A 144,179-nucleotide genomic window follows, 5' to 3' on the forward strand; every position below is an offset into this window, starting at 1 on the left:
GAGGGGGCGGGATGAGGGTCGGGGCTATCAGAACTGTTTGTAACAGTGTTAATTGATCCCACACGAAGCGTCTCTGTTCACGCCAAGATGGTGGAAAAGTATGTACCTACCAGTGAGCCACCCATAAAGATGGGCACCAGTTATTCAACGTTGGATGAAGAAACATCCTCATCGTCCCTGCTATATAATGACTAATTTCTAAGCTTTAAAAATGATCCTTATTTCCAGTGCATAATGTTCGCATACTACACCATTAAATTGTTTCGTGAGACGGAATTCGAAGGGGACTTCAGCGATGTGAGTTTCGGAAAGAAAAGGAGACGACCTGCTGCAAATAACTTGTCGGTCCAAAGTCGACGTAGTCTCCCCATCTGATATAACGCATAGAACATTCATAATCGTAAAGTTATGTGAAATGAACTTCGGGATGTTGTTAAACTCGTCCCTCACATTGTCTGCAATGTTGTCAAAGCACTGGCCCATATGAATTTCTGCACTTTCATTTTGTGATATACTTCTATTGGCGACAGTTTAGTCTTTTTTTTCCGCTAAGACACGTAGACATCTTTCATTTCAAGCAAACCGCTGCATAGCCAAGCGCCGTTTTTGTTTGGGAGTCAAGGTATGCACACAGTTTTCTTCAAAACATTCTGGAGAATGTCTTGTGCAACTGATTCAGATACGTTGCCTGATTGTGATTAGATACAACGTTGCACACTGCAGTAGTAAGCCCACAACTTGAGATGGCCTGGTCAGAACTGACAAGTCGAAGGCGCATAAGTTGTTAGCTTTCAAGCTGCCACTGTAGTTTCTGCACTGACATGCCTTACACATCACAAATAAAACGTCCCTGGACTGTTTGAAAGGACAGTGTGTGTTCAAAGGCGTACCGAAAATCTGTTAGCAGGAGCAAAATCTTAAGAATATGCTCATGTCAGAAACAAATGATTGTGGGAATATGATCAGTATTACTGCAGTTCGATGATGAAATTGTGATGCACTGCCTGTTACAGATTAGAAAACTCTGAAGCAGATTTTCTGTGAATTTTAGTAATCTTTCGTCTCAAATTTTCCTTTATTGATTCAAATCAATAAGAATGTAATAGGCACCTGATACCTGACTTACTTTGCACTAAAACAGTGTGCTGCTATGCGAAAATTCAGTAGGCCTTGGTAATTTCAGGACGAATGTGCAATAACTCCCCCCTCCTACATTCTCCTACCCCAAGAGAAGTAAGGTAAAATCATGATTCACGTTTGTGATTGTGGTAAAATACACGAAGCTCGATTCCTTAAATAACAAGCTTATTTGGACGTTTGTGACATACAGGAGTCTCTCAAACCTAGTGTGACGCACACAGCGTTCTGGCATAAATGAGACGTTTTGTACTTCTGTAATCGTAGTTTACGTCCTGCGGGAAGGAAAAGCCACTGACTCGGCAAATGCTGAGGAATACATAATGCAATAACTTAATAATAAAATTGAGTCATGAAACGTGTACTGTCGAGCTGCCGTGGAAAGCCAAAGTTCAGGATTCTGTTCAAAAACTGATTGCTATTTTTACCATTGGAACAATCTCTCCATTACGAAAATTAGTCTACTTCGACAATTTTCATTCGCTTAAGACGTACGGCATTGTATTCTGGGGTACTTCCGGATCAAATGGGCGGAGCGAGTAGTGTGAAGAAGATTAACAAAACTCCCGTGTATCTATGTTCCAGTCTAGGAAGTCTGAGATGGGCCTCTAGACATACATTGATACTCGTGTCGCCCGTTGCCAACAAGGGCTTACTCTTAAGAACTAGAAGCTTCCAGTGGGTTAATGCTAGGCAGGAATTTGCTTTTCGATAGTATGTCCTTGACCTTTCTACAGAAAGTCGTACGGTTCTGCGTCAATTTTAAATAAGCTAACACAAGAATTAAAAAGAAATCTTGCCCGTAGTATTTACTTCAGTCTAAATTTCGTTACTGGTCGCTACTTCTGTTGTCAAAGGTCCTTGAAGAAATTTAAGCAAATTCGTTAGTGTTGATTATGCTAATATACTCAGCATACTGCCTGTATAGGATTCGTGTCACTTTAGCCTCCTGGTGTAGTTACATGTACTGTTTCGTTTCATGCCCAGTCAAGTTGGCTGTGCTCCTACAGGACTAGATGAGCAAATAATACATACAGGCAGTTTCAGTATTTTCCATAGTGACATCCGTTGCAGTTGTAATTTCAAAGTTTCTGGTTTCATAACATCAATCCTAACTTCAGGTGCTAGCGTAACAAGACTACAAAGGACACTAAACAAAATAAACGGAGAAAGGCCGTTATGGCTGTAAAACACGATATCTTTAATTGCGTACTACAAAAAGAAAGCCGCATATAAACAATTAAAAACGTATCCAGTAAGAGCCAATCTATGCGAGTGAGACAATGTGGGGCAAACCGGTGAAACTAAACTGGGCCACACAGAAAACACAGTATTAGATTCATACATATGCGCTTACAGACGAAATTATTAACTGACGAGACAGTACGAAAGGCCAGAGATGTCACGAAATCAAAGCTGATTGCCAATAGCCGATCTGCAAAAAGGAACTCTTAACATAAGCTCTGTTGCAGCCGCTTGTTGAATATACCAGCATACACTGGGGTGGTTCTGTGGCTGCATGCAGGAATTTTTAAGACTGTTCTCATGGCACATACGGGTTCTGCCTTGTTCGAAACCATTATTCAGGAAAACGGCGTGCCTCAGTGTTCCGTCCTGAGTGTCGTCTCTATCGCTATTAACCCTATAATGGCCTGTCTCCTGCCAGGCATATCGTGTTCACTTTTTATTGACAGATTTTGCGATCTGTTGTAATTCAGGGACTTGCCTCCTTGAGCGGCGTCTTCAGCGATGTCTCTATCGTCTTTAGTCATGAAACATCGACAATGGATTTAGTTCTTCCAATGTCAATACTTTGTATGAATTTCTGGCGGAGAAATTGATGTCTTCCACCGTCTTTACATCTTCGGCCTGTTGCTCCTCCATTCGTTCAAACTATGAAATTCTTGGGCTCATGCTCGATAAGAAACTTTCTTGATCCTCACGTGTTCTCTGGCAGCCTGCTGTACGCAGTCCCTCAATGTCCCAGACCTCAGTGGTACTTCCTGGAGAGCAGATCGAACCACCCTCCTCCGTTTGCTCCGGTCCCTTGTTCGTTCGAAACTAGGCTATGGGTGTTTAGTTTATGCAGCTGCACATTCATCCCTCTTATGCCATCTCAATACTATCGATCATCGTGGCACCTGTTTGTCCACTGGAGCCTTTCGCACTAGCCCAGTTGTCTGTATGCAAGAGTTACCGAACTACTGCTGTCAACCAGTGACTTTATCATCAGCAGACACGCATGCCGTTTGTCTGCCATGGCTGACCACCATACAAAGACGCCTCCTTCGATTCCTTTACTCGCCAGTATGGGACACGTCCTTGAATTGCCTCCTGGAGCTCGCTTTCGAACCTTCCTCCGTACACTTCAGGCTGTCACTTTCCTGACTGGTGTGAACCCGTCACCACCTTGGTTTCGGGCGGCCGCCGCTTTTACCTTGGCCTCAATCGCTTCCTAAGGAAACTACTCCTGCCTTGCTCTATCGCCGTAACTTTTACAACCTTCGTACGGAAATTCGCGATAGTACCTTTGTATACACTGATGGCTCTCGGACTGTCAGATGTACCTTCATTGGCACCGACGATTTTGGGTACCGACTTCCGGAACACTGCTTAGTATTTACAGCAGAGCTCTTCACCCTGTATCAGACCACGCAGTGCATCTGGAGGCAAAGGCTTTTCAGTTACGTCATCTGCTCTGACTCCGTGCCCTTCAGAGCCTCAATGTGCAGTACAATGTCCATCCTTCAGTGCAACAGGTCCAGGAAAGCTGTCACTTGCTCACTCTTGGAGTCCCTGTGATGTTTGTGGGTTTCTGGTCACGTCGATGTGACAGGAAACGAAGCTGCTGACTCGACTGCCAATTCTGGAGTCCTCGTACCTCGGCCAGCTAGTACTTAGATTCCCTCTGATCTGTTGCCATCTGTGAGGTGGTGTCACTTCGGCATCACCATTGTTCCTCCCTTCAAAGGAACAAGCTCTGGGGAGTTAAGCCTCTACCAGCGGCTTGGTCGATCTGCTATCGGCCCCCTCACAGTGAGATAATTTTACTTAGATTGCGTATTCTACATCTACGTGATATCTGCAATTGACAATAAAGTGCCCGGCAGAGGGTTCCATGAACAATCTTAAAGATCTCAACCGTTCTATCCTCGAACGGCGCGTAGGAAAAAGACATAAATTTTTCTGTGCTCCCTATGTAGGTGGGTGTCAACAGAATGTTTTAGCAATCGGAGAAAACTGTCGATGGAAATTTCATGAGTAGATTCCGTCGCAACGAAAAAGCCTTTGATTCAATGATTGCCATTCAAATTTACGTATCATGTCTGTGGCACTGCCTTTTTAGTCATCACCATTTAAGTGGACCACCCACCATACTTTGTGCTCATTGTCCTTAACCTCTGATGGTCGTCCATTCCTGACGGAATACCTTTAACTGCTTACGTTCGCAATGGTGTTTGCCGTGTGAGTTGTCAGCCGTTTCAGCGAACGACGTGCGTGCTGTCGACGGCGTTCTACTTTTTTCGTAGCAATACGGCGAAGGACATTTAATCTTTCGGTCAGGACCTTCGTTTCTCTATGGCTTATTGTAGAGAATTTTTTCCACGGCCCTGTTTTTAGCTGTCTTTCCTTCCGTCGATTGGGCTTAACCTGTAGTGATTTGACTCCTCTCTCTCCGCCTTCTATGGTTCTGACATGGGCGCGTATGATCCTAGTTGTTCTTGCGACCTAAAACAAAACAAAATAGTGCACCAGTTCAGTTTCATAAGCATTTTTCACTCCTCTGTGTCAAACAAATCTGCTACCATACATGGTGCCTTTCTCTTTTGTATGCTGTACTTTGTCCTCGGAGACCTGTATGGCAAGAATCCCACACATTACAGCAATATTCTGGGATGGGTTGCATGAGCGATTCGTAAGGGATGTCCTTAAACAGGTTGATTTCACCAGCATTCAGCCGGTAAAATTGTCTACCGTCTGCTTTGCCCACAACTGATCCTGCGTCATTCCTTCCCTATTTCTATGAAGTGCTACACGTGGATATTTTATAAGTCAACAGATTCCAACTGTAACCGAATATTATAGGATACTAAGTTCATTAGTTTTGTAAAGTGCAGTTTTACATTCCTGAACATGTAAAGCATACTGTAATTTTTTTATTTCAAACTCTTACCAAGATTTATTTAAGCAGATGCTTTGATAATACTTGTAGATAACTGAATCCTCTGCATAAGGTCTGAGGTACTATTAAAAATGTTCGCAACGTTATTCGTCTAGAGTATGAACAGTCTCAACACACCTATCTGGGACGAAGGTGCAGTTCATCTCTTAATGACTCCATCCATATTAACTACCTCCTGTGGGTCCGGGTGTTGGAATAGGCCCAAGGTATCACTGCCTGTCGTAAGAGGCGACTAAAAAGAGTCTCACTTTTCGACCCTGTAAGTTCAGGTCCCGTTATATGGTTTGACCTGCCACTTCCCACGTTATACAGAAGTGAGGGCCGTATGGGGAAGGACGCCTTACCTAGTGCATGAGCTATCCATAGTGCCCTTAGATTCGATCTCCTGAACCTCTTGTCATGGCTTTGCATCTCCACCTGCAATTAAACTATTTGGATGAGGACACTTCCGTTGTCTCCTCTCCTCTTTCGCCAATGCGAATAATTATAGGCCTATTTCGCTTACGTCAATCTGTTGTAGAATAATGGAACATGTTTTGTGTTCTCGTATTATGACGTTCTTAGATAATACAAATCTCCTTCATCATAACCAACATGGATTCCGCAAACAGAGATCATGTGAAACTCAGCTCGCCCTATTTGCCCAAGAAATTCACAGTGCCGTAGACACTGGCGAGCAGATTGATGCCGTATTCCTGGACTTCAGGAAGGCATTTGATACGGTTCCGCACTTACGTTTAGTGAAAAAAAATACGAGCTTACGGAATATCGGACCAGGTTTGTGATTGGATTCAGGATTTCCTAGAAGAAAGAACACAACATGTCATTCTTAACGGTTCAAAATCTGCAGATGTAGAGGTAATTTCGGGAGTACCGCAAGGAAGCGTGATAGGACCTTTATTGTTTACAATATACATAAATGACTTAGTTGACAACATCGGTAGCTCCGTGAGGCTATTTGCAGATGACACGGTTGTCTACAAGAAAGTAGCAACATCAGAAGACTCGTACGTACTCCAGGAAGACCTGCAGAGGATTAATGCATGGTGCGACAGCTGGCAGCTTTCCCTAAACGTAGATAAATGTAATATAATGCGCATACATAGGGGCAGAAATCCATTCCAGTACGATTATGCCATAGGTGGTAAATCATTGGAAGCGGTAACGACCGTAAAATACTTAGGAGTTACTATCCGGAGCGATCTGAAGTGGAATGATCACATAAAACAAATAGTGGGAAAAGCAGGCGCCAGGTTGAGATTCATAGGAAGAATTCTAAGAAAATGTGACTCATCGACGAAAGAAGTAGCTTACAAAACGCTTGTTCGTCCGATTCTTGAGTATTGCTCATCAGTATGGGACCCTTACCAGGTTGGATTAATAGAAGAGATAGACATGATCCAGCGAAAAGCAGCGCGATTCGTCATGGGGACATTTAGTCAGCGCGAGAGCGTTACGGAGATGCTGAACAAGCTCCAGTGGCGGACACTTCAAGAAAGGCGTTACGCAATACGGAGAGATTTATTATCGAAATTACGAGAGAGCACATTCCGGGAAGAGATGGGCAACATATTACTACCGCCCACATATATCTCGCGTAATGATCACAACGAAAAGATCCGAGAAATTAGAGCAAATACAGAGACTTACAAGCAGTCGTTCTTCCCACGCACAATTCGTGAATGGAACAGGGAAGGGGGGGATCAGATAGTGGTACAATAAGTACCCTCCGCCACACACCGTAAGGTGGCTCGCGGAGTATAGATGTAGATGTAGAATGTGACAATCTGATTTCTCTGCGCCCAACATCCAGCATGATAGCAAGTCAGTTATGGAGGGGCTGTCATGTACACATTTGGTGGTAACCCCCTGACAACACAGGGATCACACTACTGATGTCGGAGCTGTAAACTCCCCACATATACCAAGGAGTAGATGCCCGATATTAATGTAGTAGATGCCTGTCTTCCTGGGCATCAGGACTGCCGGCAACGGCCATCACGCCAGGTTACCTTTACTGTGACTGGGTGGCGCCCTTGGAGGAGCCCCTGATCGGAGTGGGTGGCATCATGGTGGATGACCCACAATGAAGCGGACTGTCGTCTCTTGCTGGTGACCATACGGCGCCAGCACTCTCTAATAAGGGCAAAATAAAGTAGAATGCTGACAGATGTAACCCTAAATCATTACCCTCCCTCGATACACCATGGGAGGAACATAGGGCTACAGAAAGAACAGAGCCATATTCGCCTCAGTATTTAGTCTGTAGCAGAATGGATGGGGACTTCTTTCTACTTATGAAGCCTCAATTTTTTGTTGAACATCTTGAGAATAAGTTTGGGAAAGTGATGTCACTGTCAAAGATGAGAAGCAGTGCAGTCTTGATTCAGACAGCATCCCCAGCCCAATCCAGGACGTTACTCACTTGTGACAGACAGGGTGTTATTTGTTTGTCACTCCCCACAAAAGCCTCAACATAGTCCAGGGGATTATTTTCCATTGCAGCCTCCTCTTGCAGTCTGAGCTCCGCGCCAATCTAGAACGGTGGGGTGTTCATTTCATCTGTTGCGTTTACAGGGGATCTAAGGACAACAGGGTTGCTACTGGTGTCTTCATCTTGGCCTTTAAGGGCGATTAATTGCCTGAAAAGGTAAAGACAACGGTTTATCGTTGTGACGTTAAACACTGCATAGGCGGATGGACATACAGTTTAAGTGCTGGAAATTCGGGCACACGTCTCCCCACTGCACTTCCAGCGCCACATGCCGGGACTGCAGACGTCCACTGGGTCCAGCTACTCCGTGTGCCTCCTCCCACTTGTCAAGTGTGCAGAGCAGCACCCCCCTGCTTGCCAGACTACACAGTACTCCAAAAGGAGAGGAAAATCATTGAGTAATTACCCTGGACCAGTTGACTTAACAAGAGGCTAAATGTAAATTTGAAAGATTGCACCCAGTTTCGTTGAAGTTCATACGCTGCAGCTATGTTACCATAACAAGTACCAGTTGTACCACACTGTGCCACGAACAGTGGGCCATCCAGGCCTCAAGAGTACATCTGCCCCCTTGGTGGTAGGGGGAAAATGTCCTTTCATTGCTCCCAAAGTACCTACTTTGGGAGCAAGGCCCCCAAATATAGGGGACACCGGTCTCCCCCTGCAGTCAGAGAAGCAACAGCCTCTTCCAGCTCCTCTCGTGTGGAAGGGGTCCCTCGCTCCCAAGGTGTCCACAAATGCCACAGCAGACACTCGCCAGTGGCTAAACGAACCAAAAGCTGCTGGACGAATAGCTTCAGTCTTCCTGTGTGCCTGAAGCTACATCAGAGAAACCTTCCCAGCAAGCTGCTAAAGAGAAGTGAGAGGACAAGAAAACAAGTCTAAGAAAAAGGACCCTCCAGTGGCCCCAACACTACCACTCCTTATCAGTTCTGCGCCTGCAGATGTGGAGATCTCAGCGTCCCCTGAGAACCTGGATCTCACTGATGCCTCATCCACAATAGAAATGGATACAAATACTCAATCGATGGCAGCAGGTGACTCTGAGGCGTAACCTGCCTCCTTGCATGCTTCATGCCTTCCCAGCCTCATGTTGTCATCCTCCAGTGGAATTGCTGCGGTTTTCTCCACCACCTGGCTGAGCTATGGCAACTGTTAAGCTTTACACCTGCTTTCTACTTTGCCCTCCAGGAAACCTGGTTCCTGGCGATGTGGACCCCTGCCCTCTGCCTCTGCAGCGGATATTAAAAGAACTGTAACTACTAAAATAGTGTCAGGGGAGTTCATGTATATCCTGAACTCAAAAGGCAGTGAACCTGTGCCCTTCAAACCCCTCTTGAAGCTGTGACTGTCAGTATTTGGACGCCACAGGAAATAACTTTCTGAAACATATTTTCCTCCAGATGGTGCAGTACTCTTGAATGCATTGGCTGCACTTAGAGATCAACTCCCTAACTAAACCTTTCCTACTTTTGGCAGATTTCAGTGATCATAAGCCCTTGTGGGACATCACTGTGCTTACTGGCCAAGGTGGATCTGTCGAAACTTCCCTGTCTAAACTTGACCTCTGCCTCTTAAACATTCGTGCCACATTTGTGTGACTCATGGCACTTACTTGGCCATTGATTTATCCCTCTGCCACCCAGGACTTACCCCATTTGTCCAATGGAGGGCCCACGATGACTTCTGCGGTAGTGAAGACTTTCCTATCTTTGTCACTCCCCCTGGGCTTGCCCCCAGACGTCTACCAAGATGGGCTTTAAACAAGGCAGGCTGGGAAGCTTTGACCTCTGCTGTCTCCCCTCAAGATACGAGCAGGTCACTAGAACGATCGTTTCTGTGGCGGAAAACACGATCCGTTGTTCTTTAGGGTGCCCTTGGTGGTTGCCGGAAATCGCTGAAGCCATATGTGTCATCGAGCTCTACAGCGACATAAGCTGCATCCTTCCCTATAACATCTAACAGCTTTTAAACGGCTCTGTGCCCGCGTTTGCCAGCTTGTAAAAAGACGGAAACAGAAGTGTTGAGAGGTACGTGCCATACGTCACCTTCCCAAGCTGGATGAAGATCAGACGTGTTCATGGGTACCAGACCCCGGCAGGTGTTACTGACATTAACGTCAATGGGGTGTCATCTGCTGATGCAAAGGCAATGGCCAAGCACTTTGCCGAACATTACTCTCGAGCCTCCATGTCATAATTACTTCCCAGCATTTCACACCCTCTAACAGCGGATGGAAAGGAAAGCTCTCTAGTTAACTGAACGTCGCAGTGAGCCATATAATGCTCGATTTACAGAGTTTGAGCTCCTCAGCGTCCTTGCACGTTACCCTGACACAGCTCTTGGGCCAGATCGGATCCACAGTGACATGATTAAACACCTCTCATCTGATTACAAGCGACATCTCGAAATCAACAAAATCCGGGGCGATGGCGTGTTCCCATCGCAATGGCGGGAGAGCACCATCGTTCCAGTGCTCAAACCCGGTAAAAACCCACTTGATGTGGATAGCTATCGTCCCAACAGCCTCACCAACGCTCTTTGAAAACTGTTAGAACCCATGGTGTGTCGGGAGTTGAGTTGGGTCCTGGAGTCACGTGGCCTACTGGCTCCATGCCAAGGTGCTCTACCATTGATAATCTAGTTTCCTTCCAGTATGCCATCCGAACAACGTTTTCAACACGCCAACATCTGCCTGCCATATTTTTTGATTCACGAAAAGCTTTCGACACGACCTGGCGACATATCCTTGCCACATTGAGTGGGGTCTCCAGTATCTGCTCCCGATAGTTACCCAAAATTTCCTATCGCTCCGTACTTGCCGTATCAAAGTTCGTGCCTCCCATAGTCGTCGCCCCCTCCCCCCCCCCCCCCCCCAAATCCAGAATGGGGTACCGCAAGGTCTCTACTTTTAATGGCCTAATGGCCATTATCGGTCTAGCAGCAGCTGTCGGGCTCTCCATATCGCCTTCCCTGTATGCAGACGCCTTCTGCATTTCGTACTGCTCCTCCAGTACTGCTGTTGCTGAGCGGTGAGTACAGGGTGGGCTCTAGACCACGGTTTCCAGTTTTCGGCCGCAAAGTCGTGTTGCACACTTCTGTCGCAGTCATACCGTTCATCCGAACCAGAACTTTATTTTAATGACGATCCACTCACTGTAGTGGAGACAACGGTTGTTAGGACTGGTTTTCGACGCCAGATTGACTTCGCTACGTCGCCTTCCTCAGCTTAAGCGGAAGTGCTGGCAGCACTCAATGCTCTCTGCTGCCTGAGCAACACCAACTGGGGTGCAGATAGCTCTACGCTGCTGCAGCTCCACATAGCCCTAGTTCAATCCCTCCTTGATTATGGGAGTCTGGTTTATGGTTCGGCGGCACCCTCAGAGTTGCATTTACTCGACCCAGTGCACCACTTTGGCGTTAAACTGGGAACAAGAGCCTTTGGGACGAATCCAGTGAAAAGCGTCCTGAGGAGGCTGGAGTCCCTCCATTGAAGGTTAGGCTTGCACAACTGCCGGCCAGTTACGTTGCACACATTCGTAGTTCTCCTGAGCATCCAAATTAGTCTCCTCTTCCCATCTACGGCAGTTCATCTCCTATAACGGAGGCCCAGGTAAGGGCTTAAGATTGCGGTTCACGTCCGAGCTCTTCTGTATGGAGCGGAGTCCTTGCCTTTATCACCTATACCTGAAGTCCATTTACGTACACATCCATCATGTACACCTAGGCTGAAGCTTCTCTGGGACCTTTCACATGGTCCTAAGGACTTGGTTAACCCTGCAGCTCTCAAGTGTCACTTCCTCTCTATTCTTGACATGCACTGTGACCATTAAGCGGTTTACACTGATAGCTCGATGGCCGATGACCACGTTGGCTTCGCATATGTTCATGGACGTACTGAACACCACCCCTTGCCACCTGGCTACAGTGTTTTCAGTGCAGAGCAAGTGGCCAGTTCTCGTGCTCTTGAGTGCATACGCTCATGTCCTAGCGAGTTGCGTATTCTGTTTACCGAATCCTTGAGCAGCCTACAAGCTGTCGACCAGTGCTACACCTGCTATCCTTTGGTTGCGACCATCCAGGAGTCCATCTGTGCCCTGGAACGGTCCAGTCGTTCCGTGGTGTTTGTGTGGACCCCAGGCCACGTCGAAATCTCAGGAAATGAAATTGGACAGGCTGGCCAAACAGGCTACACGGAAACCGCTTCTGGAGATCGGCATCCCTGTAAATGACCTGCGATCCTTATTACACCGCAAGGTTTTTCGGCTTTGGGAGACCGAATGGCATATCAGTATGCACAATAAACTGTGTGTCATTAAGGAGACTATGAATGGGTGGAAGACCTCCATTGGGGCCTCTCGCAGGGAGTCTGTGGTTATCTGCCGGCTCTGCATTGGCCATACATGGCTAACACTTGGCTACCCCCTCTGTCGTGAGGACCAACCTCATTGTCACTGTGGCTCACATGACTGTTGTCCACATCTTGTAGTTCTGCCCATTTATAACCTTCCCAGCACCTTACATTCGATGTTGGGTGACAATGCCTCAACAGCACATCTTCTTTCGTTCTATTCGTAAGGTTTTTTTTATTGTAACATCTAAAATTGGTCGTTTAGCCTTCTGAGGCCGCCACCCTCCCTCCACTTTAACTTTCTCACTCTGCAAAGCATTTGTATTTGTGGTCGTCTTTCCCCTACTTGTTTCAGAGTAGCTGACTCATCCTCTTTTATTATGATCAGCCAGCCCAGACCAACTGATCTGTGGTTTTAGTACCTACTACTTTCCCTTGTGGTGTATGGTTTTTTGTTCATTCCAATCGTTTTCTTTTTAGGTTTGGTATTGGCTGGTTGTGTGCCTTGATCCTTGCTTGCCTCAGGAAAAAGGGACTGATGAGCCTGTAGTTTGGTCCCTTTATACCTCAACCAACCAAACCACATTAACTTACTGCATCCTCAACAAAGACACAAATTTAGTTCGTTATGTCATAAGAACCTACTTCAGAAAATCGTAAATTTCATGCTGAATTAGGCTTCATTAGAAACAAAGTATAGCGTCTGACTTCCTTGATCCAGTGGCATCAGAAAATTGGGAGTTGGGTTTTACATGATTCTTGTTCTTGGAATAGATGCTGGTTGCCATGGTCATTCTGTTTGACACTAGATGGTTTGCACTCGAAATATTAAGATTCTAAAACCTGTATGTCACGGGTACTGGATGGTAATTATGTGGATCATTTCTACCCTTCTTGTAAACATGTGTGACTTGCGCTTTCTTCCAACGACTGGGCAGGATTTTTCGTTGTAGGGGTCTGCGATGAGTTACTAAAGTGCGTGTCATATATCTTGGCGGCCGAGTTTAGGTTCGTTCTGCGCATCTGACGTCACAAGTCAGCCAATGAACAGAGAACGATGTTGCCAGATCTTGACAGCAGTGCAGAGCACGGACGTGTGTCTTCAGTTTTAGAAACGCTCAGTCATAAAGTAATAGAACAAAAGCAATGTCTTGATAGCAGACTTTCTTTTACAGAAAGTTTGGAAAAAGCATTCTTTATACCAATTGCTTCATATTCTATTAATTAATTAAACCAAACAAGCAATAAGACTCCTAATTCAGGCGATAGCAAGGAAAGGTGTTGGTTTCGATGTCACGAACTGCTTTTTCGCAATAAAGAACAGCGGTAATTGTTTATTTCCTATTGTACTTCGACGAAGCGTGAGTAATTCATAATCACACCAACAGTGTTTATAAGTAGTTGCATCAGTTGTTATAGTCCTTACGGAGTCACATTGTCTGATGAGCCGAGGTAGCGGAACAGTTAAGGTGTTGGACTGCCAAGTGAAAGGTTATGAGTTCAAACCTTGTGTGGTGCTTAATATTTTCTTTATTTACAAACAATATTGGAGTGCCTTACTTCACGAATTTTAGTCGTTCGAATGAAATTTCTAGTGCTTTGCCTCTTCATTAACTTTTTCGCTGCTGCAGACACGTGCTCCCCGCATTCCGCGCTGTGCGCGATTTTGTCATCACTGCACTTCTCGCCTGTGCAGACACATGGTGTTCCCACTGCTTTGACACACTTATCATTCGATTTCACAAAAACTATTTGGCCAAAAAATTTGATTTTTACACGTCTTCTTGCCTGATACCTTCCCCCCATAAATGACTTAATTTTGTTTTGATGTGCAGCATTAAATGTAGTAAACCATTGCACGAAATTTTGAAGAGTTTGCAGAGGTAAAAGTCCATAGCCTATACTTTCCGTATGGTCGATTTTAGTTGCCACAATGTTGAGAATGAAATGTGGACAAGATACCTAAATTTCATATAATATTTACTGTATAACAATATCTCATTTAATTTAAGTACCACATAGATGTCGTATGTAATATTGAGAAATTCCGTCTTTCGCGACTGTAATAAGTTTTATATACACACGGTGCGCTTGGCTTTATTTTAAAGCACTTCCATCGGTGAAAGGTATGGCACATACACAATGGTATTCATGTTCTATTTCTTGTTTTTGTTCCACAGTCGCAGTTTTACCAATGGTATTGAAATATATCCCTCTTCTGCAACTGTAATAAGTGACTTATTTACACCAGACACGTTTCTCTCTTTTGAAGCATCATAAGAGGACTGTATTTTGTCCTCCATTGCCAAGTCACGTTTCGTAGTTTCGTGCTGCGGTAGCACAATATTCAACGTTTGTGTTGACTCATCAGTGTTTTAGCAAATAAATGCTGTTCGTGTGTGCCACACACAAAATTATATTTGACATAGCTCTGAGCACTTCACTGACAGACGGTATATTCAAGTCATAATGTTTTTGTAAGTCCACAGTTTTGTTTAATGTATTTTGTCTACTTCCTTTTGATTGATTGAAGTGCTTTAAAATAAAGCCAAACGTGCCCAGTGTAAGAAACTTTTGTTATAGTCGCGAAAGGTGGAAATTTCTCAATATTACATACGACACTTATGTGGTACTTAAATTAAATTAAATATATAGGTATCTTGTCCACATTTCATTCTCAACATTGTGGCAACTAAAATCGACCATACAGAAAGTATACTCTATGGACTTTTACCTCTGCAAACTCTTCAAAATTTCGTGCAAAGGTTTACTATATTTAATGCTGCAAAATAACTGCGTTGAACATCGAAACAAAATTAAGTCATTTACGGGGGGAAGGTATCAGTCAAGAAGATAGGTAAAAATCTAATTTTTGAGCCAAATAGTTTGTGGAATCGAATGATAGTGTCAAAGCAGTCGGAACACAATGCGTCTGCACAGGCGAGCAGTGCAGTGACAAAATCGCCCACAGCGCGGAATGCAGGGAGCACGTCTTTGTAGCAGCGAAAGGGTTAATGCGCCCGTGGTGGGTTTCCTTCATGAACTGCGCGCTCCCCCCTACACGTAAGCTTGCGAACTATGCTATACTATGGCGCTGCTTCTATTGGCGCGTGCGTCGTGTGCAACTGGCAACGCAGCAATCTCCAGCGTCTGGGCGGGCATGCGCGAGCCGCCAAGATAAAAGAATTGAACTATAGAGGCGATAGCTTGGCTGAAAATCCACTATAGCATCTGATAAGTGTTTCGCTGGGCATTTGACCTTCGTTCAATTTTAATATTAGGCGTTTCTCAATGCCACTGACACACGCAAACACCTATTTAACTTGCCTGTTCAGTGGTATGACGATTAGATTGGGTCAATTCTCTTGGGTTTTCCTTCGTAAAGGAGTTTTTGAAACCATAGTTCAGCATTTCTGCTTTAGCTTTGCTACGTTCAATTTGTTCCCATTTCTTTCCCAATGCATGGCCACCTCGGTGCCGCTTTTCATATAAGAATAACTTGCATGCGGAAATAACTAAATGTAAAAACTTACCTCATATTCTATACAGTATAAGTATGTGCTTGTGAGGCTATGCCGTCTGTGTGTTCGCAGCTGCTTGGCGCGACACCGTCTTCAGCCCGGCGCTGGGGCGCGCATGCGCGGGGGTGGTGGGGGTGCTGTCCGTCGTGTGGGGGTGGCTGGGCATGGAGCGCTACTTCCTCCACGAGGACGTGCTGCCGCCGTCGGCGTTCCTCCTCAGCTTCGGCCTCTTCGTCGCCGGCTGCATGGTGCTCCTAGTGCTGGCTGCCATGGCTGTCGTAACGGTGATTCAGTCACTGTGGATGAATGCCTGAGGGAGCCGTCAGTAGACTGCCTTTATACTCAGACTCGCTGCACTCTCGCCAGCTCAATTAATCTTAATTTAAGGCATCATGTAGAAGATAACTTTTAACTTACGCATTTTAAAACTTGGTACATGACATTTGCTTGCTTCTGGAAATTTTAAGCGAGAGGTATTAAGGCTAGAAACAGGAAGACATGATACAGTATAAAAGCCGAAGGGCAATAGTTCGAAAACTTTCAAGTAAACAGATAAGTGGGAAAGGTTGTTAAAATTGAGAATGACTTAACAGAAGCTAAAGTTTCCATTCAAGGCACTGGGAAACTCATGTATGGAAATGACGTTGTATAATACCAAGAAAGGAATATGTTAATTATTACAAGCAGCTGCTAGTCAGTGTAAGTCGTACTGTACAAATACTGTGTATGTTGAAGAGAACAATGCATTGAGAAGTACAAATAGAACAAATCTGGAACTTTTGCGTATACCAGTATTAAATGTAAAAAGACTGCAGCTCCTGGATAATTGATGCTTGGGGAAAAATCCCAGAGAAAAGCTAAGTAGCAAGAATAGCAGGTACGAACAAGAAAGGTTATGTATTAGAATGCTCATATTATAATGGTCAATCCATTTTAAGTGCTGCTTAGAAAATTTATTCGTCGATCATTAAATGGATACTCCTGTAACAGCAGAAACATATTTGAGCAGCAATGTGGCTTTGGTAACAGCAGGACTTACTGACATTTGCTCCAAAACAGAGTTCAACAAACCATCATTACTGCTCTTACTATACTAGGCCTCTGAGATATGGATGACGAAATTGAGAAATTCTGACTACAATGTACCTGTTAAGTGAATACTCTTAAATTACTGTATAATTCATCAGCGTATATCAAGGGTTTACTGTTAACCAAGTACGAAAACAACAATGTCGGTCCCACCATTTTGATAAACACAAATCAACCAAGTTTCATAATAATGGAATTCTGAAAATCGAAAGTGTTGACCTGGGAGGAACCAATATATTAACACTTCGGTTCATGGACAATCAGGTTCTCCTAGAAAGCCGTGACAATGATACAAGAAAATGAGGTTAAACAGAGTAAGTACAGACTTATCAAATGACAATATTGGTACACATAACAATGTAGTACCCATAGAAAAACTACGAACAGTGTCAAACAATAAAATAGAATGGATAAATTTGTCTAAAGATGCTGAGACAAATTTATCAATACTGCACACACAATTCAGGTGCAGCTCAAAATAGACAAACATAACACTATAAATTTTAAGAGATGCTGTGGTAAAAATAAGAGAAAGCGTTAAAGGCTGCAGGATGTGGTGGCAAAGCGTGATGTATGGTACTGAAAGCTCGATTCAAAGGAAGAGGAAACAAGAACGGAAGCAGCCGAGATGAAGTTCCTGAGGTCACCTCTTAAACTGACATTGAGACAAAGTGAAGACACCAGACAGCAACTTGACATGAGAAAGATCATAGAAATGAGGCACTGCCAACAAAACGGTGCGACCACATCAAAAGGCAAGATCTAGAAAAGATAGTTTCTGATGGCAGCCATTTTAGCTCTTTAATGCGACTGAAGCAACTCTGTTCGTAGGCAGTTTTCGTCGACAGAAAGTAAGTCTGTTTAGAAAATTTCGAAATGGGATTCTGTGTTGCACCGAACTGTAGCAGAAATATTTATCTCTGTAAACAAGACTCAACAAAGAGCGGAAAATTGTTTAAACTGCGGAAAATTTGATATACACAGTGAAACTACGTTAAGTGCTATATTATTTCAAAAAATGACTGCAGTTAAGATAGTCGGTTAACAACGTTAATGATTTCCTGTGTTGGAAGCACTTCAAAGTATTAATACGAACGTGTGCAAGAAAAATCTCAGAATTTTGCTGCCATAAAGATTAGGTAAAGGAATAATGTTCTTTAAATGCAAGTTTACGTATCACTATAGCTTTGGAGTGCTGATTCAAAACAAGAACTAACAGGGTAAGCCTATTATCCGCAATCAAGTTGTATTTTTCTTTTGGTGGTAGTGTCATTTTATGTTAATGACGTTTGCTTTCTTTGCAGTTTTCAAGCTGCTAGGTTAGTATCGTTATCGCTGCCGTGCTGTTAATCGTGGTTGCTCCGCTGTCTATTTGCACCATAGTGCAGCGATCCGTATTTTGTGGTCGGAAGGCGTATCAGGGGCCGAAAGTCACCTAAGACTTTCGGTATAGTACGGGAGCAGTGTTCTGCTACAACGGAGTGTCTACGAACGGATTGAAAAAATTCCGAAATAGTCGTACAAGAGTTAAGCACGATGGAGCCGGACGACAGTTTACCGCCATAAATGAAGAAACCACTGAGCGTTCACGTGAAATGATCTATCGACGAAGTGGCACATTGTCTGCAAATTAGTCACGGTTCTGCCTAAGAAACCATCCACAACAGACTTGGGTTTCATGCAGTTTGTGCAAGATGGGTCCCAGAACAACTTAGTCGCATAAACAAACGCGCTTGGACATCTGCAACAAACATTTGGATCGCTATGGTAACGAAGGGGACACCTTCTTAGACACGATCATTACTGGTGACGAAACATGGATCCATCATTACGAGCCGGAGAGCAAAAGGCAGAGTATGGAATGGAAACGCACGAATTCACCGTGCAAGAAAGTTAGATCCAACCGTCCGCAGGAAAACTGATGCTTACGGTTTTTTTGGGACGCACAAGGTGCAGTACTGGAACATCATGGGGAAATGGGCACAACAATAGTCTACGTTACAGTAAGATGCTTACTACCAGGCTAAAGCATACAATTCGAAGCAAACTCAGAGGATTGCTGCCAAAGGTGGTGTGTTGTTGCACGACAATGCCCGTCCGCATGCTGCTGCCCAGTGTTGAAACGCTCCAGAAACTCAAATTTGAAGTACCTGATCATCCTCCTATAGACTCTATCTTGCCCTCTCTTCTATCACTTGTTTGGTCCACTCAAACAGGCATTAAGGGGCCGTCGATTTGCCTCGGACGAAGCAATTAAAGAAGTGGTGCATTCCTGGCTCACACCTCAACTGAGAACCACCTTTTATGAGGGCATCAGGAAGCTTTTACAACGATGGACCAAGTGCGTTGAAACGGAAGGAGACGATATCGAAAATGTTCTTGCAAGTTTCCTATTTGATTAGAATAAAATTTTAAATAATTGACTTACCCTCGTAGTTTTGCTCGAAATGCGAGGACACGAAATTAGCCACCACTGTGAATGGAAAAAGAACCACGGGAGCAGTTCCGTTTAAATAGCAGAGATATCACTGTCAAAACAACTTACTACGGCATGAAGTGAGTCAATTAAGTGTACTGGTGAAACTGAGGCCCAAGAATATAGACGTGAACACTGTTGCTCACGAAAGTGAACGTGTGAAGTAATGTAAAAGAGCTTCAAAACAGCAAAAACTGGTATACGTATTGTGCAACCAAACAGTTAACTATCGGTGCGGTAGGTTGACCCTTCAGTCAGAAGTAATTTCGACTACTTTCGCCAGTGGAAGTGTCATGAAGACATTCAGATTCTCGTCGAACTGAAGAACAAAGCTCCGACAAAGAAGTGGTCAGATACTACTGAGACAGTTTTGATGTCCTTAGTGATACAGGAAGTGAAGTTTATCAAACTGCCTTCAGAAAAACACAGTCACAGTGAATAGTAATGAAGATACAAAAATCAACATGCCTTTAGAGTCCTAAAAGGGAACGATACGCGTTTTCGATACCTGAAATTCAACCAAAGCAAAAACTTAGTTCTTGGAGATAGCCAAGGACCTGGCCTGTCTTCTCATATGAATGAAGAAACTACTATGAATGCAGTGGGATTCATCAAGTGAGGTGCGTAGACATAAAGTTATCAGAATCAGTAGGCTAATTTCCACGGATTTTGATGTCTTGTCCAGTGGTTCGAATGACTACTACAAAAGTGATATGAATCTTGCCTGTCGAGAACTGGAAAAGCATTTGCTAACACACACAAATGTACTATTTAACATGCCACATAGTTAAGAATCACCACAGTTGTCCTGCATAAACCAGGAAATCAGTGAATCAATCAAACATCATAAAATATACAAATACTTCAAAAATTCCAATTGTAGGCGTAAGTAGGGTAGGCCATAGATTCCATAAAACACATGGACAACCTCGAAACGGGCTAGGGATAAAACGGAAAGCTAACTTCATACTCAATGAACTAGCAACATTTCTCTATCAATTGTACGCTAGGAACTGACGAAAAAACCATAAATAAAAATGTTTCAGAATACATAAATCACGAAGTAGTCTTAGCGGGTGACATTAATATAGACATAAAGGGAAAAAGAAGGTAACTCACATGATTAACTCGATAGTCACTTAATCTCTACTGCATCAATGAACAACCTACAGGTCCAGAAGCATTCTTAGACAACATAATGACCAATAACCAATGAACATAGATTACATAGAATGTAGTGCGGTGAAATTTGGACTATTTGGCATGGTCTACGTCTAAAAAATGTCACTTCTAGAACGTACCAAAAATTTTGTAATGTACAAAATAGTAAACCTTAAAAATGTAAGGGAGCTAAAATCAGTAGACTGTTCCACTAAAGTGACCACTCAGATAACTATTGGTGAATGCAGTATTGTTCTTAGACATCGTTCAAAGTATACCAAAAGTGCCCAACCATTAATAAGAATATTGACACTAAACAAAGACAAGAAACTAAAATATACTGTACTGGGAAACTGAATAAAACAGGTTTCTTATAGCTAAAGATCTATTAAGTGTTCAAGGTAAGAAAATATATGCAAAACTCTAACAAGTCTACGAAACTGAAATTGAAATAGCAGAGTTTGAAGCAAAAGATACAGTTCGAAAGCAAAAATAGTAAAGCAGCATGGAATGTCATCAGAAGTAAATAAATCAGCACAGAGAGAATACAATTCTCACACATTCTAATGTAGTAAATGAATACTTAGTGAACTTTTGAGAATGTAATAACTTAAGTTGCAGCAACAGCACCAGCACCACCACCACAGATGCCGAGACACTTCTACCAAAAGAAAAATATAACTACCTTCCCATGGTCTAAAATTGCACTACATAATATTACCAATAAGATTAAAAAACTCGGAATTTCTAAAAGCGAACTTATGGAATGAGTTTTGTCATAGAGGGTATATCAAACGAAATTAAAATGCAATTAGTTCATCCAGCAAACAGAATTAGGGCAGATGTTTTCCATGAAGCTCTTAAAATCACTATTATCCTTGGAGTGTTAAATAATGGCAACTCCCTAGTGGTCATAGACTAATTACAATTATTTCAGTTGTATTTAATAATATAGAAAGCTGTAAACATGAGCAAAGGACTATTTTCAAAAAATGCATATCGTTTTGGCTTTAGATGAAACGTCAGCAGTAGGAAATTTGCTAGATACTTTGAGGATGTTGGAGAGAGATAAGCTACGTGTGCTATGCTTAATGAGCGGAGCAAAGCTTTGACTGCGTCCAACAAGACTATATTTATAAAACTAGCTCACTGTGGAATGAGATATAAATCATTAAGTATATTTAGAATATGACAGGCTGCGTGAGAGGCTAGTTAGTATATGCAAATAATCATGCGTCACAGGTACGCCAAAGACAGGTTCTTGGGCCTTTCCTCTTCATTGGATGTATAAATATTAGTTACATACCTTGTGAGAATGCTATCTATGCTCACATCACACTGATAACAGGTGAAAAACTTAAAGTATTCAAACTTACAGTACAGAAACTCAGAACTAATCACTGGACCCAGTAACCAACTGTCCATTACAAAAACAGAACTGTTTCAATCTCAGATCAATGAAATCTGAGAATAAGGATGTGGAATTACTTGGAATTCTAATTGATAAGGCTATTGTGGGACGGACACACAAATTACTCGAGCAGCTCGCTTTCCGCCCCCCCCCCCCCTTCCCCTTCACAGCCCACTCGTTCGCTCTGCCCCCTTCCCCAACCCCGCTGCATGCGCATTGAAGCCAACGAAATGCCACAAACAGCTTGCTGGACTCTCACACAGTTTACAGATTTTGCTAAAAGAGTGAGAATTTTACATAATAATAATAATAATAATATATAACACATACCGTACAGTTAAAAGGAAGTGACGCTTGATCAAGGTCCGCGTCACTCCATTTTTAACCGGACTTAACGTCTGAGAAAGTGAGCTGTAAGTAATCAAACTGCAAATGTAATTAATCTCGTGTGTGTGTGTGTGTGTGTGTGTGTGTGTGTGTGTGTGTGTGTGTGTGTGTGTGTGTGTGTGTGTGTGTGTAAGTGCTCCAGTAACGACATTTTGGTAACATGCATATAAGCAGCTGGAATTGTACTCGTACTGGAGTGTTTGTTTATTCATAAATCTGATGGACTAAATATATTAACTATAATTTGCACACTGACAAAGCCAATTGTATGAAAATATACTGAACAGCTGATGAACAGTCTATGAATTCTACTCCAATTTCCTACGAAAATTGGAGATCAGAATGTTCGTAGAACTGTAAAAAACACCAGTGGAAAACAACTTCACACTACCAGCTTTAAGTACGTAAATTCACTACGTGAAGTAATCACATCTAAAATATAATGTATTATAAAAAGATTGTTTCCTGTAAGCTTCGCTTTCAGTATTCACAGTAACAGAAGAGTTGATAGAAGACCTGATAAAAACCAGTGCAATTCCTATGATATTTGACATCTCAAATTCACCGAAAGCAGTATCTTCTGAACGAAAAATTCCAAAAACAAGGTCAGTAAACAAAACTGATTATAATGGTGGGTTACTCATTAGTTTCCATCTTTTAGACAGAATGTATCTGTAAATTTTGTTAGGTTGTAGAATGTAAGCCACTAATGTAAGGGCCTGTTCCAATCACTTGCACAGCCTGAAATGGTACTTTGAAGGCAACAACTTAGCGGCGAGCAAATTGTCCTGAACTAAACTGGAAGCTCATAAATTTATATAAAGTATTTCTGTTTAAAACTCTACAGTACTGAAATTCGTCCGTTGATGATGCTATCTGCTGGCATGAACTGTCGAATACGAACTTGTGCAGTCTGTTTCTTTACAAAGTAGTCAGTGATATGTTTCATTTGAAGAAACTTCAATATAGCAGTTTTCAGCCCTGACACTGCTATTCAAGCAGACCAAGGTAGCTGCAAGTGCAGTTTCGTGATTGGGAGTGCTGTCAAACGTTTCATGGGTCAGTACATGTCATTGGTTAAATTAGCATTGATAATTGCAACTGTGACGTAGAATCAGTCGACGTGCTGGTGAATTCCTACTTAAGCTTCATTTTTTAGATGAACAGTCTTAGTGAAATAACGATGTTTCGTAACTTTATTTCAGCCACCGAAGTATCTGTGAAGAAATTTGTGAATTGCAACTGATCTGTAGTAAAACTGAACTACTGTTAATTTGCAGTTGCTGAAAAGACTGAAAACAGGGGTAAGAGTGTAAATCATTAATCAAATACAACAGTGAGAAATGCTTTCTAGTATTTCCCATTTACATACCATTCTCTCTTCACAGACTGAGATGAGGCGATAGCTGCAATACAGATAACGAACAACCACCTTCAACATCCGGACCAGATGCAGTTTCTGCATCAAACCCTTGCTAATGGTCAAATAAGGCTGTGAGATCTACTGTAAAAGTGAAGTTGGTGCAAAGGGTGATGAATTTCAGGAGACTCCAAATTGCTATTGCCATTAGCATGAATACTCTCTTCCCAGGAATTTAAATAAGTGTGGTGCTTCGGGAATAAACCTTCTGTGCAAAACCTTATAAAGAAACTTTAACTAAAGTTTCAAGAAATATATTATACTCACTTACACCTACCTCTATCAAAAACGTTTAACTCTGTAATGTTGCGTCCAATGTACGTGTACTGAAGGACTGAAAGATTTCAGCTTTCAGTACTAAGTCACCATTGCTACATAACAAACTGTAGTTTCATTGCCTCTCCTTAAGTAGAAGCAACAACCACTGTAACTTCCTGTTTTGGTAAAATAACGTACAGTTTTTCACTTAAGTGTTGTGAAATAAAAATTTGTACTACTATGAATTCCTTGTGAACCTCTGCATAGTCCTCATGTCAGATACTGATTTGGTTCGAAGCTGTGAAAGCAAAATTGCAGTAGAGCATGCTTCTGATAAAGAACTGCGTCCATGTTCTCATTGCAGCGTAGGTGATTTTTGGATTAAGGTACAACCTTCCTCAAGTGTATCTGGGAAACAGATAAATGTTACGCTAGGCAATCCTTCCTGAACTCCTTGCATATTCAAGCCGAATATTAAGTATTTAGTGACAATAATATGGCTAGTGAACTTGTGACCAGATTTTCCCCTGCCAGCATTGTGTGTAGGCATATAAAGTTTCGCGGGTAATGAGTTACTATTGGTTTTCATGATACATTCCATACTTCCTCATGATGTATTTATTGATCAAAACACACACACACACACACACACACACACACACACACACACACACACACACACACACACACACACAGTAAAGATTAAAATGCCATAAACAAGTTAGTAGTTAGGTTTAGGGAATATGAAGGAAGCTGACTGAAAATAGTATTTTCGTATTCGTATACCTCACGTAGACAAATTTATCTAAATAAAGATGGCGCCAGTAACATGCACAATATACGTAACTGTTCGTCTGGTTGCTGCAGTGGCAGACGTAACAGCCGTGGATTGTTGCGGTAGTGCTGTATCACAATTCTGAAATATTTCCATTAGCAGGTACCATAATGTTCATGAAAGCATGTTTTATTCAAAGCAGCTGGAAAAATCTACCTCGCACATGATCAATATTTTCACTTACAATGACAATTTCCGACCGAAACGGTACACTCTCTCCAGAATGATAATTTCCAAAAGCGTATGCTTATTTTCCTAATGACCTTAAAGTGCATCGTCTGCTTTAGTCCCAATAGGGCGGCTCCGCAAGGAACGCTAGTGCCCAGAGCTCCTGTACATAGGCCTTGTCTGAAAGGGTGACATCTGAACTCTCGCCACAAGAAGCATGACATTTTAAGCAAACTGGAAGACGGGATACATATACAGCTCAAAGGTTAGCACCACCTACCTATATCTCAACATCGGTTTCGAGTAAAGAGGAGCAGGAATGAATAAGCCTTGTGAACCTGAGTTACGTAAAATTTTTGTCTATTCGAAGTGCCAATCTGAAACTAAATGTCTTAACCACACAGCGGATTTAAGACTTCAGACGACACGGCAATTAATATACCAAACCACACAGTATGAGATATATCAAGTTAATATTGGAGAATTCAATATCTTTTATAAAGGACAAAGATGTAAATTTTTATATTTACAGAACACACTAACGCCAATGATTGCAGATTTTCGTTTGGAAACAATCTTTGGACGAAGAAAAAAAGTTCGACGAAATGGAAAGCTTCTGTGAAATTATTCATTGATTTAAAAGGGAATACAGCTTTATTATTTAAAAGAAAGTCTAGAATATATCTTAAGACTGACAGATTCCCCCCACACCATCTCAGGATAGTGATGAGATACGCAGGTGGAATCCTCCGTGCTTCATGGTCTTGCTCATGCTAAACAGTACTAGGTAAGCTAAAATTAGCATTTTACTTCAGCCCAAAACAGAACAAGAAGTTTGTCAGGCAACTGTCAGTATGATTCTCCAATACGTGGCAGCAAGGTCTTCGGTATGGATAAATATTGGTTTATATAGTGGCCACCAGAACATCTATTCTGGCTCGTATGTCAGTGAAAAATTCTTCGGCCACTCCGAAACTTTTGTCTATTACACACATCAAAGGGTACCGACAGTACATTTTTCAAATTTAATACCAAGTAGATGTTTCCTGTGAATGGGTAGTTGTTCAAAATGGGTCCCCGTCATGTAATTGAATAATTTATTACATTAAACATTTATTCCATTAAATTTCCGTACAGACACCTGCGTAATGCAAATATCGTGCTGCACTTTGCATGTCATGAAGTAAATGTATGTAACCAATTGTGTAAGTCTAGCTTATCGGTAATATCGCATTAAACCTGTAAAATAACAGGATTGAGTCGATTTTGCAACATCATTGTCCTTGCAAAAGACTTCAACGGACGTAAAGGGAACTTCTATATCAGAATAGGATGATCCAGGAATTGTAATAAGCAAGCAAATAAAGAACATACTTTGGAATTAGTCCTCCAGTCATCCATAATTTCAGAACTATACAGCCTCCACTGTAATTTTTCTGCTCACTTGCCTCTGTCAACATGTCTATATCTCTTACCACAATCTCCATAAAATATTTTTTTTACAATCGTATATTTATCGAGTTCTGTAGAATGTCCAACAGCAATTTCTTCCATTGATCATGCATTTTTTAATCATTCAAGAGTCTACTGACGCAATCGACTGGTTGACAGCTTCAAAACACAATTTTCTGAAAATTCAGTTGAGTTTGCTGTGTTCTTTTTACTTTGATCGAAACGTTTTGGTGGATTGCGCTGACACAGTTTAGGTTCGTCAGTATCAAGATTAGCAGCAGCTTGATTACTTTTTTTGCCTAACTTCATTTAAAACCTCTAGTCATTGGAAACATCAGTAACTGTTTGTTCATACGATTCGGTAGATTACTTAAGTAATTCTGTTTAAAATTTCCACTTCGTAACATGGGTATAGCTAAATTAAAATAGCACTCGAACCGTCGCAAACAGTAGTCTTGATGCTTTAGGAAACACGAGTATCTCAGTTCCTTTTAAAACACGAATCACACTTCAATAACCATTATTATCGTAATAACATATGTTGTTGGACAAGAGGTAAGTTTGAAGAGTCCTCAACTTCAATCCGCAGCTCCTCGAACAGAGCAGTGTAATGCAGCACACAATAAATATGTGAAATGACACTATTAAAAAGACGAGTACTTCTGAAGTGTGAACTGTAAAAATTTAAAGTTAAAAAAGGTATATTATCACTTCCTTTCTGTGGTTAATTATTATTAAATGAAACACAAGAAAGGGAATATATATGTATATATAAATAAAGCGAAATGTAATGCAGGCTAAGTTAACTGACCTAGAATAAATCGTATCTTTGAAAGTATGCATTCTTTAACGAAATAAAATTAGTGAAGCTTTGCACTTAAGTTAATTGAATAATTTGAAATAATTCTTTCTGCTCCGGCTGCGGTGATATGTTACACAAAATAAATTTAAATACGCCGAGTAATGGCGGCCAATTGTTGCCAGTCAAAGATCACCGCTGCTCGCTTCGCAAGCTGAAAAAGAAATGCTAATTAACTTCTTGCAATTAATAATTCAGGAAGAATTGTTTGCATGGGTTCTTTAAGTAACAATGCTCTCACTTTTTGTAAATATATTTCCACTAAGCACAGAATACACACTTGAATTATTCGCTACGAACGAAAACAGAACAAAAGCTATCGGTTTACAAGAGCAAGCGTACCTTACATACAGCAGAAGAAATGATCTGACGAAGTGATTTGAAATACCTTTATTCATGATGTCAATTTCGAGAACGTTATGCACTACGATCTCGTCTAAATTAGATGAGTCAGGCGTTCTGTCGTAACCAACAAAATGAAAAACTTACGGGAAATCAGCTTTTAAGTTTTGAGGAAAATATCAACAAAACTCGCATAATTATGCTGCGCAGATATTCTATGTGTACTGAAAAGTAAAATTCGTCTTAGCTGCTGCTCATAACATTTTGTTTGCGAATATAAGAACTAAAATCAGAGGAAAGATGCCCGTAGATACCATATTTTTCATTCACGCATGAGAAATTGCTACCTTGTTATCTGCCAGATACCATGTTTCACAACTGACGTTAGTTAGCGCCTGCGTCCGGAGACGGACGGTTCCACGACCTATAATAGTGGTCTTTTTGGTTTTTCACTTCTCATTTCTTCCTTCCTTTCGTTGGTTCCTTTCCTTGCTCTTCTCCACCTCACTGTCTTCTTTACTCTTTCCCTTGACTTCTCCTTGCCTTCTCATTGCCTTTTTCTCCTTGCCTTCTTCTCCTTGCCTTCTTCTCCTTGCCTTCTTCTCCTTGCCTTCTTCTCCTTGCCTTCTTCTCCTTGCCTTCTTCTCCTTGCCTTCTTCTCCTTGCCTTCTTCTCCTTGCCTTCTTCTCCTTGCCTTCTTCTCCTTGCCTTCTTCTCCTTGCCTTCTTCTCCTTGCCTTCTTCTCCTTGCCTTCTTCTCCTTGCCTTCTTCTCCTTGCCTTCTTCTCCTTGCCTTCTTCTCCTTGCCTTCTTCTCCTTGCCTTCTTCTCCTTGCCTTCTTCTCCTTGCCTTCTTCTCCTTGCCTTCTTCTCCTTGCCTTCTTCTCCTTGCCTTCTTCTCCTTGCCTTCTTCTCCTTGCCTTCTTCTCCTTGCCTTCTTCTCCTTGCCTTCTTCTCCTTGCCTTCTTCTCCTTGCCTTCTTCTCCTTGCCTTCTTCTCCTTGCCTTCTTCTCCTTGCCTTCTTCTCCTTGCCTTCTTCTCCTTGCCTTCTTCTCCTTGCCTTCTTCTCCTTGCCTTCTTCTCCTTGCCTTCTTCTCCTTGCCTTCTTCTCCTTGCCTTCTTCTCCTTGCCTTCTTCTCCTTGCCTTCTTCTCCTTGCCTTCTTCTCCTTGCCTTCTTCTCCTTGCCTTCTTCTCCTTGCCTTCTTCTCCTTGCCTTCTTCTCCTTGCCTTCTTCTCCTTGCCTTCTTCTCCTTGCCTTCTTCTCCTTGCCTTCTTCTCCTTGCCTTCTTCTCCTTGCCTTCTTCTCCTTGCCTTCTTCTCCTTGCCTTCTTCTCCTTGCCTTCTTCTCCTTGCCTTCTTCTCCTTGCCTTCTTCTCCTTGCCTTCTTCTCCTTGCCTTCTTCTCCTTGCCTTCTTCTCCTTGCCTTCTTCTCCTTGCCTTCTTCTCCTTGCCTTCTTCTCCTTGCCTTCTTCTCCTTGCCTTCTTCTCCTTGCCTTCTTCTCCTTGCCTTCTTCTCCTTGCCTTCTTCTCCTTGCCTTCTTCTCCTTGCCTTCTTCTCCTTGCCTTCTTCTCCTTGCCTTCTTCTCCTTGCCTTCTTCTCCTTGCCTTCTTCTCCTTGCCTTCTCTGGTCTCCGCCTCGGCGTTTGAGACAGTCTGTCCTCTTTCTCCCTCTCTCTCTTCTTTTTCCTTCCTCCCTGTGCGTGCCTGAAGGCCGACCCACGCGTTCGCACGCGTAGCCGGTGACGGGGTAACGCGTAAGTCCCCGCCCTGGGTAGACATGTAAGGCACGCGCGTACCCCCTGGTAAAGGCCAGGCCCGGGGAGGGGTGATTGCCTGAGCTGATACCTTCTGACCATGCCGATTGGTCCCTCCGTCTGTTTCTCGGGAGGTGTGACCTGAGGTGTAAACATTCACCTAAGGCGGGAGTGCCCTCTGAGAGGGTCCCCACAAGGAAGGAGCGCGCCATCGAAGACGCTGGCAATCATGGGGGATTCCTCCGCAATGGATTCTAATCCATCTCTTTCGACTTCGACCCAAAAACGGAAACGTGACCAGCCAACAGTGACCAAAGTACTACCGCCTGCCCCACAGTTCCTCGTAGTTTCTCGATCTGAGGACGGAAAGGATTTTTCCTCTGTCAACCCTTTCGTTATTCAGAAGGGCGTAGATGCCATAGCCGGATCTGTCAAATCTTGTACCAGGTTGCGTAACGGCACCTTATTACTAGAAACTGAGAGTGCCTTTCAGGCACAAAAACTGCTTCGGGCCACCCTCCTGTACACGTTCCCTGTCCGGGTGGAAGCCCACCGAACTTTGAATTCGTCTCGTGGTGTAGTCTATACTAGCTCCCTGGACGGATTGACTGACGAGGAGCTTCAATCATTCCTCGCTGAGCAGGGCGTGACGGCTGTCCATAGGGTCATGAAAAAGGTCAACAATGACCTTGTACCAACCCGGACAATTTTCTTGACCTTCGATAGTGTTAAGCTGCCATCGCGCATCAAGGCGGGCTACGAGGTTATTTCTGTTCGCCCTTATGTCCCGACACCTACGCGCTGCTACCAGTGTCAGCGTTTCAATCACACTCGACAGTCTTGTTCCAATGCGGCTAAATGTGTCACTTGTGGCAGGGATGCCCATGAGGGTGACTGTCCACCTCCGTCTCCTCGTTGTGTGAACTGTCAGGGTGACCATGCCGCATCCTCCCGCGACTGTCCTGTCTATAAGGAAGAACGCTGTATCCAGGAAATTCGGGTCAAAGAGAAAGTGTCCACCTCGGCTGCTCGCAAGCTATTGGCTAATAGGAAGCCCACGCTGCTCCCAGCTGGGAAATACAGTACTGTCCTCGCCTCTCCTCGGACTACCCGGGAGGTAGCAACCCAGACATGCGATCTGACCTTCAGCACCACGGTCGTCCGTTCGGCCAGTGCTAAGGTCGCGCGGTCGACGTCTCCTCTTCCTCCCATCACCCCACAGACACGAGCACCTTCCTCAGCTTCTGCTAAGACGAAGACATCGAAGTCAGATGCACGGGCCTTCAAGAAGGAACCATCCCGTGCAGATTTCCTCCGTACCTCGACCTCCCAGCCTTCGACCGGTACTTCCACTACACGTCCTTCCAAAAAGGCGCATAGGAAGCACAGTTCTCCTTCTCCGCCACGGCGCATTTCTTCTCCTGCGCCACCCAGCGGTTGCCGCCCCAGGCCGTCATCCGTTTCGCCTGGCCGCACCGCTGGTCGCCGTACATCTGGCCGTTCACTGGCGGAGGAAGCTCCCCCTCCCGGCCATCCTCCCGAGATGGCCGATGACCCTATAGACCCAATGGACGATGACTGTCCGCCTACTGATAGCGGCGACAGTGCTCGCTCGAAGCCAGGCCCTAAGCGGCCGTCGAGGTGACCACTTCTCTCATGTTCCTTTTCTTACGATGGCACTTATTCACTGGAATATTCGCAGCATTCGCTCCAACCGAGAGGACTTGAAGTTGCTGCTCCGCTTGCACCGTCCGCTTGTCGTAGCCCTCCAGGAAACGAAGCTACGCCCATGCGATCAAATTGCCTTGGCACACTACACCTCTGTGCGTTTTGACCTACCCCCTGTGGTAGGTATCCCAGCTCATGGAGGGGTTATGTTGCTGGTCCGGGATGATATTTACTACGATCCCATCACGTTGCACACCGGCCTGCAGGCAGTTGCCATCCGCATTACTCTCCCCACTTTTACGTTTTCCTTTTGTACCGCTTACACTCCATCGTCATCTGCCGTTACCAGGGCAGACGTGATGCAACTTATTGCGCAGCTACCTGCACCATTTTTGTTAACTGGAGACTTCAATGCTCACCATCCCCTTTGGGGCTCTCCAGCATCCTGCCCGAGGGGCTCCTTGTTAGCAGACCTTTTCAACCAGCTCGATCTTGTCTGCCTCAATACTGGCGCCCCTACTTTTCTTTCGGACACATCTCACACCTATTCCCATTTAGACCTCTCTATATGTACTCCCCAACTTGCACGCCGGTTTGAGTGGTATGCACTTTCTGATACATATTCGAGCGACCACTTCCCGTGTGTTATCCATCTCCTGCAGCATACCCCCTCTCCGTGCTTCTCTAATTGGACCATCTCCAAGGCAGACTGGGGGCTCTTCCCTTCCAGGGCGACCTTTCAGGATCAAACCTTTACAAGCTGTGATCGTCAGGTCGCACACCTCACGGAAGTCATTCTCGCTGCTGCTGAATATTCCATCCCTCACCCTCCTTCTTCTCCACGTCGCGTACCGGTCCCCTGGTGGACCGCAGCGTGTAGAGACGCTTTACGTGCTCGTCGACGTGCTTTACGCACATTTAAACGCCACCCTACAGTGGCGAATTGTATCAATTATAAACGATTACGTGCTCAGTGTCGTCGTATTATCAAAGAAAGCAAGAAAGCCAGCTGGGCTGCTTTCACAAGCACCTTCAACAGTTTTACTCCTTCTGTTGTCTGGGGTAGCCTGCGCCGGCTATCTGGCACTAAGGTCCACTCACCAGTTTCTGGCTTGAAGGTCGCGAATGACGTCCTTGTGGCCCCTGAGGCTGTCTCCAATGCCTTCGGCCGCTTTTTCGCAGAGGTTTCGAGCTCCGCTCATTACCACCCTGCCTTCCTCCCCCGCAAACAGGCAGAGGAGGCTAGGCCACCTAACTTCCGCTCCTCGAATTGTGAAAGTTATAATGCCCCATTCACCATGCGGGAACTCGAAAACGCACTTGGCCGATCACGGTCCTCTGCTCCAGGGCCAGATTCTATTCATATTCAGATGCTGAAGAACCTTTCTCTTCTTCGTACATACAATCGCATCTGGATTGAGGGACATGTTCCCGCATGCTGGCGCGAGTCTATTGTTGTCCCGATTCCTAAGCCGGGGAAGGACAAGCACTTGCCTTCCAGTTATCGACCTATCTCGCTTACCAGCTGTGTCTGTAAAGTGATGGAGCGAATGGTTAACTCTCGATTGGTTTGGCTGCTCGAGTCTCGACGCCTACTTACCAATGTACAATGTGGATTTCGTAGGCGCCGCTCTGCTGTTGACCATCTGGTTACCTTGTCGACCTTCATTATGAATAACTTCTTGCGGAAGCGCCCGACCGCGGCTGTGTTCTTTGATTTGGAGAAGGCTTACGACACCTGTTGGAAGGCGGGCATTCTCCGCACCATGCATACATGGGGCCTTCGCGGTCGCCTCCCTCTTTTTATTCGTTCCTTTTTAATGGATCGACAGTTCAGGGTACGTGTGGGTTCTGTCCTGTCCGACACCTTTCGCCAGGAGAATGGGGTGCCACAGGGCTCAGTTTTGAGCGTCGCTCTCTTCGCCATCGCGACCAATCCAATAATGGATTGCCTCCCAGCTGATGTATCAGGCTCCCTTTTCGTGGACGATTTTACCATCTATTGTAGCGCGCAGTGTACACGTGTCCTGGAGCGCTGTCTTCAGCGTTCTCTTGACCGTCTTTACTCCTGGAGAGTCGCCAATGGCTTCCGTTTTTCTGCCGAGAAGACGGTCTGTATTAACTTCTGGCGCTACAAAGAGTTTCTCCCACCGTCCTTACGGCTCGGTCCCGTTGCTCTCCCAATCGTGGAGACAACCAAATTTTTAGGCCTTACATTTGACAGGAAACTTAGCTGGTCTCCACATGTGTCATATTTGGCCGCCCGTTGTACCCGTTCTTTAAATGTCCTCCGTGTTCTCAGTGGTCTGTCGTGGGGAGCGGATCGAACCGTCCTACTTCGTCTATATCGGTCGATCGTCCGCTCAAAGCTGGATTATGGGAGCTTCGTATACTCCTCTGCACGGCCATCCATCTTACGCCGCCTCAACTCCATACAACATCGGGGTTTACGACTTGCGATCGGAGCATTTTATACCAGTCCCGTAGAGAGTCTTCATGCTGACGCTGGCGAATTGCCACTCACCTACCGGCGCGATATACTGCTTTGTCGGTATGCCTGTCGGCTACTGTCAATGCCCGACCATCCGTCTTATCGTTCCTTTTTCGACGACTCTCTTGACCGTCAATACGGGTTGTATGTCTCTGCCCTGCTACCCCCTGGAGTTCGCTTTCGTCGCCTCCTTCAACACCTTAATTTTTCACTCCCTGCAACCTTTCGAGTGGGCGAGAGCCGCACGCCACCTTGGCTCCAGGCTCAGGTCCGCGTTCACCTTGACCTCAGCTCGCTCCCAAAAGAGGTCACCCCCGGTTCGGTCTACCACTCCCGTTTTTTGGAACTTCGTTCGAAGTTCATCGACATGACTTTCATTTATACAGATGGCTCTAAGACCAATGATGGGGTCGGGTGTTCCTTTATTGTCGAGGCACAAAGTTTTAAATACCGGCTCCATGGCCATTGTTCGGTCTTCACAGCTGAGCTCTTTGCCCTCTACCAGGCTGTTCTTTACATCTGCCACCACCGACATTCTGCTTATGTCATCTGCTCAGATTCCCTGAGCGCCATCCAGAGCCTCAGTGATCAGTACCCGGTTCACCCCTTCGTACACCGGATCCAACGCTCTCTTCAGCAGCTGGTGGACGTCGGTTCTCCAGTTAGCTTTATGTGGGTTCCTGGCCATGTCGGTATCCCTGGGAACGAAGCTGCAGATGCCGCGGCCAAGGCTGCGGTCCTCCAGCCTCGGACAGCTTCTTGTTGTGTCCCTTCGTCCGATTTTAGCAGGGTGATTTGTCGGCGCATCTTATCTCTGTGGCATGCCGATTGGGCTGCACTTACCGACAACAAGCTTCGGGCCTTAAAACCTCTTCCCGTGGCTTGGACGTCCTCCTCACGCCCTTCTCGGCGGGAGGAGGTCGTTTTAGCCCGGTTAAGAATTGGACACTGCCGGTTCAGCCATCGCCATCTGCTGACGGCTGCGCCGGCGCCGTTCTGCCCATGTGGGCACTTGCTGACGGTTAGACATATTTTAATGTCCTGTCCAGATCTTAACACACTGCGCCTCGATCTTAACCTGCCAAATACTTTCGATGCCATTTTAGCGGATGACCCACGAGCAGCTGCTCGTGTTCTTCGTTTTATCAATTTGACAAACCTCGCTAAGGACATTTGATGATGCTGTTTTTTAATCCTATGCCTGTCAGTCTGTCTTTTATCGTGTTTTCCCTTTTAGTTGTTGTGGTCAACTTGTGTCTCGCGGTGCATTCTTAGAGTAGTCAGGGCGCTAATGACCATTGAAGTTGTGCGCCCTAAAACCACAAAAAAAAAAAAACTGACGTTAAATGTTGTTCTGGTACGTGGCAGTTACCACATAGATGGAACCTTACCGGGATGTTTACAGTGCGGTAGTGTAACATGATAATCAAATTGGAAATAAAGTAGCCAAAAGTTGCATTGCTAATTGTTTTACTAGTAGTTTTTAGGTACAATAATTTTACATTTAATGCTCAGGAACTAAGCTCGTGTAATATCCGTGATATGCCTTTGGAATATACTTGAACAGGCTGAGGACATTACGCAATTTTTCCTTATTGACTGGTATTGGCGTATTATACAGCAGTGGAAGAGATGCGTTAAATTTCCCCACAAAATCTTCTGTAAGAGGACGACCATTCAGCTTCAATGATATTTCTTTACCAGATGCGAAATATGATTTATAAACAATCAGAGAATCTGGTTCTTCGCGGACCAACAGAAGTTTGATAGATGCAGCAATTACATTCTTGGGTGCTCTAAACAATGCCTTCAGTGAAGAAACTTGAAAGAAATCTCCCTGCTGCATTCTGTACACATTAAATGGAGGTGAGCGTTGGTTTTTTTTTTTTTTCCCCTTCTTCTTTAAAGAGCTGTCCCCATTCCTCCGGGCAGTACACATACTGAATGTGGTCCCTCACGTACTGCTATACTCGGCCGAAATGTCTATCTGATGGCAACATAGTATGTCTAACTACTGGAAAAACATGTTCAACACGTTTTACACGGCCACTTGCTAATAATTTAAGCCAGAGAGCGACTATTGTCCAGTTTTTGTTTTGACCACAGCAGTTATCTTACTATGTTTCTTGCACTGTATGTCTTTCACGGTGAAGTGTTTCAATATGCAACTTGCAATTTCATCACTTCCTCTCCTAGCAGTAGCCTCGTCCCAGTAATAAAAGCACCCTACGTTATTGGAGCAATCATGAATGCTGAGGTTGAAACTTCCTGACAGATTAAAACTGTGTGCCCGACCGAGACTCGAACTCGGGACCTTTGCCTTTCGCGGGCAAGTGCTCTACCAATGGGAATGCTGAGGTTGTAGCAAAACAATTCTCTTTTGTAAAATGCAGGTCCAATGGATAATTTTGGAATGGGCAACGCCTGTTGGAGATTAAATGTTAGAACAAGGGCTTCTTTGTCCTCTGGAGCAACTTGCAAAAAATTTTGGCCGGCAGCAGCATGTAGGTGGTGTGTGTCGATTTTGTGTCAAATTTCTTGGACTTAGCGTCATTTTTATCGTTTTCGGTTTGTCCTTACATGTCTGTCTTACGAGACTTGAATCCTATAATAAATTCTTCCGTAAATATTCTTCTGAACTTGTCTGAAGATACATGACTGCTACCACTTTCTGAACAGAACTGAGTACATTCTTCAAAACAACGTTTAACTGTGTATTCCATAGACATAAACATCTTATAAGGAGTTTTGCGCCTGGTGTAGTGTCTTTCGTATTTGGGAAGTTTTGATATAAAAGTATGCACATTTCTTTTATCTCGTCTTCGGAATACTTTTTCTTGTGGTGCCCATGTGCATCTCTTTTATCTGATGGAGTATGAGCGCCATTGGTTGTTTTTGAAAGCAAAATTTCGACTCTCCCCCTACTTTTTTGCAGTCCGTGGATGTTGAGGAAAGCAGTTTTACATACTTCAACTTTTTCCCCTTCAACCAACATATTGTAAGTAATGGTAAATTTTCTTCGAGAGGGACTTCCACTCTTTTTCGTACTTCTGGCAGTTATTTTAACATCTATTAGACCAAATAGATAAGCGTTTTGGATGTTGTAGTTTCCTATCCTATTGAACTCTTCAAACACAGAGTGTCGTTCGTCAGCATCAATCTTTGAAAAACATTTTTTCTTACAGAGGCAATCTGGGCCAGCTTCTCGAGGTGCTCGTGGATTTCCTTTTCCTCGATAAGACAAATAGCTTTTACCTAAATTTCTTAATTTTTTATTTTTTCCTGTTGGTTTTCCCCACGTTTCCTTTTTCTACCTTTTTGTTTTTTTCCTGATCATCTACAGTATCCTTTTGTTCAAGGGGTACCGACGATCCTGCATAACTGACTCTACTAGTCGGATTAGATTTTCCAGAAGCAGTAGGTGACCTTACATCCGCATTGTTTTCATCATGACTGTTGGTTGTACACCTACTGGTACATGGTTCCGATTCACAATCCTGGTTGATATTGAGGGCGGTCGATATCTAGAACACAACAAGGAATAGTTGTATCGAAAAGTTCATTACCCTTATTTCTAAAAAAAAGTGCAAGGGATAATAATAAAAATCTCGTGTGCCTCCCGATTCTGTTGCTAGTCTATCAACTTGAAGCCACTTGGGAGGTTCCCGTATCCCCAACCTGCAAGAGAATGGATGTACAGTTCATCGCGGAAGCCGAACCGCGGCTGTATCTAGTGTAATTCGTATCTTATTGAAAACGATCGGTCCGAAGATTAACTGAAAACGCTTCGTGATCCGACCAGGATTCAATCTCGTGACCTTTGGCTTGGTAGTCAAGCGCTTAAGTCGCTACACTACAGAACGTAAGGTAAGTGTTGTGTTCACGTTTCAGGCAGATATTTCTTCTAGAAGAGCTGAGTTACACCATGATAATAGAAAAACTCCTGAGTGATTTAACCTAGTGGGTGTAAAATATGGTAACTCTAGTAGATACCGTGGTCACCTTCGCAGTTATTTATAATTTGCGAGTCAAACTGAAACCTATTTCGGTTATTTCTATATAATACATTGTGTTCATGTTTTACGAAGTTTGGTTACCACGTACTCAGTTCATATTTGATGAAAGGAACGTTCAGAATTTCCGTTTTTGAAAAGTTTCAATACGGAACAGGCAGTAAAACTTTTACTTCAAACAGATTAAGAAATAAAGGCATCGATTCTTACCTTTTTAAGGAGTAATTTGCATCCGATTTGTTTGCACTCATAAACAGGATAATATTCTGGACTTTCATCTTCGTCCTTACAGGAAGAACTGTAGTCAGAATTATTGTTAGCGCTCGAAACTTTCGATTCAAGTTCCTCATCACTACAGAACAGACTGTGTCGGGCTGCCTGTTTGTTACTTAACAATGTTTTACCTGCAGTCAGCTGTCACTTACCATAACATAATACCAACATAATTTCTTACAACGTACACATCCCCCACAGATTCCTGCACCAACCTATGAAATCAGCTTTAAGGAGTCCGACGTTGCCAAAAACACCAATTGGTCAAAATTGTTAGATACCGTGTTTTACGGCCGAGTGTCTCTCATATAAATGTCTTAATTACAATGCAATCGATATAGTCTTTCTTTGAAGGTAATTTAATACATTTTCATAATTAATTTGTCGTTACGTCCATGTTATTCAGAGTCCTATTACTTACTTCAAATATATCGGCCAGAATATTTCAGAAGGGACACTATACAGGACTCCATCCGGAAAGTAGGTGCTATGCTTAACATAGGAACAGTGAGATGAAAGTGAAGTCTCTCCTGACATAGTACGTATAGATTGTGTTATGTTCTCTGGGAGGCAGAACTGAATTTATTAACGAGAACACATGACTTGACACTGAGCATGGGTATAGAAGTCTATCAATAACTGCAGATTGTCGTGTGTGGAGAGTAGGTAAAATGGAATAAACATGTAAGGCTTTGAAAGGAATCTCCTATTGCCAAAAGCCAAGAGTATAACAGGTAACAGTTTCTTCTATTTTTGTGTTCACTTAATGCAAATGGCTGTATCATATTCGACAGTGACATTCTACTGGAATTACAAAAGCAGCGCCGTTCCCCAAATTCTGCTTCCGCAGTATGAGATTACTGCCATGCGTTATATAGTACGTTTTTGCCTACCAATAATTCTCAAGCATTGTTCTGTCCGATTATATTGACTATTATTGCAGCTTTACAAACCAATAATGGGTTTCCGCTGGACATAACGTAGCACTCAATAAGAACAGGCAACGTAAAATGTTTCTCGCCAGTTTCAGGATAAGAGACCATGCGAATACATACCCAGAAATATTTATAACAGTGATAAAACGTAAGACAAGCAGAAATGTTAAATTTTGCAGTTGAAAAAGGCACGCAAGTATTTGACTGCTACTAACTCAGAATGAAATATCGCTATAAGCATAGACATTAATGAAAAACGAGAGTAACACTATCCCAAGACCTCACGCACACCTGGCCTCAGTTTGGCGTTACACACTGTATAGAATTCAGCAAAACTGCTCTCCACTTTCGCAAGAGTTCGAGGCGGGGTGCTCAGGATAGGCCGTGTTGGATTTCGTACTTGAAAAACTTTAGTATCATAACTTGTGTGTTGTAGAAGTATGCCCTTTCGAGGGAGCGGTACAATGATTTATAAAAACACGTCGTTCTTGGTACGATTTGTTGTAATGGCAAATCGGTTATTAAAGCCTTTATGAGATCTAAGTTGCATCACAAACTGTAATTTCGCACGTTCATCGTGCTGTAGTGGTTATAAGCGTAGTTACGAAGTGTAAATTTGGTGGTTAGGGTCCTGCCATTTCGAATTTATTTTTCAGTTTCACTTTTATAAAGGGTTCTGGGGCATTCCTACTAATTTAATGAGAGACGCAAAAGCAAGTAAATGTTCAAAACATGTTTATTTGGAATAAAAAGCAAAGAAAGATTGACATATTTGCAAAATTATTAAAAATTAACTTTGTCTCAGTGATCTATAGAGTACAAAACAAAATTTACGAGCTAGTTCTTGTTGTTCGAAAAAGGTCTTCAGTTTAAGTACTTCTTTAACAACAGATACGTTTCCGTTGTTTTACTAAAACAAATTTTACCAATATCCACTCTTGCAAGAGATCCTTCATGTGATGGTATTTTCAAACCGCTTTTATTCATAGGACATACAAGAGGAATGAGCTGCTACTCTTAATATTCTGCTAGAATGGATACTCGTTCTTTATAATTCCAGGCAAACTCCTGAAACTAGTTTTCAGTTTCTAAAAATAAACTTCGTGTTGAGACATATTAAGGCAGTAAAGCAAAAGCGTAAAGTACAGTTCTCTCTACTTGAGAGGACTGGACTACTATTGTTTTGCACCTAATAGTCGCCTTACGTGTTGTGAGCCGAACTATCACGGAAGTCTATAGACAGCGCTTTCTGATTTTAATAGTACAGTGTGCGATGTCAAAATGTGGTCACTCGCGCGTGAAGTCTTGTGGACAGAGCGTGCAAGGTGGCAAGATTTTTGGCACCATACATGTAACATTCTCCTAGGTTTATATTTATATTATATTACTGTTTACTATGCACAATCAGATTCCTAACCATTTAATTTGCTGACACTTGAAGCACCACTTCTAACGATTTCTACAATACTGCATGCTTGCGCGTAAATTAGAGCTGAATACTCACAGAAAAGGCAAAGGTGGCCACGCGTTCCTCAGAAGGCCCTTATTGGCTACAGAGGGACTCGGAAGAGCCTTGTCATATTCTGCAGCGATTGAAATTTACTGTCCTCAGAGAGAGCAATGTGTGGCTGGTTTGTGATGCTTGAGGCAGCAGGATCCCCTTAGTGCAGACAGAGTGAGTGGGAGGTTGCCCTCTGGTGGGATGGAAAAATTTTCGGAATAGCGTACCTGGAAAATGTATCGGAGCGAGAAGGTAAAAATGACATCCTTTTATAGCAAAGGAATGAGCAGGGGCAAAACGATGGTCCTGAGCTGACCTTCGAGGGATCTTCTCACAGGAAGTGCCAGGGCATGCTTCCTGCCGTAAAGCAGAGACGCTTTGTTGATTGGCGTAATGCTAAGGATATAGAAGGGGAAATGAGACCTTCCACAAAACACTCTGAATGAAGGTATGGACTTCAGGTAATTGGCTGGCAGATTCCTGAACCACGTAGTAGGAGGTAATGTTTTTGAAATGGCCGCTGGGACTCGTCACCTGAGCACAAACGTAGACATCACTTATCTAAGAGGGAGTAGGGTACAACGTGATCATGGACTTCCTTCTGGGAATAGATCGAGAGCACTTCCCTGCCGAGAGCGATCGAATTCAGTTCCATATGGGGATCGAGCTAGGGACATCATTGGTCAGCCACAGTGGAGACTCTGGTGACTAGATTTCGGAAAGTGTCGCTATCGATGTAGGGACTTCGTGAAGTCGTTTCTCCGTGAGTTAGTCGAATGGCGATCCTTTAGCTCTCTCAGGAGCCTGACACACACTGAAGTGCTTCGCTGTGGGAGAATTTTCGTTCCTTGCTGATGAGCAAATAGAAATCTTGACTAGTGTTCTGTCTTGTACTGAGTTAATTTCAGACCTAGGAGTTTTCGGACGGCATTTGCGTCCACAGCCTAGGCAGAGAATTGCAGGTGCACCACGTAGATCATCTGCACAGTGGCCAACGCCACAGCGAGTAGTTTATCCGTGCAGTAGAACTGCTGTCCATACTTAAATAGGTGATAAACGCACTCCAGTTCGGCGGACAGGAAACACAGTAAATGAGTTGTTTCGTTTGCTTGTTCACTGAGCGTTTTCTGAAAGTGGGAGTCAGGGTGAAGGTCTGCTGTTTCTCACTGTCAGTCAGTATCAGCCAACTATGTGTGTGCCCCCCAGGGGGTCCACAACTCTTTTTGTGGATACACGTGTGGCGAGTGGGACCCCGAGCTAGTACAGCTCTCTTTCCTTTCTGGGCCGCGTACCTTCCTTTTCCACATCCTTCCCCCTCCCCCGCCTCTTCCTCTTCTCCAGAGGTTCGAGTCCTCCCTCAGGCATGGATGTGTGTGTTGTTCTTAGCATAATTTAGTTCAAGTCTAGGGACCGATGACCTAAGTAGCTTGGTCCCTTAGGAATTCAGAAACGTTTGAACGTTTTTCCTCTTCTCCCTCTCATTGGGAGTATGTTTCGTGCCTATGTCTGGAGATGGACGCTTGTAACTGTAAGACATAGTTCATCTTCTTTGCTCTCTAGGCTGGAAAGTATCTGTCCTCCCTTTGCCTTTTTCTTTTCCTCGCTTCTTCTGTGTACCCTCTCCTCCGCTGTGGCGTTTGAGACTTATTCTTTGCTCCTCCTTTCTCTTTCTTTCCTCCCTGTGCATGTTTTGAAACGTCCCCTTAGAACAATTATACATGACTGTGCTTAAACTGACACACAATATATTTAGCGCAACGCAATCTGACTTTCAAAAATGTCTACAAAAGAATGGCCCTGACTAACATTAACCTATACCTTTCACAAATCACTTACCTCACAAAAATCTTGGTTACACGAACTACTGCAATACAGCGAGCGCCACTACTGCCAGCTAAATAAAAGATTCAAACTACTGAAGGCACTAACTACTGATATTCATAGTTAGAAAATGAAAGATTTTGATATAGAACAAACAATGTATTTACCTTAATAGTCATCAAAAGTCATTATATATATAGCAGTTCATGACATCCAGTATTACAAATTTCAAAATTCCGCCATTTCTCTCCCCACATCCACAACTGCTGGCGGCTCACCTCCAACTGCGCAACGCTACGCGCTGTTAACATCCAGCTGCCCAACACTACAATAACCAACAACAATGCAAACCAGCCACAGACTGCACACAGCACAGCCAGTGATTTTCATACATAGCGCTACGTGGCAGCGGCGTTACCAATATAAGAACCTAAACAGCCTACTTACAGTTTGAAAGCCAAACCACGCGTTTCCACACATAGCCAGTGACCGGATAACGCGTAATTCCCTGCCTCAGGTAGACAGGTATGACACGTACGTACCCCCTTGTAAAGGACAGGCCCAGGGAGGGGAGCATTACCTGAGCTGGTACCTTCCGAAAGTGGCGATTGGTTCCTTTGTCCGTTTCTCGGGGTGTGTGACCTCAGTTGTGGACAACCACCTAAGCCGGGAGTGCTCTCAGAGGAGGGCCTCCACGAGGAAGGAGCGCGCCATTAGAGACGCCAGTAATCATGGGGGATAGTTTCCCAACGGTTTCCCCTACGTCTACAGCATTTATTCACGAGCGAAGACTAGATGTCTCAGCCACGGACAATTCTTCCATCAGTGCCAAAGTTCTTAGTTGTCTCTCGGTCCGACGAAGGTCAAGACTTCTCCACAGTCAATCCTTTCATTATTCGGAAAGGTGTCGACGCAATTGGAGGTCCTGTGAAGTCTTCTTCCCGATTACGAAATGGCACCTTGTTGTTGAAACAGTCAGTGCCCTCCAGACACAAAAATTGCTGCAAACTACAGTGCTACACATCTTCCCTGTCCAGGTGGAAGCACACCACACTTTAAATTCATCACGCGGGGTGGTTTATACACGCTCACTCGGCGGATTGTCCAACGAGGACATTCAAAGCCACCTATCTGACGAGGGCGTAACGGCTGTACATAGTCGTGAAAAGGGTTGACAAGAACTTGGTACCGACCTGTTATCTCTTCTTGACGTTTGACAGAGTTCAACTTCCATCGAATATTAAATCGGAATATGAGAGAATTTCAGTTCGCCCTTACATTCCCAACCCTACGCGTTTCTATCGGTGTCAGCGGTTGAATCATACCAGCCAGTCGTGTTCCACTCCAGCCAAATGCGTTACATGTGGCAGGGATGCCCACGAGAGTGATTGTCTGCCTCCACCCCCTCGTTGAATCAACTGTATGGGCGACCACGCTGCTTCTTCTAGAGATTGCCCCATTTTCAAATATGATCGAATTATTCAGGAAATCCGAGTGAAGGAAAAGGTGACTACATTTGCTGTTCATAAGTTATTCCCCAGGCGAAAGGCCACTGTGCCCCCAGCAGGTAAATATAGCACTGTCCTTGCATCTCCTCGGCCTACTAAGGAGGGTCCGCAGCTCGTGGTCGTGCGGTAGCGTTCTCGCTTCTCACGCCCGGGTTCGATTCCCGGCGGGGTCAGGGATTTTCTCTGCCTCGTGATGATTGGGTGTTGTGTGATGTCCTTAGGTTAGTTAGGTTTAAGTAGTTCTAAGTTCTAGGGAATTGATGACCATAGATGTTAAGTCCCATAGTGTTCAGAGCCATTTTTTTTTTTTTTTTTTACTAAGGAGGTAGCCACTTAGCTTGCGATTTCACCCTTGGTGCCACGGTCATCAGATCGGCCAGCCCCAAGATCGCCCGTTCAACCTCCCCACTATCACCTGTCACCTGCTCGCTCTTAGGCTCACCCTTCATCAGCTCCTGCTGAATCACGGGCCCCAAAATCGGACGCCCAGAATTCCAAATAAAAAGAGCCTACTCGCGAAGATTTTTTTACATATCCCGACTTCACAACCATCGAATCCTCCACCTCAAAGCCCTTTTTCCAAGAAGGCTTATAACAAACAAAGTTCCTCTCCTCCTCCACAACGCTGTCTCTCGTCTACAGCGCCGCCCGGCAGTAACGGCCCTCGGCCATCTTCCATGTCTCCGAGACGCACCGCTGGCGGCCGATCAACCGGCCGATCGCTGGCGGCAGGAGCTGCCCCCGAACAACCTATGGATCAGGATCTTCTGCCTTTGGGTGAATGCCATTCCACGCTGTCGGCCGCCGGCTCTCAGCGGTCGTTGAGTTGACCGAAACTGTGGTGAGATTCTTCACTTTTCTATCCTCTCCCAAGTAAACGGGGTGCCCTAGGGCTCCGTGTAAAGTGTTGTCTGTGTCCCATCGCCATAAATCCAATTGTGGATTGTCTCCTTCACGATGTCTCGGGCTCCCTCTTTGTTGACGATTTTGTGATATACTACAGCTCTCAGCGGACCAGCCTTCTTGAACGACGTCTTCACGGATGTCTCTATCACCTCCATTCATGGAGCATCGGAACTGGCTTCCGCTTTTTTCCCAGTGAGACCGTTTGTGTCCATTTTTGGCGTCGTACAGAGTTTCTTCCGCCTTTGCTACATCTAGGCCCTGTCGACCTTCCGTTCGCAGACGTCACTAAATTCTTGGGTCTTAGGTTTGACAGAAAACTGTGCTTGTCCTCGCACGTTTCCTATCTTTCGGCTCACTGCCTGCAATCCCTTAGCACCCTCCGTGTCCTAAATGGTACCTCCTGGGGAGCGGACCGAATGGTCCTTCTCCGCCTCTATCGCACTTTAGTGCGCTCGAAATTGGAGTATGGAAGCATAGTTTACTCCTCTGCTCGGCCGTCTATTCTTGGGCGTATAGACTTTGTCCACCGTGGATTATGTTTAGCGTCTGGAGCTTTTTACACCAGCCCTGTGGAAAGCCTTTATGCTGAGACTGCTGAACCTCCGCTCTTCCTCCCGACCTCGTCGAATGGAGGAGGTAATTTTAACTAGACTCCAGATAGTGCCCTATCTTTTTAGTCATTGACATCTTAAGTGGCGATCCTCCCCCGCTTTGTCCCCACTGTTCTCAACCGTGGACGGTGAGACGTTCAGTGCCCCTATTTTACTCCGCTACTCGCCCGTCTACAGCTGTCGCCTGATATATCTTCCGCCGGCCAGGGTGGCCGAGCGGTTCTAGGCGCTACAGTCTGGAACCGCGCGACCGCTACGGTCGCAGGTTCGAATCCTGCCTCGGGCATGGATGTTTGTGATGTCCTTAGGTTAGTTAGGTTTAAGTAGTTCTAAGTTCTAGGGGACTGATGACCTCAGAAGTTAAGTCCCATAGTGCTCAGAGCCATTTGATATATCTTCCATTTTAGCAGATGACACGTCCTCAGCCGATCGCGTCCTCGAGTTTATCTGTGTCAGTGAGATGAAATCGGTCATTTCAAGCTCTTTTTTGGGGAAAACACCCCCCCCCCCTTCAATGGTAGTTTAAAATTTCCTTCTGTTTTCAGTTTCCCTCCTTTTTGAGTTTCGCTCCCATTGCTGCTGATTTCCCATTCGGTTTTTTACCCTTCCTAAGGCACAGAACGGGCGCTTATGACCGTAGCAGTTTTTGCGCCCTAAAACCATAACAAAAATAAACTGTGTGTGCTTCTAATAACTGAGGGCTTGGGCTTGGTCTAAGGTAAGTTAAACTTATGTTCTGCCAATCTCGAAATTATGTACTGATATTTACACAATTTTTTGAGAATAATTAATTTACGGTATCCATGTTGTGATTCATACATGTAGCATCCCGACAGGAATCGGGATTTGATGCGTTACAGGAAAGTAAAACCACAACGTGATACTTTGGTTGGTGGGAATCCCTAGCTGTAGCCGTGAGAGTTCCATTGAAGAGATAACATTAGGCAACCACACCCACACATACACCCGCCAAATGTTACACGCACTACGTCAATAAATAGTTGGAATGAGAACCCCACCAAACTCCGGAGACTGATCGGGTACATATAATGCGCTTTCACAGTCACTTATTACGTAGTTGATGTGAGAGACTCAGGACAACCGAACAGCAAAGACTCCTAAGAATCGAACATGTGATGGCGGTGGTAACATTCAAAACTTAGTCTTATACTGTCGGGAATGTGGTTTGGTAATCAAATTCTACTCTTGAATTTTTTAAATAATGCATTCAATTTGTTAGACATGTTTGCCTAGATATAAGCCTATCCTCGATATATACGAGGTTTTCTGTTTTATTGGCGGTTCTCTTAGATTATGTCCTCATGGTTTTCATAGTGCGTGCTTGTATTACTCTGGGTTGAAATCGACGTGTTGGGTGCATATTTGAGTATGGAAATTTATGGACGGTTTATTCTTCTAAGTGTAAATAGATAATCCTATCTGCATGTGCTCTAGGATGACAGGATTTTGCATTGGAAACATCCACCATTGTGGATCTCCTATAAATAGGTATGTTGTTGCTGATTCTGCATTCGAGAAAATTTCTTTATTTGCTCGTTTCTGACTGTAGTTCACTTAGAGCAGGGGCAGCCACGGAGTGCCAAACTTCACGTGTGCGGGCCGCAGGTGGTCCAAGCCCTGGCCTGTCACCTCGGTCGTTCTCGGAAGTTACCGGAACAGCACAACACTTTTATTTGTCCATATAAATTATTTTAGTGCCTATATCGCACGCAGGACATTGGACAGAAAACCTTTATCTATTGGCTTTTCAAACAAACATACATTACTTAAATTTATTACAACAAATTGGATCTATATAGTTAACAACTACAATTTAAAAAAAAAAAAATACTGTGTATTTATAGCTTATTTCTACAATTAAAGATACAAATTACTTTTTTTTCTTGTATAAGGTACTGTGAAATTGAATAGTAGCAGCTTTTCAGAAGACGGGCTGCCACAGACACCTCAAACCTCTGCAGTTCTGGAAGAGATTTTATATGTTTTGGTAATGTGTTGTATAGTTTTGTTCCTGCATAATATACACCTTTTTGGCACAATGTGGTATTAAGATGACTAACATGTATATCACTGTCCTGGTACTATAATCATGGACACTTGTTTTGAGGACGATGCTGCATTTAGCGTTCGGTACAACTCTGAGTTCGGCAGAATAGTGGTGTCTGCGCCGTTTACCCTTCGCTGTTCGTTCGTAGCACGTAAGACGTTCACAGGTCGGGTGGCTGTTTCTGCAAAAAAGGCAGTCTAGCGCACGATCATCACACGCCTTTTAAAATAAAGGGGGATGACACCATGCAGAGAGAATTTAAACTTGAAAATGAAAGAGCACAAAATACGATCATTGTTCTGTACATCAAGAATCGACGTGCCAAATTTGTAGGCATGGAGCACTTTAAGAAACTGATGGTAAGAGTAGTAAAATTTCTGAAGTCCCAACCATTATTCCACATTCAGTTGCAACAGTTTTCAATGGACATAAAAGGAGAGTATTCAGAGTTCATGTATTGCTGTAAAGTGCGTTTGCTAAGTAAAGGGGCATGCCTGGAACGATTTTTCGGCTTAAAACTCGGTATTGTTGAATTTATGAAGGAAGAGTGAGTGCAGGAACGAAAATTAAAACATTCGGAATTGATTGCAGACTTCACATTTTAAGTTAGATGGATTGCACACTGCCCAATGTAAGACATTGCAAGGTAATATGTTTCTGATTTAAGAGGGGTTCATTTAAAAAGGAAACTCACTGTAGAAGGGATTCATTCTGACAAAACAATCCTTTCCGCCTAAGATCACTGATAACTGCGAGGTCTGTAGAATTCCTCGTGGTCTTGCAGGAATTAAATCTATAGTTTTATAAAGGTTTTGAGGACACTGTCAATCTCACGTCTGTTTTGAAGCGCGTTCGACGTTTCAGTTTAAAGCGTCCTTGTGAATGTGCAAATGTAACTGACCTCCAAGGTAATTCCAGTGTTCATTACAAATCTTTTTACATCAAAACTGTCCAGGACGTCTAAATTGATTTTTTTCAGGTACATTTTCCACGTCTCCATAATGAGGTTGCGACAGTTCTACAATGTTTAGATCGACATACTTGTGTGAAAGACCTTTTTCCGATTATGGAACTAAGTCACGATTACGTGACAACTTAAGCGAAACACTAAAATTCTGTGTCTGTATGCAGACAGTCCATACCAGATAAAAATTATGTCTTCAGTGTGCTGCCGGCCGGGGTGGTCGAGCGGTTCTAGACGCTACAGTCTGGAACAGCGCGACCGCTACGGTCGCAGGTTCGAATCCTGCCTCGGGCATGGATGTGTGTGGTGTCCTTAGGTTAGTTAGGTTTAAGTAGTTCTAAGTTCTGGGGGCTGGTGACCTCAGAAGTTAAGTCCCATAGTGCTCAGAGCCATTTGAACCATCTTCGGTGTGCTAAACATAATACTGAAAACTTGTTTGTGATCTGTGTGGTCGAGGAAAGTTAAATGGAAAACCAAGTCATATGAAGTACGATTGTAGTGCAGTCTACATACAGCGTGCTCGCTGTTTTCCCATCTTCCCTCTCCTCGCGCTCCGTGCGGCGTGGCGGTGCGGGAAAAGTGAAGCGAGGATGAGCAATTTGGCGCTCAGTCCCAAGCATGCCCACGAGCGACAATCTTGGTCGTCCCCGCTTTAGAGCTCTGTGTGTTTGTTGCATGTCAGTGTTATCCCATCTACTAGTAACAATGTGTCATCGACATATCTGTGGTGATAGCCTATGTAATTTTCTTGACTAGTGGATTTATGACAAACATTTTTCTTCTAACGTGTTTAAGAAGGTGTGTTATACCAGTAATGCTACATCCGATAGCTACTGCGTCAGTTTGTATACAGGGTGTTCGTAAAAATTAGAAACTTCTAGGTCTTTTAGAGAGAAGTGAGTACAGAATATTTTAAGCAAAAACATATGTGGTTCAAATGGCTCTGAGCACTATGGGACTTAACTTCTAAGGTCATCAGTCCCCTAGAACTTAGAACTACTTAAACCTAACTAACCTAAGGACATCACACACATCCATGCCCGAGGCAGGATTCGAACCTGCGACCGTAGCAGTCGCGCGGTAAAAACATATGTGCGAAAACTTACCGTTTTCCTCTGCAGCCGTTTGAAAACAAGTTTGCTCTGTAGGTACACAACAGGCTAGTCATGATTGGGGGAGGGTGGTTAGGTCTGATTGGCTGATGTCATTTGACTTTACCAAGGTCGTCATACCGTAGGTCTCCATCACGTATTCTTTTCTCCACAATTATGCAAAAAGCTTCGAGAAAACGTACCTTAACCATCGGCAGGCGTGACTGGTGCTTTAAGTAGACGTCTGACACCCGAAATGGACGAAGCTGTACTGCATCATATTGAGGAGATTCCGTCAACGAGTGTAGCTATTAATGAGTGGAGCTGTAAAACAAGTGATGTAGTGGATCACGCCCAATCAATCACTCGTAAAAGTGGTCGCGTTACCGACATTTTCAAACGGTTGTAGCACTGGTATGGTACACTCGACAGCAAAAAAGTGGATCACGCCTGAATTCCAACGTGTAGGCAGCACCTGACTGTATGCAACCAACATACCATATATGTGTTGCACATCGTCGCAATCCTCCACAGTACAGTCGTAAGATACACAATGGGTACCGCTAGAGACTACTAGCGAACACCGGTCTTTATGATAGTCCGTCCAGATGTAAAGTAACACCACGATAGTACGGAAGAGATCAGACAGTCCTTAACGTTTTTAAACTAAACTTAATTACAGTAAGTGACATTTCAAACGTTATAGGGCAACTAATGTGTCACATAAATGGTTCAGTAATCCTTAGGCACAATTAAATACACTCCTGGAAATTGAAATAAGAACACCGTGAATTCATTGTCGCAGGAAGGGGAAACTTTATTGACACATTCCTGGGGTCAGATACATCACATGACCACAGGCACATAGACACAGGCAACAGAGCATGCACAATGTCGGCACTAGTACAGTGTATATCCACCTTTCGCAGCAATGCAGGCTGCTATTCTCCCATGGAGACGATCGTAGAGATGCTGGATATAGTCCTGTGGAACGGCTTGCCATGCCATTTCCACCTGGCGCCTCAGTTGGACCAGCGTTCGTGCTGGACGTGCAGACCGCGTGAGACGACGCTTCATCCAGTCCCAAACATGCTCAATGGGGGACAGATCCGGAGATCTTGCTGGTCAGGGTAGTTGACTTACACCTTCTAGAGCACGTTGGATGGCACGGGATACATGTGGACGTGCATTGTCCTGTTGGAACAGCAAGTTCCCTTGCCGGTCTAGGAATGGTAGAACGATGGGTTCGATGATGGTTTGGATGTACCGTGCACTATTCAGTGTCCCCTCGACGATCACCAGTGGTGTACGGCCAGTGTAGGAGATCGCTCCCCACACCATGATGCCGGGTGTTGGCCCTGTGTGCCTCAGTCGTATGCAGTCCTGATTGTGGCGCTCACCTGCACGGCGCCAAACACGCATACGACCATCATTGGCACAAAGGCAGAAGTGACTCTCATCGCTGAAGACGACACGTCTCCATTCGTCCCTCCATTCACGCCTCTCGCGACACCACTGGAGGCGGGCTGCACGATGTTGGGGCGTGAGCGGAAGACGGCCTAACGGTGTGCGGGACCGTACCCCAGCTTCATGGAGACGGTTGCGATTGGTCCTCGCCGATACCCCAGGAGCAACAGTGTCCCTAATTTGCTGGGAAGTGGCGGTGCGGTCCCCTACGGCACTGCGTAGGATCCTACGGTCTTGGCGTGCATCCGTGCGTCGCTGCGGTCCGGTCCCAGGTCGACGGGCACGTGCACCTTCCGCCGACCACTGGCGACAACATCGATGTACTGTGGAGACCTCACGCCCCACGTGTTGAGCAATTCGGCGGTACGTCCACCCGGCCTCCCGCATGCCCATTATACGCCCTCGCTCAAAGTCCGTCAACTGCACATACGGTTCACGTCCACGCTGTAGCGGCATGCTACCAGTGTTAAAGACTGCGATGGAGCTCCGTATGCCACGGCAAACTGGCTGACACTGACGGCGGCGGTGCACAAATGCTGCGCAGCTAGCGCCATTCGACGGCCGACACCGCGGTTCCTGGTGTGTCCGCTGTGCCGTGCGTGTGATCATTGCTTGTACAGCCCTCTCGCAGTGTCCGGAGCAAGTATGGTGGGTCTGACACACCGGTGTCAATGTGTTCTTTTTTCCATTTCCAGGAGTGTATTTGAGACAGTATGTGGATTTATAAAGTTGTATGGCAATTGGAAACAAGTTCTTTGCTGTCTAAAAGGTTTACCGAACACATGCTAAACGTCGTTCAACGTTCAACGGGGAGTGGTTTCGCATCAACTTTATGTAACATTAAGCAGTTAAAAGAAAACGTGGCTAACGGCGGCAAGCACTCTACGGAAATCCCAACATTAACAGCGAATCGCAAGTAATATCATTGTTTACATTACTCATCAACAGTTACTTGTACACAAAGCTCTACTTTAAATGACATGACCAACGTCTTCGTTCTGGATCCGGGTGCAAACCCAGAACGTAAAGCCATTGTTAACCAAGGACAGCTATGTGCCTTATCGAGAATCGATCACTAGGCAGAAAGAAACGTCAAATATTGACGTTTGCACTGTTATCAGTTATAAATTCTCAACTTGAACGTAAATGACGATAATGTTTGTACGAAAGCAGGAACCCCGACATGACAATTACCTTCTTGGTAATTAACCTCTAAAGACGTTGTATATTGTTGCATGGTCAAGGAACAAAGGATGCACATATTTAAAATTGAACTGCCATCATGTAATGCTGGTGACAAGGATGCGAACCCAGCACCTAATCGGATTGTTGAATAAGTTGGTAAAATCAGAATGGAGATATCACAGTTTGTCACCAGTAGTGAGGTTGGAACCTTAAGCGACGACTGAAGTTGTATTGCCTGACCGGGATTCGAACCCGACGCCTACCGCCGTTGTTGTCTAACCAGGAACAGACGAGAAATGTCCAATGTTGGTTCACCATTAGCGAGATGTGCGCACGTTTAACTAGAAATAAGGTGATGAAAACGATGCTGACAGAGTCGAACGCAGCACACATGGTTATGAAGACACGTTAATAATCAAATTCTTATTCAGTAGTAGCTAGGAGTAGCACGTTTAGTTGCAAATCTTAAGGCCTTTCTCATCCCTAGTAACGTGCTGCCTAATATCTGCGATATCATGGTGTTAATTTACAAGTAGATTGACTGCCGTAAGGAACAATGATCTCTAGTAGTTGTAAAAGAAGTGCCTCAGCAGAAAGTAATTTCCGTCGTGCAGCACGTATTGTTTCAGAGACAGTTATAAGTGCACAAAACGTGTATTATATACTACGTATATACTATTATTTGGAGAAGCTGCCGCCAAACCTGTTTACTTTTACATTCCGCGTAGTTGTCATGGTTGAATGCACGTTTTGATAAGGCTACATCCAATGCAGAGCGCTTAGAAGAAAGAATAGTTTCCTGCGCATGCTATTGCTAGCTAGGGGAAATATTTTGTGGTAGCTATGTTTAAAACGAATGAATTTTTGAACGTTTTGTTCGTGAAATATTTGAATGAATCGTCAACTGTAGGTGTGCGTGCACATGTTATAGCATAATAGCTGCAGCTACGTTAGTTTATACTACAGACTTAGGTAGGTTAAGTGTAACTTTTGATCCTTCAAGGGATGATAGTGGCCTTGCGGCTTGGGTCTGTACTAGCCACGGCTCGCGAGTTAGGGGCCAGCCAGGCTGGCCGAGGCGGGACGCAAGTGAGCGTTGGTGGGCCAACAGCCCGGGACGAGCCAGCACGGCTGCGCCGCATGCCTCTGCCGCTCCGTTTGACGTAAATGTTTACTTCCTCTCCTGGCATCAGTATAAGAGCGGCAAGCGGAAATACGCATCAGGCTGTCTGCCGTAATGGCTCACTATTCGAGATAGAGTCGTCGGTCTCATCGAAGAAGGATGTTCCATCAGAGAAGCTGGCAGGCGGTATGGTGTACCTCATACCACTGCAACGAGATGGTGGGGGATCTGCCTTGAAACAGGCACCACCAACAGGGCTCCTGGCTCAGGCAGGAAGATAGTGAGCTCACAGCAGGAAGACAGGGACTTAGTGTCTAGGAGCAGAGAAAATCCTTTTCTGAACGCGAAGCAGTTGCGGCGGGAGACCAACTTTTCCGGCTCCAGTGACACGATTCGCCGAAGGCTGAGGGACGCTGGACTGCATGCACGACGATCCGCCGTGAAACAAGAGCTCAGCGAAGACAACGTTTTATACCGGATAGCATTTGCGGAGCTTCGTCTGAGGGCGTCGTGGGACAACGTCATTTTCGCTGATGAGAAGGTGTTTTCCACGAGTAACGACGGTCAACGAATCGTCAAGGGACTCGCCGTCGACGCGAATATGTAACCACGACGAGAAGTGGCCGGCTATCTGTTACCTGCTGGGGTTGGATTTCTGCGAGAGGGGCGAGAATTCTTCACCGGATAGAAGGAACTCTGGACAGCGTGCAGTATTCCCACATACTGGAAAATGTGATGCTTCCGTCAGTGCGAATGCTGTACGCAAAAGGGGACGTCACACTTCGAGAGGACCATTCTCCTATTCACAAGTCTGCATTTGTTCAGCAGCGGCTCTCCACGATTGGCGTCAACGTCATGGACTGGCCGCCACGGGCGGCTGATAAGAACCCCATGGAAAACATGTGGGCTGAGGTCGCCAGAACATTAACAGAGAACTGGCCACGAAACCAACCAACCAACCAACCAACCAACTACTGCGGACACTCTTTGGGACTGCGTCCTGGAAGCCTGGGAGGAAGTAGCTTCTTCAGGCTGTTACGTCCGACGGCTTATACATTCTATGCCAAGACCATGATAGAAGTACAAAATAATGAATTCTGGATAAAATATTGAGTCCTTAGAATGTTTTGTTATGTCTTCTTTTTCCTCATTGGGAGCTAGTGGAAGATAATTTGGCAACATAAAAGATACAATATGGGTTAGTTTTCCTTTGAGTTGCCTTTTTAATTCAAGTGGGTTTCTTTTGAATATACAGTTTGTTAACTATTCTATTTTGATTTCATTTATACCCTGTCTAGATACTTACAAACTAATCACCGTCACAGTAGTTTTTGTTATTTCAAATACATCTCTCTTTCCCCCCATCCGTGAATACACCCTCCGTCCACACAATACGCTAACGGTTTACTCGTTGTTAATATCGACTTTATACTCACACGCACACGCACACGCACACTTTCACCCCTAGTAACGCCAAGCGCAGAACTCCAGTGAGCATCCCTTAGCTGCCGACTGGGGCAGAGCGGCATTCGTTTCAGCTGTGACAGATGGAGAAACCCCGGAGGGCAGAGACTGTCACCAGCAAGCCGTCGTAAACTAGATAACGTATTTCATTTAATGAACCAATGGCCATGTAAGTTCACAAGGCTCTTACTTTATTTGAAACTGAGACGTTGAAAGTTGTTGCGCTGGACTGGGATTCGAATTCGATTTCACTGCGTTTTCCAAGATTGCAAACTCTTCTAGGCCTCCTCGAAAGGCACCTATCTGGCTTCGAATCCTGATCAGCACAAAATATTCATTATTTCATTTCAAGCACTAGTATGTGCACTCCGCACTACTAGTGAAAAGTAGTCGCATTTTTCAACGTTTCTTCGTGTGTTGTCAGCTGTAGCGTGTTCGTTTCAACTCAGCCACTTGATGAGCTTTTTATCACAACATTACAAGATCAAACGTTTCCTTACATCTTTTCAAGTTCAAACATTCCTCTCCATCCTACTGGCGAAAACGGATTTGGGTTTGACATTGTGCATGTTGTGATCACCGAATACGATATGTTGTGAATTCAACTTCTAGCCAGCAGAGTATTTTCCATCACATTTAAAGTACAAACATGCCACTCCTCCTAGCTATTATTGGAAAAGAATTTGATAGTTAAAGTGTCTTCATGACCACGTGTTCCGGGTTTGAATTCCATTCAGCACAGAACTTTTCGTCGCCTGATGTCTAGCTAAACATGCACACTTATCGCTACTGGTGAACCAAACATAGCTGTTTAGGCTATCGTCTGTTTCTGGCTAGAAAACGACGGCGCTAGATGCTGGGCTCGAATCCCAGTCAGGCAAGAACAATTCTATCGTCATTTAAGGTTCCAACATCTCGGTATTGGTGAAAACATTTGATATTTAACTTCTGATTTTATGTACTTCGTTAACAATCCGATTAGGTGCTATGTTCGCATCCATGTCAAGCTTTACATGATGGCATTTCAATTTTAAACTTGAGCATACCTTGTTCCTTGTGAATGACCTATATTAAACGTCGTTGGGGGTAGTCCCCAGGAAGGTAACTTATGACAGGATTCCCAGCTCAGTACAAACGTTTTAGTCATTTATTTTCAGGATCTGAATTGATAACCGACACTGGTGCAAACGTCTATACTTCACGTCTCTTTATGCCTAGTGATCGGGTCTCACTAAGGCACAGAGAAAGCTTAGCTAGCAATGGCTATAGGTGCTGGGTTTGAATCGAGGTCCAGAACGACGACGTTTGTCATGTCAGTTAATGTTCAAATTTGTGTACACGTAGCTGTTGTGGTTCGAGAACATACTACTGGCTCTGAGCACTATGGGACTCAACTGCTGAGGTCATTAGTCCCCTAGAACTTAGAACTATTTAAACCTAACTAACGTAAGGACATCACAAACATCCATGCCCGAGGCAGGATTCGAACCTGCGACCGTAGCGATCTTGCGGTTCCAGACTGCAGCGCCTTTAACCGCACGGCCACTTCGGCCGGCTGAACATATTACTGGTGATTCGCTGTTAATGTTGAGATTTCTGTAGAGTGCTTGTTGCCGTTAATCGCTTTTTTTTTTACTGGTTCGTCCAATATCCAGTTTCCAGAGCCACTCGCCGTTGAGCGACGTTCAGCACGTGGATGGAAAACCATTTCGAGAGCGAAAAAAAAATTTTTTTTTCCAATTGCCGCACAGCTTTGCAACTCCATGTATTGTCTCAAGTATTTAATTTTGACTAAGGATTACTGTACGATATACGTAAAATAATCCGTTTTCTCAGAACTTTTGGAATATCACTTGTAATTAAGGTTAGTTTATGACTTATGGGTTGTCTCATCACTAAGAACGTGTTTAATATGTCTTGTATCACTGTATTAGTTGACGCTTTGACTCCCATAAAGACCTTTGGTCTCTAGTAGTTTCTTGCGGTACCCATTGTGTGTGTACCCCACGGGGTTTTGTTGTTAGATGACAAACACAGCTACGTTATGTTGGTTGTATTGGGCAGTGACCCACTTTTTGCTGTCAAGTGTACATTTCCGGACATAGGTTAAATTCAGAGTATCTACTCACTTCCCTCTAAAAGTCCTACAAGTTTGTAATGGGAATGTCTGAACACCCTGTATGAAATGTATAGATGAATTTGAAGTTTTGTGCTAGAATCAAAAAAGACCTACCGCAATAAAGAAATTCAACTGAAGCAGCCGACTATGAATCATATTTATCACACATTTACTACGTGATATGCAAAGTACAGCACAGTATTTGCTTTACCTGAGCGAGTTTCTGTAGTAAGCAGTACTTAATGAAAAAATATTTAATGCATCGTTTTTAATTATGTTTCCAAGGAGTCACCTTTCTTTGACAACCCTCCATCTCTCATAACATGAATAGCTGTGCCTAATATGTTGTGCTTCAAAGTGACTGCAGAAAGACTACATAGGGTTTGTAGCTTTAAATTTTCCAACTACGTCTTCCCACATTTAGAGCAAAATATCAAATGTTGCCCATTTACAGACGTTGGCGTAGTTCATGCATTGGTTTAGAGCAACCGCGTCTTCTATTTGGTAGATATTCGAGAATCCTTCCATGAACTACACTTTACAAACAGCAATCTAGTTTTGTAAATGTGTGTTTTACAAGCAATTTGAGCTAACACTAATATCGCCTTTTAAGATCAGAAATGTGGTTCAGTTACACATTAGTCCAAATCACGTTAACTGTGGTCTCAAGTATCTCACTTTTGTAAGCTACGTTTTTAAATCGAGGTACTTATGCTTTATTTTATAATAACGCTAAACTGATTTTGAATGAAGTTGTGAATGGTATCAAATTTGGAAAACTAACGATTTTTCTTCTTTGATTTTTCCATGTAGAGAAAATCGGAAGAGTGAAAGAAAATTTTTGACTTATAAACGAGTCAGAACAGAGGCTGTGTTGGCCAATATATGAACATCTGTAGCAAAGACATTGCTGCTAACTACCACAAAATCATAGTACCAACACTTGTCTAACTGCTGCCTATGACAACAGACCACAACTACTTTGTTTTTGGGCTGAAGACAATCCCAAGTAGCCCTAGTTTAAGATTGTCTCAAATTTTGTAACTACTTTGAACCACTTCCACTTACCCATTTGCCTTTAAATTTTTCGTAAGTGCCTATGTAGTCTCAATAGTTATCCGATGAAACTACCATGCGGAGAGGACTTTTCGGCTTCGCTGTTACCTCCCTCCTCCCCTTCACCTACCCCACCCTTCCTGACAAGGGTCATGCCACCACTCTCCACTCCGCTGCTTATGCAACTAATTAACACCTACATAGGTTTAAATGATGATATATTTATCAAGATCACGTGGCACACAAGATTCCATCTGTATCTCAGATCACTATCCTCTGAGGTGGTGTGGGAATATTTGAGGTCAGTTAACTTAAGGTATGCCTTAGAATCTAGATTTCTGAACATGCTGTCTTGTCTAGTTTCATTAAATAATTTCTAAGAAACTTTCAGCGTCGTTCAACTTGTTACGTTGTCGAAATGGTTTCCAAACGAAGATCTCCAATTGCCATTGGCGTTAATGTGTTCTGTGAACACGACAAAACTACCTGTCTGTTATAAAAATTGAGTTCACAATTAAATTGATACAGTTGACACTTTTGGTATGTTGGTTGCTGTGTCGTCTGGTCTTACCGAAGTCTTACTAGTCGTACGCCCGTCCATGCTTTGTTCCGAACTGTATTCTGCTAGACACAGATCCGTTGAAAGTTAAAGATCTTTATTTAGTTTCAGATGTGCATGTCCTAACACACTGATGAGGTGGTTTTTAATTACATGTAACAAGTTCACAAGGCTTGTTTATTCCCTTCTCTTTACACTGATGTTCAGAGATATAAAGGTGGTGCAAACCTTCGAGCTGTGTATTAACGTCATACGTTCCGTCTTCCAGTTTGTTTAAAATGCTTCCAGTTTGCTCAAAATTTAATGCTTACTACGGAACACGCTCAGGTGGGACTTGTCAAATTCTATGTAGGATAGGTCTGAACATTGTTCCTTATGGAGTTACCGTATTGGGGCTAGACCAGATAACACATTGGAAGGTCGCCAGGCATATACGCAGACCCACTCTACAATTACCTATCTGAGGACCATTTGCGTACCGTGTAAATCCTAAACTTTTCACGTTAAATGTTGATCATGCGCAACGTCGACATTCTTCACTTATGAGCGTAGTGACACGCTTCATAAAGGTTCCATCAACTGCTAACGTAAATACTTCACTAATCTGTCAAGGACTACCTTGGTGGTCTACTGTACATATGCCACTGCATCAACCGGACAGACAGCTACACGTTTTGAATAATACAGGTATTATCTTTATGTAGATAAATTTGTATAGCTACAGTACGTGAATATGAAAATACCAGTTCCAGACGATTGATTTCGATAATATTCAATAAACTGCGACATTACTGTTTGACATTTTAATCCTTCCTGTAAGCCGAGTGAGCAATAAAAACTAAACGGAAGCGGTGTGACGTATCACGTGAAAAGCACCAGTAACTCATCTGCAAAGGTCCTTGGTTTCGTGTGCTTAGGCAGAATTCTGGCAGGTGAAACTATCAGGCTAAGTACACGAGGTACGCTATTCCACCACCAACACCGCTCACTTTTTTACTAATATTGGGCTTGAAATACAAAATTTCCACCTATCTGTCCTGCTTCCCAGATACACCTTGGGAAAGCAGAATTTTGTTGAGGAAAAGGCCCTATTTTCCTTTTGTTGCAGGAAAGAATTTACGGGTTGTAACCTAATCCAGAAGTCACCTGTATTGCGATGGGTGAGGTCCCAGTTCTGCATAACCAGCTTACTCCATCGCAATTTTTCACACTGTCAAAGTAAACCAATCTTCGAAATGACGTAAGGATTATGCAGAGATTCAGTAAAGAAAATTCCAAATAGTACAAATTTTTGTTTCATTGTGAATTTTTAAGTGAACACTTTACATTTTATCTTTGCAGAAGCAGAAGCAGAAAGATAAAAATAGTGCTTATGTGCAATAGAGCTTACGAAATAAAGTAACATGGTATTTTAAATTTTTATTCTTGCTGTCTGAATGAGTTGTATCTGTGTGATGTAAAATGTGCAGATCCTCTTAAATATGTAAAATGAACGATTTGTATTATTTGACAATTTTCACTTTCTGGGAATACAAAAAAGCAATATACATAGTAATATTAGAAGTACAGATTTAAATTCAATGCGCCAAACTATTTTTGTGTTGTGGCCTTTAGACGGCAAAACTTTAGTTGTGCACTTCATACCATGAGCAGGTTCAGCTATTATTTTCATTTGCTCTTCACTCCCAGTCAAAGTATACATTAAAACACTTACGGAGAAGCAATGACAAGGTGTCGTGTAGCAATAGTGACTTAGCATTGGATGCTGTAACTTATCCCATCCCTTAGTAGCAGTACATCTGATGCCACACTTCCCACTTCAGCATTTTCGATAATTAAGGGTACATAAATACAATTTATTTGCAGGAACTGTAAGTAAACTTTGTAAATTAAGTCTTATGCAGAACGTTTATTCACACAAGCACAGCGAACACTGTTGAATCGTTTATAGTTAACATCAAATTTCACTTTCACAGTAAATCCGTTTCATTTGACCATTTAAAAAAATTTCATTCAGGAACTACGTACTTAATCTAGCCTGTATGTAAAAGCTTGTTAAACTTTCACTGCATTGCAGTTCTCTTATTTCATCTTCATCTGTGAAAGTAAGAATGTAAATGGTGATTACTATAATCCATTTCTCATTTTTGGATCTTAGTACTCATTAGATAAAGTGTATAATCTTACCTCTGCTTTCAGTCTTCCTGCAGCTATAAATTCACAGCAGTATTTCAGTTTCACTGAACATCTATTGCTGCTCAGAAATTTCCTCCTCAGATACATGAGTGACTGAATATAGAGTTGGGAAACTACTCCACAACTGAAACTGTTCAACGAAAGAATAAAGCTGAAGTAGGCTTTTCAGTCAGCATTTTACCAGCGTTATGCCTGTATTCCCTTCAAACAGACCAGTACGTCGGCCAATCAAAAGTGTTACAGTTTCATTATTTTATCAGTGACAATTTAACCAGGGCATGCACTCACGTATGAAATCGAGTTTGCTTTTTTAGAACATTCCCAATCTCAAAATTGCTGTATTCAAGTTCTCTCTTCATAATAAAGACTTTACGAACTACATTACAAGGTAAACTGTACAAATTCGTGTTCTTGACAATTCAGGCCAGGACAATATTAATTATCAACAGACAAATTTCAGTGCAGCAGAGTTTTAAACAGGAATGCTTTATATAAATTTGACCGTCCACAGTTTATTTTCAGATCAAATTTTTCTCGCTTCTAATTTGGTGCTCTAACATTTAGGGCTATAAAGTGATTGTAACGGTACGTACGTTAATGGCTTACATTCAACAACCTAACAAAATTAACAGCAGCATTTTGTCGAGAACACGAAAACTGGACAACCTCTATGAATGTCTCACCATTATAAGCAACTTTGGTTAGTGTCCTTGCTGTTGGATTTTTTCTTTTGGAAGAGACTGGGTTCGGTGGAGTTCGGACGTCAGATTTTCGTAGGAACTGCATTGGAGTATAACAGTCTTCTTCCATCAGATCTCTCCAACTCAGGTGTGAATCCGCCGATTGAAGCTTAAAACGTAGACATGTATTTTGTGGAAAAGACGATATTTCAGCCTTTATTACTTTACTGTATAATTTACGCACCTCACGAAATATGTGATGTGTAGTTTCCATTTGTCTTTCCTACAATTCTATAAACATTTTTCTCTCCGATCTCTGTCTGTAGGAAACCTAGATAGCCTGATGCCTTTAGACAAACTGCTGCTACAATTTGGGGCAGGACAACACCTCACTTCGAAATTTTCGATCCACAAACTTATTTTCTGACGACGAATATTATACGAAGAAAGTCTACATTCGCGTTAGACCCAAATGGCCGAAACCATGAACGTCATGGTAACGTGACGACCTATCCTGAACAGACTGCATTTTTGTATGTTAATTTTGTCGGCAGTGCCTCGCCTCTATCTTCGTTCTCATGTCTAGTTATCTGGTGTCCCTTAATGTTTGTTACACACCTTGTCTCAAGTGCTTGTTCCTCTTTTTTTGAATACAGTTTTCAGTACCATACAAAAGAGCAGGCTTAGCCACCACATCATACACTCAGTGTTATCTTTTCCCATAGTTCTGCCAAAAATTTGAATGTTAATGAATTTTTTCATTCCTAGGTCCACACTTCATACTTTTACGATTTCTTTCTTTTAGAACTGTTGATGTGGTGTTTTCAGTCCGACGAGTCGTTTGATGCAATTCGACATGCTACTCTATCCTGAGCAAGCGTCCATCTCCGAGAAACTCTAGGAACCTACATCCTTTTAATTCTTGTTACTCTATTCATCTCTTGGTCTACCATTTTTACCCTCCACGCTTGCCTCCAGTAGTAGACCGGCGATCCCTTGATGCCTCAATGAGTCATAGCAACCGATCCCTTCTTTTAGCCAAGTTGTGACCCAAGTTCCTCTTCTCCCCAATGCCTCGTTAGTCACATTATCTACCCATCTAATCTTCAGCATTCTTCTGTAGCACCACATTTCAAAAGCTCCTGCTCTTGTCTGAACTGTATCGTCCATGTTTCACCTGCATACATGTTGACACTCCACACAAACACCTTCAACAAAAAAAAACTTCCTGACAAAGCTACATTCTATGTTAAATTTCTTCAGAAACGTTTCTTGCCATCGCCAGTCTGCATTTTATATCCTCCACTTCGACCATCAGTTATTTTGCTGCACAAATAGCAAAACTTTGATTTTAAGTGTCTTGTTTCTCAGTCTAACTCTCTCAGCATTGCCTGATTTAATTAGACTGCATCCTATTATCCTCTTTTTGCTTTTGTTGATGTTCACCTTGTATCCTCCTTTCAATATACTGTCCGTTCGTTTAACTGCTCTTCGAAGTCCTTTGCTGTCTCTGAACGCAGTTGCAATGTCATTTGTTGATCTTTAACATTGTGGGACCACGTCTGTTTTCATCTCTGGTTAACAGTCAATTCTTCGTTTACAGTAATGTTAGCGTTATTGTACAAGCATTCAACGTGTTTAGAGGTACATTGTCAACATTTCTCAATTACATTCTCATTGTTTAGTAAGAGCAGTAATGGTGATGTGCTGAACTCTTGTATTGGATGTTTTAGAACAATACGTGCTATTACCGAAGTCTCGCTGTTCCTCTAGTACAACAAGAGAAGTGGATAGAGCGCTGTAATACTAGCATTCCAATATCTGTCTTACGTATTTTTATTTCTTGGTACCAGATTTTCCTCTGGGATTTCCCCTAGCACCAATTATTCACTGACTGCAGAAATCTGTTTCCATTTAATACTAGTATCAGGTCAAGATTTATTCTACCCATATCCATAGCCTTCCCACTCGTGGCCTCCTTGAAAATACTTTCCCAGTTCTGATTGCACTGTATTCTCTAACTTCCCACTGATATAGGAGGATATTAATTTTGTTACGCAATTTTGCGAATACTTTGGCTCTAAACTTCTATATCCCATTTGAAACAATCATGTTTTAACGACACTTTCCCATTTATCTATTTGCTTGTCTAACAAGTTTTCAAACAAACACTTTTATACTGTATCATGTCTTCCTGTTTCTAGCCTTTATACCTCTCGTCTAAAATTTCCAGAAGCAATCAAATGTCATGTACTTAGTTTTAAAAATGCATAATTTAAAAGTCATGATCTACATGATGTCAAACTAAAAATAACTAAGCTGGCGAGATATCGCCGCGAGTCGGTGATCAAAAAGGCCGGCAGCTGATGGGGTCCCTCAGACACGCATCCACAGCGACTGAATCGCTGTTGCGACAGCGATGACGGCCAAGGCTAAGAGCACCAGGCAGCCAGCGATGAACAGCCCAAAACTGCAGAGGAACGCCGACGGCGGCACGACGTCCTCGTGGAGGAAGTAGCGCTCCATGCCCAGCCACCCCCACACGACGGACAGCACCCCCACCACCGCCGCGCATGCGCGCCCCAGCGCCGGGCTGAAGACTGTGTCGCGCCAAGCAGCTGCAAGCACACAGGCGGTATAGCCTTACAACCGAACACAAACATATTAAGTAGGTTTTTACATGTTATTTTTGCATGTAAGTTATTCTTGTCGTATGTTAAGGCTGTTAATGGCACCAAAGTGTCCATGCATTGGGGATGTGATGTGAAAAATTGAGGGTGGAATGTGGAAATGAAGTCCCATGCTTCTTGACAGAGCACAGGGGAACGATAGAGGGAACTGCAGAGGGAACTGCACTGCTGTACCAGGCAAGGTCCTAATGGAGGTGGTTTGCTGTTGCCTTCCTCCGACTGTAATGGGAATGAATGATGAAGACTACGACAACAACCAGTCATCTCAGGGAAGGTGAAAATCCCTGACCCCACTGGGAATCGAACCTAGGACCCCGTGCTCAGGAACCGAGAATGCTATCGCGAGACGACGAGCATAAGACAAATTGAGGATAGCGAAACAAAAACAGAAGTGCTTATCTCAGTATTCAAATAATCCTTTACAAAAGAAAACCTAAGAGAACTGCTCCGATTTAATCCTCACGCCACTGAAAAGTGGAGGGACTATATGTGGTGTTGAGAAACAACTGATACCATTTAAGTCTAACAATGCTTGAGGGTCCGATGGAATCTTTACTAGAATCTATACTGAGGTGATGGAAGTCATGTGAGACCTAAAACCACGTCAGAGAGCTCTGTACCCAGTCTAGTGCACCAACTTGACATGGCATGGACTGAATTCACTTTAAGTCCACTGCAGAAATACTGATCCGCGCTGCCTCTATAGCCATCCATTATTGCAAAACTGTTGCTGCTGCAGGATTTTGTGCATAAACCGACACCTCTATTATGTCCCATAAATGTTTGATGGGATTAAAGTCAGAGATCTAGGTGCCCACATTTGCTCAAATTGTCCAGAATGTTCTTCATACTAATCGCAAATAATTATGGCTCAGTGACATTGCACTGTCATCTATAAAAGTAGATCCTTGTTTGGGAACATTAAGTACATAAAGAACCACTTCCAATCAATGATCGGTTCAGTTGAACCAGAGGACTCCGTTCATTCCATACGAACAGCCCACATAGTTATGGAACCGTCACCAGATTGCACAGTGCCTTGGCTATTTGGGTCCTTGGCCTCTTGGGATCTGCCTCACAGGAACCCTACTACAAGCTCTTCCCAACTGAAATCTGGACTTATCTCACGATGTCACGGTTTTCAGTCTAGGGTCTAACTGCTATGGTCTTGAGCCCAGGAGAGGCACTGCAGGTGATGTGCTGTTAGCGAAGGCACATCGGCCATCTGCTGCCACAGTCCATTAACGCCATATTTCGCTGCACAGTCATAATGAACATGTTCACCATGTGTCCCACATTTATTCCTGTGGTTATTTCGCACAGCGTTGCTTGTCTGTTAGCATTGGCAACTATGTGGACACAACTCTGTCATGAAATAGAAGCCGTTGGCCACTGTTGTTCAAGGTGAGAGACAATACCTGAAATTTGGTATTCTCAGTATGCTCTTGACACTTTGGATCTGAGTACTAAATTCCCAAACTGTTTCTGAAATGTAATGTCCCATGCATCTTGTTCCAACTTCTATTACACATTCAAAGTCGTAACTCCCATTGCGTGGCACAGTCACATTGGAAACCTTTTCACATGAAGCCTCTAAGTACAAATGATGCCTCCATCAAGACGTTCTTTTATACGTTGTGTACTCTATACTACTGCGATCTGTATGTTTACACATCGCTATCCCATAATTTGTAATCTCAGTGTTCACTGAACTTTCAGGTGAGTTAGCCCATCCAGAAACTGCAATGTAATGCAGATCCCTCCGGTAAACTGTGCCCAAAGGGTAGTGGAAGTGAACAACAAAATTACCATCCAATATCAATGATACCTTATTTCTTATTTTGAGCGGAAACAATGTGGTGTTTAACAGAATGACCCCCATGTCGATCTGCATGAATTCCAAAATCAATAATATGAAACCCAACTCCTAGTTTTCTCACATGACATATTGACAGCTGTCAATCAAAGCATTCAGTAGATGCAGTATTTCATTCCCAACAAAACATTTTACTCAATACCATATCTACACTTGGGAGATAAACTCCTTAGGAGCTATGAAGCTACAGTTGTGACTGGATTGAGCTCTCTTGGTAGGGAGGACACAAGTTACCTTCTATGGATAGTCAATCACAGATGTAGAATGAAGTGTGAGATCTTGGTTGGTTGGTTGGTTGGTTGAGGTTCAAGGGACCAAACAGCAAGGTCATCAGTCCCTTGTTTCAAATATGCGCCATTCCACTAATGGGACAACTCAGTAAAGTCAGAACAATAAAACGGAAAAAGGCAGTCATGTTATTGGTAAAAAACAAAATGAGGGAAGTTGGCAAGAGAACAAACCCAACACTATGCTGAAGCAGCATAGGCAAGACCACCTGTGACTTAAAAGGTACAACTGCTATAATGTAGAAAGTACGTATGGGAGAAGAAAGACTAACCAAGCCTTAAAAAAAGGGTAAAAACAGAGTAAAAGGGGAAGAAAAGAGGAATTCGGTCAGGGAGGTGAATCAGGAATCTCCGAACACTGCTTACAGTGGAAGACACCCAAACACTCACCACCCCGCCCCAACACCAGAGAGAAATTAAAAACCTTAAAACTGAGAATAAAAACCACTTTCCCAGAGGAAACTGCCGGCCGAAGTGGCCGTGCGGTTAAAGGCGCTGCAGTCTCGAACCGCAAGCCCGCTACGGTCGCAGGTTCGAATCCTGCCTCGGGCATGGATGTTTGTGATGTCCTTAGGTTAGTTAGGTTTAACTAGTTCTAAGTTCTAGGGGACTAATGACCTCAGCAGTTGAGTCCCATAGTGCTCAGAGCCATTTGAACCCAGAGGAAACCGAGAACCAGAGAGACCATCCGGTAATCGTCAGCCAACATCAAAGGTAAAGTGTGGGGGAGCCTGTACTTAGCACGCAGAGCCAAAAGAAGGGCGCATTCAACCAAAATGTGGGCTACTGACTGGAAGGCTCCACAACCACACAGTGGGGGTGGCTCATCACGGAAAAGAAAGCCATGGGTCAACCGAGTATGGCCAATGCGGAGACGACACAGTGTGGTAGAGTCCTTTCGGGAGATGCGAAAGGAAGAACGCCATGGGCCTGGTGTCACCTTAATTGCACGAAGTTTATTAGACAGGAGAGTAGCCTCCCAAGAATTGGCCCATGACTGTGCGAAGTGGGATTTGATGTGAAGCCGTAAATCCGCTGCAGAAAACGGGGGGTATGTAACTGCTCCCCCAGCCAAACGATCAATGAGCTCATTACCCGGGATACGCACATGGCCAGGGACCCAAAGGAAGTCAATAGAACAAGCAGCACGCTGAATATCAGCGAGATGGTCATGGATGGCAGAGACCAAGGGATGGCGCGAAAAACACCAGTCAATAGCAAGAAGGCCACTCATCGAGTCCGTGCATAACAAAACGCGGTTGTGTTGGGACTGTTTAATAAAGGTAAGGGCCTGAGAAATTGCCATCAATTCCGCAGTAAACACCCCACATGTAGGTGGCAGCAGATGATTTTCCGTTCCGACAGAGAACGTGAAGGGATACCCAACACGATCAGCAGATTTAGAGCCACCAGTGTAAAAAACAACAGCATCCCGAAACTCCCACAAAATTTGGCGGAAAAAGGAACGGAACACCACCGGGGGGATGGAATCTTTCAGTCCGCGGCGGAGATCCATCCGAATTCGAGGCCGAGGAACTAACCAAGGAGGGGTGGAAGGGAGGGAGCGAGGAAGACAGGACAAAGAAGGAAGCTGAAAATCACGGCAAAGAGACGCAAGGCGCAGCCCAACCAGTAAACCCGCTCGAGGGCGGGAGTCGGGTGGGCGACGGACATGGTCTGGGAACAGGATAGAATAGGAAGGGTGAGTGGGAGAGGAACGGATAGTGAGTGCATAAGACACCAGAAGCTGGGACCGCCGAACAGAAAGGGGTGTGGGTGGGGGGGGGGGGGGAGATCCCAGATTCAACCAGGAGACTATCAACAGGGCTAGTAGGGAAGGCACCGGTGCCCAAACGGATACCACGATGGTGGACTGGATCCAGCACGTGCAGTGTGGAAGGAGCAGGTGAAACTTGACAACCATAGTCCAAGCGAGACAGAACTAGAGCACAATTAAGACGGAGGAGGAGGGAACGGTCCGCACTCGAAGAGGAGTGGGCAAGGAAGCGAAGGACATTGAGTTTACGGAAACATCCTACCTTCAGGAGTCTGATATGGGGCAGCCAAGTGAGCTTGTTGTCGAAAAGAAGACCCAGGAAACGAAACTGTGTGACCACAGGCAATCGTTGTGCAGCGAGATAGAGCTCTGGATCAGGGTGGATCGTAGTACGGCGACAGAAGTGGACCACTCGCGATTTTAAAGGAGAGAATTGAAACCCGTGTGAGAGGGTCCATGCAGAGGCACGCCGTATAGCTACCTGGAGATGCCGCTCTGCAGATGGCATCGAGGAGGAACTAACCCAAGTGCAGAAATCATCCACATACAGGGCAGGGGCGACCAAGGGACCGACAGACGCCGCAAGTCCATCGATAGCAATGAGGAAAAGAAGGACACTCAAGACAGAACCCTGTGGGACGCCCGTCTCTTGGGTCTGTGGAGAACTAAAAGCAGTACCAACTCGAACTCTGAAAGACCGATGGATCAGGAACTGGCGGATAAAAATCGGGAGTGGGCCCCGAAGACCCCACTGATGAAGGGTTAGTTAGATGTGATGGCGCCAGGCCGTGTCATAGCCCTTGCGAAGGTCAAAAAACACTGCCACCAAATGGCGGCGCAGGGAAAAAGCCTGCCGAACTGCGGATTCCAAGCGAAGTAAATGATCGATTGAAGACTGTCCCTCTCGAAAGCCACACTGGTAAGGCGACAATAGATCCCGAGATTCGAGGACCCAATTGAGCCGATGGGCTACCATCCGTTCAAGTAACTTACAACCAACATTGGTCAAACTAATTGGCCGATAGCTGTCAACAGATAGGGGGTTCTTACCAAGCTTAAGGACAGGAACCACAATGCTATCCCTCCACTGAGAAGGGAGGTCACCCTGGAGCCAGATACCGTTAAACACCCAAAGAAGATGTTGCCGTTGTGGAACACTGAGATGTTGAAGCAGTTGGTTATGAATGGAATCTGGGCCAGGGGCCGTATCAGGAGAAGAAGATAGAGCAGAAAGGAATTCCCATTCAGTAAAAGGTTCGTTGTAACATTCTGACTCACAAGGGGGTGAAACATAAGGTGGATGGTTGGTTGGTTGGTTGGTTGAGGTTAAAGGGACCAAACAGCAAGGTCATCAGTCCCTTGTTTCAAATAGACTCCATTCTGCTAACGGGACATCTCAGAAAAGTCAGAACAATAAAACGGAAATAGGGGAAACGTAAAAGGGCAGTCACGTTGTCAATAGTAAAAACAAATGAGGGAAGTTGGCAAGAGAACGAACCCAACACTATGCTGAAACAGCATAGGCAAGACCACCTGTGACTTAAAAGGTACAACTGCTATAATGCAGAAAGTACGGATGGGAATAGAAAAACTAACCAAGCCTTAAAAAGAAGGGGTAAAAACAGAGTAAAAGGGAAAGAAAAGAGGATTCCGGTCAGGGAGGTGAATCGGGAATCTCTGAACACTGCCTACAGTGGGAGACACCCAAACACTCACCGCCCTGCCCCAACACCAGAGGGAGATTAAAAACTTTAAAACTGAGAATAAAAACCACTCTCCCGGAGGAAACCTAGAACCAGAGAGACCATCCGGGAATCGTCAGCCAACATCAAAGGTAAAGTGTGGGGGAGTCTGTACTTAGCACGCAGAGCCAAAAGAAGGGGGCATTCAACCAAAATGTGGGCCACTGACTGGAAGGCTCCACAACCACATAGCGGGGGTGGCTCATCACGCAAAAGGAAACCATGGGTCAGCCTGGTATGGCCAATGCGGAGACGACAGTGTGGTCGAGTCCTTGCGGGAGAGGCGAAAGGAAGAACGCCATGGGCCTTGATTCACCTTAATTGCACGAAGTTTATTAGACAGTGGAGTAGCCTCCCAAGAATTGGCCCATGACTGTGCAAAGTGGGATTTGATGTGAAGCCGTAAATCCGCTGCAGGAGGGGTTACAGAAAACGGGGGTTAAGTAACTGCTCCCCCAGCCAAACGATCAGCGAGCTCATTACCCGGGATACCCACATGGCCCAGGACCCATAGGAAGTCAATGGAACAAGCAGCACGGTGAAGATCAGCGAGATGGTCATGGATGGCAGAGACCAAGGGATGGCGCGAAAAACACCGGTCAGTAGCAAGAAGGCCACTCATCGAGTCCGTACATAAAAAAACGCGGTTTTGTTGGGATTGTTTAATAAAGGTAAGGGCCCGGGAAATTGCCATCAATTCCGCAGTAAACACCCCACATGAGGGTGGCAGTAGATGATTTTCCGTTCCAACAAAGAACGTGAAGGCATACCCAACATCATCAGCTGATTTAGAGCCATCAGTGTAAAAAACAACAGCATCCCGAAACTCCCATAAAATTTGGCGGAAAAAGGAACAGAACACCACCGGGGGATGGAATCTTTCGGACCGCGGCAGAGATCCATCCGAATTCGAGGCCGAGGAACTAACCAAGGAGGAGTGGAGGGGAGGGAGCGAGGAAGACAGGACAAAGAAGGAAGCCGAAAATCACGGTTAAGAGACGCAAGGCGCAGTCCAACCGGTAAACCCGCCCGAGGGCGGGAGTCGGGCGGGCGACGGCCATGGTCTGGGAATAGGATAGAATAGGAAGGATGAGCGGGAGAAGAACGGATAGTAAGGGCATAAGGCACCAGAAGCTGGGACCGCCGAACAGAAAGGGGCGGGATCCCAGCTTCAACCAGGAGACTATCAACAGGGCTAGTAGGGAAGGCACCGGTGGCCAAACGGATACCACGATGGTGGACCGGATCCAGCACGTGCAGCGTGGAAGGAGCAGCTGAACCATAAACTTGACAACCATAGTCCAAACGTGACAGAACTAGAGCACGATAAAGACGGAGGAGGAGGGAACGGTCCGCACCCCAAGAGGAGTGGGCAAGGAAGCGAAGGACATTGAGTTTACGGAAACATCCTACCTTCAGGAGTCTGATATGGGGCAGCCAAGTGAGCTTGTTGTCGAAAAGAAGACCTACGAAACGAAGCTGTGGAACCACAGGCAATCTTTGTGCAGCGAGATAGAGCTCTGGATCAGGGTGGATCGTAGTACGGCGACAGAAGTGGACCACCCGCGATTTTAAAGGAGAGAATTGAAACCCGTGTGAGAGGGTCCATGCAGAGGCACGCCGTATAGCCACCTGGAGCTGCCGTTCTGCAGATGGCATCGAGGAGGAACTAACCCAAGTGCAGAAATCATCCACATACAGGGCAGGGGCGACCAAGGGACCGACAGAGGCCACAAGTCCATCGATAGCAATGAGGAAAAGGACACTCAACACAGAACCCTGTGGGATGCCCGTCTCCTGGGTCCGTGGAGAACTAAAAGCAGTACCAACTCGAACTCGGAATGACCGATGGATCAGGAACTGGCGGATAAAAATCGGGAGTGGGCCCCGAAGACCCCACTGATGAAGGGTTAGTAAGATGTGATGGCGCCAGGCCATGTCATAGCCCTTGCGAAGGTCAAAAAACACTGCAACCAAATGGCGGCGCTGGGAAAAAGCCTGCCGAACTGCGGATTCCAAGCGAAGCAAATGATCGATTGGAGATCGTCCCTCTCGAAAGCCACACTGGTAAGGGGACAATAGATCCCGAGATTCGAGGACCCAAGTGAGCCGACGGGCTACCAGCCGTTCAAGTAACTTACAACCAACATTGGTCAAACTAATTTGCCGATAGCTGTCAACAGATAGGGGGTTCTGACCAGGCTTAAGGACAGGAACCACAATGCTATCCCTCCACTGAGAAGGGAAGTCACCCTGGAGCCAGATACGGTTAAACACCCGAAGAAGATGGTGCCGTTGTGGAGCACTGAGATGTTGAAGCAGCTGGTTATGAATGGAATCTGGGCCAGGGGCCGTATCGTGAGAAGAAGATAGAGCAGAAAGAAATTCCCATTCAGTGAAAGGTTCGTTGTAAGATTCTGACTCACAAGTGGTGAAACATAAGGTGACAGCTTCAGCCTGCTGTTTTTGATGAAGGAAAGCAGCTGGATAGGAGGCCGACGCTGATGCCACTGCAAAATGGGTCGCAAGATGTTCTGCGAGAACTAATGGGTCCGTACAAATGCCATCTGGGAGGTGAAGGCCTGGGAGGGTGGACTGCCGATGGCAACCTTGGAGAGAGCGAAGTGTAGCCCATACCCGTGACAGAGGGACAGTGGAACCAAGGGAAGAAACGAATCGTTCCCAACATATCCGCTTGCTCTGTTTGATTAAATAACGGGCTTTAGCGCGAAGGCGCTTAAAGGTAGAAAGGCTGGCTACTGATGGGTGCCTCTTAAAGTGTTGCAAAGCTCGACGGCGATCACGGATGGCAATGGCAATGGCCGTACTCCACCACGGGACTTGCCGACGACGAAATTGTCCAGATGAGCGCGGGACAGCAAGGGTAGCAGCGCGAACAATCGCGTCAGACACGTCACGTAGGACGTCATCAATACAACCCGACAAAGAGGGAGAAAACTCGACCTGTGCAGTATATAGAGGCCAATCGGCGCGGTGGAAAGACCAACGAGGTAACCTCTCCATCGGGGAGCGGGAAGGGAGCGTGATAATCAACGGGAAATGGTCACTATCACAAAGGTCGTCATGTGGCGACCAGTGTAATGAAGGGAGGAGAGAGGGAGAAGAAAGAGAAAGATCAATGGCAGAAAAGGTACCATGACCAGCACTGAAATGAGTAGGGGAGCCATCATTAAGAAGGCACAGGTCGTGGTCTGCAATAAATTGGTCGATAAGAAGACCTCGTCTAGATGGAAAGGCACTGCCCCACAAAGGATGATGAGCATTAAAATCCCCAAGGAGGAGGAAGGGAGGAGGAAGTTGCTGAAGAAGGGTGGTTAAGGCAGCAGGTGTAAGAGTCCTGTCAGGAGGGAGATAAAGATTGCAAACTGTGACTGCAGAGTCTAAGTGGACCCTAACAGCAACCGCTTCCAATGTAGTTTGGAGAGGAATCCACGTGCTAGCAATGTCTGTACGGACCAACGTACAAATGCCACCAGAAGCCCGCAAGGGTCCGACCCGATTTCGACAGAAAACGCGGAACCCACGGAGGGTCGGTGAGTGAGCATCAGTAAAATGAGATTCCTGGAGAACCACACAAGCTGCTGAGTAGGACGAAAGAAGGGATTTCAATTCCGGAAGGTGACGATAGTAGCCATTACAATTCCATTGGAGAACCACAGAACGATGGTTTAAATGAGGGCTGAACACGCTAAATCCAGTCATACCGCCGGGTCCCCACCCGTCACCGACAAGGAGGGGGCGACATCCATAAACGACAGGTCAGAATCCGGTTGTGAAGTCGGGGAAGGGACCTCCGGTGACACCAGAGGCTCTTTGTCCCGGGACTTATGTTTCTTCTTCTTTTCAGGCTGAGATCGAGGAGGGCTGTGTGGCATAGTGGAGCCAGCTGCAGCAAGATCAGGAACAGAAAGAGACCGGGCGACCTGGGGGCCGATAGACCGCGGCTCTCGCGGTCGCCGCGCTGCAGCAGACCTTTGACCTGGAAGGTGCCGGGAAGGGGCATCCCGGGAGAGGCGCCCTTGACCGGCAGACGCCGAAGGAGTGGGACACTTCTCCGGATGGGGAGGGGGAGCAGCGCCCAGAGGAGAAGGTGTGGGAGCCGCAGGGGAGGGGGGAAGGAGAGGGGTCCGGGATGGGGGTAAGGAAGGGGGAGGAAGGGATGAAGATGTAACCAAGGCGTAACTAGATGTCATGGACACAGGGTGCAATCGTGCATATTTCTTACGGGCCTCTGTGTAGCTTAAACGATCAAGGGACTTATACTCCTGTATCTTTTTTTCTTTCTTATAGACTGGGCAATCTGCTGAACGTGGAGAATGACTACCATGACAATTTACACATACAGGAGGGGAACACAGGGACTCCCCTCATGGAGTGGACGTCCACAGTCACCACAGAGAGGGTCCTGGGAACAGCGAGAAGACATGTGGCCAAAACGCAAGCACTTAAAACACCGCATAGGAGGTGGGATGTACGGCTTCACATCACAGCGATAGACCATAATCTGAACTTTCTCAGGAAGGGTATCCCCTTCAAAGGCCAGGATAAAGGCACCAGTATCAATACGATTATCTTTAGGACCCTTCTGAACACGCCGAACAAAGTGAACACCCCGCCGTCCGAGATTGTCCCGAAGTTCATCAGTTTGAAGGATGAGGTCTCTGAAAAATCACACCTTGTACCATATTTAGAGACTGGTGAGGGGTAATGGACACGGGTATTGTACCAAGATGGGTACAGGCACGAAGGGCCGCAGATTGAGCAGCCGAAGCAGTTTTTATCAGCAACGAACCTGACCGCATCTTGCTCAGGGAGTCCACTTCGCCGAACTTGTCTTCAATGTGTTCCACAAAGAATAAAGGTTTGACACTGGTGAAAGTATCTCCATCAGTCCTGGTGCAAACTAGATAACGGGGGAAAGGTTTTGCCCCTAGACGACGGGCCTGACCCTCCTCCCAGGGGGTAGCCACGGAAGGGAAGGCCGAAGGGGCAAGAGAAGCAGCACTTGAGGAATCATTACCACGCAGAGAGACGGCCGCAGAAGAGCGGCCAGAGTTTTGGACCCGTATGCGTTTCATCTGCATAGCGTCCGCCCTGATACCACCCACTCCGATCAGGGGCTCTCCTCACGGGCGCCACCCAGCCACAGCAAGGGCCGTCTGGCACGGCGGCCATTGCCGGGAGTTCCGATGCTCCAGGATGACGAGCAACCACTCCAAGGCATGCATGAGGTGGTCACAGCTCAGGTATCAGAAGTGTGATCCCTGTGTGTTCAGGGGGCTCAACCAAAAGGGTACATAGCGACCCCACCACACGGGCTGGCTACCGTGCTGGCTATGCACCCTAGCATCAGACAACGACGTAAAAGAAAAGGTGGAATGTACTAGGAGGGCACACGTCGGAGACACTAGGTAAGGTGCTCTTCCCCAAATGGCTCACACTACGGAAGAGAAATTTTGGAATGGAGGTCAAACCCCAGAGGGGGACCAAGGAATGCCAAAAGGAGGAGATGATTACGCAACAAAGCCGGAGTGTAAAACCAACAGAACCAGGAGGATAGCGGGGGCCAACATAAGCAAGGACACCAATAGAGGGAGAGGAGAGGGCGAGGGGAAAGGGGTATGGAGGGGAAAGGAGGGGAAGGGAAAGGAAATGCAGCCCGGGAGAGAAAGAAGGCTGCAATGGCTCGGGGCCCCGTGCTCGCCACGCATGTATCCACAAAAGAGTTGTGGACCCCCTGGGGGGAAGTGTGAGATCTTGTTCATGCTTTATGTTACTGATCTTGTGGACAATATTAATTAGCGTAAATATTAACTGTAAACTTAGACTTTTTGCAGATGATTCAGTTATCCATAATTTAGTATTTTGTGTGAAGCTGCATAAACCTTGTCACATCTTAGTGTGATTTCAAAGTTGTGCGAAGATGGGCAATTTGCTTTAAATGTTTGGAAAAGTAAATATTCTGCCCTTCACAAAACGAAAAACTTACCACCTTGTGACTCTAGCACTTATTGGTCACTGGTGCAATCACCCAACTCAAAGACGTTGGTATAACTGTAGGGGTATGAAGTGTAACGAGCACTTAGACTCAGTGGAGGAGAGAGCAGGTGGACTCAGTTTCTCGGTAGAATACAGGGAAACGCAATCCTTCCACGAAGGTGATTGCTTACAAATCATTCGTGCGACCCATCCCAGAATTTCCCATTGTGTGGCACACTCCACAAATAGAACTGAGTGGGTATACTGAACGCAGACAGAAGGGGAGCACAAATAGTCACCAGCTCTATCAATGGGAAATCAGAGATGCTGAAGAAATTTAACTGATAGACACGAAGACAAACTATGGCAAGAAAGCCTTCTTATATAGTTTCAAGAACCAGCTTTACATGACTAATCTAGTAACACTGCAACTTCCTTCATGTAGACCTTGTAGGGATCTTTTGTTTTCGCTTTTGTTTTGCTTTAGGGCGCAAGAAACAACTGGGATCATTTGCGCCGAAGTCAAACTATAGAACGGAAGACAGCTGAAAACAGGTACGTGAAGAAACGGCTAAAGAAAGACACCATACTGAAACGGAAATAAAACACTAAAAATTTAATGGCTGTCGCCATAGTGCTTTGGCGGATAAAAAGTAAAACGCGTTCAACAACCCACGCTAAAACGGTCAATAACTAAGACGGCAAACCCAAGCGGGAACGTAAATGGTTAAAAATTGGGCATTCCATCAGGAAGTGGCTGACAGTTGAAACTTCGGCGCAATGGATAAAAAAGTGGTGGGGTAGAGCCACTTAGGAAATGACTGGCTAAAAAGGCAGTGCCCAATACGCAGTCGAGTTAAAATGACCACCTCCTGGCAGGAAGGCCGAGAGATGGTCGTCCAAGCCACAGGGAGAGGCTTCATAATCCTGAGCCTATTCCCGTGAAGAAAGGACCATTTGCGATGCCAAAGGGACACCACCACCTGACAACGCAGATCAGAGGGAATATAGGAACTAACGGGCTGAGGGTTGGTTGGTCGGTCGGTTTTAGAAGAGGGGGAGAGGGACCAGACTGCTAGGTCATCGGTCCCTCGCTCTGATGAAAATAATACCACAAGGGTGGGAGTAAAGTAATTGTGACATACAAAACAGATGGAAGGAAGAAAACCACGAGAATGACAGAAGGGCAACAAACACTAAAATGGACAAAATGGGACAAGAAAACCAGAGAGATGGAAGAAACATGTAGAAGAGATCAAGACAAGAGAGTAGACTGCCGTGGCTGGCTGACCATGAGAATAAAAAGGAGAAGCTAGCCACTCCGCAACACATTAAAACCTCCACCCCAAAAGCACTAGGGTGGAGGACGGGGGACAAAGGACATGTGCTGAAACTTAGACCAAATGATAAAACCCACCCTCACGAATAAAACTAAAGCTGCTATTGAGGCATTGTCGCCCAACATCAAGGGTCTGCCACAAAGCTGTTTAAAGAGGGGAGTCCAGCAAGAGGTGGACAACAGTCATTTGTGAGCCACACCGACACCGAGGTGGGTCCTCACGAGTGAGGTGGTTACCATGCATTAGCCACGTATGGCCAATACAGAGCCGGCAGAGAACAAATAATTCCATGCGAAAGGACCACATGGAAGACTTCCACACATTCGTAGTCTCCTTAATGACATACAGTATGTTGTGCGTACTGTTATGCCATTCAGTCTCCCAAAGCCGGAAGACCCTGCAATGTGAAACAGAATGCACGTCAGTTTCGGAGATTCTGCTTTCCAGAAGCGGTCTCCGTGTCGCCCATTTGGCCAGCCTGACGGCAAGTTCATTGCCTGGGATTCCAAAGTGTCCTGGGGTCCTTGCAGGAGTAAAATTTAAGCCCACTTTAATAATAGCGTGAGAAATTTTATTTGTAATTTCACGTAAAATTTTTATTCTGTTTTGTGTGCTGCAACTGTAAGACAAGCACTGTTCACTGCACAATGCAGCGTTCCCAGAATACCTTATTTACTATGCAGTTTTAAGTTTATTTTTGGTTACAGTTGTACAGTTTCAGTTGGATTCGGCGACTATCAGCGTGTACGTAAGCACACCAAATGCCGTGTTCGGGTTCACGTTCCACAAAGAGAGAATCAAACCATTTCATTTCACGTACATAACGCACTGAAACAATTACAACTCTGAGTATTAGCCGAATGTTGTGCCACTTATTTAATTGTTCGTCATTTACGGCCACTTAAAATTCTGTCTTATAAAACTAAGTTTCCTGGCATGACACTGATACTTTAAACACAGCGCTGGATTGGGGACGTAAGGTCGCACGCTTTGGCGAAGGACACCTGCCTTTACGTGCTCTGAAGTTTGATGTTGCTAAAAGTAAGTATAAACACGTTTAAATTCACCCTTATATTCTCCACGTGAACAATGCTTTTCGGTCCCACACCGTTTCCAGCTCCTCTTTCGGAAATCTACCAGATCAAGAGCGTTGGCGCAATTCAAGTGTTGTGGAGCTTCGTTTCATCTGTACAGGCTGACAATTATTTAACTATAAGGAAAAACCTTCTGCACCACATCATCGCCAATGATGGCAGGCGTATCGAGCATGTCACAAAATAAATGTGGATCTCTTTAGCGAAGTTTACGTGTTGAATAAAGTGTGTGCACGCCGTAGTTTGTAACTAATCCAGGTTTTTCCTTGTTGAAGATCACAACAACAAGGAAAAACCTAGATTCGTTACAAACTACGGCGTGCACACACTTTATTCAACACGTAAACTTCGCTAAAGAGATCCACTTTTATTTTGTGACATGCTCGATACGCCTGCCATCATTGGCGATGATGTGGTGCACACGAATAGCTGAATTCTGCATAACTCGCTGAAGTGCTAGAACATCGATGCTATCGGTGCCTTCCTGAATGGCTGTTTTCGGCTCGGCAAAGGTTTTGGAGTTATTGCTGTACTCCTTGTCTTTAACATGGCCCAAAAAAAGGAGTCACGTGCTCAGATCCGGAGAATACGGCGGCCAATCGAGGCCCATGCTAGTGGCTTCTGGGTATCCCAGAGCCAGAATGCAGTGCCCAAAGTGCTCCACGACATCGAACGCTCTTGAATCGATGGGGTCGAGCTTCGTCTTGCATGAACCCCATCTTGTAAAATCAGGGTCACTTTGGATAATGGGGATGAAATCTTCCAAAACCTCCACATACCGTTCGGCAGCTACCGCGCCATCAAGAAATATCGCACCGATTATTCCGTGACTGGACACTGCACACCACAGTCACACATTGAGCGTGAAGAGACTTCTCGATCGCAAAACTTGCCAATTTAGCTTATTGGCGAACCTGTGCAAATGAAAGACGGCTTCGTCGCTAAACCGAGTGCGCGTGTACATACTAATTTCCATCATACCCCGCGGCCAATAGTGCAGTTTGAACGTCCTGTTTCAAACCATTCAGACGTTATGATGATTTTATTTAATATAGTTTAATAATTAGCACCCTGTAAATTTCCAACGCAGTTGGCTTTCTGGAGGCTCTTTACTTGCTGGAACTAGAAGTTTCTACCAACTGTGTCACAACGTGTAATGGTTTGACTGATTTTGAAGTGCCAGCAATGCCCTTCAAACCCTTTCGAATGTAGACAAGGGAAAGGCTGCACTAATATTAAAAGCACATTCTGACGAGCAGCATGCTTTGTTACTGTTAACACAAGGAAAAAATCGAGTGTCTCAAGACTGGCTACACGTGCCCTCTTGTTGGACTAGGTGTTAATACCCACCAGCAGTATACCCACTCCACTTTGTGTGGAAAAATTTCTAGTGTTACATCTCTGTCCCACAAGCAGCTAGGGAAATGAGAGTCCACCCAGAGCTCTGCGAGCCTATTTAACCCTTATACAACTGAAGTGCCCGCTAACGACTGTTCCACAATAACGATGTGTCTCATCAGTGCACAGCACACCTTGAGTTTTAGTGGGTTTTATCACGCTTTTCACCAGCCCAGAGGTCTGGCCAAGATGTTCGTTCTTGTGACGAAACATTCTACTGCCGAGCTGTACAGTCGTGTAACATGCACAGATCTTGCTGTGACAGGAATGGCCGCACGTACCAGTCCTCAGCGCAGGATCACTGGTCGCCATGCTCCTATCAAGAAATCGAATGCTGGGCCTCTGAGGTCTCAAAAACCGGAAATTGTACAGTAATTACTACATTATGAAACTAACAGCAACAGTAAGTTTTATGTTCATTGTATCATTTGTACGATAAATGTTTCTCGGACGAAATTCACATTGCCAATTTGTAAGTATGGCTAAGTAAGATTTGTAAGTTTTTAATATACAGATGGGAGTAATTCCTACTCATCACCATCCACAAATTACAACAGAATTGAACATATTATGTAAATTTAAGATCGAGAGGAGTAGCAAAATGGGAATGGGAAAAGGAAAATTGGTATCAGCTTCATCAGGGCTACAGGAAATCAGTGGAGACGAGTGAAAATGTGTGCCGGACCGGGACTAAGCCAGGATCTCCTGCTTACTTTGCAGTTGGGTTAACCACTGCGCCATCCAGATGGTATCGCAAATGTGCGGACTGTCTCAGAACGCCTCCCCAGTGACCCACACTTCCATCCAGCACCACCTCCCTGCAGTCCCTGTCCACATGCTCCAGACTGCATAATTTTAGATTCCAACAAAGTCAGACGCATACATGCACCTGCACATTCATTGTGCATCGAAATAAATCAATTATATGGATGACTGGTGTGTGTTCTTTCGGACATTTACGAGGTGCATTCAAGTTCTGAGGCCTCCGATTTTTTTCTCCGGACTGGAAAGAGAGAAACATGCGCATTGCTTTAAAATGAGCCCACGTTCATTGTCAATACGTCCCAGAGATGGCAGTACCGTATGGAATATGGAATTTTACCGCCAGTGGCGAGAATGAGAACTGTTTTAAATACTTAAAATGGCGACGTTTTCCTTACTTGAACAGCGTGCAATCATTCGATTTCTGAATTTGCGTGGTGTGAAACCAATTAAAATTCATCAACAGTTGAAGGAGACATGTGGTGATGGAGTTATAGGTGTGTCGAATTCGTTTGTGGGTGTGACAGTTTAATGAAGGCAGAACATCGTGTGACAAACCGAAACCACCTCGGGCTCACACAAGCCGGTCTGACGACATGATCGAGAAAGTGGAGAGAATTGTTTTGGGGGATCACCTAATGACTGTTGAACAGATCGCCTCCAGAGTTGGCATTTCTGTGGGCTCTGTGCACACAATCCCGCATGACGACCTGAAAATGTGAAAAGTGTCATTCAGGTGGGTGCCACGAATGCTGACGGACGACCACATGGCTGCCCGTGTGGCATGTTGCCAAGCAATGTTGATGCGCAACGACAGCATGAATGGGACTTTCTTTTTGTCGGTTGTGACAATGGATGAGATGTGGATGCCATTTTTCAAACCAGAAACAAAGCGCCAGTCAGCTCAATGGAAGCACACAGATTCATTGCCACCAAAAAAATTTCGGGTAACCGCCAGTGCTGAAAAAATGGTGTCCATGTTCTGGGACAGCGAGGGCGTAATCCTTACCCATTGCGTTCCGAAGGGCACTACGGTAACAGGTGCATCCTACTAAAATGTTTGGAAGAACAAATTCCTTCCTGCACTGCAACTAAAACGTGCGGGAAGGGCTGCGCGTGTGATGTTTCACCAAGACAACGCACCCACACATCGAGCTAACATTACTCAACAGTTTCTTCGTGATAACTTTGAAGTGATTCCTCATGCTCCCTACTCACCTGACCTGGCTCCTAGTGACTTTTGGCTTTTTCCAACAATGAAAGACACTCTCCGTGGCCGCACATTCACCAACCTTGCTGCTATTGCCTCAGCGATTTTCCAGTGGCCAAAACAGACTCCTAAAGAAGCCTTCGCCACTGCCATGGAATCATGGCGTCAGCGTTGTGAAAAATGTGTGTGTCTGCAGGGCAATTACGTTGAGAAGTAACGCCAGTTTCATCCATTTCGGGTGAGTTGTTAATTAGAAAAAAAATCGGAGGCCTTAGAACTTGAATGCACCTCATACTAGAATGTGTTGAAGCAGAAACTTTCCAAATTTTACTTTGCTGTCAGACTATCACTGGGCGAGTCCTCAAATTTGAGTTTCAGCATTGTGCACCCCTTTTTGTGCTAAAGATAAACTTAACATGGAGTAATTATTACCTTTTCCTTGTTGTATTATGTATATCAATGTTACTTTGAACTACCTATGGTTATTTACAACGAACTACGAGAGAGACTACACCGGTAAGTCTAAACATTATGACCATTGCCCACGGCGTCCTCCGATTCCGTGCGGTGGCGTTGCGGGCACGTGACTTAACGAAAGTATGTAACCGGATCAGACGCCGACGGAGGATCATACTAGATAATTTCTGGGCTGCAAAAGGGAAATATTATTTCTATTTTTCTCAGACCTTAGGTCTGGTTAAAAATGGAAAGTGACGCGGACCTTCATCAAGCGTGACTTCCTTTTAACTGCACGGTATATGTTACATTGTGTTTAAGAACTTTCGGGTTATTGAACACTTATCAATAATTACGGATTTCTGTAGTTGTATATATACGTTTGGATGTAGCTGTATTGCATTGATGTACTGGTGGATATTGTGTGGTATGACTCCTGTAGTTGATAGTATAATCGGTATAATGACAACTTTATCCTGATGCCACATGTCCTTGACTTCCTCAGCCAGTTGGATGTATTTTTCAATTTTTTCTCCTGTTTTCTTCTGTATATTTGTTGTATTGGGTATGGATATTTCGATTAGTTGTGTTAATTTCTTCTTTTTATTGGTGAGTATGAAGTCAGGTTTGTTATGTGGTGTTTTATCTGTTATAATGGTTCTGTTCCAGTATAATTTGAATTCATCATTCTCCAGTACACTTTGTGGTGCATACTTGTATGTGGGAACGTGTTGTTTTATAAGTTTATGTTGTAAGGCAAGCTGTTGATGTATTATTTTTGCTACATTGTCATGTCTTCTGGGGTTTTCTGTCTTTGCTAGTATTGTACATCCACTTGTGATGTGATCTACTGTTTCTATTTTTTGTTTGCAAAGTCTGCATTTATCTGTTGTGGTATTGGGATCTTTAATAATATGCTTGCTGTAATATCTGGTGTTTATTGTTTGATCCTGTATTGCAATCATGAATCCTTCCATCTCACTGTATATACTGCCTTTTCTTAGCCATGTGTTGGATGCGTCTTGATCGATGTGTGGCTGTGTTAGATGATACGGGTGCGTGCCATGTAGTGTTTTCTTTTTCCAATTACTTTCTTCGTATCTGTTGATGTTGTGTGATCTAAAGGGTTGTAGAAGTGGTTATGAAATTGCAGTGGTGTAGCCAATGTATTTATATGAGTGATTGCTTTGTGTATTTTCCTAGTTTCTGCTCGTTCTAGAAAGAATTTTCTTATATTGTCTACCTGTCTATAATGTAGGTTTTTTTATGTCGATAAATCCCCTTCCTCCTTCCTTTCTGCTTAATGTAAATCTTTCAGTTGCTGAATGTGTGTGATGTATTCTATATTTGTGGCATTGTGATCGTGTAAGTGTATTGAGTGCTTCTAGGTCTGTGTTACTCCATTTCACTACTCCAAATGAGTAGGTCAATGTTGGTATAGCATAAGTGTTTATGGCTTTTGTCTTGTTTCTTGCTGTCGATTCTGTTTTCAGTATTTTTGTTAGCCTTTGTCTATATTTTTCTTTTAGTTCTTCTTTAATATTTGTATTATCTATTCCTATTTTTTGTCTGTATCCTAGATATTTATAGGCATCTGTTTTTCCCATCGCTTCTATGCAGTCGCTGTGGTTATCCAATATGTAATCTTGTTTAGTGTGTTTTCCCTTGACTATGCTATTTTTCTTACATTTGTCTGTTCCAAAAGCCATATTTATATCATTGCTGAATACTTCTGTTATCTTTAGTAATTGGTTGAGTTGTTGATTTGTTGCTGCCAGTAGTTTTAGATCATCCATGTATAGCAGATGTGTGATTTTGTGTGGGTATGTTCCAGTAATATTGTATCCATAATTTGTATTATTTAGCATGTTGGATAGTTGGTTCAGAGCAAGGCAGAACCAGAAAGGACTTAATGAGTCTCCTTGATATATTCCACGCTTAATCTGTATTGGCTGTGATGTGATATTTGAATTTGTTTGGATATTAAGTATGGTTTTCCAATTTTTCATTACTATGTTTAGGAACTGTATCAATTTAGGATCTACTTGGTATATTTCCAATATTTGTAGTAACCATGAGTGGGGTACACTATCAAAGCTTTTTGGTAATCAATGTATGCATAGTGTAGAGACCTTTGTTTAGTTTTAGCTTGATATGTCACCTCTGCATCTATTATCAGTTGCTCTTTACATCCTCGTGCTCCTTTGCAACAGTCTTTTTGTTCTTCATTTATAATTTTGTTCTATGTTGTATGTGTCAATTTCTGTGTAATGACTGAAGTTAATATTTTGTATATTGTTGGTAGGCGTGTTATGGGGCGATATTTATCTGGGTTTGCTGTGTCTGCTTGATCTTTAGGTTTCAGATAAGTTATTCCATGTGTAAGTGTATCAGGGAATGCGTGTGGGTCTGCAATGTAACTTAAATAATTTAGTTAGATGTGAATGTGTTGAGGTGAATTTCTTTAGCCAGAAATTTGCTATTTTATCTTTTCCAGGGGCTTTCCAATTGTGCGTAGAATTAATTGCTCTGATGACTTCATGTTGCAAAATTATCACTTCAGGCATTTGTGGTATCATTTCGTATGTGTGTTTCTGCTTGTACCCACTGTGCATGCCTGTTATGCTGTACCGGGTTTGACCATATGTTGCCCCAGAAGTGTTCCATGTCTTATGTTTGGTGGATTTTCTATTTTAATGTGTGTGTTATCTATTGTCTGGTAAAATTTCTTTCGGTTTGTGTTGAATGTTTGGTTTTGTTTCCTTCTATTTTCACTTTTTTGTTTCTTCTAAGTAATTTGGCCAATGCTTGTAATTTCTGCTTTTCATCTAATTGCTCTATCGCTTCTTGTTGCCAGATTGTCGTTTTTGTCTGCTATTTCATTTCTTATAAATTGTGTTATCTGTCCGATGTCTTTTCTCATTTGTCCTATTCTGGTCTGTAGCCTGTTTTTTTTGTTTTGGTTTTAGGGCGCAAAACTTCTATGGTCATTAGCGCCCAGTCCGTGACTTAGGAAAAAGTAAAAAAAACCGAAATTGAAAACCAGCAGCAATTGGAACGAAAGTCATAAAATTGGAGAAATTAAAAGCAGAAGGAAGGCTTAATAATCCACTACAGAAAGGGGTTGGTTGTCCCCAAAAAATCTTCAAATGACTGACGTCATTTCACTGGCACTAATAAACTTGAGAACGCGGTCGGCTGAGCGCGTGTCATCTCCTAAAATCTACGATATATCAGGCGATAGCTGTAGACGAGAGCGTAACGGATTTAAATAGGGGCACTCAAAGGGTGTCTTACCATCCACAGCTGAGAGCAGTGGGGACAGAGTGGGGGAGGATCGCCGCTTAAAAGATGTCGATGGCTAAAAAGACAGTGTCCTATCCGGAGTCTAGTTAAAATTACCTCCTTCCGACGACGCGTTCGGGAGGAAGAGGTCCAAGCACAAGGAAGAGATTTCATGTCCCGCAATTTATTATGGGTAAGTGTTGACCAATGCGTGTGCCATAAATGAACACGTGGACATAGAACGCTCCGTAGATCGGCGAAGGGAATCGATTGAATAGCTGGCCGAGGAAGAGAGACTGCAGCCTTGGCTGCAATATCGGCCGCCTCATTTCCACAGATACCAACGTGTCCGGGGAGCCAAAGGAACGCCACCGAGACGCCCCCCAGGTGGAGCAAGTGCAGACAGTCCTGAATCCGGTGGACCAGAGGGTGCACAGGATAAAGAGCTTGGAGACTGAGGAGAGAGCTGAGAGAATCTGAGCAGATAACGTACTGTATCCGCTGATGGCGGCGGGTGTAGTGGACAGCCTGGAGAACAGCGTAGAGCTCTGCAGTATAAACTGAACACTGGTCGGGAAGCCGAAAGTGATTTGGGGTGTCGCCAACAGTATAGGCACTCCCTACACCTAACGATGTTTTCGAGCCGTCAGTGTAAATAAATGTGGCGTCCGTCATTTGTGTACATAGAGCAGCAAATGTCCGACGATAAACAAGTGAAGGGGTACCATCCTTGGGATATCGACAAAGGTCACAGAGCAGGCAGATCCGGGGACGGAGCCAAGGTGGTGCTGTACCCCAAGTTGTCAAGAAGGTTTTAGGAAAGCGGAAGGAAAGAGAATAGAGCAGTTGACGGAAGCGGACTCCCGGTGGTAGTAGGGAGGAGAGGCGGCCTGCATACCCTACATCAAAGGAGGCGTCAAAAAAAATGTCATGGGCTGGATTAGCAGGCATGGAAGACAGATGGCTATCATAACGACTCAGAAGGACTGCTCGCCGATTGGACAGCGGAGGTTCAGCAGTCTCAGCATAAAGGCTTTCCACAGGGCTGGTGTAAACAGCTCCAGACACTAAGCGTAATCCACGGTGGTGGATAGAGTCGAGACGCCGAAGAATAGACGGCCGAGCAGAGGAGTAGATTATGCTTCCATAGTCGAATTTCGAGCGCACTAAGGCGCGATAGAGGCGGAGAAGGACAACTCGGTCCACTCCCCAGGAGGTACCATTCAGGACACGGAGGGTGTTGAGGGATTGCAGACAGCGAGCCGAAAGATAGGAAACGTGGGAGGACCAGCACAGTTTTCTGTCAAACATAACACCCAAGAATTTAGCGACGTCTGAAAACGGTTGGTTGTTGGTTGGTTGTTTGAGGGAAAAGGGACCAAACAGCTAGGTCATCAGTCCCTTGTTTCAAATAGACTCCATTCTGCTAACGGGACATCTCAGAAAAGTCAGAACAATAAAACGGAAAAAGGGAAAAAACGTAAAAGGGCAGTCACGTTGTCATTAGTAAAAACAAATGAGGGAAGTTGGCAAGAGAACGAACCCAACACCATGCTGAAGCAGCATAGGCAAGACTATCAGTGACTTAAAAGGTACAACTGCTATAATGCAGAAAGTACGTATGGGAATAGAAAGACTAACCAAGCCTTAAAAAGAAGGGGTAAAAACAGAGTAAAAGGGGAAGAAAAGAGGATTCCAGTCAGGGAGGTGAATCGGGAATCTCTCAACACTGCCTACAGTGGGAGACACCCAAACACTCACCGCCCTGCCCCAACACCAGAGAGAGATTAAAAACTTTAAAACTGAGAATAAAAACCACTCTCCCGGAAGAAGCCGAGAACCAGAGAGACCATCCGGGAATCGTCAGCCAACATCAAAGGTAAAGTGTGGGGGAGTCTGTACTTAGCACGCAGAGCCAAAAGAAGGGGGCATTCAACCAAAATGTGGGCCACTGACTGAAAGGCTCCACAATCACATAGCGGGGGTGGCTCATCACGCAAAAGGAAACCATGGGTCAGCCTGGTATGGCCAATGCGGAGACGACACAGTGTGGTCGAGTCCTTGCGGGAGAGGCGAAAGGAGGAACGCCATGGGCCTGGTGTCACCTTAATTGCACGAAGTTTATTAGACAGGGGAGTAGCCTCCCAAGAATTGGCCCATGACTGTGTAAAGTGGGATTTGATGTGAAGCCGTAAATCCGCTGCAGGAGGGGTTACAGAAAATGGGGGGTAAGAAACTGCTCCCCCAGCCAAACAATCAGCGAGCTCATTACCCGGGATACCCACATGGCCCAGGACCCATAGGAAGTCAATGGAACAAGCGGTACGGTGAAGATCAGCGAGATGGTCATGGATGGCAGAGACCAAGGGATGGCGCGAAAAACACCGGTCAATAGCAAGAAGGCCACTCATTGAGTCCGTACATAACAAAACGCGGTTGTGTGGGGATTGTTTAATAAAGGTAAGGGCCCGGGAAATTGCCATCAATTCCACAGTAAACACCCCACATGTAGGTGGCAGCAGATAATTTTCCGTTCCAACAGAGGACGTGAAGGCATACCCAACATGATGAGCAGATTTAGAGCCATCAGTGTAAAAAACAACAGCATCACGAAACTCCCATAAAATTTGGTGGAAAAAGGTACGGAACACCACCGGGGGGGGATGGAATCTTTCGGACCGCGGCGGAGATCCATCCGAATTCGAGGCCGGGGAACTAACCAAGGAGGAGGGGAGGGGAGGGAGCGAGGAAGACAGGACAAAGAAGGAAGCTGAAAATCACGGTAAAGAGACGCAAGGCGCAGCCCAACTGGTAAACCCGCCCAAGGGCGGGAGTCGGGCGGGCGACGGCCATGGTCTGGGAATAGGATAGAATAGGAAGGATGAGCGGGAGAAGAACGGATAGTAAGGGCATAAGACACCAGAAGCTGGGACCGCCGAACAGAAAGGGGGGGGATCCCAGCTTCAACCAGGAGACTATCAACAGGGCTAGTAGGGAAGGCACCGGTGGCCAAACGGATACCACGATGGTGGACCGGATCCAGCACGTGCAGCGTGGAAGGAGCAGCTGAACCATAAACTTGACATCCATAGTCCAAACGTGACAGAACTAGAGCACGATAAAGACGGAGGAGGAGGAGGGAACGGTCCGCACCCCAAGAGGAGTGGGCAAGGAAGCGAAGGACATTGAGTTTACGGAAACATCCTACCTTCAGGAGTCTGATATGGGGCAGGCAAGTGAGCTTGTTTGCGAAAAGAAGACCCAGGAAACGAAACTGTGGAACCACAGGCAATCTTTGTGCAGCGAGATAGAGCTCTGGATCAGGGTGGATCGTAGTACGGCGACAGAAGTGGACCACCCGCGATTTTAAAGGAGAGAATTGAAACCCGTGTGAGAGGGTCCATGCAGAGGCACGCCGTATAGCCACCTGGAGCTGCCGTTCTGCAGATGGCATCGAGGAGGAACTAACCCAAGTGCAGAAATCATCCACATACAGGGCAGGGGCGACCAAGGGACCGACAGAGGCCACAAGTCCATCGATAGCAATGAGGAAAAGAAGGACACTCAACACAGAACCCTGTGGGATGCCCATCTCCTGGGTCCATGGAGAACTAAAAGCAGTACCAACTCGAACTCTGAATGACCGATGGATCAGGAACTGGCGGATAAAATTCTGGAGTGGGCCCCGAAGACCCCACTGATGAAGGGTTAGTAAGATGTGATGGCGCCAGGCCATGTCATAGGCCTTGCGAAGGTCAAATACACTGCAACCAAATGGCGGCGCTGGGAAAAAGCCTGCCGAACTGCGGATTCCAAGCGAAGTAAATGATCGATGGGAGATCGTCCCTCTCGAAAGCCACACTGGTAAGGGGACAATAGATCCCGAGATTCGAGGACCCAAGTGAGCCGACGGGGTACCAGCCGTTCAAGTAACTTACAACCAACATTGGTCAAACTAATTGGCTGATAGCTGTCAACAGATAGGGGGTTCTGACCAGGCTTAAGGACAGGAATCACAATGCTATCCCTCCACTGAGAAGGGAAGTCACCCTGGAGCCAGATACGGTTAAACACCCGAAGAAGATGGTGCCGTTGTGGAGCACTGAGATGTTGAAGCAACTGGTTATGAATGGAATCTGGGCCAGGGGCCGTATCATGAGAAGAAGATAGAGCAGAAAGAAATTCCCATTCAGTGAAAGGTTCGTTGTAAGATTCTGACCCACAAGTGGTGAAACATAAGGTGACAGCTTCAGCCTGCTGTTTTTGATGAAGGAAAGCAGCTGGATAGGAGGCCGACGCTGATGCCACTGCAAAATGGGTCGCAAGATGTTCTGCGAGAACTAATGGGTCCGTACAAATGCCATCTGGGAGGTGAAGGCCTGGGAGGGTGGACTGCCGATGGCAACCTTGGAGAGAGCGAAGTGTAGCCCATACCCGTGACAGAGGGACAGTGGAACCAAGGGAAGAAACGAATCGTTCCCAACATATCCGCTTGCTCTGTTTGATTCAATAACGGGCTTTAGCGCGAAGGCGCTTAAAGGTAGAAAGGCTGGCTACTGATGGGTGCCTCTTAAAGTGTTGCAAAGCTCGACGGCGATCACGGATGGCAATGGCAATGGCCGTACTCCACCACGGGACTTGCCGACGACGAAATTGTCCAGATGAGCGCGGGACAGCAAGGGTAGCAGCGCGAACAATCGCGTCAGACACGTCACGTAGGACGTCATCAATACAACCCGACAAAGAGGGAGAAAACTCGACCTGTGCAGTATATAGAGGCCAATCGGCGCGGTGGAAAGACCAACGAGGTAACCTCTCCATCGGGGAGCGGGAAGGGAGCGTGATAATCAACGGGAAATGGTCACTATCACAAAGGTCGTCATGTGGCGACCAGTGTAATGAAGGGAGGAGAGAGGGAGAAGAAAGAGAAAGATCAATGGCAGAAAAGGTACCATGACCAGCACTGAAATGAGTAGGGGAGCCATCATTAAGAAGGCACAGGTCGTGGTCTGCAATAAATTGGTCTATAAGAAGACCTCGTCTAGATGGAAAGGCACTGCCCCACAAAGGATGATGAGCATTAAAATCCCCAAGGAGGAGGAAGGGAGGAGGAAGTTGCTGAAGAAGGGTGGTTAAGGCAGCAGGTGTAAGAGTCCTGTCAGGAGGGAGATAAAGATTGCAAACTGTGACTGCAGAGTCTAAGTGGACCCTAACAGCAACCGCTTCCAATGTAGTTTGGAGAGGAATCCACGTGCTAGCAATGTCTGTACGGACCAACGTACAAACGCCACCAGAAGCCCGCAAGGGTCCGACCCGATTTCGACAGAAAACGCGGAACCCACGGAGGGTCGGTGAGTGAGCATCAGTAAAATGAGATTCCTGGAGAACCACACAAGCTGCTGAGTAGGACGAAAGAAGGGATTTCAATTCCGGAAGGTGACGATAGTAGCCATTACAATTCCATTGGAGAACCACAGAACGATGGTTTAAATGAGGGCTGAACACGCTAAATCCAGTCATACCGCCGGGTCCCCACCCGTCACCGACAAGGTGGGGGCGACATCCATAAACGACAGGTCAGAATCCGGTTGTGAAGTCGGGGAAGGGACCTCCGGTGACACCAGAGGCTCTTTGTCCCGGGACTTATGTTTCTTCTTCTTTTCAGGCTGAGATCGAGGAGGGCTGTGTGGCTTAAGGAGCCAGCTGCAGCAAGATCAGGAACAGAAAGAGACCGGGCGACCTGGGAGCCGAGAGACCGCGGCTCTCGCGGTCGCCGCGTTGCAGCAGACCTTTGACCTGGAAGGTGCCGGGAAGGGGCATCCCGGGAGAGGCGCCCTTGACCGGCAGACGCCGAAGGAGTGGGACACTTCTCCGGCTGGGGAGGGGGAGCAGCGCCCAGAGGAGAAGGTGTGGGAGCCGCAGGGGAGGGGGGAAGGAGAGGGGTCCGGGATGGGGGTAAGGAAGGGGGAGGAAGGGATGAAGATGTAACCAAGGCGTAACTAGATGTCATGGACACAGGGTGCAATCGTGCATATTTCTTACGGGCCTCTGTGTAGCTTAAACGATCAAGGGACTTATACTCCTGTATCTTTTTTTCTTTCTTATATACTGGGCAATCTGGTGAACATGGAGAATGACTACCATGACAATTTACACATACAGGAGGGGAACACAGGGACTCCCCTTGGAGTGGACGTCCAGTCACCACAGAGAGGGGCCTGTGAACAGCGGGACGACATGTGGCTAAAATGCAAGCACTTAAAACACCTCTTAGGAGGTGGGATGTACGGCTTCACATCACAGCGATAGACCATAATCTTAACTTTCTCAGGAAGGGTATCCCCTTCAGAGGCCAGGATAAAGGCACCAGTATCAATACGAGTATCTTTAGGACCCTTCTGAACACGCCGAACAAAGTGAACACCCCGCCGTCCGAGATTGTCCCGAAGTTCATCATCAGTTTGAAGAATGAGGTCCCTGTGAAAAATCACACCTTGTACCATATTTAGAGACTGGTGAGGGGTAATGGACACGGAAATTGTGCCAAGATGGGTACAGGCACGAAGGGCCGCAGATTGGGCAGCCGAAGCAGTTTTTATCAGCAACGAACCCGACCGCATCTTGCTCAGGGAGTCCACTTCGCCAAACTTGTCTTCAATGTGTTCCACAAAGAATAAAGGTTTGACACTGGTGAAAGTATCTCCATCAGTCCTGGTGCAAACTAGATAACGGGGGAAAGGTTTTGCCCCTAGACGACGGGCCTGACCCTCCTCCCAGGGGGTAGCCACGGAAGGGAAGGCCGAAGGGGCAAGAGAAGCAGCACTTGAGGAATCAGTACCACGCAGAGAGACGGCCGCAGAAGAGCGGCCAGAGTTTTGGACCCGTATGCGTTTCATCTGCATAGCGTCCGCCCTGATACCACCCACTCCGATCAGGGGCTCTCCTCACGGGCGCCACCCAGCCACAGCAAGGGCCGTCTGGCACGGCGGCCATTGCCGGGAGTTCCGATGCTCCAGGATGACGAGCAACCACTCCAAGGCATGCATGAGGTGGTCACAGCTCAGGTATCAGAAGTGTGATCCCTGTGTGTTCAGGGGGCTCAACCAAAAGGGTACATAGCGACCCCACCACACGGGCTGGCTACCGTGCTGGCTATGCACCCTAGCATCAGACAACAACGTAAAAGAGAAGGTGGAATGTACGAGGAGGGCGCGCGTCGGAGACACTAGGTAAGGTGCTCTTCCCCAAATGGCTCACACTACGGAAGAGAAATTTTGGAATGGAGGTCAAACCCCAGAGGGGGACCAAAGAATGCCAAAAGGAGGAGATGATTACGCAACAAAGCCGGAGTGTAAAACCAACAGAACCAGGAGGATAGCGGGGGCCAACATAAGCAAGGACACCAATAGAGGGAGAGGAGAGGGCGAGGGTAAGGAGTATGGAGGGGAAAGGAGGGGAAGGGAAGGAAATGCAGCCCGGGAGAGAAAGAAGACTGCAATGGCTCGGGGCCCCGTGCTCGCCACGCACGTATCCACAAAAGAGTTGTGGACCCCCTGGGGGGGGTCTGAAAACGGAAGGTTGACAGGACCTAGATGTAAGGAGGGCGGAAGAAACTCCTTACGTCGCCAAAAATTAACACAAACGGTCTTACTGGGAGAGAGACGGAAGCCGGTTTCTCCAAGAGTGGAGGCGATCGAGACATCCTTGAGACGTCGTTCAAGAAGGCTGGTCCGTTGAGAGCTGTAGTAGATCGCAAAATCGTCCACAAAGAGGGAGCCCGAGACATCAGGAAGGAGACAATCCATAATTGGATTTATGGCAATGGCTAACAGTACAACACTCAGCACGGAGCCCTGGGGTACCCCGTTTTCTTGGGAGAAAGTACGGGAGAGAGTAGTGTTCACCCGCACCCTAAATGTGCGCTCTGCCATAAATTCGCGAAGAAAAAGGGGCAGCCGACCTCGAAAGCCCCAAGAGAACAGTGTGCGGAGGATGCCTGTCCGCCAACAGGTATCGTATGCTCTCTCCAGATCAAAAAATATTGCTACTGTTTGGCGTTTCCGGAGGAAATTGTTCATGTAAGTGGAGAGAGCAACAAGATGGTCAACTGCAGAACGATGCTTTCGGAATCCGCATTGGGCAGGAGTTAAGACTGCGGGATTGCAGCCACCAAGCTAAATGGTAATTCACCATACGCTCCAAAACCTTACAGACACTACTCGTGAGAGAAATGGGGCGATAGCTAGAGGGGAGAAGTTTGTCCTTTCCAGGTTTCGGAACAGGAACGACGATAGTTTCCCGCCATCGTCTAGGAAAAGTACTGTCGGTCCAAATTCGATTATAAAGGCGAAGGAGGTAACGCAGACTATGGGTTGATAAATGCAGCAACATTTGGATGTGGATACCATCCGGTCCTGGGGCGGAGGAGCGAGAAGAAGAGAGTGCATGTTGGAGTTCCCACATGGAGGAAACAGTATTGTAGCTTTCGCGATTTTGAGAGGAGAAAGCAAGATGTCGCACTTCCGCTGCACGTTTCTTCGGGAGAAATGCTGGCGGGTAATTTGCAGAGCTCAAAATCTCAGCAAAGTGCTGACCCAATGAGTTAGAAATTGCGACGGGGTCCACTAATGTATCATGCGCGACAGTGAGCCCAGAGACCGGGGAGAAACTAGGCGCGCCTGAGAACCGTCTGAGACGACTCCAAACTTCCGAGGAGGAAGTGAAGGTGTTAAATGAGCTAATAAAGAATTTCCAGCTTGCCTTCTTGCTATCGCGGATGACACGACGGCATCGCGCACGGAACTGCTTATAGCGGATACAATTAGCCAAAGTAGGATGGTGGTGGAAAACGCGTAGAGCACGTCGCCGCTCACGTATTGCGTCACGGCATGCCTCGTTCCACCAACGAACTGGGGGGCTCCGGAACAATTCGGAGGTGCGTGGTATTGAACGTTCCGCAGCTGTATGAATAACGTCAGTAATGTGTTTGACCTCATCGTCGACGCTGGGAAAGTGACGGCCATCGAATGTCGCTAGACACGAAAAAAAGTGTCCAGTCGGCTTGGGCAAACTTCCAGCGTCGCGGGCGCATATATGGCAGTTGAGGCTGCAGTCTAAGGACACATGGAAAGTGGTCACTCGAGTGTGTATCATCAAGGGCGAACCATTCGAAGCGCCGAGCTAGCGGAACAGTACCGACCGCAAGGTCCAAATGAGATAAATTTGTCGTGGAGGCAGACAAAAATGTAGGGACCCCAGTGTTGAGGCAAACTAGATCTGCTTGGTGGAAGACGTCTAGCAATAGTGAGCCACGTGGACAAGGATGTGGAGATCCCCAAAGCGGGTGGTGGGCATTGAAGTCCCCAACCAGCAAATAGGGGGGTGGAAGCTGACCAAGAAGATGAAGGAGATCAGCTCGTGCCATTGGTGTGGACGATGGAATGTATACAGTACAAAGAGAGAACGTGTATCCAGAAAGGGAAAGACGGACGGCGACAGCTTGGAAGGAAGTGTTTAAGTGAATTGGGTGATAATGGAGAGTATCATGGAGAAGAATCATGAGTCCACCATGGGCTGGAGTGCCTTCAACAGAGGGGAGATCATATCGGACAGACTGAAAATGAGGGAGAACAAAGCGGTCATGGGGACGCAGCTTTGTTTCCTGAAGACAGAAGATGACCGGCGAGTAGGATCGTATGAGGACCGACAATTCATCCCGATTGGCTCGAATGCCGCGGATATTCCAGTGGATAATGGACATAGGGTGAACAGAAAATGTAGGAATGTGACCAAGGTCACTGTCAACTGAACGACTGCTCAGAGCTTGCGACCGACAGCATGGAATGGCATTTAGCCGAAGGCAGAAGATCCTGATCCATAGGTTGTTCAGGAGCAGCTCCTGCCACCAGCGATCGGCCGCCAGTAGTGCGCCTCGGCGACACTGAAGACGGCCGAGGGCGATTTCCACCAGGTGGTGCTGTAGATTGGACATGCCTTGGCGGAGAAGGAGAGGAACTGGGTTTCTTTGTAGCCTTCTTGGAAGTATGATGTTTAGATGGAGGAACCGATGGTTGGGAAGTTGCGGTACATAAAAACTCTTCACGAGTATGCTCTTTTTTCGAAATCTTGGAGTCTGACTTTTGGGCTCGAGATTTAGCAGAACCCGACGAAGGGTGAGCCATAGAGTGGGCAGGCGAAAGTGGTGAGGTTGTACGGGCGATCTTTGCGCTGGCCGATCTGACGCTAAAGGTGAGGTCGCAAGTCTGCATGGCCACCTTTGTTGGCCGAGGAGAAGCAAAGACAGTGCTGCATTTTCCTGTCTGAGGCACGGTGAGCTGTCGACTGGCGAATAATTTTTGAGCAGCAAAAGTCGACACCTTTTCCTTGACTGATTTCCTGGATGAGCTTTTCGTCTTTAAAAACGGGGCAATCTCGAGAGGAAGCAGCGTGGTCACCCATACAGTTGATGCAGCGAGGGGATGGAGGTGGACAAGCACCCTCAGGGGCCTCCTTGCCACACGTAACACATTTGGCCGGATTGGAACAGGACTGGCTGGTGTGATTGAACCGCTGACACCGATAGCAACGCGTAGGGTTTGGGACGTAACGGCGAACGGAAATTATCTCATAGCCTGCTTTGATTTTCGATGGGAGTTGAACTTTGTCAAATGTCAATAAGACAGTGCGGGTTGGAATGATGTTCGTGTCAACCCTTTTCATAACTATGAACAGTCGTTACGCCCTGGTCAGACAGGTAGTGCTGAATTTCTTCGTCAGACAATCCATCGAGGGAGCGCGTATGAACGACTCCACGCAAGGAATTTAAAGTACGGTGCGGTTCCACCCAGACAGGGAAGGTGTGTAGTAGTGAGGTACGCAGCAATTTTTGTGCCTGGAGGGCACTGTGTGTTTCTAACAACAGGGTGCCATTCCGTAATCTGGAACAAGACTTTACAGGACCTGCAATTGCGTCGACACCTTTCTGAATAATGGAAGGGTTGACCGTGGAGAAGTCGTGACCTTCGTCAGACCGAGAAACAACAAGGAACTGTGGCAACGATGGAAGAACTGTCTGTGGCTGAGACTCAGTGAACTTACGCTTGTGAGCAGACATAGTGGAAGGTGAGGAAACCATTGCGGAAGAATCCCCCATGATTACTGGCGTCTCCGATGGCGCGCTCCTCCCTTGTGGGGGCCCTCTCTGAGGGCACTCCCGCCTTAGGTGATTGTTCACACCTCAGGTCACACCTCCCGACGAACGGACGGAGGGAGCAATCGGCACTTTCGGAAGGTATCAGCTCGGGTAATCACCCCTCCCTGGGCATGGCCGTTACCAGGGGGTACGTACGTGTCCTACCTGTCTACCCGGGGTGGGGAATTACGCGTTACCCCGTCACCAGCTACGCATGGAAGTGCGTGGGTCGGCCTTCAGACATGCACAGGGAGGAAAAAAGAGAAAGGGAAACGGAAGAATAGGGGGTCTCAAACGCCGCAGCAGAGAAAAGGGCAAAGAGAAGAGGGAACGAAAAGAGGACAGAGGAAGGACGAAGACTTGCAAGTGTAGAAAGCAAGGAATTTTTAAGTTTCGATCGTCCATCTCTGGACGTAGGCACAAACCATACTCCCAGAGGGGGAGAAAGGGAAGGAAAGGGCCAGTGGTGAGGGGGGGGCGAAGATGGGGGACAGGGAAGGATGCGGAAAGGAAGGGTATGCAGCCCGGAAAGGAAGGAGGGCCACATTAGCTCGGGGTCCCGTGCTCGCTACGCACGTATCCACAAAAGAGTTGTGGACCCCCTGGGGGGGCCCCTGGAAATGTCTTACAATTTAAAATCTGGTTCCTGAATCTATGTCTTACCATCATATAATCTGAGACCTTCCAGTATCTCCAGGCTTCTTCCATGTATACAGCCTTCTTTTATGATTCTTGAACCAAGTGTTAGCTATGATTAAGTTATGCTCTGTGCAAAATTCTACTGGGCAGCTTCCTCTTTCATTCCTTAATCCCATTCCATATTCACCTACTTCATTTCCTTCTCTTCCTTTTCCTACTATCGAGTTCCATTCACCCATGAGAAATTTTCGTCTCCCCTCACTATGTGGATCATTCTTTTATCTCATCATTTCATCAATCTCTTCGTAATCTGCGGAGCTAGTTGACGAACTTTTATTACTGTGGTAGGCGTGGGCTTCGTATCTGTCTTGGCCACAACAATGCGTTCACTATACTGTCTGTAGTAGCTTACCCGCATTCCTATTTTCCTATTCATTATTAAACATACCCCTGCATTACCCCTCTTCGATGTTGTATTTGTAACCCTGTATTCACCTAACCGGAAGTCTTTCTCCTCCTGCCACCGAACCTTGCTAATTCCCACTGTATCTAACTTTAACCAACCGATTTCCCTTTTTAAATTTTCCAACCTACCTGCCCAATTAAGGGATCTCACATTCCACACTCCGATCCGTAGAACGCCAGTTTCCTTTCTCCTGATAACGTCCTCCTGAGTAGTCCCCGCCCGGAGATCCGAATGGGGGACTATACCTCCGGAATATTTTACCCAAGAGGACGCCATCATTTATCCATACAGTAAAGCTGCATGCCCTCGGGAAAAATTACGGCCGTAGTGTCCCCTTTCTTTCAGCCGTTCGCAGTACCAGCTCAGCAAGGCCGTTTTGGTTAGGGTTACAAGGCCAGATCAGTCAATCATCCAGACTGTTGCCCCTGTAACTACTGAAAAAGCTGCTGCCCCTGTTCAGGAACCACTCGTTTGTCTGGCCTCTTAACAGATGCGCCTCCGTTGCGGTTGCACCTACGGTACGGCTATCTGTATTGCTGAGGCACACAAGCCTCTCCAACAGCAAGGTCCATGGTTCATGGGGGTTTAAATAAACGTATGTACATATATTCTGTGTGAATGAACTGTGTGTAGTGCTATTTTAACATGTTTTATGGAATTTTCTTAAAAAATTATTGGATAACTATTTTTAACACAGATCTTTTTCCAGTCTTTTGAACTGTAAAGATGTTAATACTTGTTACACCGGTGTTCTAATTGATTATATCCATTTTTTATTGAAGTTACATTATCGTGCAGTAAGTACACTGAAGAGCCAAAGAAACTGGTATAGGCATGCGTTTTCAAATACAGAGAGATGTAAATAGGGAAAAGACAGCTCTGCGTTCGGCAACGCCAATGTAAGACTGTGTGTGTGTGTGTGTGTGTGTGTGTGTGTGTGTGTGTGTGTGTGTGTGTGTGTGTGCCGGAATTGTTAGAACGGTTAATGCTGCCACAATGGCACATTATGAAGATTTAAGTGAGCGTTGGGACACAGCATCTCTAAGGTATCGATGAAGTGGGGATTGTCCCGTACGACCATTTCATTTCACGAGTGTACTATGAATATCAGGAATCCGGTGAAACATCAAATCTCAGACATCGATGTGGCTCGGAAGAAAGTCCTGCAAGAACGCGACCAACGTCGACTGAAGAGAATCGTTCAACGTGCAGAAGCGCAACCCTTCCGCAAATTGCTGCAGATTTCAATGCCGGGCGATCAACAAGTGTCGGCGTGCAAACCACTCAACGAAACATCGATATGGGCTTTCGGAGCCGAAGGTCCACTCGTGTACCAATGATGACTGCACGACAAGAAGCTTTACGCCTCGCCTGGGTCCATCAACACAGGCGTTTTATTTGATTGGAAACATGGGTCGGACTAGTCGTTTCAAATTGTATCGAGCAGACGGACGTGTACGTATATGGAGAACCTAGTGAACCCATGGACCCTGCATGTCACCAGGGGACTGTTCAAGCTGGTGGAGGCTTGTGCAGTTGGTGTGACATAGGACCCCCGAAACGTTTAGATAAGACTGACAGGTGACATACGTCAGCATCCTGTCTGATCACCTGCAGCCATTTATGTCCATTGTGCATTCCGAGCGACTTGTGCGCTTACAGCAGGGCAATGCAACACCACAGGTCGAGATTTTCTGCTGAGTGGCTCCAGGAGCACTCTTCTGAGATTTCCACCCCCTCGTACTCATTCGTGTTTATGGAGAGCCCTGCAGGATTCATGGTGTCATTTCTCTCCAGCACTACTTCAGGCATTAGTCAAGTCCATTTCACGTCGTGTTGCGGCACTTCTGCGTGCTCGCAGGGTCCATACACAATATTAGGCAGATTTACCAGTTTCTATGGCTGTTTGGTGGTGTATATATGTACAGTGCGATTTTATTCTGATCTATTACTGTCCTTCTGATCCCTTTGTCCACCCCGCAGGAGGAGGCTGATGACTTGCAACACTCCTCCCCCCACACCATTTATTTCCAGTTCGTAACTAATACGTGTACGAAATTTGTTGAATTCACGCCAGCCGTTTAGGATGAGATTTTTACGTGAGACATTGCCCATGTACACCAACGTCAAATATATTTAACATATTTAACGTATTTCACATATTTGTACATACATTTCACCTCTAGCAAATTTCGGCCCACAGTTAATTTCACACAGCTCAGTGTTTGTGACTTCTCTGCTGAACTATGTATCTGACTGATGCAGTTTTACTGGTACATTCAAATTTATATATGGGTACCATCTAAAATACATCGCAAGAAGTACGTGGTAAAGAACTAATGCATTATAACGCCATGCTCCATGTGGTAGCTTTACTGCATGAACGGTGAAAATTTAGGTAGAACTTTTTCCTTTCATCATTTTATGAAAGTTGTCAGTTTCGTAAAAGTTTCAAATTGTGTAAAATTTGTTTCACGTGACTAAGTTCTCTCATTCTCAAATACTGGATGAATAAATTATAGGTATTCAGGCGTTCTGGGCTACGCCAGTTTTTGACCCCCACCCCTTTGATACGCAAGTAAGTGATAGAATGAAAGAGGGCGACGGTGGTTTGCTTTTACCAGCACACCCAAACAGCCGCGACATCAACGGATGTGCAGTTCATCTACACATTGGTCCAACATCGGTAAATGTTACGAAAAGCTTCAAAAAGGGTATAGAAGATAAAGACGTAAGCGTCCACTACAATTCCCCGAAGTGGCAGCTGCTAGTAGTTCCTAGCGTTATCAAACCGATGGCAGCACTTGTCACATCTGAAGGTAATCGGCTTGCCCCACATACTGTTTTACCTTCCTCTCCCCTGCTTCGAAAAGCCCATGCCAAATCCGCTTTCAGAACCGCAAACAGTACAAGAAACTTCACATGAGTGTCGTATGAAGACAGCATTACAGCTTAAATGGTGTAAGTTAAGGGATGAGCTTTAAGAGACTACGTAGAAGTTTACTAGATCTGAGGAAACCGATTCGAAATTTAAATAGCTTTTGCTGCACCTAGCGCATAGAGCAGGTGAGGTGGACCCGAACAAATCAAGGTTTGGGTCTTTTGGCTGTCACATTCAAGATTGTGAAACTCTTCTGAACAGCTTAGAACAGAATGACCATCTAATTTATGACCACACATGATTCATGAAATGTCGATCGTTTACACAACGTATGGAACCAGGAGACCATGGCTGATGCATCAGCACAATTATCTTTGTGGACTTTAAAAAGGCTTCCATCTAACGAGAGGTTCACGCAAGCAGGAATATCAGGGAACTACACCAGACTGACGAGTAAAATTCGATAGTCACGTCTGAGTCTTGGTATACGTTTATATTTTCAAGTACGACACTATATCTGCCTTGCTTAGTTCTGGACGAATTTATAAGATACTAGAAAAAAATGTAATAAATTATGAATTTTAAGTCAATGTTAAATGCTCAGCATTGAACAGTTATCACTATGTCTAAAGAAACTGGGTAGATGGCGTAGAATAAACAAGGGACATTCAAGATAAGCCACAAAGCAGACACGATATGATTATCCCTAAGTGGGCTGTTGCTGAACATTATGAATTTTGGTACTGTGTGTATTGCAGTGGATCATTTTGCCCTTTAGTATGTAAGGCGGTTTCTATATACCTTACACGGAAAAATCTGAATCCAAACAAAAATTCGACTGAAGACGAAATGTGACGATTTTACAGGAATCTTTCACATATCTTTTGAAAGATCGTAATGCCACCAGAGTTTCACAGTGACGTTGATTTAGAGAAGGCATCAAAGTTCAAAAGGCATTCATACTCGCATGGAACCATTACACCAAAAACTTCGTATCGCAGAAAGCAAAACGGACATGCCAACTTTTTCTGGAAGCACTATGATATGCATCACATACCACAGCACTTTAAGGCCACTCCAATGTTGCACAAATCGAGGAACACGGGCGGAAAATTATGACCCACTGCAACAATATGAAATGTGGAAGTTAACATCTACCTATTCAAATTTATATGCTACTATACGTCCACTAACGATGCGGAAGAGAAGCATAGTATTGTAAGAACACGTATACGAAAGTGACACAGCAGACTCACCAAATGGAAGTTTCTCTTAAAGACGCAGCTTGATACCAAAATTAGACTGGACTTTTTTCAAGAACTTCAGCTATCTATATGGGCAGCCTCAGGCAGACATTTGCTGTCCATGTGAAGAGTTAAAAGTGATGTTTTGGTCTCCACGACTCAATGACAGTAGAAAGACTCTCAGAACTTTACGATACACCAGCGCCGAAGTAGAAAATTTTAGTCTGCTCTCGCCGACGAAAAATCAGATGAATCCAAGGGAGAACGCATGTTAATCCCCGTATTTAATTACATGCAAAATATTAGCCCACCAAAAGTACCAGTACAGGATCTATTGTCTCCAAGACCTCATTCTGCGTTCCCTACATTCATGAAAAAAGAAGTTATATATACAGGGTGTTACAAAAAGGTACGGCCAAACTTTCAGGAAACATTCCTCACACACAAAGAAAAGATGTTATGTGGACATGTGTCCGGAAACGCTTAATTTCCATGTTAGAGCTCATTTTAGTTTCGTCATTTAGTTTCGTCCTCGATTCACCGCCATGATTTCATACGGGATGCTCTGCATGTGCTGCTATAACATGTGCCTTTACAAATACGACACATGTGGTTCATGCGCGATGGAGCTCCTGCACATTTCAGTCGAACTGTTCGTACGCTTCTCAACAGCAAATTCGGTGACCGATGGATTGGTAGAGTCGGATCAATTCCATGGCCTCCATGCTCTCCTGACCTCAACCCTCTTGACTTTCATTTATGAGAGCATTTGAAAGCTCTTGTCTACGCAAGTCCGGTACCAAATGTAGAGACTCTTCGTGCTCGTATTGTGGACGGCTGTGATACAATACGCCATTCTCCAGGGCTGCATCAGCGCATCAGGGATTCCATGCGACGGAGGGTGGTTGCATGTATCCTCGCTAACGGAGGACATTTTGAACATTTCCTGTAACAAAGTGTTTGAAGCCACGCTGGTACGTTCTGTAGCTGCGTGTTTCCATTCCATGATTAGTGTGATTTGAAGGGAAGTAATAAAATGAGCTCTAACATGGAAAGTAAGCGTTTCCGGACACATGTCCACATAACATTTTCTTTCTTTGTGTGTGAGGAATGTTTCCTGAGAGTCTGGCCGTACCTTTTTGTAACACCCTGTACACACACACACAATATATATATATGATGAAGTGATGGATTCTGGACGTGTCCTTATTCAACAGTATTTCCTAGGGAGTCTACGAAGGTTTTTACCGTGCGATAGAGACTATCACTTCGAAGAAGCTTCGGCAGAATGACAGGACATTCACTGTTCATCAAGTAGCACATTCTACAAGGTGGCACAAAACATGGATAATTTATAATTACAGAAGATAATGCTGGTGAACAAAATACTTTAACAGGTAGACATTTTCTGAACTAACAAGGAAGAAGCCGAGCTGCGACATTTTTTGCAACCAGCAGTTTCACTTTGTGTACTCGAGTGACAGAGTTGGGCATCAACGGGTTACTGAGACATTCTTCATGTCACATCAGCGAGAATCTGTACCTCCTGCAACAAGCCCTGCCTGCCCAGCGGGACTAGTTTCAATTAAAATGCAAAAATTCCAGACTTAGAAAAGATACAGCAATACATTCCACGTGAGCATATGCAATTCTGTGGCTTAGAGCCATTTTTGTAACAATTCACTGGTGTGGCTAAATATTAACGTTTTGTTTGTCTTACGAGACCAATTTATTCTTAAAGGGCAGATATTTTCACATTTTAGATGTCCATAACATTTTATTCATGTAAGATGTTTACATCAATCAGTGGCACCTATACTAGTTCACATGACCAGGCATTTCCTGGTATTTTTCTTCTGAAAGTTTAATTTCACAGTAAGTTGTTACCTTGACTTACATCCTTTTAAAAAGTTATTTATTTCGCAGGCATGTTGGTATACATCCCATAGTGATCTGAAGCGGTTGAAACGCCAGAGCACAAGTAGTTTAACACCCACAAAATTTGCAGCCACAGCAACAAGCAGGTCTCTACAGCACGAACAGGCACTAAAATGCCGCTCTCAGCTGTGGAATGGATGTATAGTTCCATGTTCAGTTACCCATAATTTTCCCTTCTTACGCCATTCGCAAATGGCACAGGTGTAATGACTGTAATTATAATTTTTGCGTTTTTGTCGCTACCCGAAGTGAGCAGGTAGGTGCAGTCCTTTGAATCTTCTCTCCCATTAAGTACCCTGCACGCACCAATTTATCGACCGACGGACAGTTCAATTTCACAGCACTACACGCGTTACAGCTGGCTGCACTCAGCCATTACAGCACCGCCATGTAACTATCTTAAGTTCACTGAGAGTCTTAGGAGATTCCTTTCGTTTTACCCTTTGGGTTTGCCTTTTACGGCCTCAGAGATAAGGCCAAGAAGAGACGAGTGAATGCTATTGGCAAAGAAGTGGCTAATACAAGGAAAAAATTCACCTACGTTCTGTTAAACTTTACCTGATGATTTTTGTAATTATCAAAGAACGGATAGATCACACATTTCGGAACCGCTGAATAATCTTGACGACAAAGAATAGAAGTGAGAGTTCGTTAGCTACGAAGAGAGACTTGGCTACGATATGATTTCTAGCCACTGACAGAAGTAAGAGGACACCAAATTCAGTGCCGTTTTATCCCACAATATTAACTAAAATGATTCCTGCAGTCTGCATCGTGATTTATAGTTAACTGAGGATATACGTCGTGGTTAAACGAACGTTCATGTAAACGGTAATTTACATATGTAACATAAAAGATAAGATGAGCTGTAGGTTTGAGAAACTTAAAATTCGAGGAAGACCACACATGGTGTTCATGCTGTCATAACAACAGATGCTTAATAAATGAAGCATTTAGCAACTGTTACATCTCTAAAGTATCCCACATATTACTCTTCATAGCAGAGGGTTTGGATAGATGCTGGAGTTGAAAACTTATAACAATGAAGGACGTCTACTCTGAATTAATGCCCACTGCATGGCGATATTTAGTTTTTTTTTTGTTTCCGGCAGATATCTGAAATAAAACCTGAAAACAAACAGGTCAATGGACTTATTCCCTCCGTCACTCGAAACCACTATATCTATAATGCTACACATTGCACGTCGTTTGCCACAAACATCTGCAGTCTAAATTTCTCCAGAAACTTAAGGTTTCATCTGCCTCGCACACTCACGTATATTAGAACAGCATTTAAACCCGCGCGCAGTGACCGAAGATTATTGTATGAAGGTTGGTACAATAGCACGACACGCGAAAATTAGTTTGGGGGAGTGGTAGCTGGAGGGAAGGGGGGGGGGGGGCGGCTGTCGCGTGGCCCTACCCGATCGATATCCCGACAAGGAATGTTCGATGGTCGGTCGATACGTGTGTAGGTTCCTTTACACCAAACTACAAAGCGTCAGATATTGAGGAAAACTCAATTTTATCCAAAGAGCTTTTTAACAGCCTCCAATTATACGTTCTTTAGATTATACCAATAAATATGACTAGAAGCTTACCATTTCCGCAGCTAAATTTATGTAATCGTTCAAACTCGCTCTAGACATAAGTCTAGAGATATTTCAAAGTTAACTGATCCGCGTTACAAATCGCCGACCGTGCAGTCAAACGTGTCTGATATTTTCGGTTATTTACGCGAAAGACACTTATAGATGTCTGCTTTTGTCAATCTTTGCAGCAGGCACTGGAGTCCCAAAAGTCGGCACCTAGCAATGGCGATGTCACCTCGCTGTATACAATTACATCGTATGCGAACAGCCTCAGGCAGTTTCTACGGGACGTATTTTGAGACGAAGAGCAGTACCTTTAGACAAATGTTTACAGCTCAAAGCAAATTTACACAAATGCGATGTCATCTATCGTTTATGGACCCACAGAATTCGTTTTCATTTAGTAGTACACTGAATTTGGGTGAAAACGTATCAAATGACTTCGAAAATCGTTGCTCCTGCGTGCACTAATTCAAATTTTTGCACAAAAGGATTTAAATCCATTCAGGTATCAGATGTTCCTAATTAATGGTATTACAATAACTAATGAAAAGGGATTATTAATGTAAGGGCTTTAAAAATTGTCATTTTTATATGCAATGCACGATTAAAAACAAAGATGCGCGTGCAGTATCCAGATTGACGAATCAAGTCCCATGCTTGAGATATAATCGACGATTGCTACTCATGATTTTTTTTCTTTCTGGACATATCGCCATTTGCACAAACGTCACAGAAGAATTCTTATGTAACAAAAAAAAAAAAAAAAAAAAAAAAGCGTTTTGGATCGGAATCAAGGTTCTCCAACGTTGTTACAGATGAGCTATTACTTTATACTAATCCAGAATCAAAATAGCCAATTCTGTGGCGCCATTCAACTTCGCCAAATCCTAAAATAATTCAATCCTACAAGTGTTTCAAATCGGCTCCTGTTTTCTGGGTCAACAACTACGGTTGGTGTGGTTTGAAAAACCATACCGGGGCGCGCGATTCAAAATCTGCGCGGGAAACTCGCGCAATATAGTCCATACGAAGCACGCCCACACACCACTTCCCGTACCAGACATAAGATTCAACGTCTCCTTTCGGAACGTTTCAGCCACCGACGTAACAACGATCGGTTACCTTTTATTGTGCTTTGAACAACAGCTGAACTCTAGCGTTGGCAGCAGCCCTCTCTTACTACTAAAACTGGCTGAACTTAAGGATTACACCTCCCCAGTGCAATGAAACCTTTGTACAATTGGCACTCTCCCATCGATGGATATCCGCTCTACCTAAATTCTGTCACTCCCTCCGAATCCTCGATCGTGAGGCAATTCTCCCTTTCCGCATCTTTTTACCTTCCCCACATGGATCCATCTCAAATTCCAACCTCTTCTCCACACATCACCTTGAATAACCTACTACATACGCCAACTCCAATAAATCATTTTTCTCCAGTTTCCATTTCTTGTACGCCGCTGCAGCTGGGATGTACCGACATTACACCAAGCTTACAACCCCACACCGTCTTCCAAAGAAGCCTCCATTTTGCAGACGAAATCCGTCCCGATATTTACTCGTCGTACATACTACAACTCCACCCCACTCATTCCTCCTCCATGGACTCGCGCTTTCCCATTCAAAAACCATCTTTCGCTACCCCTTTTGATATTGCGGCCTACCCTCAACCCCAACGACTACTTATTTCCAGACTTTGGAATACACACCCCCAACAAACCTCCGTCAATGATACCTACTGGACCCCTGTATTTCTATACACAACTTGCTAAAAAAAAAAAAAACCTGATTTTCCATCACACAGCCGCCATAAAGAACGTTTACAAACTTTTAAACGTACGATTTTATTTTGTTAGTTCTGTTTTCAACAACGAAGAAAAAGTTTTTTTATACAATTAAAACAGTTTGATCCACCCTTTCACAAATTTTAAAATCATATGTACATATTTCAGCTTTCATCTTTTTTTTATAGTATTTGTTTTACACTCAGTCGCAATCAGACAGTTCATAAATAGTTGATATTACATTTAATAATTTTCAAAGCCGATTACTTATGGGTCGTGGAACGTGAATATTTTTTTAAGACGTTTCGCATTTCGTGATTAATCGGATCTAAAGATTAAATGCGATCAGAATTGATTACCAAGTGACTATTTTTAACTCAGACTATCGTAATAAATATTAAAATAGCTGTCGCGTCTCTCTTGACACTATGTCATTGTGTCGTTTGGGAGAACAGCGGCAGCTCCTACTGCTGACAGCACACTCCCTGTCCATATGAAACGATGGGGATAGGTGGGAGAATATTCTCTGCCTTTAATTACTGCCTACGTTATCACTTCCAACGATGCCTCTCCCCAACACATTAGGAACGATACATAGGGTTCCAAGATAAGCTGACAGTTTGTAGTTAAACGAAATGCAATATCGGAAGCATTTAGCTAACACTTTTTGTCTGAAATCTTCAAGCTGAAAAGTCTGCAATGATGCGCAACCCGCTAGTTCTCACTTTTTAAAAAAGCCTACCCACCTCCCATTTCCTCAAGTGCGTACTCCATGTCTTCTGCCTCTGCAGGGAGGGGTCGCTGTCTACCAGACCTGCTTCGTCTGCCTGCCTGCTGTTTACTCCACGGCGATGGTCAACGCCGACCGCCGTAGGGGCACGTCACCAGCAGAAATCAAAGATCATTACACGAGCGGGGCAAACATTGCAGCTGAGCAAAGACACTCGCTGATGTCTTCTCAAAGTGTCTACATAAGCAACTGCAGCCTGAGTATGATCAAGCACTTTGAGCAAACTTACTTGACTATCTATCGGGTATTAGCGCGCAAGTATTCGGACTGTTCTATCTGTTTCTGGTTTGAACAATTTTCACTCATGCAAACTCTTGCAAGTATATCAACGTGCACATTCGTGACCGTCTGAACCCTCAATGAGTAGGCTTGAACAAGCAAACATCAACTGTGGGGCGAATTCCTCAGCGGCACTATGTTGAGCGATATGAAACCAACCAGTCGTAAATTACTGGAAAACTTGATTTGAGTATATGAGAACAATCCCAGTTTCAGAAGCATTATTGGAATATGTAAAGGCCGTCTCAATTTGAGGAGTATTAAACTGAAAACCTATCACAGTAAGTCAAATGTTAAGTTGCATACGAGAAAAATTTAACAAAATACAAAACAACTGACCAAATTTAAGATAAACATGTCTTCACTAAATAGATAAATTCTCGGCGAACCACCTCTATGAACGGAAAAAAAACTGATGGTGAAACGCCTTGGCAACTTCAAACTGTGTTGCTCGCAATTCTAACGTGGTAACTCATCTTTCACGCGCAATGCTCTTGTATTTTGTATTTATTTAATTTTTTATCGGTCCCCTCATTTCCCTTATATTCCACTCATTCGCTCTCCTTTTCCTTCTACTGTTCGCTTCATTGTTTTATGTTTTTTTTCTTTTTTTATAATGCAAAGCTTAAAGGTAAATTTCTTCTTATGTGAAACTAATAAAACTTCTTCCTTTCTTAAAACAAATATATAATTTCCGCCCCTTAAAAAGGCACTGATCTTGAAAATAAAACTCGTTTCGTACTATCAAATATATTCTTTATCCTCTGCCGTTATGGATCTGCTCTCCAGCAACGAAATCAGAAGGGTGGCATTCTTCTTTCTCGATAAAAACATAAACTTGCAAAAAAATTCTGTCTAAAAGTGGAGATTTTTGCCCCCTCTTGGAATCTGAAGGTACAGTTCTAGCACAGATTCCCTGCGATTCTAGTAAATTGGATATTTAGCATTGCCGATCGTGATGAGAATTTCCGTGATTTTTAAAAGGTTACTCGTGTTTCTAACCTTTGGGTAATAATAATGTTTCATTTTCGTCTGATATTTTTTGTTGCTGTACAACAGCATTTTCTCGATGGTTATGAATTTTTTTCTGTTCGACATCTTTAATTTTTCATCAACATCTAACTTTATTGGTATATGACAATTTTTTTTACTAAGTCGCTGAATTCTACGAATTTAGTCGTAGGAAATTAGTAATTTCTGATCGTTGAATCAAAATAGCGGAATTCATATTCATATTAATAGTACGAAAATACATACTTAGCTTATACTAATGAAATATGCTGCTCAATTCCTTATCAAATTAATGTGCTTGTTCTTCGTTTTAGACACAAAACGTTTTCTATAATTCCCATCAAATCCAGCTTTTGGTTTTTGGGCACTATTCGTTCCCCAACTTAAGGAATCAGTTGTATCATAAATCACGATTATAGAATTTTGCTCACTATTGGATAAATTTCTCGCTGACTTCCATGTTGGAACCATGAATATTCACTTTGGTTACCCTTGACAAATCACTGTTACACAATTTTCCATCCCTCCTATCGAAATAAGACCTCAGTTATATGCCTATTATATTAATAAAATTCCCTCACAGATATGTGGCGGTATTTAGTACCTGTTACTGTTAATTAAACAGAACTGGCAAGTGAACTGTGACAGAAGTATTTACGTGTTTGCCGTCAGTAGGCAGTGTATGGCGAAGAGCTGATATGATATGTAACATAATTAGTAACGAAAAGTGACACAGGTCAAAATACCCGATAACAGAAGCAAAAACTTACGAGTAGACATTGATCTGAAAACGAAACGTTTGCAGGATAAATGTGAAAGTTTTGCGAGAAAGCTACAAGAATTCAAATTTCTTTGTTTTACATTGATCTGAAATGAAATTTTATTTAACATGTTAGCAAATATCTCCGAGAACTTACTGGAAACTTTGTGGATCGAGGACGCAAGTGTTGGCAGTTTTTTTTAAAAAAGATGAGATCAGAAGAAGGTGTTAAGGGTATGATAATGGATGCAAAAACGCTTCCTGACGAATTTAGATCTCATTTAGATTTCGAAAAAGTAAGAAAATTAGGCTCAGGAGAGTGAAGGCGAAATTTACTTGCTAGTTTAACAATGAATCTGTTGTTTTAGGTGAAGTAGGAGGCGCCTGTAAGAAAAATGTTTTCTCGCGATGCCGTTGACACACCTGGCTGCTCACTGAGATATAGATTTGAGCTTATGGACAGTCATAGAAGAGCTTCAGAATTCTAAACGATAATCATGATCTGAAGATGTGGGATGGTGCAATACAAAACAGCATAGATGATCTTGAAACTGTTCAATGACGATAATGAATGTGATATCAACGAGAAAGAACGAAAGAATGAAATTTTTATCTAGCTTTCATACTTCCTGATGGAAGATCTCCACCAAGGTAGTTGTCTTAAATAAGAAAAAGAAGTTTTACTGGCGTTATTCCCAATACTTTTGTAAACTTCTGAATCGTTTTGATTTTACCTGTACAAGCTAGTAGCTAGGAGTAAAAGGAGGACTTCGAAACTCAAGTTCGTAAAGACATTGGAGATTAGGTCAATTCTTTCTCAATAACAAATGTGTGGACAGCGAGCTGTAACCACTGTTAGCGAAACATATAAATCATTAGATGCAGATTATATTTTGAAAAAGTTTGTTTAGCTTAAGGCTAGAACATTTTCAATATAATATTTTTTATAAGAAAAAAAAACCTCACTACATATTCCGTAATGAGCCACTGAAGGAGTTATTAATTACTTCATTAATAGAATATTTCTCTTTCGTATCAAACACAAATTTGTGTTCTCCTGTTCAATTGAATACTTAAGAAGTTTGGCCATGTTAACAATTTTCTACTCTTTCGTGACAAATTCTCTTATATTTAGCTACTTGCCAGTAAATTGTCTATACGTGTAACATCCACCTTAGGTAGTTAAACTTGTCTTATGTTTAACACGTCAATAAGAAATGAGATGATTTTTTTTGTATTTCCAATTCACTTTTTTCCCATGTAAAGTGAAAAAATTTTAAAATTGTGGAATTAAAAAGGTCCATTATTAAACTAAAAAGAAAACTGCAATAATACAAGTGCAACAGCTTCAGTTCTTTCTCCTTCGCTAAATGTTTCAAAGATCTCAGGAGTTACCTCAGATGGAAATTAATTGTTTCCTCTTTTATCGTTTTGCACTGAAATAAGATTCAGAAATGTATTGCTGCTACAGAGGAATGTCTATGTGATACTCATTTAAAAAAAGAAAACCACTTACACGATCACTATATTTAGACTCATTTTTTAAGGTCCTACGAGGAGGTGAAGCGTTAGCGGCAGACGTAAATGTGTCCCATCAAGGTTAGCATCCAAGTTTCTACTCTCAGGTCTAACAGCCGAGTGTCACACTAGGAGATTATCTCTCCTCATCTACATCTACATCTACATGATTACTCTGCAATTCACATTTAAGTGCTTGGCAGCGGGTTCATCGAAGCACAATCATACTATCTCCCTACCATTCCACTCCCGAACAGCGCGTGGGAAAAACGAACACCTAAATCTTTCTGTTCGAGCTCTGATTTCTCTTATTTTATTTTGATGATAATTCCTACCTATGTAGGTTGGGCTCAACAAAATAGTTTCGCATTCGGAAGAGAAAGTTGGTGACTGAAATTTCGTAGATAGATCTCGCCGCGACGAAAAACGTCTTTACTTTAATGACTTCCATCCCAACTCGCGTATCATATCTGCCACACTCTCTCCTCTATTACGCGATAATACAAAACGAGCTGCCCTTTTTTGCACCCTTTCGATGTCCTCCGTCAATCCCACCTGGTAAGGATCCCACACCGCGCAGCAATATTCTAACAGAGGACGAACGAGTGTAGTGTAAGCCGTCTCTTTAGTGGACTTGTTGCATCTTCTAAGTGTCCTGCCAATGAAACGCAACCTTTGGATCGCCTTCCCCATAATATTATCTATGTGGTCTTTCCAACTGAAGTTGATCGTAATTTTTACACCCAGGTACTTAGTTGAATTGATAGCCTTGAGAATTGTACTATTTATCGAGTAACCGAATTCCAACGGATTTCTTTTGGAACTCATGTGGATCACCTCACACTTTTCGTTATTTAGCGTCAACTGCCACCTGCCACACCATACAGCAATCTTTTCTAAATCGCTTTGCAACTGATACTGGTCTTCGGTTGACCTTACTAGACGGTAAATTACAGCATCATCTGCGAACAACCTAAGAGAACTGCTCAGATTGTCACCCAGGTCATTTATATAGATCAGGAACAGCAGAGGTCCCAGGACGCTTCCCTGGGGAACACCTGATATCACTTCAGTTTTACTCGATGATTTGCCGTCTATTACTACGAACTGCGACCTTCCTGACAGAAAATCACGAATCCAGTCGCACAACTGAGACGATACCCCATAGGCCCGCAGCTTGATTACAAATCACTTGTGAGGAACGATGTCAAAAGCTTTCCGGAAATCTAGAAATACGGAATCAACTTGACATCCCCTGTCGATAGCGGCCATTACTTCGTGCGAAAAAAGAGCTAGCTGCGTTGCACAAGAACGATGTTTCCTGAAACCATGCTGATTATGTATCAATTGATCGTTCCCCTCGAGGTGATTCATTATGTTTGAATACAGTATATGCTCCAAAACCCTACTGCAAACCGACGTCAATGATATAGGTCTGTAGTTCGATGGATTACTCCTACTACCCTTCTTAAACACTGGTGCGACCTGCGCAATTTTCCAATCTGTAGGTACAGATCTATCGGTGAGCGAGCGATTGTATATGATTGCTAAGTAGGGAGCTATTGTATCAGCGTAATCTGAAAGGAACCTAATCGGTATACAATCTGGACCTGAAGACTTGCCCGTATCAAGCGATTTGAGTTGCTTCGCAATCCCTAAGGTATCTACTTCTAAGAAACTCATGCTAGCAGCTGTTCGTGTTTCAAATTCTGGAATATTCCATTCGTCTTCCTTGGTGAAGGAATTTCGGAAAACTGCGTTCAACAAATCCGCTTTAGCGGCACAATCGTCGGTAACAGTACCATCGGCACTACGCAGCGAAGGTATTGACTGCGTCTTGCCGCTTGTGTACATTACAGACGACCAGAATTTCTTCGGATGTTCTACCAAATTTCGAGACAATGTTTCGTTGTGGAACCTATTAAAGGTACCTCGCATTGAAGTCCGTGTCAAATTTCGCGCGTCTGTAAATTTTAGCCAATCTTCGAGATTTCGCGTTCTTCTGAACTTCGCATGCTTTTTCCGTTGCCTCTGCAACAGCGTTCGGACCTGTTTTGTGTACCACGGGGGATCAGTTCCATCTCTTACCAATTTATGAGGTATAAATCTCTCAATTGCTGTTGCTACTATATCTTTGAATTTGAGCCACATCTCGTCTACATTTGCATAGTCAGTTCGGAAGGAATGGAGATTCTCTCTTAGGAAAGCTTCTAGTGACACTTTATCCGCTTTTTTAAATAAAATTATTTTGCGTTTGTTTCTGGTGGATTTGGAAGAAACGGTATTGAGCCTAGCTACAACGACCTTGTGATCACTAATCCCTGTATCAGTCATGATGCTCTCTATTAGCTCTGGATTGTTTGTGGCTAAGAGGTCAAGTGTGTTTTCGCAACCATTTACAATTCGCGTGGGTTCGTGGACTGACTGCTCGAAATAATTTTCGGAAAAAGCATTTAGGACAATCACGGAAGATGTTTTCTGCCTACCACCAGTTTTGAACAAGTATTTTTGCCAACATATCGAGGGAAGGTTGAAGTCCCCACCAACTATAACCGTATGAGTGGGGTATTTATTTGTTACGAGACTCAAATTTTCTCTGAACTGTTCAGCAACTGTATAATCGGAGTCTGGGGGTCGGTAGAAGGAGCCAATTACCAACTTAGTTCGGCTGTTAAGTATAACCTCCACCCATACCAATTCGCACGGAGTATCTATTTCGACTTCACTACAAGATAAACCACTACTGACAGACACAAACACTCCACCACCAATTCTGCCTAATCTGTCTTTCCTGAACACCGTCTGAGACTTCGTAAAAAATTCTGCAGAACTTATTTCAGACTTTAGCCAGCTTTCTGTACCTATAACGATTTCAGCTTCTGTGCTTTCTATTAGCGCTTGAAGCTCAGAGACTTTCCCAACACAACTACAATTCCGACTGTTCCTTGATCCAAGCACGTCCTGTATTTCCCATGCACCCTTTGAGATTGCAGCCCACCCCGTACTTTCCCGAGGCCTTCTAACCTAAAAAACCGCCCAGTCCACGCCACACAGCCTCCGCTACCCGTGTAGCCGCCAGTTGAGTGTAGTGAACTCCCGACCTATTCAGTGGAACCCGAAACCCCACCACCCTATGGCGCAAGTCAAGGAATCTGCAGCCAACACGTCTGAGCCTCTGATACAGACCCTCCACCCGGCTCTGCACCAAAGGTCCGCAGTCGGTTCTGTCAACGATGCTGCAGATGGAGAGCTCTGCCTTCATCTCGTAAGCAAGACCGGCAGCATTCACCAAATCAGATAGCCGCTGGAATCCAGAGAGAATTTCCTCAGATCCAAAGCGACACACGTCATTAGTGCCGACATGTGCCGCCGCCTGCAGCTGGCTGCACCCTGTGCTCTTCATGGCCTTCTGTTAAGATTCCTATGGACGTTTCAGTGACAGCCCAAGTCCATCTTCCCCCATTCGAATTATTTTACAACAACAATCACAATTGTTGCGCACAGCCCTCATCCGCCACAGTAAAAAGGCCGCATATGCTCACGAAGAAAGGTTTTCTTGGAAGAATTTTTTTTTTTTTTTTTTTTTTTTTTTTTGCTAAGGCAAGCCGAGTTTCTCCAATTCCTGTAATCTCTAAGTCCCGTGGGCATGTCCTTCAGTCATCTTGTCACATTGTTGTTGTCTTCAGTCCTGAGACTGGTTTGATACAGCTCTCCAAGCTACTCTATCCTGTGCAAGCTGCTTCATCTCCCAGTACTTACTGCAACCTACATCCTTCTGAATCTGCTTAGTGTATTCATCTCTTGGTCGCCCTCTACGATTTTTACCCTCCACGCTGCCCTCCAATGCTAAATTTGTGATCCCTTGATGCCTCAGAACATGTCCTACCAACCGATCCCTTCTTCTCCCCAATTCTGTTCAATACCTCCTCATTAGTTATGTGATCTACCCATCTAATCTTCAGCATTCTTCTGTAGCACCACATTTCGAAAGCTTCTATTCTCTTCTTGTCCAAACTATTTATCGTCCATGTTTCACTTCCATACACGGCTACACTCCATACAAATACTTTCAGAAACGACTTCCTGACACTTAAATCTATACTCGATGTTAACAAATTTCTCTTCTTCAGAAATGCCTTCCTTGCCATTGCCAGTCTATATTTTATTTCCTCTTTACTGCGACCATCATCAGTTATTTTGCTCCCCAAATAGCAAAACTCCATTACTATTTTAAGCGTCTCCTTTCCTAATCTAATTCCCTCAGCATCACCTAATTCGACTACATTCCATTATCCTCATTTTGCTTTTGTTGATGTTCATCTTATATCCTCCTTTCAAGACACTGTCCATTCCGTTGAACTGCTCTTCCAAGTCCTTTGCTGTCTCTGACAGAATTACAATGTCATCGGCGAATCTCAACGTTTTTATTTCTTTTCCATGGACTTTAATACCTACACCGAATTTTTCTTTTGTTTCCTTTACTGCTTGCTCAATATACAGATTAAATAACATCGGGGAGAGGCTACAACCCTGTCTTACTCCCTTCCCAACCACTGCTTCCCTTTCATGTCCCTCGACTCTTATAACTGCCATCTGGTTTCTGTACAAATTGTAAACAGCCTTCGCTCCCTGTATTTTACCCCTGCCACTTTCAGAATTTGAAAGAGAATATTCCAGTCAACATTGTCAAAAGCTTTCTCTAAGTCTACAAATGCTAGAAACGTAGGTTTGCCTTTCCTTAATCTTTCTTCTAAGATAAGTCGTAGGGTCAGTATTGCCTCACGTGTTCCAACATTTCTGCGGAATCCATACTGATCTCCGCCGAGGTCAGCTTCTACCAGTTTTTCCATTCGTCTGTAAAGAATTCGCCTTAGTATTTTGCAGCCGTGACTTATTAAACTGATAGTTCGGTAATTTTCACATCTGTCAACACCTGCTTTCTTTGGGATTGGAATTACTATATTCTTCTTGAAGTCTGAGGGTATTTCGCCTGTCTCATACATCTTGCTCACCAGATGGTAGAGTTTTGTCAGGACTGGCTCTCCCAAGGCCGTCAGTAATTCCAATGGAATGTTGTCTACTCCCGGGGCCTTGTTTCGACTCAGGTCAAACTCTTCACTCAGTATCGTATCTCCCATTTCATCTTCATCTACATCGTCTTCCTTTTCCATAATATTGTCCTCAAGTACATCGCCCTTGTATAGGTCCTCTATATACTCCTTCCATCTTTCTGCTTTCCCTCCTTTCCTTAGAACTGAGTTTCCATCTGAGCTCTTGATATTCATACAAGTGGCTCTCTTTTCTCCAAAGGTCTCTTTAATTTTCCTGTAGGCAGTATCTATCTTACCCCTAGTGAGATAAGCCTCTACATCCTTACATTTGTCCTCTAGCCATCCCTGCTTAGCCATTTTGCACTTCCTGTCGATCTCGTTTTTGAGACGTTTGTATTCCTTTTTGCCTGCTTCATTTACTGCGTTTTTATATTTTCTCCTTTCATCAATTAAATTCAATATTTCTTCTGTTATCCAAGGATTTCTCCGAGCCCTCGTCTTTTTACCTATTTGTTCCTCTGCTGCCTTCACTACTTCATCCCTCAGAGCTACCCATTCTTCTTCTACTGTATTTCTTTCCCCCATTTGTGACAATTGTTTCCTTATGCTCTCCCTGAAACTCTGTACAACCTATGGTTGTCACATAGCCTTCGGGTTTTGCTGTGTAAATACATTTATACTTGAGAGATGTTGAGCATAGACTGGTCGGACACCGAATAGTTTCGCAGTCGTGTTAAAACAATTTTGAAACACAAGTAGTTCGATTACTGCATTTTTATGTGGCTGCTCCGGAAATGAAATAATTCATTAAAATAATACAATGTGACGAATGTATGATCAACGATTTAGTACAAGAACTACCTGCACTGCTTGTATGGTATAAACAAAATAACGAAAGAGCTTTTCTACACACACTCATGCACACTACATTTTTATTAGGATGCACAAAAAATTCACAGGTAATATAATAATGGAAATATTTTGTGAAACTTCCTGTGTTGCCGGTCCGGATCTCGAACCCGGGAATCCCCCCAGGGCTGTGATTAAGCCATGTCTCCGCATTATCCTTTCTTCAGGGGAGTGTTAGTCTTGTAAGTTTCGCAGATCTTCTGTGAAGTTTGGAATGTAGGAGATAAGCGACTGGCGGAAGTAAAGTTCCAATGGTTCAAATGGCTCTAAGCACTATGGGACTTAACATCTGAGGTCATCGGTCACCTAGACTTAGAACTGCTTAAACCTAACTAACCTAAGGAATTCAAACACATCCATGCCCAAGGCAGGATTCGAACCTGCGACCGTAGTAGTAGCGCGGTTCCGGACTGAAGCGCCTAGAACCGCTCGGCCACAGTGGCCGGCAGTGGAAGTAAAAGGAAAAAAGTTAGTCTAGCACTTGCCCGCATAAGACAACGGTCCTGGGTTCAAGTACCGCTCTGCCAAAAGAACAGATACCACTGATGACTGTGCAGCTTCTCTAGAATGAAATGATAATTAAATCGACAACCTAGCTGCAAACAGGCACTCGAACCCAGAACCTCCTGCTTACATGGCAGACACTCTATCCATCTGAGCCACCGAGGGCACAGAGGATAATGCGCCAGCAGGGACTTATCCCTTGCACGCTCCCCGTTAAGACCCACATTCCCAACATGTCCACACCACTACATTCGAAGTGCACCTAATAGATGTTTGCCCATCACACTCATTACTCGTGGTAGGTTAATCTACCAAGTCCCTTACGAGTTGGGGCACAGCGTGTGCGTTCGCACAAGAAGGTCAATGGCCGGGGCACACATTTTCAACATGTCCTCAACGATGTATATCAACGCCTGTTTGCAGCTAGGTTGTCGATTTAATTATCATTTCAATCTGACAGGAAGTTTTGTATCAGCGCACACTCCACTGCAAAGTGAAAACTTAATTGTGGGAGATATTTTGTAGTTTATGTGCTGTTTAGAGGCGATTGCGATGGCCTTCAGGTCCATCCATTACTTGAAATGAAAATAGTGATTACTTGACATGAATCTTAGTATCAATAATTGTAATTTAATAACGAACACAATATTCTGTACTCGCATTTCATATTCAGTCTTCATATGAAAATTTTTCAGGCCTTCAACAATTAACTTCGCACAGATTGAGTACTGACGTGTTAATTATTTCCATTTGAACTGGCTTCACTCAAAATGTCGATCACTTTCAGCCGTCTTTACTGTAAGCGCATTCTTTTAATAAAATAATCTTGCAACGTGTCGGTAGTTCATTGCAATCCCGCAACAATATATTGTTTCATTTCCGTATACATTGCAAACACTCTTCCTCTATAAAATTGTAGATGGGAATAGGTGGATTCAGTTACTTACAATAACATTCTCAAATACTAGTAAATTTTAGCAGTTTATTTGCTTGTATGCAAACCAAAATTGAAGATCCAGGCGCAAGAAGTGGATAACTCAAAATTTACAAATTTGTCAGGAAGAAAAACTAATTTAAAGGGTCCAGAATAGTATTTCGCATTACCATATACGCAGGTTGATTGAGCGCCTGAAGTTTGATTTGCAGGGATAAAAGCAACAAAATGAATGTAATAGTTTTAAGTAATCAACAAATTAAAAAAATGAACTTATCCCTTATTGGCTCCGAAGTGTGAAAAAATAACTAATAGCTCATTTCAGTCTACTTTAATGGAACTGTCAGTTGTTAAGTGTCGCATACACGCATTTTAAGGCATTTTTATTATAAATACACACACATACTATTATAAATGAAAATTATTATAGAAAATCTTTTGAAAATTGTATTAACTTAGTTTTGTGCCTGAAATATTGCCTTTCACATTTAAACATAAGAAGCAACATTGAAACTATTCTCCATCACTTTCAAAATAAATGAATCATCCTCTAAGTAAAAGAAGAATCATCAATTTTGAAACACAAACCCGATCCCGCAGTCAGAGATTCATAGTACCACATGTCACTCTTACAAACACACTGTGATGCAAGTTTCATTGTACCCTTGAGTTTGGCCCCCCTTATGGGACAGCCACTGTTATATGCAGGCTTAGCAGTCTGTGTTAGTTGCTGTTCAGGCTTCATCGATAAAAATTCTTCATAGAATATTGACTCTGCTGGTCAAAACACTGCAAGGCTTCTGATGTACTTCAGTAGCGCAAAACACGATATCTACAGGGTGTTACAAAAAGGTACGGCCAAACTTTCAGGAAACATTCCTCACACACAAAGAAAGAAAATATGTTATGTGGACATGTGTTCGGAAACGCTTACTTTCCATGTTAGAGCTCATTTTATTACTACTTCCCTTCAAATCAAACTAATCATGGAATGGAAACACACAGCAACAGAACGTACCAGCGTGACTTCAAACACTTTGTTACAGGAAATGTTCAAAATGTCCTCCGTTACCATTGATACATGCATCCACCCTCCATCGCATGGAATCCCTGATGCGATGATACAGTCCTGGAGAATGGCGTATTGTATCACAGCCGTTCAATATAGCACGAAGAATCTCTACATTTGGTACCGGGGTTGCGTAGACAAGAGCTTTCAAATGCCCCCATAAATGAAAGTCAAGAGGGTTGAGGTCAGGAGAGCGTGGAGGCCATGGAATTGGTCCGCCTCTACCAATCCATCAGTCAGCGAATCTGTTGTTGAGAAGCGTACGAACACTTCGACTGAAATGTGCAGGAGCACCATCATGCATGAACCGCGTGTTGTGTCGTACTTGTGAAGGCACATGTTCTAGCAGCACAGGTAGACTATCCCGTATGAAATCATGATAACGTGCTCCATTGAGCGTAGGTGGAAGAACATGGGGCCCAATCAAGACATCACCAACAATGCCTGCCCAAACGTTCACAGAAAATCTGTGTTGATGACGTCATTGCACAATTGCGTGCGGATTCTCGTCAGCCCACACATGTTGATTGTGAAAATTTACAATTTGATGACGTTGGAATGAGGCCTCATCCGTAAAGAGAACATTTGCACTGAAATGAGGATTGACATATTGTTGGACGAACCATTCACAGAAGTGTACCCGTGGAGGCCAATCTGCTGCTGATAGTCCCTGCACACGCTGTATATGGTACGGAAACAACTGGTCCTCCCGTAGCACTCTCCATACAGTGACGTGGTCAACGTTACCTTGTACAGCAGCAACTTCTCTGACGCTGACATTAGGGTTATCGTCAACTGCACGAAGAATTGCCTCGTCCATTGCAGGTGTCCTCGTCGTTCTAGGTCTTCCCAGTCGCGAGTCATAGGCTGGAATGATCCGTGCTCCCTAAGACGCCGATCAATTGCTTCGAACGTCTTCCTGTTGGGACACTTTCGTTCTGGAAATCAGTCTCGATACAAACATACCGCACCACGGCTATTGCCCCGTGCTAATCCATACGTCAAATGGGCATCTGCCAACTCCGGATTTGTAAACTTCGCACTGACTGCAAAACCACGTTCATGATGAACACTAACCTGTTGATGCTACGTACTGATGTGCTTGATGCTAGCACTGTAGAGCAATGAGTCGCATGTCAACACAAGCACCGAAGTCAACATTACCTTCCTTCAATTGGGCCAACTGGCGGTGAATCGAGGAAGTACAGTACATACTGACAAAACTAAAATGAGCTCTAACATGGAAATTAAGCGTTTCCGGACACATGTCACATAACATCTTTTCTTTATTTGTGTGTGAGGAGTGTTTCCTGAAAGTTTGGCTGTAGCTTTTTATAGCACCCTGTATGTACACTAAATTTTGCAATCGTCTTACTCTTAACATTGTTAAGAAACATTGGCTTTAGATGACTGCTATAGTTTCGAGCACGATCCTGTTCAACATCACTGACCCTGATCTTAATTGATGATGTTCTGTTAACAAGTTTTTTATATTCCACAGGTTAATAAATTCATAATGTTCTTCACAGTGCGACCAAAACCTCAGTCGCAAGGCAGGAAGCTATGGCCTGGTTCTAAAAATCAGTATACAATATTTTCAAATCTCCCCTACCTTATGCAAGAAAAAAGAAACTGTTCCAAAGCATAGTTTTTATTATGTACACAGAAGTCGTCGGAAAAAGTATGAGACTTTATAGATGGCGCAAACACATTATCGAAATAACGCATTAAGAAAGTAATGACTTCATTAGATCCTTTCTTTGCTTTGCAACTATACATATGAAAAGGAGCAGTTTTATTTTTTGCTGAATAAGTACAATAATTACACATCGAGATCTGACGAGAAAAAAAGGCGTCAGGGGATGACATTTTTTGCCGATAGTAAAAGAAAGTGTAATGTCAGGAAGTGAAAAATGAAATGAATCTTGTGGCTTTGATGACCGGGAGGCCCTTTCGGGGAATTGTTATTTCAGGTATCACCGCATTGGGCGACTTGCGCGTCGGTGATGAGGAAATAATGATGATGAGGACAACACAACACCCACTACACGAGCGGAGAAAATCTCCAACCCGGCCGGGAATCGATTCTTGGCCCACTGCATGGTAGGTAAACACGTTACCAGCTTAAGCACGAGGACACAGCTGATGAAATTGTTGGTTATTAAAGCACAATCGGTTTCGCGACCGAAAGCCGCGTCATCAGATGCAACCTACACGGTAAAAGCAAAGCACTGCGTCACCACATTTGGTGGATATTAAAATTGATAATGGGATGTCTAAAATATACTCACAACGTTAAAAGATCATAGGCACACCCATAGTTCCTAGTAAAAAAATTTTATTCAGAGAATATCGTCAATACTATTGCGAGCGAAAGGTAACGAAGATATGTTCCATTCATTAGAGTTTGCTTACATCTAAAAAGAAACGGAAAATATTTTGTAGTGAGCGGACGCTAAAAGTTTTTTTAAAAAAACGGCGGTTTGCCGATAAAAAATTGTCACTGCCAACCTGATTATCACGGCACTAGGTATATTAGCGTATATAATGTCTGCCTCGGTAGCTGAGTGGTCAGCGCGGCAGAAAGCTGTGCAAAGGGGTTCGGGTTCGATTCCCAGCTGGGTCGGAGATCCTCTCCGCTCAGGGACTGGGTGTTGTGTTGTCTTCTTCATCATCATATTGTCCCCATCCACATGCAAGTCGCTGAAGTGGCGTCATTTAAAAAGACTTGCACCAGGCGGCCGCCGGCTGATGTGGCCGTCGGTTCTAGGCGCTTCAGTCTGGAACCGCGCTACCGCTACGGTCGCAGGTTCGAATCCTGCCTTGGGCGTGGATATGTGTGATTTCCTTAGGTTACTTAGGTTTAAGTAGTTCTAAGTTCTAGGGGACTGATGACCTCAGATGTTAAGTCCCATAGTGCTCAGAACCATTTGAACCATTTTGAACCAGGCGGCCGGTCTACGCGACGGGAAGCCCTAGCCACACGGTATTTCAAAATGGTTCAAATGGCTTTGAGCACTATGGGACTTAACTTCTAAGGTCACCAGTCCCCTAGAACTTAGAACTACTTAAACCTAACTAACCTAAGGACATCACGCACATCCATGCCCGAGGCAGGATTCGAACCTGCGACCGTAGCGGTCGCGCGGTTCCAGACTGAAGCGCCTAGAACCGCTCGGCCACTCATGCCGGCTCACGATATTTCACTTCACCGTGTGTAATGTATCAGGTGGCAGTGTCTTACCGGTGTGACGGCAGGGCAGAAGGCAAAAGAGGCCCGCAAGAACGACAAAGAGAGACTAGCTGGCTGGTAGAAAGGAAGCTATCCATGTGGACACTGTGGCGTCATATACTCATGACTAGGAGCGCTGGGTCGCCACCTTCACAACCAAGAATAATACAGAATTTTATTACGTATCAACACCTGTTCATAGAAACAAAATTAGCCAGAATACTGTGGTGCTTTAATTTCAGTTTGATATTCCCCGTGAGCTGAGTGTTTTCGTTTTTATACATAAAAGTTTCTACTTCCTCTAATATATTCAAAATACGGCTTTTTTCTTTTTTATGAAGTATTTTTAAATTTTCCGAAGGGCTGGTGATTTGCCCCTCTTGTTATTGCAGATCGTGGGTTATTTATGTTAAGTGTTCCGTAAATATCATTCGAAATGACCTATCAGTTTGCCCTGTTTATTTCTTAGGACAATCATTGCATGCAATGCAATGTACACCCACGTCATTATATTTGTTTACAACAGCTTTTCCCATGTGCCTGAGTTTTCTATCTAGATCCGAAAATGTAAAATACGCTGGAGCAATGTTTTTAGGTCACAAATGTCTCGAAGTTTTCTCAGGTATAGCACGCAGATATGGTATTCTACAGAAAATAGAGCGTTCCACTGTCTGCTCGGCCACTCTGGTCTTATAAAATCTAACTCTGATCCGGAATAGGTCGGACGAATTTTCTTTTTCAATATTGCGTTGACAAATTCAGGATCGTAACCGTTTTCATACACTATGTACTGTATGACGCCATAGTCAGCCACTTGAGCTTCACTAGTAAAGGGCACTTCATACAGACAGTTTAACATGGCACGGGATTTACATTTCATTGGCTAACACGACTGCCTCTGTATAGCAAGATCTGTCGTGTTGTGTATTCATTGGCTTTCGGTAAATATCGAATATGGAGAACATCTTCGTCACTTTTAGCTCGCCATAGTCCTAACGCTAGGAACTATGGGTATGCCTATGATCGTTTAATATTCTGAGTATATTTTCGGCATTCTTTTACTAATTTTAATATCCACAAAATGTGGTGACACTGTATTTTGCTTTTACCACGTAGGTTGTCCCTGATGATGCGGCTTTAGGCCGCGAAATTGGCTGCGTCTTAATCAACAACAATTTTACCAGCTGTTAGCGGTATTCTCCCTAACATCACGCCTTTTAACAGCTGCGGTTGCCCTGGAGTATAAAGTAGTTTGTCAAAAATAGTCTGTCTATTTTTATTTTTTTCGGCTTCATTTTTTAAATGTCTGTATAAAACATATCTGCTTTAGTTATTTGTACCATTTTTCCTACTTTTAATTTCGCCATTTCGTCTTCCAGTCCTGGCCTGGCAACCTGATTTCCCAATGTATCACGTCTTGCGCCTGTCTTTTCGGGGACTACGAAATGAATAGTTAAAGATTTGGAAATATCTGTGATAAAACTCGTAACTCACGATACGCTTAGTTTCCTGTCCCTTTTCCTGCAGTTGATGCGCTTCAGGTTCATACATTTTAAGGTACATCTTGAACGTCTGTGATATATTTAATAATGGAAAGAGATAATATTTGATGCTCTCGTTTGTGCTGTAATGTGAAGACACCTTGGAAAATTCCTGATGTGACTGTCGATCTGCTGTTTTATATTTCCTGGAATAGCGTTGGCTCTGTTGATATGTTTTCCCCTTCCATCACTTTAGGGAGTTAAGTCAGTAGCAACATGACATGCAGTTCCTGGACTCTCTTCTTGCCGACACCAAACAGCAAACAAAGCACCATCTTGCTGTTGCGCACCGACCATATTAGGTTACAAATGCAGAGACAGCCACAGACGAGCACGGATGTTATGCCGTAAAAGCATAACATAGGCAAGCCGGCCAAGTGAGGTGTGGAAATACACTCCTGGAAATTGAAATAAGAACACCGTGAATTCATTGTCCCAGGAAGGGGAAACTTTATTGACACATTCCTGGGGTCAGATACATCACATGATCACACTGACAGAACCACAGGCACATAGACACAGGCAACAGAGCATGCACAATGTCGGCACTAGTACAGTGTATATCCACCTTTCGCAGCAATGTAGGCTGCTATTCTCCCATGGAGACGATCGTAGAGATGCTGGATGTAGTCCTGTGGAACGGCTTGCCATGCCATTTCCACCTGGCGCCTCAGTTGGACCAGCGTTCGTGCTGGACGTGCAGACCGCGTGAGACGACGCTTCATCCAGTCCCAAACATGCTCAATGGGGGACAGATTCGGAGATCTTGCTGGCCAGGGTAGTTGACTTACACCTTCTAGAGCACGTTGGGTGGCACGGGATACATGCGGACGTGCATTGTCCTGTTGGAACAGCAAGTTCCTTTGCCGGTCTAGGAATGGTATAACGATGGGTTCGATGACGGTTTGGATGTACCGTGCACTATTCAGTGTCCCCTCGACGATCACCAGTGGTGTACGGCCAGTGTAGGAGATCGCTCCCCACGCCATGATGCCGGGTGTTGGCCCTGTGTGCCTCGGTCGTATGCAGTCCTGATTATGGCGCTCACCTGCACGGCGCCAAACACGCATACGACCATCATTGGCACCAAGGCAGAAGCGACTCTCATCGCTGAAGACGACACGTCTCCATTCGTCCCTCTATTCACGCCTGTCGCGACACCACTGGAGGCGGGCTGCACGATGTTGGGGCGTGAGCGGAAGACGGCCTATTGGTGTGCGGGACCGTAGCCCAGCTTCATGGAGACGGTTGCGAATGGTCCTCGCCGATACCCCAGGAGCAACAGTGTCCCTAATTTGCTGGGAAGTGGCGGTGCGGTCCCCTACGGCACTGCGTAGGATCCTACGGTCTTGGCGTGCATCCGTGCGTCGCTGCGGTCCGGTCCCAGGTCGACGGGCACGTGCACCTTCCGCCGACCACTGGCGACAACATCGATGTACTGTGGAGACCTCACGCCCCACGTGTTGAGCAATTCGGCGGTACGTCCACCCGGCCTCCCGCATGCCCACTATACGCCCTCGCTCAAAGTCCGTCAACTGCACATACGGTTCACGTCCACGCTGTCGCGGCATGCTACCAGTGTTAAAGACTGCGATGGAGCTCCGTATGCCACGGCAAACTGGCTGACACTGACGGCGGCGGTGCACAAATGCTGCGCAGCTAGCGCCATTCGACGGCCAACACCGCGGTTCCTGGTGTGTCCGCTGTGCCATGCGTGTGATCATTGCTTGTACAGCCCTCTCGCAGTGTCCGGAGCAAGTATGGTGGGTCTGACACACCGGTGTCAATGTGTTCTTTTTTCCATTTCCAGGAGTGTAGTTGAGACAGCATCTAAGTGGAAGAAGATGGAAGCCTTTCGACAACAGCAACCGTGAAAGTGTTACTTTTGTACTGAAATCGTGTTATATTGGTATAGCAGCACTACCAGTACACGGGACTTGTGAAACTAGCCGGAATGCTATACGGGGTCCGCAGTTCGACCCCGCATCAGGGCAGCCTGCCGCGGCTCCAGCTGTGCAGACCACAGCGCTTCTGCCCAATGGCTCACGGTCATTGGGCCACCCATCGCCTCCAGCTGGGCAGAGCTGCAGAAATCAGCCGTGACTCGGCCACCGCTGTCGCAGCTGCCTTGTCGGGAACGTCGCTGACAGAAACAGTGGCGTTACGCCACCACTCGGCCATGCTGCAAGCTGTCAGCACTGTTAGTCGTCATGCACACACATGCAGGAGGCAACTGGATGCCTCTGCCACATTGCTGCTGGTTTTAACGACTCATGGTCGAGAGGCGCAATAAAGGAATTTCAAAAGCCCAAAACAATCTCTCTGACTGCGGTCTTCTTCATTGCAAAGCTCTGTTACACTTGAGCTATCTCTTATCTAAAAAAGAAAATATGTACGCCATTTGTGTATTAAGCGCGCGAGTAAAGAGAACATTTGTTACGAAATATTATTGAATTGAACAAAAAACATTGTGGAGTCTTATCGCCGCATTTCGCTCTGTCTTGCTAAGGGCAGCAATCTTAGCAGTCAACTAAAAAGAATCATGCAAATTCTGATCTAACAATTTGTTGAAAGATCTTAGAAACGAAACTTTCTGTTTATCACCAAGACTACATAGATAGTTCTTACATTTACAGTTGTTCGCTGGTTTTCTTCCTGGAATTTTCTTTTCTATGTATCCAATACCATCAGGATGTTTAAATTTAACAATATTTTTCTTTCAAGCACTAGGATTCTTTTCCTTTTCTTACACTTCCGCTCCGTGCATTTTTCTGAATCACTGAACAATTCTGATGGAATACATTCACTTCCAGAAATCTCGAAATAAATAAATTCGTCAGTACTTTGCACCATCACATCAAACGATAAGTGCTGCCTTCTTGCAGAAGTTCATAAAACTATGTTCGGAGAAAAATAGAGATACCTCCAGGATTTACCCCTTTCGTTCGCTAAAATAAGATAAGAGATAATAATACAAAAGTTATAGAGGGTGGAATATGCGTATGAGATATCTCCTTCTACCGAAAGAAGAGCAATTTCTTCCCTTTTCACAGCATTAAAAAAGTGGTTAGAGCCAGAAAAGTGGATGTATTCCCTTCTTACACTAAGGTCTTCAATCCAGAGATCAAACTGACTACAAAATGTTATTTAGCTGTAGAGTAGTTCACTGCATTGCCGATGTCCTCGAGCAACTGTGTGTTGCTGGCACATTGATAGATAATGCTCTCACAGCATTACGTCAATGACTTCATATGTATTGGCAATCCATGTAAAGAACTGGCTTCGTTATATGAAATCAATATGATGGCGATGCAAGCCTCCATGCTATTTTCAGCGCCAGAATTCAGTGTTCCTTCTTGCCATCTGCCACCGTCGTTCGTAGCATAGACATCAAAATATAAGTAATGCAAGGCCCCTCATGTTACGGTATAGAAGTCGAGAACAATAGTAGCGCTCCTTGTGACCTGGCAGTGAACTTTGAATACGTGAAAATTGTGCGCGCAAATACGTATTTTTAATTAGAAAAATGCGATTTAGATAACTATATTTTTCATTTATACTTTATGAGCAGGCCTTACAGTCTAATAGTGAAGTACCTGCCTGGAAACAGAAAGAATTTTGTGATCTGTAAAAAATTATATATTCGAGCAATCGCATTTCAATACTAACATTTTGTAAGTGTTGTCATGATCGCCTCTTGACTGTAAATTTATTTACTTGTGAAACCCAACTTGCAATTTATACTACGTGGCCATTATCAAATGGAAATAATTGAGCCTTAGTAACTATCGAAACCAAACATTCATCTGACATGACCTCAAGCATAAGCTGGTTTCATCGTATTATGTTCCTGATTACGAATTCTTGCATGTATTGATCTCTTTGAATTACATTGTGAATATGTTGCTCATATCCTATTTCAATTTTGCTTGCATCCGTAATATTGTATGGTTTAAATGATTCCGCATTTGTTTTTGTCTCATATAAGACAGAAGCTGGTTTCGACGCTTAGTGTGCTGTCAACTCATATACATTTTTTCCTGCTTACGAATCCATGTATGAATTGCTCTATTTAAACGCACTGTAAGTATACAGGGTGTTACAAAAAGGTACGGCCAAACTTTCAGGAAACATTCCTCACACACAAAGAAAGAAAATATGTTATGTGGACATGTGTCCAGAAACGCTTACTTTCCATGTTAGAGCTCATTTTATTACTTCCCTTCAAATCACACTAATCATGGAATAGAAACACACAGCAACAGAAAGTACCAGCGTGACTTCAAACATTTTGTTACAGGAAATGTTCAAAATGTCCTCCGTTAGCAAGGATACATGCATCCACCCTTTATCTCATGGAATCCCTGATGCGCTGATACAGTCCTGGAGAATGGTGTATTGTATCACAGCCGTCCACAATACGAGCACGAAGAATCTCTACATTTGGTACCGGGGTTGCGTAGACAAGAGCTTTCAAATGCCCCCATAAATGAAAGTCAAGAGGGTTGAGGTCAGGAGAGCGTGGAGGCCATGGAATTGGTCCGCCTCTACCAATCCATCGGTCGCCGAATCTGTTGTTCAGAAGCGTACGAACACTTCGACTGAAATGTGCAGGAGCTCCATCGTGCATGAACCGCGTGTTGTGTCGTACTTGTAAAGACACATGTTCTAGCAGCACAGGTAGACTATCCCGTATGAAATCATGATAACGTGCTCCATTGAGCGTAGGTGGAAGAACATGGGGCCCAATCAAGACATCACCAACAATGCCTGCCCAAACGTTCACAGAAAATCTGTGTTGATGACGTCATTGCACAATTGCGTGCGGATTCTGTCAGCCCACACATGTTGATTGTGAAAATTTACAATTTGACCACGTTGGAATGAAGCCTCATCCGTAAAGAAAACATTTGCACTGAAATGAGGATTGACGAATTGTAGGATGAACCATTCGCAGAAGTGTAACCGTGGAGGCCAATCAGTTGCTGATAGTGCCTGCACACGCTGTACATGGTACGGAAACAACTGGTTCTCCCGTAGCACTCTCCATACAGTGACGTGGTCAACGTTACCTTGTACAGCAGCAACTTCTCTGAAGCTGACATTAGGGTTATCGTCAACTGCACGAAGAATTGCCTCGTCCATTGCAGGTGTCCTCGTCGTTCTAGGTCTTCCCCAGTCGCGAGTCATAGGCTGGAATGATCCGTGCTCCCTAAGACGCCGACCAATTGCTTCGAACGTCTTCCTGTCGGGACACCTTCGTTCTGGAAATCAGTCTCGATACAAACGTACCGCGCAACGGCTATTGCCCCGTGCTAATCCATACATCAAATGATCATCTGCCAACTCCGCATTTGTAAGCATTGCACTGACTGCAAAACCACGTTCGCGATGAACACTAACCTGTTGATGCTACGTACTGATGTGCTTGATGCTAGTACTGTAGAGCAATGAGTCGCATGTCTACACAAGCACCGAAGTCAACACTACCTTCCATCAATTGGGCCAACTGACGAAACTAAAATGAGCTCTAACATGGAAATTAAGCGTTTCTGAACACATGTCCACATAACATCTTTCTTTATTTGTGTGTGAGGAATGTTTCCTGAAAGTTTGGCCGTACCTTTTTGTAACACCCTGTATTGCACGTATTCTACTTCATTTTAGTTTGCACACGTTTTTCGTATTTTTTTTCACTCAATGGGTAATGCATGTTAGCAGCTTTTGAGAAAATTAGTACTCTATTTTATTACTTCTTGACATGGAATGAATATTTATTTTTTTGCTTTAGTTGGTGTTGCTTCTCGTCACAGAATATGCTTTGTAGCCTTAATCACTAACTCATTCTTTCTCGCAAATGCTAAAAATACAACAGTAATTACGTAAATGTGTTCACATATTTTTGACAAGTACTATAAACAATACATTCCAGCAGAAATCAATGTACTACGATCATCCTCCCATCCCAATGGAAATTATAAAGCAAATAATACATATTTTCATGCCTTCATCATTGGATCTAGTAGTGTAGTCTGTATAAATAGAGTTTACTAAATACAATATTATTCAGTACATTTACACTATATTACACATTCCCATTTCATATATGCACTTCGATGCAGAATATTTTTGCTGCTTAATAGTACCCAGCACAGTAACTAGGTACTCTGTGACTAATAGTACAACACCATTCAAACGAAAATACGTAGTCATTCCATGACAGGATGTAATGAAGTTGAATACCAATTCTGTCAAAAGCTGCTAACATGGAGTTCTTCATTAAATGCGAGAAAATACTAAAAACGGCGAATTCGTACGCAGTAACAAACGTACATGAGTTCACAGCACACTAAGCTTCTTTTTTCATCAAACAAAAACAAACATAGGGTAATTTACCCTCCCCCCTGTAATATTATGGATGCGAGCAAACATGAAGTATAATGTGACTAACATATTCACGATGCAATTCAAAGAGTGTAGTACACAGAAGAAGTCGTAATCAAGACTATACTACGATGAAATCCGTTATTGTTTTCTATGAAAAGAAAACAAATTTGAACAACTTTAAATCACCTAATAAGGAAACGAGATGATGAACTGATAAAACTGCAGCGGTCTGAGTGGCCTGGTAGCGAACCAAGGTTGTGTTACTGGAAGTCCCTACATGAGTTGAAACACGTATGTAACATAGCAGCGATGGCGAGGCATTGTAGCATCTGTGACCAGAGAGTATGCGCTTGACCGCGCGAGTGTTGCGAGCGGTTCTCGGTCAGTAGCAGTCAGTCTGTCGTTGCGAGTCGGTCAAGTCAGTCGTTGCGAGTCTGTAGCTCTGTCTAGTTGAGAGCAGTACTCAGTCTGTAGTCGTCATGCAGAGCGGTCGGTCAGTAGTAGCAGCCCAGTGCGGTTGTGTGATGTAGGCGGTCGGCAACACTGGTCAAGATGAGGATTAAGGTATACTGTTAATTAATATAATCATTAGATAATGAAAAATTTTATTTATTGTAATTATTCTCCAACAAGTCTCCCAATAATAATTTTTTTATTTCAAAAGCATTTTCTCAGAAATTTAATTTTTTATTGAACTCAAGATTTTGTTGCACTTCCCAATTCATTCCACTTCTTTTGAAGAAAATTTTTAGTAAAATCACAAAAAAGGGGAATATTATTATTTGCAATGCAGTTCCTCCAAGCGGTGCACAACAACAAGAGCAGATATGTGACATCCATTTATTCTGAGGTAAGACTTTAATTCTGATTGTTTTACACAGGGCCAAAGACCGATATTTCGGTTTAATTGAATTTTTTGTCACTGAATGGACTTTAATTTTTTGAAGGATTTATATTTGAGTCAGATTGCGAATTTCACATTTTTTGTTGCCATTGTCAGTACATTTCATAGTGGGCAGGTTACGCATAGAGCCATGTCCATCAGCATTTCTAATTAGTATCGTCCTTTCTTTAAAAATTTTGTGGGGAGGTTACACTTGGCTCCCATTTCTATTAAGTATTGCTTTATTTTCTTTTAAAATTGCGGTGGGGAGGTTACACTTGGCGACCCTGCCAGGATCGTATTTCGTTGAGAGTCTTTTGAGCGACAGTCAGATATCTGCTCTTATTTGCTTAGATAATTAGGATTTGGCGCAACGCTTTTAATAATATTGTGACTTTCTTTCTACAGGTCAATGGCAATTTGCTGCTTTGTTGTATTTGTGTGTTGCTTTTGCATTGTGCTTATTTGTTTTGTGAAAAATTTTGACTATTGTAAAAATGCCGCGAAAGACTGTGAATAGTGTATCGCGAAGTATTGTGAATGAAATTACCGACTTAAACAATGTGACCGATAGTAATTGTGATACGCAACGTAATGATGACAATCCTGCGTTCACTAATAATCAATGCATTCCAACCACTAAAGATGACTTTCACCTTAATGATGAACAAACGAACTCAATTGTCTCGTCTGTTAACTTGACGACAATTGATGACGCAGAATGCTCTATGGTAATGAGCGCTGCAGAGCTTAACACACCTGATTTGGAAAATTCAAGTAACGTACAGGCAAATTTGTCTAAAGAAAGTGATCAGGATACACAAAGTACGACGGATTTATTTAATTCCGGAACAGTGTCTGACAATGTACATCCGACTGATAAACGTTTTTGTAAATTACAGAATGACCAAATGGTCACACAAAACGCGACAATTGTAGATACACCATCAAACAGTAGTGAGAATAAAGTAGGTAATGTTACTTTGGAACAATTTATGACAATAATGCTACAGTCTAAGAACAAAAATGACGAAAATTTCAGACAACTTAGGGAAGATAACAAACAACAGAATGAAAACCTCAAGCAACTCAATGAACAGGTCAAACAACTTAGGGAAGATAACAAACACTTAAATGAAAAACTTGACAATAATGACGAAAATTTCAAACAACTTAGTGAACAAATTACAGCCGTTGCCGCGCAGTGCCATGACACTAAGGAACAGTTGCGCGTGGAAATTGAGGCTTGTTCACAAAAAAATAGCGAAGAAATAAAGTCTGTTGCGCAAGAATTAAGGGAAATGCAAACAGCCGCGACAAATACACTCAGAGACGAAATTAGCGGAGTCGCCAAACAGTGCTCTGAAAAAGCTACACAATTACGGGACGAGTTTAGAGCAATGACGGTAGAACTTTCGCGCACTATGGACGCAAAGATAGACACGAAATTCGAACAGCAGAACACTCAGATTAACGAGCGCTTTAATCAGCACATACAGAACAGTGATACGCGTTTCCGCAGATTTATTCAGGATCAAAACAAAGTAAAACGACAAGTCATGGAAACAATCACTGCACAGAGACAAGAGGACAAACGTAAAATATTCGCGAAAGCGAAGACGTATGTAGACAATAATATTACTACAGTGTCCGACAAAATTAATACCATAGAACAATTGAACGCGGAATTACGGGATGAAATTTCTGACCTTAAATCAAAAACAGATACACACACAGTAAATATTCAAACAGTGACAGATAGATTCGAACAACTAGATCTAACACAGGATTGCGATGTCATCAAAGCTGATGTTAAAAAACTGAGCGAAACTACGCGCAAGTTGCAAAAACAGATTAATGCGTCTGATTCTAAAACCGATGATCAGGTTAAAATACTGACTGAAAAATGTGATGAATTGGCCAGTCGTATTGATGCTATCGAAAACACTAATGACAATAAATCAGACGATACTGCACCGGTTTCATTTATCCAAACGCCTGAATTTCAAAATTTACAGCAGACAATTAATGAGATCGATTCATCTAACAACACGTTACGTAGGAAATTATCAAATTTACAACAAGAAGTAACAGAAATGAAAAACACTTCTGTTAATAATACACAACAGACGCCACTTTATGAACATGTGTCAGACTCACGCAGCGCGTATAATTTGGGTAATCTGCAGAGAGTACGGGACTTAGATTCCGAACAACCACAGTTCAATAGATACTCTTACGATCCTGAACCTGTTCCATCATGCAGAGATGATAACTTCGACTACAAACATTTTCTGTCAGTGAGAAAGTTTAAGGTTTTCAAAAACGATAGAACGCAGATTCACCCACTGGATTGGATTCAACAGTTTAGTTTTGCTCTTCCACCGACTTGGCCTGTAACACATAAACTTGAATTTATTTGCAGTTTTTTGGAAGGCGAACCGGCAACTCGTATGAGACCGATCGCGAGACAGTGTTACTCGGTAGAGGAATTTCAGAATGCTTTTCTGTCAGCGTACTGGTCGAAGACGACACAGCGCGGAATTAAAGACCAACTAATTAGTTTGCCAAACTATGAAAACTCAAATTTTCCCAGTGTAACGCAATTTTTTGAGCATATGGTACAACAAAACCAGTACCTAAGTGAACCGTACAGTGAATCCGCACTTATACAACTATGCATCTCTAAATTACCACGGTCATTACGAGTGTCACTTCTAACGGGCCAGCAAAAAGAAAACATTTCAGCATTCAGAGATCTTTTACAGCTCTTGGAAGTACAGCAATCTGATTATTCTTTTGTAAACAAAAACTTTTTGAGTAACAACCAAGGTCAACAACAGTACTACAATTATGATCAGGGACGTAATTCCAGTCGGAAAGATAACAGACGTTTTAGGAACGACAATTACCAAAACTTTAATAACAGGCAAAATTCGAATTATCAATACCGTCAAAATTTTCAGCAACAGGAACAACAGTTTAGTAACAATAGAGGTGTTTCACAACAACAACATCAAAACCAGCCGGTTAACATACCTAACCAACAATGGAATACACAAGGTCAACCAGGCTTTAATGTTTCGCCGCGTGGACGTATAGCCCCTGGTACAACAAATAGTAATGTACGTCAGCAAGGAAACAACTACGTACAAAGAAGACAGTATTTCAATTCCTATCGTAATGCACCGTATAGGAATGACTATTACGACAGACGTAAAAATAATGAGGACAATTTTCAGCGAACATCTAACAACAGTCGGTCATACCAGCAGCAACAACATCAGCAACAACAAATAATCATGAATGAAACAGACAATAGGTGTCATCGATAGCGTAATACGTCAGTAAGAAATAACAGAACAGTTCATATAGTGGATATGCCACAACATTCTCCCGTAAATAACAGCACGTACGATAGAATTTAACCAGATACAGCACAGATTGCATATTACAGTAACGCAAACATTACTTTTGACACGCAGAATTTTGTTCACGAGAATGTTATTTGAAACATGCTTTGTTGAATGCTCCACTATTATCGCACCCAGATCTTACTAGAAATTTTTCCATTGCTACCGACAGTTCCAACACCGCTTTAGGCGTACACATTTTCCAGGAAATAGAAGAAGATGGTTCCACAGTAATTAAAAACATCGCATTTGCAAGCCGCATTTTGTCACCTGCTGAGCGAAATTATTCTGTTACAGAACTTGAAACATTATGTGTTGTATGGGCTTTCACGAGATTTAGGCATTTTCTTTATGGCAGACACACCACTGTTTACACAGACCACAGAGCTATACAATTTTTGCTTTCAGCTAAATTCACTCACGATAGATTAAGTAGATGGAAACTATATTTACAGGAATTTAATTTTACAATAGTTCACATTCCCGGCACACAAAATGTTATAGCAGACGCACTATCGCGTTCTCTCGGCAACAATCAGCAAGACGTAGCAACCAACTTCTGCAAAACAAATTTCAGTGTCATGTACATTCAACAAGTTGCATTTGAAAACTTTATTTCATCGTCATTACAGGACATAGCACAAGAGCAAAATAAAGACAATGTGTGGAAAGAAATTAAACAGCTTTGGCAAGATAAGAATAATGTTACGATTAGGAACCACTACACAGTGCGCAATGACATTCTGTTTCGCCGCCCTCATCCTGACAGCAACAATTGGTTATTATGCATTCCTGACGAACTGGTTAACAAACTAATTTGGTACACTCATTTAAGTTACGCACATTACGGAGCACGAAAATGTTTTCTTATACTGAGACAGAACTGTTATTTTACCAACCTGGAGAAACGTATACGACGAGTTTTAGCGTCTTGTAAAATTTGCCAGAAAGCTAAATCAGACACCACTTCACATATTCCTCCTTTATATCCCATTATACCTGTTAAATTAAGACACATGGCCGCAGTAGATATTTTTGGTCCGATTCCCAGAACTAACAGAGGTTTTTGCTACATATTTGTCGCTGTTGAGCTCACTTCAAAATTTGTTACTTTCACTCCGTTACGCAAAGCTACTGCTAAAACTGTTTCGAAAGCATTTGTAAAACATTTTCTATCTCATGTAGGGCATGTAATGAAAGTAATTTCTGACAATGGATCACAATTTCGTAGTAGTGTATGGACACGCATGTTACGAGCTAGAAACATTTCTCCGATTTATATATCCAAGTACCATGCTTCTTCGAACCCCTGTGAAAGATTAATGAAGGAAATTGGTAAACTGTGTAGAATATACTGCCACAAGAGACATATTGATTGGGATACACACATACTCTCATTCCAAGATGTAATTAATTCCATTCCAAATGAATCCACTATGCTATCTCCGACTGTTATACTGAAAAACGTTGAACCACCGAACAAAATTAAAGAATTAATAGAATTTCCCAAAAGTCGTCGCCTACGACACCACGAAATAATTAACATTGCGCTGAACAACATCAAACGTGCCGCAGAGCGCCGGAGAAGACAGCAAAAACAGGTTTGTACACGCCGATACTTTCACGTTGGACAGAAGATACTAGTACGTACACACTATTTATCCAGCAAATTAAAAGGTAAGTGCAGTAAATTTGAACTTCTATACGCAGGTCCATATCGGATTCGCAGCATCCCTCACCCCAATGTTGTACATGTCGAAACTTTGAGAACTAGAAAATCGAAAGGCAATCACCATATATCAAACATTAAACCGTTTATTGAGTGAAACCACTGTATGATTCAACACACTATGATGCCATTTACTAATGCAATTATTTCACGTGACTAATTACTGATGATTATCGTATTTTTTCTTGGCAAGTGCCCGGCAAGGTAAGGTTAGCAGGTCGCTCTTCTTGTCGTTACACATCAGACCGTGCATATTTTTCCAGATGAATTTACACATTTACGACTATTTCAGCAATTATATTTATGTGACTACTTATTGATGATTATCGTGTTTTTTCTTGGCAAGTGCCCGGCAAGGTAAGGTTAGCAGGTCGCTTTTCTTGTCGTTACACATCAGACCGTGCACATTTTCCACTTTTTTTTTGTGTATATGATTGTACTCCAGTTTTGTTTGTGTGATTGTGAAATAGTTAAGATATAACACACACCAGTCGACTTTGACATTTTTTTTTGCCCTATGACATCTCAACATCGTGACTGTTTTACATTTTTTTTTTTTGCTACTGCATTGTATTATTCTGTGTACATTTTTGCATCTGAACACTGTCAACGTCTTTGACATATTACGTTTTCTGTCATGTTATGCTGTAGGGTTAATTATGTTACCATAAACCAGTCATTATCTAGAGGGTATATGATTTAAATGCAGGACATTAATCTTTGTTCATCAATTTCAGAAAGGAATGATGATTCTAAGAAATAAATTTAACATAAATGGGAATTTCACCTACGGAATAAACGAAAGGAGATGCAATAACTTTATGAGGAAGAGTAAAGGGATCAGGATTAACAAGCATTAACAAGACTATACTATACTCATCACAGAATAGCAGTCTTAACTAATTTTTTCTTTCAGATTACAAGGTGATTGATGCAGGCTGTCAGAGAGAACTACACATCATAGTTTTAGTGATGAAATATGCTAGAGATAAGGAATAGTTGTATAATGAGTAATGAAGTGATTTTTTGCAGATGATAATGAATACTGATGAATAATGATGAAGGATATGCTCTTATGAATAATGAAGTTTTTCTTTACAGGTGATGATAATAATGAAGTTATGATAATGTGGATAATGAAGTGATTGATAATGAAGTTTTTTCTTTACAGATGAGGATAATGTTGAAGTTATGTATTTATGCTATGTAGTTATTTAAGTATTTGTTGCAGTTTGCTTTGACAGCAGGTGTTACATTGCATAGTAGGATGACGGAAAGTTTTGGAAAGGACAGCTATGGAACACATTTTTATACACATTTCACTACCTGTTAATTCGAAGTTCACTACTTTTCAGCATAGTGTGCGTTTCTTCTTTCAGGTCAATAATCCATTTTGTATTTTTTCCAGGAGAAGCTTTTCATGATACTTACTAAACCTGTTACTTATTATACCTGTTCTAGTACTTGCATTTTTATATTTTTACCCATTTGTGTGTATCGTTTATAAATGTGATCACATGTACTGCCTTGTTACATAATCTTGCTACAGCTGACTCATGACGAATGACGTTACCTATCCTCATTTGCTGCAATAGGTCAAAAGCAAATAGTGTTATGTTTCAGCAATTAATTATCGATCCCAACGCAATGCATTGCTACCAAAAAAATGTATTACCAGTCCCACATAATGTCACTAGTTTATGATAATTCTGAATAATACTGATCAACTCTGAATAGCATGTCACTTGAGTAATGACCTCTTAATGAGACTATATTCAAAATAATGCTTTGTCACTAGCTAATAACTGCCACTGTTTATTGTAATGATACTACTTATAATGCCTGTGATTACTAATGATTTGACTGTAATTAACTGATTTTAATAATGACTTTGTAATGATCTGAATACTACTGAAGGAGGAACACTGTTTATTGTAATGATACTACTTATAATGCCTGTGATTATTAATGATTTGACTGTAATTAACTGATTTTAATAATGACTTTGTAATGATCTGAATACTACTGAAGGAGGAACACTGTTTATTGTAATGATACTACTTATAATGCCTATGATTATTAATGCTATGACTGTAATTAACTGATTTTTAATAATGACTTCGTAATAATCTGAATAATACTGAATGATGATTCTATTCAATACTTGCTGGCCACTGAGTGCCAATAATTAATGTCACTTGAAGAATTGTTATTAATTATGCCATTAATTAGCCCTTTTTTTTCCCATGTTGAGTTTTCATGTTCTGGTTAATGGCCAATGAGTGCCAATAATTTGTATCACTCAATGTATTATGTTAATGCTAGGCCAATAATTGACTCTCCTTTTCAACTAAGACTTCTGATGAACATTATTCTGTCATACTAAATATACTTTGTAACTGGCCAAGGACCGCCACTGTTTATTGTAATACGATTACCCATGATGCCAGCTAGTGATTCTTAATAGATTGGAATGACACATAATTAATTAACTATGGTACTGTTTAATAATGCTTTGTAATTAGGAGAAGACTAATGATTCTTACTATATTAGAATGACAAATGATTAATTAACGACAAATGATCAATTAACTGTAATTAGACAAATGATTAATTAACGACAAATGATTAATTAATTGTAATTATACAAATGATTAATTAACTGTAATTAGACAAATGATTAATTAATGACAAATGATTAATTAACTGTAATTAGGAAAAGGCTAATGATTATTGGAATGACAAATGATTAATTAACTGTAATTAGGAAAAGGCTAATGATTCTTAATTATACTCTGTAACTGGAAAAGAATGCGATTATTTAATAATGCTTTGTAACTAGGAAAAGAAGATTACTGATTCTATGTAAAACAATTAATGAACATTTTTCTGTAATACTACATACATGGTACAGAAATGTTCAATAACTGGGCTATGAATGCCGCACACTACTACTGTAATTGACAATATTATGTGACTTAATGTCCTTCACCTTATGAGCTAACTACCCTGAATTACTGCAATGTCCATTTGTCCTGTTTATCCTAGTGATCATGGAGCACTATCTTTGGTTTTGCACTAATTCTACGTTGGTGTGCCTTGTAAGAGTGTGGTGTTGACACGACATGCTGTCCACCACCGTGAGCAATGAAGACGTTATTATGGTCCCACTGTTTGGTGTACCTAATGTACTGCCAAAATGAAAACATGGAACATTACTACGACAGTTCAGTGTCTTGGCTACACTGATAAATTCTGATGGGAAAAGAACTTCAAGTTGTGTCACTTGGTGTTGTACTTCTGTGGAAAGATATGGACTTTCAGAGCAGCTGTGTGCAATCTAAAGTGCTACAACCATGATGCAATCCTTCCCTTTCCTATCCTGATTCTTGTCACATAAAGAAAAAATTTTTTGGTAACATCATTTATGTTCATAGGTTATACATTTTTCGATTCGCTGAACTCCAATGCGAATACACTTATGTCACTTGTCAATATAATATTTTTGCCAGTCTGTTCATTTGTTCTGAATATGCTAAAGAATTTTTTCAGTGCCTGTGCACTTTATCTGTCAAATAATTTGTATATACTTTTCTGATTTGCTACTATGTTTTGTACTCACATTTTGTCTTTGTCTGATATATTTTGTACTTAGTGCGTGTGCACAACATATACTTTATGTACTACATCTAATTATTCTTGCCAGTCTGTTTATTTGTTCTGAATATGCTAAAGAATTTTTTCAGTGCCTGTGCACTTTATCTGTCAAATAATTTGTATATACTTTTCTGATTTGCTACTATGTTTTGTACTCACATTTTGTCTTTGTCTGATATATTTTGTACTTAGTGCGTGTGCACAACATTTAAATACTCTGTAAGTTGTAGAATTTTGTTAATTAAAGAAAAATTTTGCCGCGCTTGGCAAGTCCAAATGACTCACCATCGCTGCCAAATTTTTGCCCCCCCAGTGGAGGGTTATGAAACACGTATGTAACATAGCAGCGATGGCGAGGCATTGTAGCATCTGTGACCAGAGAGTATGCGCTTGACCGCGCGAGTGTTGCGAGCGGTTCTCGGTCAGTAGCAGTCAGTCTGTCGTTGCGAGTCGGTCAAGTCAGTCGTTGCGAGTCTGTAGCTCTGTCTAGTTGAGAGCAGTACTCAGTCTGTAGTCGTCATGCAGAGCGGTCGGTCAGTAGTAGCAGCCCAGTGCGGTTGTGTGATGTAGGCGGTCGGCAACACTGGTCAAGATGAGGATTAAGGTATACTGTTAATTAATATAATCATTAGATAATGAAAAATTTTATTTATTGTAATTATTCTCCAACAAGTCTCCCAATAATAATTTTTTTATTTCAAAAGCATTTTCTCAGAAATTTAATTTTTTATTGAACTCAAGATTTTGTTGCACTTCCCAATTCATTCCACTTCTTTTGAAGAAAATTTTTAGTAAAATCACAAAAAAGGGGAATATTATTATTTGCAATGCAGTTCCTCCAAGCGGTGCACAACAACAAGAGCAGATATGTGACATCCATTTATTCTGAGGTAAGACTTTAATTCTGATTGTTTTACACAGGGCCAAAGACCGATATTTCGGTTTAATTGAATTTTTTGTCACTGAATGGACTTTAATTTTTTGAAGGATTTATATTTGAGTCAGATTGCGAATTTCACATTTTTTGTTGCCATTGTCAGTACATTTCATAGTGGGCAGGTTACGCATAGAGCCATGTCCATCAGCATTTCTAATTAGTATCGTCCTTTCTTTAAAAATTTTGTGGGGAGGTTACACTTGGCTCCCATTTCTATTAAGTATTGCTTTATTTTCTTTTAAAATTGCGGTGGGGAGGTTACAGAGTTTCACCCTCCTGTTTCACAAATTGTGACTGCTCACGCACGCTGCCGACCACTGACTTCTTGCTCAACAATAAATAATGTTTTTGCTCTACATAGCATAGCTCTCTTTCAAATTGTTTGTAAATGAACATTGTCCTTCATACTATTTTCACTTCACCTAAATCTTTGTTAAAACAACTGAGAATGTATTGCTGAGAAAGTACAAAACATGAAATGGTTAAACTAACATGTGGTACTGGTTGTTACTTTTGTCACTTATTAGAGTATATATACTTAGATGGTTCAAAGTAAACTACGTAATAAATTGAGAATGAAGTGAAACAAAAATTAATTGTGCGTCAAGTTCTTGAATATACTGCGTCATTACGATCTCTGTTCCTGAAATACCCCTATAAACATGCGAATATCTGCTATCATTGCAGCGCAACAATAACTGATGGGTCTGTGGAATGCCGGAGAAATGCAGACGTGGAGATATGTAGACAGCTGTGTTCGCCCAAGATTTGCGGACACCACCTGTGCCAGGTAGTTTGGGCTCCGATCTCTCGTGATGGGGGAAAGCCTTTTTCGAGGGGGTGGTGTCACAGATTTCCTCTTTCCAACCGTCGTGTCCACATCTTTCCAGATACCGCAGGTACATGAGAAGCCTCCACGTTTGGCTATTTATTAACAGTACTATATTGTCAGGCCGTGAACATATTGAAGTATACTATCCATAATTATGTCATCGTTTTGAATTAGAGCGGCGATTTCAAGAAACCAAGGGTCGAAGAACGATTAAAAAACGATTACGTGTTTGTTGCTATTTTATTAACTGTAACTGTCAAAGAAGCAACGATAAAATTAAAAAAGAGAAAAAAAGAACAACCTACACCATGAAATCCAGTATCTCAAGTAGGCTACAAAAAATTATAAATTATGTCACGGAACAAAATCGAGAAAGAGAACACAGTAACTGGACAGCAAATTGCAGTGGAAAAACCGGTAGGAAAAACTGAAGTTTCTGGCAGCAGGAAGGTCAAGTGAGTGTGAAACTGTTTCGTAATTAATAAACGAAACCTTTATTAGTACATATCGTCGTGAAACTATGCAATCCTATGTTTCGTAATTATTTTAAAAGGACGTGCGTAAATGTGTGCTTGACGTTCCGTCTCTGACAATAATGGAATTCTGAATAAGAACAAAAAGAAACAGAAATTAATTACTTCTCCTACGAATTACAACTAAATCAAATCTCAATAATCTAACTGCGAGTTTTAAAATATTAACTAACGACTCTTATCTTATAACAACTGTTCTGCGATGGTCCTGTACGCAAGAGACAACTTACTTCGTCTTGCCGCTGCAGCTGCGTAGTCTGCAACAAGCTAAAGTATTTCAAAAAGCAGTACTGCGATCAACGCAGAGTGTAATGCATGGACTAATTGCAACAACTACTGCTATAGTTTTTATACATAGAAATTGAATGATCAGGACGGGTTTGGTCAACTAACCATAAACGGTGTAAAAAAAATGAAAGAAACCAATTAAGTCTATAGTGTATAATACTTGCAATAAGTTATTTAAACACTGACAAACTTTACACACACTTTTAATTATCCCACAATGTAAATACTCAAGAAACACTTTTCTGCCCACAGCAAAGATAGGAATATTACTCTCAATGTATGGAAACACAAATCTGACAAAATCCCAACAGTGCAGCAAAATGGCTAATTACACAAAAGCCTCAATTAACACGAAAGACTTCTCTGGCGCTACTAGCGCGACCACAGCAGGCTGCGACCTCCCATGTCGCACGGCTTCTCTCCGTCGCACGCTGTGTCCGACCACTTCCGACTCCTCTCAACAACTGCTCACTCTACTACTCGCGATAATAATGTCTCAGACTCAGGGTTTGTGTTTGGACACAGCAGAATCATAGACAACCAACTTTCAAGTGTCGTTTATTGTGAAATATCAGAAAACGCCAACAGTACAATACTCATGAAAACTGCAAATCAATTATATCTGTCACACAATAAAGTTTGTAGTTAATTATACAAAAAGAAAGAAACTTTTTTTTTCTCTTTTGTGATTATTATTTTGCATTGCATGATGATCAGTGCTACTGCCGAGTAATGTGAAACAAAATCATACACGACTAAAAATATTAAATATCTAAAGATTTAGTTTTTTATCAGCACATAACTAACTATTGCTACAGCCAGATGTCCATTTTTTTAAGCATTTGTGATAATTTTGTGATACTGACATGCATTTTACAGATTACTATTTATTCTACAGATGTCAAAGTGGAAACAGTTTTCCTTAACTGTAATGTGGAAAACTGCTGAGGTTTAATTCAACAAGCTAATGCTGTGTTTTAATATTTAAAAAGAAAATAATAACCAGACAATTATTTATAAACCATGTTTGACATGTTAAATATCATTATTCATGAGCGTATGCTTCCTTGTAATTTTGTATTAAAATACTATTCAAAAAATTCAGTGTGAAGAACTAGGTTTTTTCTTTGTTTGAATGTGTGGTATGAAGACATATGTACATGCATGAGTAGGGGTCTACCTTCGTGTCACCCCAAGTATTGTTATTCAAGATGCCGGCGATGACGTCATCTAGGATGGCGGCCGTGGCGTCATCCAAGATGGCGGATTTT

The 144,179-nt window shown here is 43.6% G+C and overlaps 1 protein-coding gene across 1 annotated transcript; it reads right to left on the reverse strand.

Moving 5' to 3' along the window:
• Nucleotides 1-28,060: 28,060 nt before the first annotated feature.
• On the reverse strand, nucleotides 28,061-107,425 carry LOC124805737 (vicilin-like seed storage protein At2g18540). Its single transcript, XM_047266306.1, has 3 exons — nucleotides 107,398-107,425; nucleotides 63,395-63,614; nucleotides 28,061-29,081 (listed from the first exon to the last, which is right to left on the reverse strand). Exons 1-3 carry the CDS (start codon nucleotides 107,423-107,425, stop codon nucleotides 28,061-28,063), a joined length of 1,269 nt encoding a protein of 422 aa, XP_047122262.1.
• Between the last annotated feature and the right edge of the window lie 36,754 nt (nucleotides 107,426-144,179).

The sequence above is a fragment of the Schistocerca piceifrons genome, chromosome 7, assembly GCF_021461385.2.
Source record: "Schistocerca piceifrons isolate TAMUIC-IGC-003096 chromosome 7, iqSchPice1.1, whole genome shotgun sequence".
NCBI lineage: Eukaryota > Metazoa > Arthropoda > Insecta > Orthoptera > Acrididae > Schistocerca > Schistocerca piceifrons.

Bases quoted from the DNA above. Each gene is read 5' to 3' on its own strand.
- LOC124805737 (XM_047266306.1), bottom strand. From the start codon at position 107,425: ATGGAGTACGCACTTGAGGAAATGGGAG. The intron at 63,615-107,397 runs GTGGGTAGGCTT...GTGTGCTTGCAG, and splicing joins CGCACTTGAGGAAATGGGAG to CTGCTTGGCGCGACACAGTC. The intron at 29,082-63,394 runs GTCGCTGTGGAT...GGCAAGGAGAAG, and splicing joins GCTGTCGCAACAGCGATTCA to AAGGCAAGGAGAAGAAGGCA.